This window comes from Chionomys nivalis, chromosome 13 (genome assembly GCF_950005125.1).
Source record: "Chionomys nivalis chromosome 13, mChiNiv1.1, whole genome shotgun sequence".
In the NCBI taxonomy this organism is placed as follows: domain Eukaryota; kingdom Metazoa; phylum Chordata; class Mammalia; order Rodentia; family Cricetidae; genus Chionomys; species Chionomys nivalis.
In genome coordinates this window covers 53,624,049-53,768,227 of record NC_080098.1, presented here as the reverse complement: position 1 = coordinate 53,768,227, position 144,179 = coordinate 53,624,049, and the positions used below count along the sequence as shown (strand labels likewise).

At 44.4% G+C, this 144,179-nt stretch overlaps 1 protein-coding gene across 1 annotated transcript; it reads right to left on the bottom strand.

The window, feature by feature from the left end:
- Positions 1-61,105: 61,105 nt before the first annotated feature.
- On the bottom strand, positions 61,106-121,854 carry Ly86 (lymphocyte antigen 86). Its single transcript, XM_057787981.1, has 5 exons — positions 121,664-121,854; positions 91,646-91,732; positions 90,426-90,554; positions 66,063-66,115; positions 61,106-61,500 (listed from the first exon to the last, which is right to left on the bottom strand). Exons 1-5 carry the CDS (start codon positions 121,803-121,805, stop codon positions 61,417-61,419), a joined length of 495 nt encoding a protein of 164 aa, XP_057643964.1. The 5' UTR covers positions 121,806-121,854; the 3' UTR covers positions 61,106-61,416.
- Positions 121,855-144,179: the final 22,325 nt, after the last annotated feature.

The window sequence follows — 144,179 nt, the reverse complement described above, 5'->3', positions numbered from 1 at the left end:
CGGAGCTTCATGGCGCCTGCCCTGGGGAGCAGCTGCATGGCATCTAAGCTCATTTCCTCTTCCTCCCAGCATTCTGTTCTGTTTACTCCACCCACCTATGTTCTAACCTATGAGGGCCAAACAGTTTCTTTATTATTTAACCAATGACCTTCCTCCATCATTTCCCCTTTTTCTGTTTAAACAAAGAAGGAAGGCTTTAACTTTAACATAGCAAAATTACATATAACAAAACAGTTATCAAGTAAAAATTACAATATTTACATCTATTTTATCTTTATCATAACTAAGAAAAACTATAACTAACTATTCTTCAACTCCATTAAAGACTCCAGAAAGATACAATATTACCTAAGCAAACAAGAAATAAGCAACTTCTAAAACTCTAGAAATGACAGAGACATCTCACTGCCTGGACAGTCACCCAAAGTTCTTCTGTACCGCTGGGGCATCCATCTTTGGCCTACAGGTCCATAGTATCCAGCAGACTTTTCCATGAAGCAGGAAATTTCAAAGGCAGTTCAGTCACTATCTGCTGTGTCCTGCAGAATGTCTCGTAGACTCTTTCATGAATCAGAAACCCCGAAAGATCATCTCAGCTTTAGGCAAGTTCAGCAGTCCTTTCTCTGCGGGTTCTTTGTGTCCAGTTTATGCAACAGTCCAGGTAAGAGCAGTTTCTTGCCCAAATGGCTATCAAACTCCATAAGGATCCTCTTCGATGCCCATCTTCTTCTTGAAGTAGATTGGTGCTGCCAGGAGCAGAGTGTCTCATTGTCATGAAAAGTCCTAAGTTATTAAAACATTTAAAATGCCATATTCTATAATCTTTGAAAGATATGAAGAATGCCTATCTAAAATATATCTATGTACATCTAGAAAATCTAACTAACATGACTACAAACTTTACTATTATAGATGATTATCTATTAACAACTATATACATTACATTTTTACATGACCTACACAATCACAATACCTTAATCAATATCAGAAATACATATACATATAACAAAATTGACCTTAAATTTAAATCACTAAAGCAAAATCCATATCAATGCAAATTATTCATACCTGTATCATATCCCCCTTTAAATGTAAAAGGACATTTATAAACAATATTTGGGAATATGGACATAGTTATTTCTCTCCAAACTGCTTCCTGCTGAATGGGGGCACTGTTATTCAGGTCTTTTATGGGATAACCTGTTTGCTAGTTTCATCTCAGTTGGCAGTTGAGCGAAGCAATTTTTTGAAGGTGTTCACAGCAACCCTTCAGGAGGGCGTGGTCTATCATACCATATTGGGATGGAAGCAATTAGCAGGGTGTCATCGTCTGTGAAAACAAAAGAAGAATCTCTTTTCCAAAGTATCATATCCTTAGATCCAAACTCTGAAGTCAAGGCATTTTCAAAATATCTATGTTGAATTAGTTCATCAGCATTTATAAACAAATATCTTTTAGCAGCTGTTGCTCCTTCCTCAGCATTCAAACAATTCAAACAGAGCATAATAGCATACAGTATCAAAATTCTCTGTGTATTTTCCATCTTTGTGCGCTTTATTTTAACCTCTATTTTGTTTATTTTTACTTTTATTTTTTGCTTTTTGAGACAGGTTCTCTGTATCTTTGACCTGGAATAACTCTGTAGACCAGGCTGTCCTTGACCTCTCAGAGATCCACCTGTCTCTGCCTCCCAGGCATTGGGATTAAAGGTGTATGCTACTACACCTTGAACTCACAGAGATCTGTTTGTCTCTGCCTTTTAGGCACTGGGATTAAAGGTGTGTGCTACCACACCTTGAAGTCACAGAGGTCAATCTCCCTCTGCTTCTCAAGTGTTGGGATTAAAGGTGTGTACTACCACACCTGCTTTCTTTCTTCCTTTTTTACTTTTAAGAACTTTAACATTTATCCTGCATATATTTTTAAACATACTGTAAATCATTTAAAAGTTTTCTTTGTCTTTGAATCTCTCTTTACTGTATATCTCTCTTTTTCTGACCACATGAACCTTTAATTTACCAAGCAATATCAGTAGGACGAAAGCCGTGGCTTTGATGGCTGGATCCAGCCCATTCCTTAGCTTTCCAGCCTCATGGAGGAGATACCGGCTGTAGCCATGTTTATCACCACAACTCTGTGACGTTTCAAAGGTCCTTGCCAGCAAGCAAGCTACAACACTCAAATGCTCTCTCTGTAGCTGACCTTCTGCCTCAAAGAGTCAGAGTTTGCCCTGACAGGACAGACCAGAACGCCAGCATTTTAAAACAGCACAACTTTTTTCCTGCTATGGCTGAAAACAAACAAGCATGCAGTCAGCTTTTATCAATACCATTTAAGTGTTTCGTGGCAGGACCTCTTAATGAGCTGCAGGGTTTTGCAGCTAAAGCTGAGTCAGGAAGCCTCTCTTAGATGAGAGTGCTTGCTTGCCTCTAGCAAGCAGAGCAGACCCAAGAAATTGCTGCTACCAAGAAAACATGCTTTATTCTTTCCCAAGCTTTCTCAGGCTTTCTGTAGATTCAGTGCCCCATGTCTGGGCTCCACACAACAATGACCAATGGAAATTAATGGTGCTTCAGTGTGAACATGTCTTACTTCAAGTTTCTCAGTAGCTACATTATAAGAACAAGAAAAAAAATGTAAAATGAATTATAAGTATTCTAATTTGTCTATTGAATTAAAAATCATTGCAATATAAACAACATCAAGTACAAATATGCAGAAATATATTAGTATAACTCATGATAATTTACATGGTTCGTTTTTCATTTAAATGTTTGAACTCAAGGTAAATTTATAGTGATGCTCTATCTTGATTTGAAATGGCCGTATGCAAAATGACCACATGAGGCTTCTAGCTTAGACACTGCAGGTTTACACTGAGGTTTCAACTGAGGACAATATCCCATACCATGGGACATGTGGCAAAATCTAAAGACACCTTTGTTACAACAAGAGAGGGTTCTTCTCATGGCTAGTCAGTCAGTAGAGGCCAGGAATGTCACTTAATGTCATGGGGTCCATAAGACAAAGTCTACAACACAGAATGATGTGTCCTGAGATACTGACAGCTCCCAGTTTGAAAATCACTAGTTTAGACCAAGCTCATATTTATTCTGTTCCCTGGTATTGTGATTAAGGTAAGTGTTACTGACTGATGAAAACAGATGCAGAGATCCACAATCAAGTACTGGGCAGAGCTCCAGGAGTTCAGTTGAAGAGAGGGAGGAGGGATTATATGAGTAAGGCGGTGGTGGTGGTGGTGGTTAAGATCATGACAGTGAAACCCATAGAGACAGCTGACCTGAGCTTGTGGTAGCTCATGGACTCTGGACCAATGGCTAGGGAGTTGGCATGAGACGGACTTAGGCCCTCTGCATCTGGGTGACAGTTGTGTAGCTTGGTCTTTTGTGGGGCCCCTAGCAGTAGGATAGGACCTGTCCCTGGCATATGAGCTGGTTGTTTGGAATCTATTTATGGTGGGATTCCTTGCCCAGCCTTGAAGCAACGGGGAGGAGCTTGGTTGTGCCTCAACTTGATACGCCATGCTTTGTTGACTCCCATGGGAGGCCCTACCCCTTCTGAATGAAGATGAAGGAGAAATGGATTGGGGAGGGGCATAGATGGGAGGTGGGAGCAGGAAATGGGAGGAGAAGAAGGAGGGTGAAACTGTGGTTGGTATAATAGATAGATAGATAGATAGATAGATAGATAGATAGATAGATAGATATTACCGGAATCCCTTGTGTTAAAGATGTGGCCCCTAGCATATGGCTCTATGGAGAGATGTTTGGTAGAATCCTTAAGAAATGGAACTACTAATACACTAATCCCCCAGATTGTCCTACAAAGAAGCCAGATCAACGGATGCCACAGTTCACTGAATGACAGTTAGGGTTACTGCTACAGGTGATGACTAATGAGATAGAATTGGATAAGACTCATGGTATAGAAACGTACTTGGTCCTATCTTGGCTGAAGGATAGAATGTCAAAGCTCTTGGGGTCTTGTTCTTAAATGATTTTAGGATTACCTTTTCCAAGGCAGGGGAATGCTACAGCAAAGAATGAAACCTATCCCTCAGTGGAGCCATGGTATTGGGTCTTCCCTTAAGAGTAAATCTAACTGAGCCAGTCAATTTCCAGGCCAAAGGACCACTGCTCAGGAAGGCAGGTCCATATTAAGCCACGCTAAGAAGATAGGAGGAATAGTTATGCCTTTAATTAGTTAATAATAATTAATGCCTTTAATCTCTGTCCTCTGCATAATCCCTATAGCGGGCAGAAAAACATAGCCATTCCTTCTACTTCTACTTCTTTTCTGAGCATGCTTTCTTTGACACATTTGGTGTCATTCTTTCTCTAAAGTTCCTCTCCCCATCATGTGACTGCTTGTCCACCATGTGTCTGAACTCGGTGATGTGGGATTTTCCTCTGTATGCTATGAATATGTTTTACTAACACTGGCTAATAATGAAGCTGTTTTGGCCTTTGGCAGGGCAGAATATAGCCAGGCTGGAAGATATATATGGATGCCCCAAAATTACAGAAGAACTTTGGGTGATTGTCCAGGCAGTGAGGTGTCTCTGTCAATTCTAAAACTTTGAAAGTTGCTTACAATGCACTTCCTGTTTAGTTAGGTAATATATCCTTCTGGAGTCTCTGATGGATTTGAAGACAAATAGTTATAGTTTTCCTTAGCTATGATAAAAGATAAATTATGTGAACTTCAGACTCAAGTGTAATTCTTGCTTGGTACCTGTTTTGTTATATGTAATTTTACTGTGTTATAGTTAAAAACCTTCCTTTTTATTTAGACAGAAAAGGGGAGATGATGTGAGGTATCTCCCTCTGTATGCTACAAATATGTTTTATTACCATTGGTTAATAAAGAAGCTTCTTTGGCCTATGATAAGGCAGAATACAGCCAGGCTGTAAAAGATGTATAGAGAGAGTAGGCAGAGTCAAAAAGGCACCATATAGCTGTCAAAGGAGACAGATGCCAGAACCTTACCGGTAGGCCACAACCTAGTGGTTATACACAGATTTAATAGAAATGGATTAATTTAAGATGTAAGAATTAGTTAATAAGAAGCCTGAGCTAATAGGCCAAGCAGTGTCGTAGTTAATATAATTTCTGTGTGATTATTCAGGTCAGGGCAGCTGGAAAACGAATGAGCAGTCTCTGCTTACAACTCAGTGCCAGCTTAACTCAAAGAGCATGGCTCTCTCTCTTCCTCATCTCTGTCTCCCTTCTCCAGGAAGCTGCAGAGATTTACAGCTTGTCTGCTCTGGAGTTTTTCTGTTAAACTCTAATAAAATTGTCCTTGAACTTAAGGAAAAAAAGGGGGCCTAAACACAGAGCCTTCTGCTCACACATGTCTCAAAAGAGTTTGTCAGGGGACAGTACGATGTGAGAAGCCATCGTGAAGGCCAGCATGACATGAGTGGCCATCATGGGGGTTAGTACAACATGAGCGGCCATCATGGGGGTTAGTATGACATGAGCGGCCATTATAAGGCCAGCATGATGTGAACAGCCATCAAGCTCTGCTTCAGCTATGCTGGTCTATACCCACCAGCCAATCATGGATTGAAGCCTCCGAAACTGAACCCAAATAAACCCTTTCTTTTCATAACTGGATTTTCTGAGGTGCTGTTTACTGTATTGAAAAGCTACTTAAGACACCTTCCCACAGAGATAGGAATAAGGCACCAAGAGTGGGTTGGTAGCAGGATAGATGCTGGTACCCAAGTCTCCCGAGTTGAACATGGGATGTCAGAAGGGAGTATCTTGTGATTAGAAGGAGTTTCTTACTCATTTACCAGAGGACCCACATAGTTGTCTAAATGCCCTATTTAAATATGATTCTCATCAGTCAACGGAAAGTACCTTGCAGTGAGAGGAAGCTGCATCTTAAGTTGATGAGGACCAATTGTGTTGCCTTTCTCCTCATCTCCTCAGAGGGTCTCTTTCTCCAAATCGGTATAGAATTAGAAAGTTTTGTCGAAAGTGCAGGGAGAGGAGGGATGGGCCCACTGAATGAGTGGATTTCAGAGAAAAACTTGAGGGGTGATCACATTTCTTCTTGCTTTGTGTTTAAATCACCCAGCTTTCTGCAGATTCTCTTGGACCCTTGACATTGCTGGAATCACTGTCTCCCTCCTTTCTTGTCTCTCTCCAGACCCCATTCTGCATTTTTGCATTTGTTTGTGGGTGGATTGACTCTACACTGAGAATCTCAACGCCTTCGCCCTTCTTCTAGCCATGGGTCTGGCTCAGGATCACATTATTAAAAAGATCCTTTCCTTTTGTGTTCTAGTCTCCTGAGGAAGTTCAGGACTCACTTCTTAGGTCTGTGACCTTGGGGCTTTCTTTCCTCCACAAGGAAATGGCCTTTTACATTCCTGCTTATATCTACTTCTTCAGCCTATGGTGTGTGTGTATGTGTGTGTGTGTTGCGGGGGTGTGTGTGGCATAGGCTCCACACCCATGCATGTGCTTTTTTGACCAGCAAACTATAGGCAGTCATTCAATCAGTTCACATGTTATTGAGAGACCGTGGCCTGTCTTTACACATCCTCGTGGGCTTTCCTGCTTGCTAACTCAGCCAGGGACAAGGAAACAGGCTCCATCCATCTTGTCATTAGTGTGTGGTAAGAAGACTTGGAAAGGAAGTAGAAGCTGTTGGAAAATAAGATTGGAGGAGAAGCTGGGTAGCTCTCCCATTGGCTCAGACCCCAGCCCCATCTGGGTGCTCACGGGTTAACAGTCCAAAAGCACAGGCATCTCAAGGGTGGAGAAACTGTCGGGAATCCCCAGCCCTCAGGCCCACGGTTGCAGCCTTTCTGTTTTCTTGCCACGTACCCTCATTTTCTCACACTGTCAGCATGAGACAGATTTTTCTTCCTCTACTTGATGAGCTAAGTGTCAGCTCTTTGGATTTTTGGACACAGTCTCAGCCCCTGACAGTGGAAAATATGGGGCCATAAACCAAGGACTAAAGGATTGTCTAGGATTGGAGAACCCCTGTGTATAGTTACACACAGTTGAACAGATCTCCACAATGTGTCTTCCAGCTGTGGGTGGGCACAAACCCTTGCTTCCATTGGGGGCTAGATATGAGGTCATGGCTACCACACCAGCACCCAGAACCATTGGTAGTAGCCCAGCATGTTCACAGAGGCAAGGGAAAACTCTGTCCACCACCAACTATGGATTAAGCTTTCTGTAGATACAGACAGCCCTTTTCCTCAGGGAATTAAAAGTGACTTTTAAAAAAGATTTCCTTTCTTTCTGTCCTTGTTATTTCACTCACTTTAAACAATATACTTAGTAGCGAGTTGAAGCCCGGAATCCAGGGATCTGGTTGAAGACACAACTGGCTTCTTCAGATCTCAGGACGTGGCTGCTGAATACTGTGGAATGTTTCAGTCCTCCAGATCCTCAGTAGAGAGACGTGTGTGTGTGTGTGAGTGTGAGTGTGTGTTACTCCCTTGCTCAGCATCTTTGAGGCATGGCTCTACATGAAGTGGGACCCAGATGTGAGACTGCTTACTCACCACCTTCCTATGCAGGCAGCTCCTAAAGCTGTGCTTCTCTGCGTGCTCCTATGTAGCATGGTCTTTTGCTGCAATCAGATGTCAGGACCATGCAAAGCCTGCAGTTCAAGGGTCATAACTCATTGGGGAAAGTGCTCCTCTTGGCTCTCGTACCCCGATTTTTGCAGGTGTATTTGCTAATTGAGCGTCTCCTTTAGCTGATTGTATGTGAATGAGCAAAGATGAATTCTGTAAATGCTTTTATGAAACATTCTCAGACCATGATGGCCTGGGTTTCCCACCGCTTCTGCAGCGGCTATGGAAGGGCTGTGCTGGGACTACCACAATGAGTGTGCAAGGACTGTGTTTCGACTTCCACAGCGGGTGTGCAAAGGCTGTGCTCTGGCTTCCACAGCAGGTGTGCAAGGGTTGTGCTCTGACGTCCACAGCAGAAGTGGAGCTGAGGCTGCAGACATCCCAGGATACCACACTCACGTTCCCCCTTTCCAAGTGCTGCTTCTGCTGCCTTTGTTTGTGTTTTAAAAGTCAACACCGCATTTTGGTGGAAGGTGACTAATGTTCCAGAAGAGATATCCAGCTCCACCTGTGGGAGCCCCACTCCCTTCCTGGTGCACCAAAGGTAACATGGCCCATTGGTACCACTTTTTATTTCTTGCCACCCTTCCTAGGAATGCACCGGCCATATCTATGGTGAAGCATTTGGTAATTGCTCATGCGAACCTTGTGTCTGAAACTTGTTTCTTTCTGATGATAATCCCATGCTTTGCAGCATAGCTTTCTGTTCAGTTCAACTAGTTGAACTTCAAAAAGACTCTCGGGCTGGACTGTCCATGTTCTTTGTGTCCCTAAAGGGCACACTCTTGATGTCCCTGACTTCCTACTTGCAAATGCATCCTCTTATGGTTGTCATTGCCCATCTAATTGTTTTGCTCTTCTCAAAATTTCCATTGTAGTAAGCTTTCTCATCAGACTTTCTTGTAGACTGGCAGTCCACAAGAGACTTATTATTAATTATGAAAGTTTGCCCTTAGCTTATACTTGTCCCACTAGCTTAACTTAAATTGACCTGCTTTTATTAATCTATGTTCTGCCACATGAGATTTTACCTTTCTTCCATTCTCTATGTCCGATTCCCTCCGTGTCTTGCTGGCCTAGTTTCAACTCCAATTCCTCTGTCTCTCTGGAAGTCCCACCAATTCTCTGCAGCCTCGCTATCGGCCATTCAGCTCTTTATTAAATCAATCAGAAGGTGCCGTGGCAAAGATACACCTCCACAGATTACAAAAAGATTTTCTCACAACACTCCGAAACCCCCTTTATCCTGTCAAGTACAAACTGACTTTCACCTGTCAAGCGCAATGTATGTTAGCTAAAACAACAACAACAACAAAACTGATTCCACCCTTTTTTACCTGTCTAATGGAAACCGTGTGACCTGGTTTCCACTTAGCTTCTTGCTTTATCAACAGACAAATCTGAGAGTGTGTGGACTTCTTTTTTTTTTTTTTTTTGGTTTTTTGAGACAGGGTTTCTCTGTGGCTTTGGAGCCTGTCCTGGAACTAGCTCATGTAGACCAGGCTGGTCTCAAACTCACAGAGATTCACCTGCCTCTGCCTCCCAAGTGCTGGGATTAAAGGCGTGCGCCACCAACCGCCCGGCGAGTGTGGACTTCTTTAGGTGGAGCTAGAGCCTTCCCTGCTGCTTGCTGCGTTACCAATCCTAAGCCAGACTCCTACTAAGTCTTCAACACATACTTCCAGGCTCCTTGAAAAGGACCCCTTAGACCCACGCCTAGCTCCTGTAACATTTTCACCTCTGAACAAACCAAATGAGCTACCAGATGGTCTGAAGTTTGTAAGCAGTGAGCAAACTGTTAGTCAATCTTGTGTTTCTTCCACCTTCTGAGGACCCAGCGCCATTCTGCCATCATCTTCCTGAAGCTATTCACTTCAATTTAGAGTTGTTCTTTATTTTATTTTTTTTTAAGTATCCTTTCTGTTTCTTCTCACAATACCTTTTGCCTTTGTTTGGAAAGGACAGCATATATTTGGAAAGTCCTGCTTCATGATTCTACTGAAATTTATATTTATTTCTCTGGAACCCCATGTACAGCATGACCTAGTGAGAAGAATCCTACCCAAAAAGTTCACAGTGCTGAGACTGAAAATCTCTCATTTAGGCAACAGTGCTAATTCCAGGTCATCCTCTAGTCTAGAAATGAAACAAACACGCAATTTCATTTTGTTGCCAGGGACTGGCTCTTCCGGTAGTAAGAGAGTGAATTTTATGAGATGCAATGAGGAAATGAAGACAGAATAGTTATCTGGTATGGTTTCTAACTAAGAATTGGTCTTGTTGATTGTGGAAATAAAAATTAGTTCAGTGACTATAGAAATTAGTATATATCTCAAAAAATGAAAATTAGAACTACCACTCCTAGATATAACCGAGAGGAATCTGAATCACCACATGAAGCAGACTCTTGCACACCCATAATAGCCAAATTATAGACCTAATCCAGCTCCTATTAATGGATAAAGGAAATGCAGAATATATATGTATATATACATATTTAATTTAGTAATAAAGAATGAAATTGTATCATCTGTAAGAAAACAGGTAGGCTTGAAGATCATTGTATTAAAAGAAATCCATGAGACTCAGTAGGTCAAATGCTGCTTGCTTTCTCTTGTACGAAGAACATATATATATATATATATATATATATATATATATATATATATATGAAGACAAAAAGGAAGATGATGACTGTATTAGTGACTTTTATATCATAGCTACAAATGTGGCAGAAATAACTTCAGAGGAGAAACATTTATTTAAACTTATAGATTCTTAAGCGTCACTCTGTCATAACAGGGAAGGCACAGAGCAACTCAGTCTGAGCGGTGGAAGTATTTGGCAGGGATCATTCATAGAGAGGTGAACTTGGAAGCAGAGGGGATGTAGCCGAGCCTTATAGAATCTGCGAAGGCCCACTGCTAGGGATCTACTCTGCCCTCTAGATCCCACTTCTGGGTCCCGCAGCCATAACGGACTGTTTGAATAGAGCAAGGGGGCCAACGGAGTGAAGGGCGGGAGATGAGAGAGCTTAATAGGGCTGTAAATATGATCTAAGTATACTATAAATGTACAATAATCTCATAATAAACCTATGATTTTGTACAAACAGATACATTAATTTAAACGTCTTTAAAAGATCAAGTCTTGTCACATCATGAACGGTGTCTCCGGGGAATCAGGCCGCGCCGATGGAACAAGTAAACGAACACATTGTGAGCATGGAACCCTTTGCTGGCTCAAACAGAATCGAATTCTAGAGCAGGCCCACTCGTGAAGCAGTTTGGAAAATTACAAAATTGGAAGAAATAGGAAGAAGAAGCCACTCCAGCTCTGCCCTTCCATGGCTTGCTGTGGGCGTGTCCACTTCTAGCATGCGCTGGATGGGTGACCCACTTCCTTCCCTCCGCATGGGCTGGAAAGCTTGTTGTTGGGAAAGGAGGAGGTCTGGCAGGCAGCAAGGCCAGCCAGGGGTGAGGCTCTGGGTGTGTGAGGATGGGTTGGCAAAGAAAGTTCTTGGGCATTTGTTTTCAAAATGAGGATGAGCGGTGACTCAGTCGGCACCCTGTACCCACAGGCTCCACATTTGCACACCCAACCAACTGTGGATTGAAAGCAATCAGGAAAAAAATACCTGCATACCAAACATGCAGTTTTTCTTTCGCTGTCATTCATTAAGTAATAGAGAGGTGATTTGAAGCAAATAAGAAGACATGCTAGGTCGTAGGATACAACACTACAGGTCTGCGTGCTTGTGCACCTCACTCGTGCATTGCCTGTGGGGCCAGAAGAGGGCGCTGGATTGCCTGGAACTGGAGTTATAGCCGGTTATTAGCTGCCGCGGGGGTGTGGGAAATCTAAGCAGAGTCCTCTGGAAGAGCAACCAATGTTTTTAACCGCAGAGTCATCTCTCTAACCCCCAATCACTGAAGTGCTGAGCATTTGTAGAATGCTCAGATAGGTGTGATCTCTTTCTGGGAACTTTGGTTCATAGTGTTGCTAATAGCACACTGTTTCCTCTCTTTGTCTTTATTTCTTTTATACTGTTTTATATACAGAGATAAGGTCTCTCTGTGTAGCTTAGGCTGGTTTTGAACTTGTACCCTTACTCTCAGGTGTTAGGATTATAGGTATCTATCACCATGTCCAGCTGCGCTGTGTGTTTGACAAGGATGGACAGGTGGTCCTGAGAGCCATGTAGGCAGCCTTAATAACACTTTGGAACTCAACACCAGAAGACGACGAAAGGGGCCGAGTTGGAATTAGAGTCAATGACCAGATTCCACATAGAACAGCACTCGGAACAGCCTGGCCAAGGTATTTCCCCACCTAAAGACTCTGAGTTTTCATGCGCTGGCTCTTCAGGTAATCATTTACCTTCTAAGAGCCACCTATAACATGAAAAATAAAAAGAAGGAAGGAAGGGAGACAGAGAGAGAGAAAGAGAGACAGACACACAGAGACAGAGAGAGACAGAGAGAGAGGCAACATCAATCCCCTCACACCTAGGGTAAAGTTAATCCCAGAGTCTCACTACTTCTCTGTGTTCATTCTTCATGGATTCAGCTTCAGGGTTACTTTGCTGAGGTAAACTGAAGAGAGACCTGGCAATGTGACCTCAGACGCCACTGGTTTTGCTATAGCAAGCAAATCCATGCAGACAATTCTATCAGCCTGCAAATATGCCTTTCCAAGACTTGATAAGTGCCTACCTATGCCAGAATTTGCTTTAACACAATGCATAGTAGTACAAAGGCCCATGCGAGTATCTCTCAGAAGGATCTTACAGACTCAAACCCACCCTTTCGAAGATCGTAGGAGTATCCTGGTTAGAATCCAGCACATGACCTAAGATGGTCACTAGCGTCACCGCTGAGGAATATTTATAGGTAACAAACACGTCTGGACAATGCCAACGCTCCAATTTGATAAGTGCTATCAGCATCGTTAAGCAGCTGCAATTCTCAGAATCACAGAAGTGCATGGCTGCAAGCGCCCCACGGAAGCTAACAGCCTAGCCCGTCCGTGGAGGTAGAAACAGATGTGATTTGCTCACGACTGCTGACCTGGTGTCCTGACTTCTTGCCCAGTGCCCTCTTGGCCCACCACCCCCTATTCATCCGAAATTATTGCAGGTCCTCTGGCTGCAGGCCTTTTAATCGGTTCAGACTCATAGGCCATTCTCTTGAGGATAAGATTACACTTTTATTTTCCCTCATTTATTTCCCACTCCTCCCTGACCCACAAAGCCTCAACCCCGTCAGTCCCAGCCACTGAAACTCTGGCTGAAACCAGTCGGAAAGGCTTCCTGCCAAGTGACTTTTGGCCAGGCAGTGTGATGGGCTGAGTACAAAGGCGAGCCTCCCTGGTTTGCTCGTGTATGTTCCACATCAGCCTTGAGCTAATTTGATCCAGTTCAAAAATGTGTCCCAGTTATTCTACAAATGCTTAGAAGGACCGAGCGTCAGGCAGCAGAAAGAACTCAGTCCAAAGCTCTGTGCTCCAAAGAACTCTAGCGTCCTCAGGAGGGAGTTCCCTTCCCTTCAGCTCCTCAGCCTAGGTGAACCGGGAGTCTGAGCCGATGGGGTTCTAGGCGCAGTTCCTTTCTGAGGCTCCACAGCAGAATGCTTGTGTGTGCTGAATTTGGGGAAGAGAAAATTATTGACAGCTGCAGTTGTACCCCAGAGCTTCCATTTGAAGGGTGTGGGAACAATGGTGTATTCAGGCTGAGGGGAGAGACAGTGATCACGCTGTGTGCAGGGTACACCTCACTACTGGGAGGATGGGGCTGGAAGCCAGCTGCAAACACTGCCCCCTCACTGCATTGCAGGAGTGGCCTGGTCCCCTTGAGAATCTGTATTTTGGGCTCCACAGAGACTCGGGCTTCAAAAACATCACTATACTATGGAGATTGCTTACTTGGCACAGGAAAGGGACAAAATCAACACCTACAGAGTGTCTACTGCACTGTGTCCACAGAAAATACCTGCACTCACTTGGGTCAGATTCTTCAGTTTCAGAGTTTGAGGAGTTTCAGATGCTTTTTTTTTTTTTTTGAAAGTGTCAGAAACTCTGGAGTCACAGACAGGTGTGAGCTGCTATGTGGGTGTTAGGAATTGTGCCCAGATCTTCTGGAAGCACAGCCAATACTCTTAACTTCTGAGCCATTTCTTTCAGTCTGGTTTGAGGATTTTCAAATGAAGTGGAGTTTTGTTTGTTTGTTTGTTTGTTTTTCTCTCAGGAACCCGAAGAAGTTTTACTAAGTTTCAAAGAGGAGAAGTGACTGACAGGACCTAGTAGCTCTAAGAAGCAGGGCCTCCTCCGTGCTGACACCCTTTAACCCCATCTGCTATGGAAGGCACCATTTTGCATCGTCATAGGAGTCCTGAAGGCCCAGGAAGTCAGCAGCTGCACACAAACGATGCAAGGAGTTGAGACTCAGTTCAAACAAAAACAGAACTTGAGATTTTCTGTTTGGAAAACGGCCAGGCCCCCTCTGTGCCTGTTCTCCGGGGGACATAGTCTTTGTTAAATATAGTTCCCGTCTCCTCCTTTTCAGGACGCTGTGGTTCGTGGCTTGCCATGTTAGCCCTGTCTTCTGCTTGAAGTGGAAAATGCTATTCATCCCTGTCGCTCAGCTGCTGGGTGGATCCTGGAGCAGCTGTCCCTCGGGGACATGGGTGAGGCCGAGTGCTACGCCTGTGAGTGCCAGTGATGGGGAGATAGCAAATGTGCCACAGAGAGAGAAACTGTCCCAGGCACTAGGATGCCAGCCTTCAGCTGTATGTGACATTTCCAATTGCCTTCGTCTTTTGAAGGACCCTGCATCTCTTGAGAGTCACGGCAGTTTTGAAGCAATTTTAGGTCTTTGTTTTTAATCATATGCTGGGGATTTTCATAACTGCTCAGTTTCTTCCTCCTAAAAATTCTGAGCAAACTGGACCAAGGTAGATGCTGGAAAGCATGGACCCACGAGATGAGACCCCTACATTAAACAAGGAATTAGCGTCAACTCTTGCTAAAACCCCAGACACGTCATTTAGGGTGTGTTTAACTTGCTGGATTCCATAGAAGGAAATATAGTACCTGCTGTTCTTTTGAATATTTGGGTTTCAGTCTTACAACTTGCATCTGTATCTCTTGCTCTGAGACACATCCTTAAAAGCTGGTGGTAGTGATGTTGGTTGGTGACTTTAGTTTGATTGTGGAAATTGATTATTCAAGCTTATTTTTCAAGAATTCCCAGTTTTAGAGATAACTATAGTAACCATCCTTCAGTGTCAAAACTAAACCCAAGCTCTTTTTGAAAACATTTGAATTTAAATAGTAAAGTGAAGAAATTGTTTCAACAGGCACCAAGGTTTTTTTTGGTTTTTTCTTTGGTTATTTTTAAGGCACAAAAGTGAAAAATTAAAGGCATATCATTGGCATTTTCCTCGTTGACTTTAAGTTATTACCTATGGTTATATTTATATATGTTTTAAAGGGGATAATTCTCTATTTTTGATTTTTAATTTTTATTTATTTTTAGAGAAGATCTCACTTCGTAGTACAGGTTCCCCGGGACTTGCTATGGAGGCCAGGCTGCCTTTGAACTTCGAGTGTTCTATGGCCTCTGCCTCCATGGTGCTGGGATTGTAGGTGTGCATCGCCCTGCCCAACCTCTATATTACGTTTATTTATTCATTTTTATATCACTTTTGAAGAAGAGCAAAACTCCTTCTTTTCCCAAGCATCTAAATCTAAATAGTACTTAATTTTTTTCTTTTTTAATTTTACAATACCTTAGCAAAAATGAAGCAAAGACTCTGTGGGGGAGAGATCAGGGTCTCCCATCTGAACCCTAAGGCAGGGTCCTGGGGCAGGGTCCTGAGGGTTTTTCTTACTTGGCATACACCATTAGAGGGGCAGAGGGGAAGTCGTGCTGTGCTTTGATGGGTGCTGCATCTTCCCTGCTTACCCTAACGCATCCCTATAAGTGTTCTCATAGTGGAAGATTCCAGGGAGCATCCTGGAGCAGACAGAGCAGATTGCCTACCCTGAGGGAGAGATGTTAGCTGGGAGTGTTGCTATTCATGGACCACTCCTGATATTTCCCCCTTCTCTGTAGTTGGAACAAGCTCAAGCATCGGGCCAAAACAAATGGTCCAGGGATGAACCATGCTTTCATGGTGTGTTACACACCTGGGAAGCGTTTTCTTTGTTTGTTTGAGAAGAGATTGAATCTCCATCCTCTGGTGATGTGATCTGACCTCCCTCCTCTTTGATTTCTTTTTTCTCTGGGAGAGACATTTTAGACATGATGGGGACTGTTGGAAAGAACATGCCAGAGTATTGGGGAGCAAGCCTGGAACTCCAGGGACAGTATTCTTCCTGCTCTCTTAAGAGCTTAGAGGTTTGGAACTGGTGGCAACTGGTAGTTTTCAGTGTTTGGTAAACAGCCAGGATCCGGAGCCCTGGGAACAGCCTCGCTTAGCTCTTTGTTTAAGTTTTAGGCTAGAGGCTCTGAGAACTAGGTACAGGGAGGAGAAATTAACACCACTACTCATTCATAGCTGGCCAGCCAAGTGGACAGCACTGACGGACAGTAGAGAGAGAGGCCCCTGGCCCGTCTTGGACCAACAGCTTTTCGAGGAGGGCACTCCCTCACCCCACCCCCTACTGCTCTGCATCTGCCTGGCCTCTGACCAAAGATCTGTGCACACTGCAGCGTTGGTATGCTTTGGGTGAGGCTCGTGGCCATGGCAACAGGATGGGAGAGACCCAGTTCCTGGGAGTAAGAACTGTGGCCAAGATACAGACTGGGCAGGCAAAGGGTAGGGAGGGAAGGTCGAGGTTGGCTTTGCCTGAAGAATGAAGCCGTTTATTGCTGTGGACCAAGCTACTTCAGTGAGGGGCTACTAGCGGTCCATCTCAAAGCCCTCCTTTCCCCAAGCAGCCAAGAGTTTGTTAAATCCTGGTGAATGTGATCAACCCACTGACCTGCTGATTTCAGGGAGAATTTGTCACTGCTGGTGGTTCGCAATCACATTTAAATAGCTGTGTACCTAATTCTTTATTCAAGGCATTCCTTCACTTTAGGAAAAAGGCATTCTATGCATGTGTGACCTGGGATTGAAGTCCTGGACTCACATCTGAGGAGCTGGGTTCTAATCCTAGCATTGACTCTTCCCTCTCCAGGCTGGACTTCTCTGTACCTCAGTTTCTCCATCTATGAAATGAAGGCACTCGGTGCTGATGCAAAAATAAAACAGAAGACCGACTCCAGTTCTGAGCATCTGGCCTGTAGACTATAGAGATACTTCTATTGTGGAGACTCTTTGTTTCTCACTTGCATTTCTTTGAAGCAACCAGGTACAGCTAAAGATAAGCCCATAGATTTCCCTTTCAGCTTTCTCCTTCTTTTCTTTAAATTCTTTACTTCTTTTAGAGCAGTTTTAAGTTCATACGCAATTGAAAAGGACACGCACAGAGTTTTCCTCCTAACCCTCATGCGCGCCTGTCCCCATTATTGCCTTCCTAACGGAGTGGTCATTTTGTGGCCATTGCTAAACACATTGAGTGTGATCATGCAGAGGCTATAGTTTACGGCAGGGCTCTATCCTGGTATTGTTGATTCTACAGGTCTGCAAAGAATGAATTAAGATATGTATCTATGTATCCACCAGGGCATAATGGATAAGAGTTCTTCCAACATAAGCATGAGGCTCTGAGTTCAAATCCCCAGAACCTAAATAAAAATCTGGGTGTGACAACATGCATGCCTAGAGCCTCAGTGTCATGAGGAAGGGAAGATAGGAGGATTGCTGGGGCTTGTTGCCTATCAGCCTAACTCCAGGTACAGAGAGAGGACTTGATCCAAATGAACAATGAAAGAGCTGGACATCCAACATCCTCTGGTCTCTGCAGTGAGTATAGGAGCACACAGCAAAACGTAGACACGCACATACAACAAGCATGCACATACCATAAAATATTCAAAGAAGAAAAAGACGCATCCACCACCACTAAATTTCTGTCTGTCCTTCCCTCCCTCTCCCTAAGCCTCTGGCAATCGTGGATCTTTCCTGTCTCCGAGGCTTCATCTTTCCCAGAACATCATGTGGTTGGAATCATTGTGGCCTTTGCAGATTGGCTTCAGATAGCTTTCTCTTTTGCTGTCATTGTTTGCTTGTTTTGACACGGGGTCTCACTGATCTGGACCTCACAATGGAGCCCAGGCTGCCTTTGAACTGAGCAATCCTTCTCTCTCAGCCTCCCAAGTGCTGGGATATCAACATGCCCAACATGCCCAGCTCACACAGTAACCCCCCACCCCAGCTTCTTACCCTTCCTTTATATTTCTTCTGACTTGCAAGTGTCACCTGGCATCAGGACTCTCTGATGGCCTCATTTTGGTGGCAACTGTAGCAACTTATTCTTCTCCTGTCTGTCTTCCTTGTCTGTGTATCTCCCCCACCCCCCCGCAATGTCCCTGGACTCCTTAAGGTCAATCTCTCTCTCTGACTCGATCTTCCTTTTCACAACTGGTCACTCACAGAAGTCTAAGCTGCCAGCTCATCAACCCCCTCAGTGATGATTACCAACAGCCCCAAGTAGTTAATTAACGTCTAAAATTTTCATCTCAAACCCAACTGTGCAAAAGAATCAGGCAGAAAATTTTAAAAGAAACAACAAAATCAAGAAAATTATCCACGCTTGCATATTCCTATTCAAGGGTCTTGGGGGTACCTAGACATTGGTTTTTTTTTTTTTTTTTTTTTTTTTTTTTTTTTTTTTAGTTCCCTAGATAATCTAAGTGGAGTCACTTGGGAAGACTTTTGAAGAAGAATCAGTGTCCTGTCACAGGTTATAGGATGTCCTTACCCCGTGACAGTGGAGGCTATTTTATGTTCTTGAGCGCTGATGCAGTTGCCATGCTGAGGCACGGCCCTCGCTGTGAGATCACTCCCTAAAGAAAGAAGACTTGAAGATGGCCCTGTGAGCCCTGATTCCTGGTACTGAGGATTTTGTGTACTCTCCTCCCCTTAAGCCTGGGCTTTGCCTAATGACTCACATCTAGCCAGGAGTCTATGTCGGAACTGATGGGAGGCTACTTTCAAGATTTTATGTCTTGTACCTCTTGTTTGGCTTCGGGGGGCCCCTTCCCCAGCTCTGAGGGACAAAGGCTAAGAGCTGCAAACATTCCTGTGGAGGAAAGTGAGGTAGCGACGTCCTGAAGCCTGCTGACTCCTGGGTGAGTGAGCTGGAATTCACATGAGCTGCTCTCTGGTCCAGCCCTGTCATGACTACACGCCCAGCCCATGCAGATTGCAGCTCCTGTCAGAGGTCGCCAGCTAAACCGGCCTAGACTCCCGACTCACAGAAGCCAGAAGATGATCAATGTTTTTCATTCTGAAGGACTCAATTTTGGGGGTTTGTTATGGTCTGTCTGTAGTGACCCCACAGGCTCATATGTTTGGACACTTGCTTCCCAGCTGTTTAGTGGAAGCTGCAGACCCAACTGGAGGACGGGTCAGGAGGGGCAGGCCTTGCCATCTGTAGCTCAGTCCTATCTTAGGCCTGTCCGTCTTGGTGTCCCATACAAGATGGGATGATCTGCCACCTTGACCTCCTGCTGCCATGCCTTCCTTCCTTATGGAGCCAGACTGTCCTCTGAAGTTGAACCAACATCAAACTCTCTTCCTTTAAGACGTCTCTGCCCCGTGCTTTGTTGGAGCCCCAAGAGGGGAAACTAAAGTTACAACAGAAGTAACTAACACACTCCATGAGAAAAAACTAATTCTTTAAAGGGAGGGCCTTCCTCCTGGAAGGGACAGATTGAGTTTGAGCTGTGGTAGGTCAAGGAGAGTGTTCCTGGGGGTGACTACTACAGAGGCAGTGGCCAAGAGAAGGCGACCAGTAAGCAGCATCTTGTTGCCTAGGCTATCGCTTCTGCAGTGTGGATTTGTATATAGAGGTCCCTGGGGTGGGGGTTGGGAGAGCCTTGTCAGGATGCTCATTTCAAACAGGAGCCTCTGGAAGTGGTTGGGGCAGGGGACTATTCTGCAAGCTTTGGGTTGGTTTTACCATTGCTCCTGTGGGGACCACAGGTAAGGGGCCAAGGAGTTAAGCTGTGCGTTCTTGTTTTTCCCCGTGAGTGTTCGTTCCCCTTTAAATGTTTTTTTTTCTTTTGCTAGAATAGAGAGGGTGAGGCCTCTTGGAACTATATGGGTGCCTTTGGGGAGTTTAGGAAATGGAGCAGCACCCTCTTGAGGCCACAAGGTGGAGATGCTGGGGAGGAGGCGAGTTGAATTAAGCTGCAGGCTTCTTTGGCTGGTTTTCTCAAGTCGCCTTTACCATAGAAGGACAAGAATCTTGAGAAACAGTCTCAGAAAATATTTGCCAGGTTTTTTTTTGTTTGTTTGTTTGTTTTTGGTTTTTGTCCATTTCTTGAAAATCAATAGAATGTGTATAGAATTTGTATTGCCATACAAATCTAATTTCCTCCCTAAATCTGCCCAGCTCCCAGGCAAGATGCAATTGGTCTGGACAGTGTGTTCCTGGGAACATGCCCCTCCTAGCTAGATGGGAGCCACCTGCACATTCTACTCCGCAACTCTGAGATTCACCTCCCCCTTGCGTCTTCATCTTCCCTGACTTCTTCGTCTCTACTTTCTTCATGGCCTGGCAGACCTCTCTTGCCTGCACTTTGGTCACTGCTAAGGATGGTCCAAGGTTGAGCATGTTGAATGTCACATCCCAGACCTCCGACAATACCACTCTGGAGAGACTGTCCTCTTTTGTAGACCCTATCTTCCTGGAAATAGAATTCCGACTCCACCCACCATTTTGGTTCAGTTCCATCTTCCTGGCTAGACCTCACCCCCTCACTAGAACCCCCCTCCCATCTAGGCCAATCCCTTTCTAGACCTCACCCTTCTGAAAAGGAAGTTCTCTTCCTCCTGACTCAGTTCCACCCTCCTGGCCTGGCCACACTCTGTTTACTAGGCTCTGCTGCCTTAGCTAGGCCCCTTCCTCTGGGATATACCTCACCTTCCTGGGCAGCCCTGGCTAAACTCATCCCTCCTGGATGGACACACAGACACACAGATAACCCCCACTTCTGGTTTGCTCCCCTAACAGCTTCCTGGTGACTGAGGAAAGGATTCCAAGTGATTCCCTCAGGGTCATGTTTTCCATCCGCTTATGGGTCTCCTTGAGCACAACGGTTCTCACACCCATGAGTTCTCTGAAGAGCCTGACAGCAAGTGTACTCTGACTCCATCCTGATGACATAGACTTAAGTCCACCCCAGTTCTGCAGAATGCGGTCTCCCGGGAGGAGTTTGGGAAACCGCACTGCCACACTGCTAGCCGTTCTAGTCACATCTGTGGCTGGCCCAGGACCCAGCCCAGACCCCAGTGGCCATTAGGGACTCCTTCAGCCCTGTCTCCCATCATCGCCCAGCCTAACTTTCTCGCTTAGAAGATTGAGGCCATCTGTTGTGAGCTTCCTGCATTTCCTGCCCCCACCCTTGACATTCTCCACATTTCCCAGTCTGACTCCTCTCTCTTTGAAAATAAACATCTTCCCATGACTGTATTTCTACCCTCCTTACCCATCTCCTCTGGAACAATGACCCTCTTGATCCTCCCTCTGTACATTTTCGTCTTTTTCTCACCAATGGATTCTTCCTTCTTTTTCTACTTTTTTTTTTTGATTTAAAAAAAAATCTTTGGATTGGACCTTATGTCTTTTCTTTCCTAAATCACAAATATCTCCCAGTAAGTTGTTTTCTCCCTCAAGCTGCCAGCTCTCCTCTCCTCTCACTTCTTTTTCCTGAGTGCATCTCATCTCTGTGTGGATCTCAGCCTAACACTTTTCTTTCTAATCTCACAGGCTGTCCTGTACAATGCTGTACAAAACTTCTGCAGTGAGCCTAGGACAGGGCCCTGTGGCATCAGGCTAGAGAGAGGGCTTGCTCAAGCCTGAATGCCGAAGACCGAGTTGGGGACTTGCCCTCAGACTGGTTACCACCAGGGTTTTTCTTTGGTAGACAATGCTGCTCAGATCTCAAGCTGTATCCTTAGGGCCTGCTAGCAAGCACTTGCTTGTGCCTATCCATCTGCTTTCTGGCACCATTGTGAAATAGCCAAGCCGAGGAATTTATAAGGAGCAGGTGTTTATTCTGGTTCAGGATTTCAGTTCCTGATCACCTGGTCCTGCTGTCCATGAGCAAAGAAGCACCAGGTGGCAGGGATGTGTAGGAACTAAGCTGCTCACCATCTAGTGACCAGGAAGTAAAAAAGAGGAGACAGAAAGTGGGTAAGATCCTAATGTCCCTTCAAAGACACCTTGCCCCACCAGATGACTTAACTTCCTCTCACCAGGCTCAGCCTCTTAAATGTTCCCAAGAGTCAGTTACCAAGACTTTTGGGTGACACGGATCTAAACCACAGCAATGTGAATAACTAAAGAGAGCCTAAAGAGAAAGGGAAAGAAATGACTTTCACATGGGCACAAAAGCCGCTAAGCTCTACAAGCGAGTTTGCACAAACTTTGGTGTAAGAAGGACTATCAAGAGCCATGGGACATATAGACTAAGTCCACTTCCAGACTGGGCCCAAACCTAGTGCTTCTGCCTTTATCCACCAGCCCCAGTCAGCCATTTTGTTCCCCAGAGATTGAGTCTCACTATGAATTCTTTCTTGACTGGCCTGGATCTTGTAGAGCAGGCTGGCCTTGAACTCACAAGTTCTGGGATTAAAGGTGTGTGCCGCCGTACCCATTTAAAGATCAACACTTCTTGAAGGGAAGATGGTCTCTCTGTGTCACTTCTCAGCCCTGCAGCTTAGCCTTCTCTCCCCCAATCTGTCTGACGATGAACATCTTTGAGGCTTGGACAACACAGAATGAGAAATGAACTAGGAAATCCATGTTAATGAAGACCCCTTGCTTATTCTGAACGGGATTGCAAGTAGAAGCCAGGACAACCCAGTGCCTTTTTCTTTCCCTTGACCCTTCACACTTTCTTCCAAACTACTTTCTTTTGTAGTTTTCTCACTATGATCTATAGGGTGTGGTTTGGAGAATTCTTTGATAAAGACCTTTTAACTGAAGCCAGATCCTAGAATGAGAACAAGCAGAAAGGAAGGAGGCTGTCCGGTTGCTAATTCAATTATAATGTGGTGGGTGCAGAGTGGACTGTTGGGGCAGGTGGACCCAGGAGTCACCACTAACATCACTCCACAGGCATCATGTGGAACTCCGGTTATTGAAGACCTGTTCAGAGAGAAGCTTAAGAAGAAACTTGGCTGAGAAATCTTAATAAATAAGCACCTCAGAAGAGAGATGGTTCTCCTGGTTGCCTTGACCATGACCTCACTTAAGAAACATTGAGCGTGTTCTTATCACCATCTCTTGCATCTCTAGGGGCATCTCTGTGAGCATCTCTGTGAGCATCTCTATGGGTGTCTCTGTGAGCATCTCTATGGGCATCTCTGTGAGCATCTCTGTGAGTTTAGATACCAGGCTGCACTCACTGTACTTTATGGCTTATCCTTTCTTTGTGTCTGTGGTGTCTAGCACAGTGCTTACTCATACTAAAGCATGGCAAAGATCATCGATTAATTCAGGGAAGCTAATTTTGTGGCTCTTCTGTCTAACAAGAAGGATTTTACTTTTAAAAAGGCTGGAAAAAATTCCCAGCCTGTGCGGAATGCACAGTAACTGATTGGCTTAGGGTTACGAGTGGACACATGCTGGGTTACACATTTGCTGGGGAGATTCAAGCAAAGGTCTATTTACCCTGGGACAGAACCAATAACAGACCAAAGTGACAATTACGCCAAAGCTCAGCTTGGAGAATCAGCTAATTTATTAGGGTTACTTAGAGTAGCACAGGTGAGGTGACTCATAGGAGTAGGGGCAGCTCAAAAGAAGCTGTGTCATCAAAAAGCCGTCTCCAGCCTAGGTGCAGACTCATAAAAGTTACATCCCTACGGCTATTTCTATGCTGTGCAGGAAGACTGACAGGCCAGAACAGCTTCTCCAGGTAATTTTCCTGATTGAAGAGACTCCTACCCTAGCAGTCATTTATTGCTTCCATAGTGTTGGAAAGGGTCTTGTGTGTCTTACTTTCAGGAACTTCTCAAAACTCGTGAGTTGATTTATGACATCCTTACCCCCACCTCCCTTCGTCCTCTGCAAGGGTTTTCCCTCCAGGATGGTATCCTTCAGTTTAGAGAAAATTGCTATACAACAAGATGTTCAAATCTAATGGTTTAGAGTTCTGGGTAGACAAGATGTACTTACATATGTGTGCAACGTGCTTTTGAAGGGAGGATTCTTTTCCTCATGACCAAGCACCATCTCTTTCTGCCCTGGTCCAGGAAGCATCAATTTGATGGTTGAATTGACAGTTAAGGTCAATGGTCCTTAATGTAGTTCTTTCATGGGAACCTTCATGTTGATGACTGGGAAATCCAGAATGAATTACCCAGCCTTACTCCTAGGTCTTACACCACCTGCCTGCCTTCCACATCCTGTCCTCAAAGAGGCCCTGGGAGGAGCAATCAAGGAGATTTCCCTCAGCAAGAAATGCCATGCCTTCTCTTGCGCCACAGTAAACTTTGGGAGAGCATGAAGTCACCTCATCTGTTGTAATTCAGAGCATATCTGGGCATGGGGGCTCATGCTTTTCAGTATTGTGGAGACAGAGGCAGGTGAATCTCTGTGAGTTTGAGGCCAAGAGTTCCAAGACAGCCAGAGCTACATTAAAAACAAAGCAAAACAAAAAAACTGTCTTAAACAAACAAACAAAAAAAAAGCAAAGAAGATCTGAATTGGCAGGCCCCTTGGCACCTCAGAGTGAGAGCTCTTTGGGGAATCCCTGATTCATGGCACAAAGTATGCAGAGGACATGATGATTGTACCCCTTTTTGACTGAAGCTGGTCCAGGGAGGAACCCAGAAGGGGGCCACCAATCCTACTTAAATGTCTAATGCGAGTCACCCAAAGATAGCATGTGAGCACTCCAATGTGACCACAGAAACAGTCTTGGGGAGGAATCCTAGTACAGTAAATGGGAAGATGGTGATAGAACAGACTGGGCTACTGGTTTATGTAGCTAGGTGGTGCCTTCATATGTGCTACTAGCTCATGACGCTACTTAGATATGCTCTAGTCTTCTGCTTTGGATGAGAAAAATTGAGGGATAGCACTAGGGATCAAACCTAGGACTTTCCATGTGTTAGGAACTGCTCTACCATTGTGCTTCCTACACAGCCCTTTCAAATTTGACTTTGACCCTGTGTCACTAAGCTGTGCAGGCTTGCCTCAAGCTCTGTAGCCTCCTGCTAGGATTCTAGGCCTGTGTAGCCATGACTAGCATGGCTTAGATCTCGAAAGCTAATTCCCATCCTAGAATTGGCTTGATCCCGCTACTGATACCTCCAGGGACAAGGAGTCCACCAAGTCACGTGACTTCAGTGGCAGATGTGTTTGTCTTCGGTTTGAATTTTAAGGCTCCACTTTAAGTTAACACCGTTTAGTGTCACCTAGTGCCTAAAAAGTGTGGGATATGCTGCCAGCAGGAACAAGTAAGGTACATCAGGCACTAGACTCACTAACTCATGGTAGGGAATGTGGAGTCTTTCATGGTCAAACAAATATCCTCCAGCTTTCCCAGAATGTACTATGTTGTGGAATAATAACATAAAATTGTTAAACTCCTTTATGCTGTGGAATATTTGTTTAATTGTTGGGGGAGGCTGATTGTTCATTTCCCAGCCACCCAGACTCCCAAAATAATCACACAGAAATCTGTATTAATTGGAATACTGTTTGGCCAATAGCATAAGCATATTTCTAACTAAATCCTGTATCTTAAATTAATCCATTTCTATTAATCTGTGTATCACCATGTGGCTGTGGCTTACTGACAAGGTTCTGGTGGGCTCTGGTGGAGGCATCTGTCTCCTGCAGATATTACATGGCTTCTCTTTGACTCTGTCTTCTTTCTCCCAGCATTCAGTTTTGTTTTCCTCATCTAGTTCTAGTCTGTCCTGCATAGGCCTAAAGCAGCTTCTTTATTAACCAATAAAATCAACACATATACAGAAGGGCTTCCCACACCATTTAATAATGCAAAGATGTGTTGCATTTGTTTAACTCTGTGAAGCTGTGTTGTTTTGCTTGTCTAAAACATCTGATTGGTCTAATAAAGAGCTGAATGGCCAATAGCTAGGCAGGAGAGAGCAGATAGGCAGGGCTGGAACACAGAGAAAATAAATAGAAGGGGAAGGAAAGAAGGAGAGGAGGATTCCAGAGACCAGATACCCAGCTACACAGCAAGCCATGAAGTAAGAAATAAGAAAGGGATATAGAAAGGTAAAAGCTCAGAGGCAAAAGGTAGCTGGGGTAATTAGTTAAGAAAAACTGGCCAGAAACAAGCCAAGTTAAGGCCAGACATTCATAAGTAAGAATAAGTCTCTGTGCGTGTATTTATCTGGTAGCTGAGAGGCAGGCCAGGTGCCAATCTGTTGTAAGGAGGCTGCTTGTTTGTTCCTGGCTGCCCAGAACTGAAATAACCACACAGAAACTGTATTAATTACAACACTGCTTGGCCTATTAGCTTATGTATATTTTTAGCTTACTCTTATCTCTTAAATTAACCCATTTTTATTATTTTATATTTTACCACAAGGCTCGTGGTTTACTGGCAAGGTTCCAGTATGTCTGTCTCCAGCCATGGATGGATACATGGCTTCTCCTGACTCAGCCTGGATCGAATAAAATCATATGAGCAGAACATTAGCCATGATCCTATCTAGTTCCTGGATCTGGGCATTTACTCTAATGTGGGGGGAAGGGGCCTTAATGACACTTAAGGTCCTCGCATGTCAATGTTAATTAAGACTGACCAGTTTGGGGACTGACTGAGTCTTTCCCTTTCCAGGTGACCTGAGCAAGTGTCCAATGCTTACCTTTTGTATGAGGACTAATGCAGGTTGACCTATGTTTTCCAGAAGATGATCCACTGAAGACCCAGTCCCCAGGACCTGTGAATGGGACTTTACTTGACAACAGTCTTTACAGTTAGAGCTAAGTGAAGATGAGGACATCAGGGTGGATCCCGTTTCAATTTGACTTGTGTCCTTGCAAAATGGTGAAATATGGGCCTGTTAGCACAGAGGAAACCATGTGGGCTGCACAAGGCAAGTCCTGAGTGTGCATTTTACTAAGAATGGAAACCCAGGGCACTTTTCTTTCTGGGCCCAAAGCTCAAAAGCACCATGACCCTCCCTATCCCCAGGCTTTAGGACCTTGAAACATTCTTAGCCTAGTACAGAGCTGGTGGTTTCCAAATGAAACCGTCTTCTTAAGCAGAAGTTAGGTCTCCGGCCAGGTCCTGTCTCAAAAGGAAAAAAAAAAGAAAAAACAAAACCAACCACCCCCCCCCCCACACACACAAACCTTTCTTTGTTGGGAATCCTAATGTATTTCCAGGGCTTAATTACCAGTTATGTTTAATGAATATAGTCCATGACTTCCGAGTATTTTGTTAGGATTTATTATCCAAATAATATGTCGCAAAACTTGGGCCCATTGGGAAGACATTCATTTCCTTGGGTTCTTTGCCAGTTTTTGATTTAGGAAAACAAAGGGTGGAGGCTTTGGTAACCATGGTGAAGAAAACAGGAAGTTGGAAGTGCATGTGTAGACACAGAGTGGATGGGGAGGTGGTTAGGCATGAAGGATGATCTATGGGACAAGGGAAAGGGTGTGTGCCCTCTCAGGGTCCCAGTCCCATGGGGTCATGAATCTGGCCGAGGAGGCGAAGGCCATAATGTCGTGCCATGGCATTTAACTCCTCCAGTTCTAGAAGTGAAAGGAAGATGAAAGGATGACGGGAATATTTTTTTCTGCCCCTTCCCCCAATTAATTAGAATTGTATAGGGCATCTCTGAGCTGAGTAGAAATAAATCTATTCTTTTCAAAGCAGCCTGGAGTCTTCTAAGAAACATTTACACTCACACCAACACACATGAAGATATGTGTGCACACAATCAGTGTTTGCAGTATTCATACAAGCAGGGTTGTGAAGATAGAAATTTCTAGAATCCATAAAAGTTCCCGGTTATTCCATGAAATAAAGCCCTTGTGCTGATAACAAGAGCTGATAAAGACTCTATCTCAATGTCATATTTAAGCTTTTCCTTCCTTCTTTCCTCCTTCTCTCTTTACCCTCCCTCCCTCCCTCCTTTCCTCCCTCCGTCTTTCCCTCCTGTTCCTCCTCCCTCTTCCTCTTCTGTTCCTTCTTCATTTTGAAGACAGCCTCATTGGCATGACCCTCTAGGTCTTGTTCTGCTTTAGCTGTGCAAGTGCTGTGGGTGCAGGGACCTAGCAAAGACACCACTAACAGTGACGTCACTAACAGTAATGATTGTTGGAATCTGAAGATAATCTTGATGGCTCATTTATATTTTTCATGATCAGGATGGCCCATTCCTGAGAAATGTGCTCACGTGAAGGAGGAAAAAGATATAGAAAAGGTACAGAGTGCCTAGCACTCACAGCAAGGAGAATCTCAGAGGTTCAGATGTTATACAGTGATGGAAAGGCAGTGGCTGTCACAAAAGGGAATCTGCTTCTCAAATGGTCCCATGACCAGCACAGCACTGTCTTCTCAAGTGGTTCCCATGACCAGCACAAATGTGCCCAATGCCTCACACTGTCCTTGTCACTGTCTTGGGGCCTGTAAGTGTGAAAGAAAAGATGCTTTCTTCTCTATCAGAGAGCCTGTCTGGACACAGCAGGGGTCCCTCAAAGGGAACCATGCTTCCAGAAGCAGTTTCTCAGCGGCTCAAACAACCCGCGACAGTTCAATAACATAATGTGTCTTCCACTGTGGAATTTGGATCCCTTACGTCACTCTGCCATGCGTATGTCAAATGAAGACAAACGGGAGAGTAGAGATCTACATCACAGTGTCCCAACAGTCCTCGAGCTTCACAGTCGCCTACTAGTGTAGACAGAGTCGCACAAGTTGAAATCGTGCAAAGCGACCCCATGAAAACAAATAAAGGTGACACAGTTCAAAGTTTCTGTTAAAACAATAAAAGCCTCTTGCTGGTGCTTGTAAATATATGTGGAAATAAAAGTAGGTGAATTAATCTTTAATAGCAGTAGAGCAGTGGCTTTCAACCTGTGGGTCCTGACCCCTTTGGGGTTGAATGACCCTTTCCAGGGTCACTCAAGAGCATCAGAAAATGCAGATGTTTACATGATGATTCATAACAGTAATAAAATTACAGCTATGAAGTAGCAGTGAAAATAGGGGGTCACTGCAACACGAGAAACTGCGTTAAGTGGTTACAGCATTTAATTGTGAACCATCCATTAGAGACACTGAAAAATAGTGACCCCTGCCCCAGAATCACTTTAGGTTTCATAACAACACGCTATTTAACAGAACTTAGCTTCATGGCATAATCAGGACCTGATCAAATGTTTAGAAAAGGAGCAGAGAAATACCCAAACTGCTGACTCACTCAAGTCTACTCATTGGGAAAAAGAGCACTTGGACTTATGGCCTAGCGAGAGGAATGTGAACAGAGAATCAAGAATGTGTTGTCTGTTCCTTTCTTTCCCTCTTTCCCTTCCCTTCAATAGTATCTCACCATGTAGCCCAGGTTGGCCCCAGACTCACAGTCCTTCTGCCTCAGGTCACAAACTGGGATTATAGGAGTGAAGCCTCAGGGCCAGGGAAGAATTTGTGTTCATCACCAGAGTCGAAAACGCATGGGTATGTTATATCTAGAATGCATAAGCCACACTAGATTCTAGATTATGTCCCAGGTATTTAGAATCTGGAATGTGCACCTGGAATCTATCTGGTCCTATAGCCTCCAAGTGGAGCAAGTTCTGGCAACGAATCCCTTTTTTGAGCTAGCAGGCACAATAGAAGAAGAGATTAACAGATACGTCTATACACTGATTTTTCTTCATTCTGAGTTTGCCCGATAAGTGAGTTAGTCATCATTAATCTATATTGATAATAATTTAGGATTCTAATTGCAGACTGTTATGCAATTCTTGCTAACATGTGTTTATTGCACGTGTCAGCGGGTGACATTTTATCACTTGACACAATGCTGATCAGAAGATCAGGGTCACTCCCTCCCTGTTTGTGTTTGGACCCTCTGAGCATCGAGGGGGCCAGAAACTCCTGGAATCCCACTTACGTTTCATTTCCAGTATGATTACTTTTCTCTTTGGCCACAACTCCTTCTTTAGATTGCCCACTTAAAAACAAAACAACAACAAAACAAAAATAAGTCTCATAAATACAGTCACATTCTGAGGTTCTGGGAGAAGAAATCTTAGGGTTTCTACTGCTGTGAAGAGACACCATGAGCATGGCAACTCTTATAAAGAAAACATTTAATCAGGGTGGCTCGCTTACAGTTTCAGAGGTTCAGTCCATTACCATCATGACATGGAGCATGGTGACGTGCAGGTGTTGGAGCAATATCTGAAAGTCCTACATCTGGTGGGTAACAGGAAGCCAACCAAGACACTGGGTAGTATCCTGAGCATAGGAAACCTCAAAGCCCACCCACACAGTGACACATTTCCTCTTATAAGGCCATACTGTTCCAACAAAGCCAGACCTCCTAATAGTGCCTAAGAGATTATGGAGGATAATTAAGTTCAAACTACCACAGAATCTATATAGTTTTAAGAGTGGCACAGGTGGGGCTGGAGAGATGGCTCAGTGGTTAAGAGCATTGCCTGCTCTTCCAAAGGTCCTGAGTTCAATTCCCGGCAACCACATGGTGGCTCACAACCATCTGTAATGATGTCTGGTGCCCTCTTCTGGCCTGCAGATATACACACAGACAGAATATTGTATACATAATAAATAAATAAATAATAAATAAAAAAAAAGAGTGGCACAGGTCAGGTCATAACTCTTGGTAAAGACACATGGCACACACATTTCAAGATGAATTGTGATTTTAGACAGGTAGAAGAAGGGGAAAGGTGGGCAGGAGAACCCACAAGGCAGAGACCTGAAAGATTAGTTACTTGACCCTGGTACTTTTCATCCATTACCTCAGGCCTATAGTACCAACACTTGGGAGACTGGTGCAGGGGACTGACATAAACTCAAGGCCAGCCTGGTTTACTTTGTGGGTTCTAGGCCACCCAGGGCTATCTAATGAGATTCAGTCTCCTTCCCGCCCAAATGGTTATGTCTGTGACCGTACTTCATGTGAAGCATTGAAGTGGCTGGTAAATACGGAGTAAGAAATAGAGCCGCCATTTTTGTAAAGTGAAGATAAATATAGGTAGTGAAATAAGGTTTTGTTTGGGGTTTCTAAACATGTGTACTGGGGCCCAACCATAACAGCCAGAAGTTGAAACTCTTGGTTTCTTTGGAAAGACAAGTTTAAAAAGGGCTCTTTAATTGCTGCTTGCATAATAGCGTTCCCGGTAGGGAACTGGGCTTCCTTTAACGCTGCTCTAACGGACCCTGTGGGCTGTTTGGGAGCAGTGTCCACAGGCCACTGCCAGGATTCTCCTGGGTTACACAGAAGACAAGGACTGACTGGGAATAGTATGGGAGCAAAAGGAACCCCAGAAAGATGACCCAGGGATTGTGTCCAAGACAGAGGTTTGATGACTTCATAAACAGCTTTTCTCTTTGTTTGCTCTGTCAGTACTAAGGGTTGAATTCTGGGCTTTATGAACCATGCCATGAACCATATCCTTAGCTTTTTTCTTTTAATTTTGGGGAAAAAGTCTCATTCAGTTGTCCAAGATGGCCTTGAACTTACTTTGTAGCCTAGCAGGCCTTGAAATTTGGATCTTTCCTCCTCAGGCGTCCCAAACAGCTGGGTTCGCAGGCCTGAAAAGTCTGCCTTGGCCGAGATAAGAACCTTGGAGGGGACGGTTTGTTTTGGCTCCGAGGTCGCAGTCTGTGGTCCCCGGCTTCATTGTTTTTAAGCCTGTGGAAGGTCATGATAAGGAGGCCATTCAACTCCTGACAGCAAAGTAGGGAAAGAGGGAGGGGAGGCAAGGAAGAGAAAAGAGAATGGAGGAGGGAGAGGAAGAGGGAGGTGTCATTCAGTGGTCCCAGTAGGCAGACAAGGGGACATCCCCAAACCCAACTTCTACTCTGCCTATCTTTCAACTCCCCCCACCACCCACCCAAGACAGGGTTTCTCTGTAACTTTGGAGTCTGTCCTGGAACTAGTTCTTGTATCTGCCTGCCTCTGCCTCCCAAGGGCTAGGATTAAAGGTGTGTGCGACCCCGCCCCCCCCGCCCCCCCCCCCCCCCCCCGCCCCCGGCTGCAAAAGTTTCTACAATCTTGCAAAAAGGACTCGGGTTGCGAACGAAACCTTTAACAGACGGGACTCCAGGAGACATTAAGGTTCAGACTCTAGTGTCTCTTGCACTGTCTCAGGTTTGCATCTTACCTCAGTCACAGGTTCAGCCGAGAGCGCCTCACTGAGACACATTTAACAACCCGCAGCTGCCCTTCTTACCCCACAGGGAAAGCTAAGAGCCTCCAGCTGACATACGCTCATCCTGGGATAGGAGCCAAAAGGGCCCCAGGACAGCAGCTGAGGGCCACCCCCTCCCTCACCCCTCAGGCTGGGGATGCTAAGGTGTCCCCCCCATGCTTTCCTCAGTGGCCAGTGTGACAAGGCACCTATGCCCCTGCCTCTTTCACTCTTGCTCACTGTCCTGATGCCTTTCCTAAGTTGAGAATCTGCATGCTCTATCTCAGGCAGGCCAAGCAGGCTGGTATCCTGGGTCTTCGGGCCCCCTAAATAGGAGAAAGATGTAATGGGATATCATGGGGTCACTGAAAAAGATGCAGATGCTCAAAGGGAAAGGATGCGGCTGCCACAGCGGAGACATAAATCAACTTGGACTAAAAATAGCATGGGGAAAGGGAGGGGGAGAGAATGGCCCACTACATTTAAAACAGCCGAGAGCAATGGTGGAAACCAGTCTCCCAGGAATATGGTTTGCTCAAGGGTGGGGCTGGGAGCTCACCCACAACTATGCCTTAGTGGTACTTACTACACCCTCTGCATTCCAGCCATCCGCGCATGCAAAACAGCCACCCTCCCCACATCCTTCGTTCTACAACAGCCTGTAAAGGAGGTAAACCTGCAGCTTCCACTAAAGAGAAGGGAAACCGAGACGAAATGACAGGTTGATCTGCCAAAGCCATAAGAGAAAATCTTGCTGAATTTGGGCTTCCCACCCTCTGTGGCTGAGGCTGGGACTGTGTCAGAAGCGGAGGCTGTGGCCTGACCCCACCTTTTACTGGATCTGACTCCAGGCCAGATGGTTTGCTAGGTTCCTGGAAGGCAGAGGGTTTGAATGTGGACGCCTTACAGTGGCCCGGGACATTTCACAAGACAGGAGGAGAAAGCTGTAGTTGGTATGTCTGAGAAAGGGAGGGGAGGGGAGCTATGAGAGCAAGCTGCACTGGGGTGTGGTGGGTCGAGTGCCTGCCTTCTCTCTCCCATGACTGGGCTTGCCTCTGCCACAGAAGCTCCCGCGACTCCATCATCAACAGCGCAGGGCAGGGCTCAGTCTTGTTCAAATACTGTTCTTTAAAACACCAGTTTGCAGTCAAATGCAAAAGACAGAGAGAATAACAATACCAAAATTGCCCCCAATGTTAAGCTGCTGTCTTCTGTACGCATCGGGAAAAAGAGAATACAGCTAGCGAGACGAAGTGTGCCCTCCCACCTGTGAAGCCCGGGGAGCTAAACACAGGCAAGCTTCAGCTGGGGCCTCTGCTCCCCCTTAGGTTTTGTTTTTCTTTCAGTGCTCAGGGTGATGCCTGGCCCTGCATTTCGAGCGTGGGAAAAGTGGGGGGACCACAGTGTTCTTGGCATGTTCTAATGGCGTTCACATGTATTACTAACCCCTTCTGACAGTCAGTCTTGTGAGACACACACTGGAGTCATCCATCCTGAGCAAGCCAGAGACTTTAGCAAGGGGAGGTGAGCTGAGTGTCACCGGGCAGCCCCACCCTAGCCTGTGCTATTTCCACCCCCGCGGAGGAGCCTCCCTGGCTTCTTACAGCCAGTTAGCTTCCTGCACAGCTGACTCGCTCTGCCTGTGAGCCAGAGATATCCTAGAGAGTCCCAGGCACGATACTCTGAAATCATGGGTTTATCTCTGATTCTTCCCACCTTTGATTATGGATGGCAGGTTTTTCTCCCTCCCTAGAGTTTATCAGTGTACCTGGTTGGAGGGAAGCAGGGAGCTAGAGGTAGAAGACGAGAGAGATTGTCGAACACAAGTGTTCTGTCTACTCACAGTAGGAGGAATGCTTCCACGGTCTGAAGAATCTATTCTTCTTTCTACCTGACAGTCTATGTGATGTAGCTGGAGCTGCTACTGGCCCTCTGGGGACACTAAAAGCCCTGAGCACTGGTGCCACAGGTTTGGAAGGAAATCCCTAAGAGCATTCTGTTGCTCTCCGTCTTTGAATTTGCCATCTTGTCTGTGGCTCTAAAGACTGGGATTACTGTGGATCATTTTAACGAAGACACACAGCCTTCTTAAAAGTCTCCAGGAGGCTCTTGATGGCTCCTAGACAGCACAATAGTGTCTGGGAAGACATGAATAAAAATGGCCTCGAAGTGACTCAACAGCGATTGAATGTAAGGGGCTTAGGTACATCATGCCCTCTTTGTTTACCAATTTCCCCCCTTTGAATATGCAGAGAGTGGTACATAATTAAAATTTTTTTACAATCAAGGTCCAACATGGTTATTTATTTTGTGTATGTGCAGAGGTCAGAGGGCAACTTGCAGGAATTGCTCCTCTTCTTCCATCACGAGGCTGGGAATCAAACCTCATCACTAAGCTCAAGGGCAAGCAACTTTATCTGCCGATAAAGTTTCATTTAGCAACGGTCTCCAATACATTGAAAAGAAGAATTCTGAGCACCAAGGAAGCTGTGTGGCACACCTGGCTTTCTATCAGCATCTCCCCTTCCTTGCACCTTCAGGCAAGAGCAGCATCTTCTCCAGATGGAGTTTTAGAGTCCATGGGATGTGGTAGGATTGATGCCTTATGTTTCAATAGTTATCAATCTGTTTCTAATGTATTCATGGAAAATATGGGAGCCATCTTGCCATTAAGCTATTTTTGAAATCTCGTGGAAAACTGCCAAAGCTTTTGCAGGCAGGTGAGAGGGAGGTATCAGGTGGGTCTCTGTGTGTCTCTTTGGTAAAGCCTTTGTTAAACTACCATTCTTCTAGAGTCAAAACAAGTACACAAACAAGTCAATAAATAGGGAGACGATAAGAAAAACTAAAATGTCCCTATTGCAAAATGTGGAATATCAGGGATGTCATTGAAGTAGCATTTTCTGCAAGTCAGGCTGGGTCTAGAACTCAGCACATGATCCTCCTGCATCAGCCTCCTGAGTGCTGGGATGAGGGGCTTACACCACCCTGCACGGCTTGGTATAAGTTTTGTAAGAACACTTTTGTCCCTGAGCCTGGCCCATTCGCTTGCATGTTGAGTGACCTGTGGTCGGGAATCCACGTTCCTTTAGCTCTCAATTTGTCCCATGAGTGTCTTTACACAAGGTGTCCACTTTAGCGTTGGTGTCAGGTGCATGTATGTGTACCACATTTGCCTTTAGGAAAACAAATTAGATCGTAATAGCATTTCCATCTGGACATTCTTCCCACAAACCTCAGTTCCCATGCAGCTTAAGTCTGAGCCTAAAGAAGTGTCAGGACCTGCTGGCCTTATGATGAGCTTTGGTTATTGCCACATTCCTGAAAGTAACAATGTTCTCCACAAAAGGACCCAATTGTTTGATTTGCACCTTTATTTTGAATATGGCCATCGCCTGGCCTCTATTGTCTCTGGCTAGTGGCATTGTCTGGGCTTTGAGGAAACCCACGTTGAAGAAAGGAGGCTGCAGAGACCCTCTAGTTTCTGGGTGACGGCATTAGAGCAGAGCCTAAAGCACCTCCCTACAAGGTGCTTTCAGACCTGGGATTTGGCGCCTGTGGGCTTCTTAGTCAAGCAACCTCTCTCCTGTTCCCTGTGAAGTTCTGGTTCTCATTGCTGAAGTCATGAGCTTCAGGGTCACCCCTCCACACTCCTGGAACCTCATGCCCTTCCTCCCATCAATTCTTTCTGTTTTCCCCAAACCTCGATAATTTAAGGTCTACCACACTATGAAACATTATTCAGTCATAAGGAAGAATAAAACCACATTATTTTCAAGAAAATGGATGTAAGTAGAGATCAAAAAGTGGTACAAGCTAAATTATGCTCAGAAAGTCAAATATACAGGGTTTCTCTTTTGTGGAGCCCAGATTTTACACCAATATACACAATCAAGAGTCACATACTACAGGAAATAGACACAAAACTGCCTAGAGCCAGGAAGGGGACCAGTAGGGGGGAAGGGAGGATGAGGAAGATGAAGTGGTCCATAGGGAGCACGGCCAAAGCACAGTGCATCCTGTTATGGCGATGTCCCCGTGAAAGCCAGCCCTATGTACCATGAACACACACTAGAACCCTCACACAGCACTGTGTACCACGAACACACACTAGAACCCTCACACAGCACTGAGTACCACGAACACACACTAGAACCCTCACACAGCACTGTGTACCACGAACACACACTAGAACCCTCACACAGCACTGTGTACCACGCACACACACTAGAACCCTCACACAGCACTGTGTACCATGAACACACACTAGAACCCTCACACAGCACTGTGTACCACGAACACACACTAGAACCCTCACACAGCACTGTGTACCATGAACACACACTTAGAAACCTTACACAGCACTGTGTAACCATGAACGCACACTTAGAATCCTTACACAGCACTGTGTAATAACCACGAACACACACTAGAACCCTCACACAGCACTGTGTACCACGAACACACACTAGAACCCTTACACAGCGTCGTTATCCTCAGCGTTAGATTGGGCTTCTTTGCGCCTTCCATCTCTTCCCCATCGGTTATCTAGGCACTCTGCAAGTGACTCAGTTTCCCCAAATGCACAGGGCTTTCCCGCGACCACAGAGACTCTTTCCCCTGGCTTTTGAGGAGCTCCTGGGAACCCCCTCCCCAGGCTCATTCTTCAAAGGGCACACCTTCCACACCTACTTTCGAGTGCAAGCTGCAGACGGCCAGACCTGCACATGTGGAATGAAAGGAACTGGGTTTGCACCTGGACAACTGGGCCTTTTAGAACTTGGGACGTTTTGGAGGTTCTGCACAGGTGGCACAGCTGGTCCGTTCCTGCTTCACCGAGCCTGTAAAGGCGCTGGGAACAGGCCTGGGTGGAGGCAGACACACTCTGTCTTGGCTTTCAAAAACAGTACAAGCTCCCGTGAGACTTCAGGGTAAGAGCCAGGCCACTCCATTGCAAGGCTTCCTAAATTCACCTAGTTCACTGGCAAATGCCACCCAGGACTGGTTCAAGATCATTCCCCCGTAACAGGTGTGAAATTGGAGTCTAGCCCGAGTGACTTTTTGTCCTGTGGGCTTCCGTGAGTTCTCACCTTCCTCCTGACCTGGGCAGGACCCCCTTCCTGCCTGCCAGTTGAAATACTGTTTCATCCTTCCCTTAAATCTGAGGCTCCTGGGGCCCTGGAAGCAAACACTCCTTAGTGATGCTTATCCGTGTCAGCAGGTGACTTCTCTTGGATCACAACAAAAGGAGAGGCTTGCTCAGGGGGAGCCTGGAATTGGTCACCCCCAGGAGCTGAATTTGAGAAGCTGCACTCCAGGGGGCTCTAACACATTTTCATGCTGAGAGAAAGGGGTCTCAGAAATTCTTGGCTGAAGCAAAGATGTGTTAGCAAGACTTGACAACTCTTAGTTAGCGAAGGTGTGTGGGATGGGGGACTGGTTCTGGAATGGGAGGGCAGCTGATTCTTGACTATGGGAGAGAGGTTGTATCTTTGTATGTGTCATGTGCAGTGTATGCATGTATGTGTGTGTGCCTGTGTGTGTACATGTGTGTGAGTGTGTGCGTGGGCATGTATGTGTGTGTGCCTGTTTGTGTGAGTGTGTGTGCCTGGGCATGTGAGTGTGTGCCTGTGTGCCTGTGTGTATACGTGTGTGTGTATGTGGTGTGTGCCTGGACATGTATGTGAGTGTGTGTACGTGTGCCTCTGTGTGTGTGTGAGTGTGCACGTGTGTGTATGTGGTGTGTGCCTGGGCATGTATGTGAGTGTGTGTACATGTGCCTGTGTGTGTGTGTAGGTGCTAGTATCAGTGGCGATGGAATAGACTTGGGGCTTAAATGAGTGCCCAGTGAGTTTTCAAACCACCACTATAATTTGGATAATCTCTCAATTTCCTCCAAGACCTATTAAGACATGAAATAAAACATTTTGTAAAATAATAAAAGCACCAAATGGAAGTGAGAGTTAGAGACTCTGGGAGGCCCAGTATCCTCCACCTATTTTATAAAGAAATCGTAAAGTTGGGGGATGTAGCTTGCTGATAGCCCATTTGCGTAGCCTATGCAAAGCCTGGGCCCAATTCCTAGTCTCTCTCTCTCTCTCTCTCTCTCTCTCTCTCTCTCTCTCTCTCTCACACACACACACACACACACACACACCTTCTGAAAACTGCCTCACAGAATCAATAGAATGTATTTTTTAAGTACACATCTCTATGGCATTTTTTTTTTGAAAAAGCCATTTGGTAGCTACCATGGTAGTAACTATTTTAGGTGGAGATTATAAATGTGGGCATAAATCAGAGGGCGCAGGTATGGTGAGGATCGAGACGCTTATACAGTGTGTAACATTATGGCTGAGGATCTAACCAAGTGACCACAACGATCACTAGTCATGCATAAGCCAACAGCAAGAGCCTTAGGATGTGATATGCTGGAACCTCAGTCCTGTCAGACTCCAGGCAAAGTCTCCTGACTTGAATTTGATCAGATATGCCCGAACTAAGACACAGCTTACAAAAAGACTGGTGGCAGTCTTAAGAAGTGTCAGGATCATGAGCAAAAAGGGCCCAGCATTGTTCAGTTCAAGAGGATTTGAGAGATCAGAAAATAGTCATTGTTTCACCCTGAGCTAGAAAAGAACACTTTGTAAAATGTAAATGAGGTCTGAAGGTTAGGAAACAGTCCCAAATTGATGCTATTTTCTAATTTTGATCATTGCGTCACACTTCTGTTGTAACTTCATGTTTGGAGAACCCGTAAAACGTATATAGAGGGTCTTTGTATCATTACTGACAATTTTATTTTCAAAGTCTAATTTTCAAAATTACAAGCACAAGGATCTATCTTCTAACCGTCTGGCTCGAACATCATTTGGTGGCCAGTTTGCTCTGACAGTTTGCCAGTCAGGACTGCCACCTCTAATTAATATGCAAAAGGAAATGAGGAAATGGACTTTTCAGAGCTTTCACTAACTTTCCAAATCCCCAAGCCGAGGTCCTCTGGGCTCCCGCTGGTCCTTCTTGCACTAGAGAGACTGAGACTTTCCTCGGCGTTTTTCATGACACACTATCAGAGGCTCCATAGGAACACCCAAATGCTGAGACTCAAGGATAAAACATATTTGTCTTTTCATGGTCATTTCTTAAGTTAATTTGATCATGTGACCCCCTCCCCCACCTCTGCAAATGCTTAACCTCGAATAAGGTCTGAACACTTCACGGTGGTTTCTCTAAACCTTCCCTGTCTGAGTTGCCCTGCAGCTGCTCTTCAGTTTGTGAGAGCCATTTAAACTCCATCTCTCAGCAAGGATGTGATGCTATGAAACCTGTGTTTGCGTGCGCAGGAGAGCAGAATACTGCTTCTGGCCAAGTATTTGGGTTGAACAGGTCTTAGGAAAGTCGCTCTCATAGAATTGGTTATTCACCGCAGCATCCTTCCCGCCCGCTCTGCTTCCCGGAGCTGAGATCTGTGTAGTGGCTGGATGGGTGCTGCCCCTAGACACACCTTCCCACCAGCCCAGAGGAAGCCCAGAGTCTTTTCTCACTTTGCTTCCTGGAACGGACATGTAGCTGCTGGGAAAATACTTTACAATCAAGCCATAGCTGGGAGGGTTCGACAACTGGAAAGGCACAAACATCCTTGATCCGCAGGGTGAGGTTAGTTTCTGTTTGGGCTTGTGCTTTTGAAAGGAGGAAATAGTTTTCATAAGCATCAGATTAGATGCAGGAAATGTCCACAGGACAATGAGAAGCTGACGAGGCCGAGCAACCGAATTTTGTCGTTGGTTACTACCGCCATCTCCTGGCAGAGTTTGAGAACTACAGGGCATTGCGGGTAAACCAAGAAAGTTTGTTTCTCCCAGCTTTCCACAAGTTCTTAAGGGCACGAAAGGAAATGATGAGAATTGCTTTTCAGATACAATATTTATTGGCATCTTTCACTAATCCTTGAGTAATAAACATAGGAATGAAGACTGAAATTACAGCAGGCTAGCCTGAAGCAAGGTGGTCATAACAACGTTGTCATAACAATGTGGTCATAACAACCTTTTGAAACAGGCATGGTTGTCATTTCATGGGATAGGCAGTACCAAACTCTTTGTAGCTAAGATTGCAAGTGGGGCAATATCCCAGTCTTTGAGAAACAGATTTAAGCATAAACAGGAATGATTTTCAAGTTCAAGATGGAGGCAGCCTGGTTTATCAGGACCTGCCCCCTTTATCATTTGGTATTAATTTTATACACTGGGCCATATTTACCCTCTAGAAAGGTAAATTCTGTTAGGTAAATGTTTAGTACAGCAACCATCTCATGCACACCCACTGGCAGACATGAAACGGCCTTTCCAGGTATTTAGGTCCCATTTTGGGGGAAAAATGTGTTTTCTATTTAATGATGGAAGAGTTGCAGTGCAGGAACAAATTTTTGAACCGTGTTAGGGACGTAGACACAGCTCCTTGCTCAGCCTTGTGCTCATCCCCAACAAACCTCAAGTTCCTCTCATGGGGCCCTACTATGGACTGACTTCCTAAGTTAGATCTAAAGTTTTTATTGCAATAGCAGCTCTCCCAAATGGGGGGAAATATCAAGGCTTCATTCAGAGAGACTGAGGGTAAATCCCATCAGATGAGAAGCTGAGGGCCAGTGATGGGGCTTTACTGGTGGAGCAGCTTTTTAGCCTGGCCTAGCACTGAAAGAGATAAGAAAAGACATATGAAAGAGAAAGGAGAGTTCAAGTGCCCAGAACAGCCACTGGGAGACGGTGTTTGCTATGCCTGTGCTACTTGGAAGGAGCTAGTCCACTCCCTCCTCTTGCTGAAGGACACCTCCCAGCCAGACTTCAGAGGAGGCCTAGGAGAAAATAGCCCCTTACCCCAGTCAGGCTGAGAACATTGGCCCTGCAGGTTTGAGAGAGAGGGATGAAGAGGAGAGGCAAAGAAGAATGATGTTAGCTGTCCCTCAAGACTGGAGAAAACCAACTTTCCCTAAACTAATCCTTCGTGAAGCTCTCAGAGCTTGGTGCAGCTTGTCAGTAACCCAGGCCGGTGCTGTTTTCTTGGCCTGTGGTCCAAGGCGGGGGATTTCCTGAAAGGATACGCTTCTCCTGTGTGATGATTTCAAAACACGAGTTTACCCATCAAAGCGCTTGGCTTGAGCTGGGGGCACAAGTCAGGGGCAGAGTGCTTGCCCGGAATTCACCAAAGCCCTGGAAAAGCAAAATGAAATCAAGATGAAGCCCCATTTGATTATGTTGTTCATGAAATGTTCAGCCAATGTATGTGTGTTTAGTGCGTCTACCTGGAGTTGTCAAGCTCTTGAAGTCTGCTAATTGGTTAACCGCGCTGAGAAGTGAGAAACAACGTGAGCCAGTGGTCTGGATCTAGTCTTGTCTCTGTTGGTTGTTTTTTTCCTTCCTTCCTTCCTTCCTTCCTTCCTTCCTTCCTTCCTTCCTTCCTTCCTTCCATTCTTTCTTTTTTTTGTGTCACCTTTGGTGAGTTGTTAGTTCTGTGAGATTGTTTCCGCATCTAGAATATGGATTTTAGAACAGCCCCAGGTTGGGCGATCACTATGAAGATTAAATCTGAGGAGCACTCAAAGCCTTGAGCGGTCAGAAGAGTAGGAGGCAGGCTCTAAGTACGTAGCAGCACTGTAAGTATGTAGTAATCATGAGCTGTGACTGGTGTTATTTATAGGGATGCTCAACCTCTAGCCATGGGCTATCCAAAGTGCTGTCAACTACTAGCTTCCTGTAGCCACTGAGGTTGAAATGAGGTTAGACCCAACTGCCACGTACTATAAATCTAAAACACTGGATAGGTGGTCCGTGCCTGAGTTCTCGGCCTTTAGGAAGTGGGACCAGGAGGGTCAGGAGTTCAAGGCCATCTTTGCCTACAAACTGAGTTGGAGGTCAGCCTGAACTACATGAGACCCTTCCACAAAACACAACAAAAGTGTGAAAAAAAATCTAAAATATAAGCTGGCCATGGAGATGTGAGTCTTTAATCCAAGCATTTGTGAGGCAAAAGCAGGCCAAGTTCTATGTTGGAAGCCAGCATGGTCTACAGAGCAAGTTCCAGGTTGACCAGAGTTACCCAGAGAGACCTGGGATTCTGTTTTTTAAACTTTTATAAAAATATTTATTTATTGTTATTTTGTGTGCATGATTGTTTGCCTGCTTGTATATGTGTGCACTGTGTGTGTGTGTTGCCAGCAGAGGCCAGAAGAGACCATCAAATTCCCTAGAAGTGAAGTCACAGACAGCTTTAGGCTGCCATGTGGGTACTGTGACCTGAACCTGGATCCTCTGTGAGCAGCCAGTGCTCTTAAAGTGCCGAGACATCTCAGACTGTAGCTTGATGTCTTAGCACAGAAAGAAAAATGTGAAATAGCTTGCCAGTGCTTTACAAAAGTATTGATTGCATACTGAAATGACTGTGCGCTGAGGAACTGGGTTAAATAAAATGTACTGGACGTTTGGCATGTATTTGACATTTTTGATTGACATACTAATTGTTCATGTTCATGGAGCTTGTCAATCCATGTGCTCAGAGTCTGATGCCATGCCCATCACCTCAGATAGTTACTATTTCTTTGGATGGAGACTATTGAGAATATTCCAAATCCTCCTGACTACCTCCTTTGGAATATCCATTGTCTTCTCATCCATATCTAACCTACTATGCTACTCCTAATATTTATTAGTAACATTGATTCTACCCACTTTTACTTTTAAAAGTAGCTACCAGAAAATTATGGCTTCCGAGACTTGTGTTACCGAATTGTTGCTGGGAAAGCACTGGCCCAGGTTGATGGGTTAGAGGTAAGGGGACGCATGGGAAGAGGGATTAGGTGAGCCAGGACAACACAGTCCACTTTACCAGTATCTTGTGGTTACCATGGAATCAGACAAAGGAGGCAGCAGTTGCTTCTGGAAAGGGTGTCGTAGGCACTGATAGAATGCAACCCCATTGCCTCAGGTCACAGTATGTTCACTTTAGGGAGTGTGGCTTAATCCCAGGAGTTTAAAGACAGACTTAAGATGTTGTAGTATGAGCGGCGGGGCTGCGTCCCCGGCACCCGGCCACCAGCATGGCTAGCTTATGCCCCGAAATAATTACACAGAAACTGTATTCTTTTGAACACTGCCTAGCCCATTAGTTCCAGCCTCTTATTGACTAGCTCTTACATATTGATCTAACCCATTTTTAATATTTTGTGTAGCACAACGAGTTGGCTTACCAGGGAAGATCTTAACCTGCGTCTGTCTGGAATGGGAGAATCATGGCGACTCCTTACTCGGCTTCTTTTTCCCAGCATTCTCTTCTGTTTACTCCACCCACCTAAGGGCTGGCCTATAAATGGGCCAAGGCAGTTTCTTTATTAAATGAAAGTAACTCCTCCATCATTTCCCCTTTTTTTGTTTAAACAAAAAAGAAAGGCTTTAACTTTAATGTGGTAAAATTACATATAACAAAATGGTTATCAAGCAAGAATTATAGTTATAATATTTATATCTATTTTATCTCTTATCATAACTAAGGAAAACTATAACTATCTATCCATTTTTTAACTTTATCAAAGACTCCAGAAGGATATAATATTACCTAAGTAGAAATGACAGAGACATCTCACTGCCTGGACAGTCACCCAAAGTTCTTTTGTACCGTTGGGGCATCCATCTTTAGCCTTCAGGCCCATAGTATCTAGCAGACATTTTTATCAAGTAGGAAATTCCAAAGACAGTTTAGTCACTTTTTGTTGTGTCCTGTAGAATGTCTCGCAGACTCTTTTATGAATCAGGAACCCCGAAAGATCATCTCACCTTTACGCAAGTTTAGCAGTCCTCTCTCTGTGGGTTCTCTGTGTCCAGTTTATGCAACAGTCCAGGCATGAGCAGTTTTATGCCCAAATGGCTATTAAACTCCATAAGGAGCCTCTTTAATGTCCATCTTTCTCTTGAAGTAGATTGGTGCTGTCAGGAGCAGACGTGTCTCATTGTCATGAAAAACCCTAAATCATTAAAATATTTTAAAATGTCATATTTTGTAGCCTTTGAAAGATATGAAGAATGCCTATTTAACTGAAATATATCTATATATATCTAGAAAATCTAACTAACATGACTACAAGCTTGACTATTATAGATGATTATCCATTAACAACCTATATACATTACATTTTTAAATGAACTACACAATCACAATACCTTAATTAATATCAGAAATATATATACATATAACAAAATTGACCTTAAAATCCATACCAATGCAAATTATTTATATCTATATCATATCCCCCTTTAAATGTAGAAAAGAACATTTATAAACAATATATGGGAAATCTCAGGGTCGTGGGTTCGAGCCCCACGTTGGGCGCCAAAATGTGGCGGCGTGAATGAATGTAGACAGATTATATAGATATATACAGCTTTAATAAGGAAATAGACTTACAGGACCACAGGTTCCCATGGCGGAGCAAAAGAAAAAGGGGCTGCTGGGATCACGCCCCGCAGATTTATCTGTAAACATTAGCCCGAGGCGAACACGCCCCCAATGGGTGGGGCTATATCCCTACACTTAAGAGTTGATGGTTCAGACAGAGGTGCAGGATCCAAGATGGAGGTCTTATTGTTATCGTCTTATTGTAGTGGGCATATCGCTAACCGAGAGACATGGCAGTCTGTTATCTAAGGAGGCTGTGTTTAGGGACAGGGCATTTGCTTCCCCTAGGCCCTGCTGGTACTCAGACTCACTTCTGTAGGAATCAATTGCCCACCTAGCATGTGCTACTAGATGCTGGAGAAAATATAGTGTCTGCTTTCATGGGGCTCACTGGCTAGTGCCAAAGGCAGGGGACTAAATAATTAGTTGCACACAGTGACCACAGGCTAGAATAGAATATGGCAGGAGCCCTTGGCAGGGAAAAGAAATCCATTGAGGGGGGTGAAGAACAGTTTCCTAGAGAAGGCTTGTCTCTCCTGAGACTTCTGGGACAGTAGCCAGGGACAGAAGGGAAAAGCACATCCTTGGCAAGGAAGCCACTGGCGCTGCCGTTCCCCAAAGTGTAGTGTTCTGGGAGGGGCTCATGGCTCAGCGATACTGCTGGGGACAAGAGTAGTGGCCGGAAGCTCTAAAGGAAAGGAGATATGCCAAACATGGGGGTTTAGGGCCATGAGGGAGGGGATCAGGGGTGTGACGTGACCACGTTTATGGTTTAGAAAGACCTCCTTAGATGTGACTGTAGTGTCCTGGTGAGCTCAGTCCTGCGTCTGCTCCCGAAACGGTTAGAAAATCTGTGCAGAACTGATGTCAGTCAGCCACGTGAAGAGCCTGGAAAGTATAGTGCAGCAGATGGACTGGGAAGAGAGGATTTGAAATATTGGGGAGCCACCAGTGTGTCTCCATTTTTTCTCCTTGAGGACGTTTTCTGGGTTTAATTAGAGCCTCAACCTGGGAGGAGCATCTGGGCAGAGGCCGATCCAGAAGTATGATGAGTGGGAAAAGTATTTCTGATATTAAAAAAGGATTGCAGTCTCATCTGAAGAGTGTTGGGGGGGAAGTAGGAACAGTGTTGACAACTCTGGCTTAGAGAAGCCCAAAGTCCTGAAAAACTTATTCTGGGGGAGGAAGAGCTGTGGTCCCCAGCGCAGGGGAGGAACCCTCATTGCTTTAAACAATTCTGACATTATTTGGCTTCAGGTATGGGCTTGCAGGCAGCAAACATGTGCTGAAATTGAGGTAATCATGGTCCGGCATTTCCATCTGGAGACTGGAAACCCCAGGGGGCCCCCACTGTGGCTGGGAAAGGGGGGTGGCTCTGGGAAGCAGACTCATAAGGGTGGGTAGCAACTCTTCGGTTCCTCATGCCTGGAGTTGGTTCTACTCAGACTGCTGTAGACTCTGAGAAGCAAACTGTGATGTCGATCATAGTCTGATATCCACAGTTGTTGACTGAGATTTCTGTCCTGTCTGGTCCTGTAGTCATTCAGTCCCAAAGAATCACACAGGGGTCTACATCAGTTATAAACTGATTGGCCCAGTATCTCAGGGTCTTCTTATTAATTAATTCTTATAACTTATATTAGCCCATGATTCTTGTCTGTGTTGGCCATGTGGCTTGGTACTTTTTTTGACGAGGCAGTCACATCTTGCTTCCTTTGCATGTAGGTCACAACTGGAGACTGAGCTTCCCTCTTCCCAGAATTCTTTTGTTCTCATTGCCCTGCCTCTACTTCCTGCCTGGTGGCCCTGCCTATACTTCCTGCCTAGCTACTGGCCATCAGCATTTTATTAAAAATAATAAAAGTGACAGGACCAATGACCATTATTCCACCCACAGCACACACTCACGGCTGGGTGCCTGGGATATGTGCAAACACCTTGGCCATTGAAATGGCTTGTAAATGGTATTGACACTGAGATCATGTGTCTGTGGAAGGCTAGCCAGAACTTGCTGCCAAGATCCAACATGGTCAGCTGAACAAAACCATTTGCTTGCCGTGGGGATTTGAAAGAAAATGTTTCCCATAGGGAGTGGCACGGTTGGTAGGTGTGGCCTTATGGGAGGAAGTGTGTCACTGTGGAGGTGGGCTTTGAGGTCTCATTTATGCTCAAGCCACGCCCAGTGTTTTCACACCACTTCCTGCTGCCTGCAAGATGTGGGACTCTCAGTTGCTTCTCCAGCACCATGTCTGCATGTCCTGCCATGATGATAATGGACTGAACCTCTGAAACTGTAAGCGAGCCACCCCAATGAAATACTTTCCTTTGTAAGAGTTGCTGTGGTCATGGTGTCTCTTCACAGTAGTAGAAACCCTAACTAAGACACCTGTCTAAGTGAAAGAATCAGTATGGTCCAAAGGGTTTAAATAGTATCTAGAGTCCTGTGGCAGAGAACCCAAAATGGTGACCATGTAACATTTGTTAATGGACAACTTCCCTGGGGGATGGGGGGACCTGCAAGAAATGCTAAAGCAGGCATGGCACAGAGTTGGAACCATCTGACAAAGATTTTAGAGTTGACTAGGAAAAGATTCTCAGTAGTAAGGGCAAACTTTCCTGAAATGAATGGAAAGACAGTCTCAGTAAACAAACGAGATTCTAAGGGGGAAAAAAAAGAGACACTGGGCTATTTTAGGAGTGAATGAAACGCTAAATGGATTCTGTAGAATCAGAAGAAAGACCTGACTCAAAAGAACACGCAAACACACACACACACCCCAAAAGAAAAATTCCAATCCAGTCACCCAACTCTGCAGAGTGCATATCTTCCAATCTATACCCTAATGCAAAGAAGATGTTCTTCTAGGCCGTGTAATTTGCTGTTCTGGGTGGGAGAGGGGAAATGCAGCCATTTACACTGGGAGACCAGGGACAATTCATTGGGAAGTAGGAGGCCGGACATCTTGTTGGGAGGAAGGAGGTTGCAGTTTTCCATCTCCGCTTCAGAGGTGCAGAGTGGTATAGAGAGGAGGGTCACCACTGGCTTCCATCAGTTCCTGGCATCTGAGTGTTGAAACTTCGGAAACTTGGTGAGCTGATCATTAAAATGTTGTTCTGGACTGAGCACTGTGGAATCTCCTGAGAGGCTATTCTTAGATTACCAACACACCAATGGAGTCCGCTAAGGAGAAAACAAGACCATGTAGGGCATCAACTAAGCTGCCTGTGTTTACTGCTCATAACACTGGACATGGCGGTGTGCAAGGACTTATGCTGGCGTGGGGTGAACCAACATGGGGGCATGCCATGTGCATAGAGAATGAGCCTTCATTTTTATAAAGTGCAATATTCATTGTGTGTGTTGTGTGTGTGTGCATGCGTGTGTGTGTGTGTGTGTGTAGCTGCCACAGTGGGTGTGTGAAGGTCAGAGGATAACTTGTATAACTTGTAGGAGTCGTTTGTCTCCTTCAACAATGTGGGTGCCAGGAGTTGAACTCAGGATGCCAGGCTTGGAAACAAGTTTCTTAACCTTCTGAGCCATCTTGGCAGCCCTGAGAGTGAGTCTTTTTCTTTAATTTTAAAATGTGACTTATTTTTAGTGTGTGAGAGTCTTCTTGACACTTCCAAGCTGCTCTTGTTTCTCGTGTGGCATAAATGTTGACTGGAAAAACAGAGGCTCTACCACGACACTCAAACTCTACAGACCAGCAAGAACTAAGAGAGCCTGTGGAAGCTTGTGTTTCTAAAAATGTATAACTCATGACCCCTCCATCCGGCCCCCAACTCAACAGGAGAACACACTGTGAAGAACGGTCACAGGTTTCTGAGCCTCAGACTTCATCCCTCAACTGACAGAACCAATAGGCAATGCCAAGTCAATTCTGCCTTAGTGCCAGCTAGACCAAGCCAAGCTAGACATGCCTCATTTTATACTAGGAAGCCACCGAGGTGTGTACTAGATACCATCTTGTTGGGGAGGCTCTGCACCAATGGAAAATGAGACAGACCGTCCCTCTAAATGAACCCCAGAGGGGCTGCTGCGGTTACTGTATCTACTGAGGTAGAAAAGTAGGCTGAACCGGGAACCACATGGAGGGATCTCAGAGGGAAATTCAGACCATACAGACTCAATCAGACTGAGTATAAATTTGCAGCCTGGAGACACATATCATAAATGAGCAGTGTAACTTTGGTTTATAAAAGTGTGTAACTCACCAGACCCCTGCCCCAACACTCAAGCAGTCTTTGCACATTGGAGTTTGACTTGAGTTTTATCCAGCAGATAAGGTGAGGAGCTCATGCATTTGAGAACTCAGAGACCGAAGGTCTGAGCCTCCAGCTCCTTTCTGAGAGGTGACACTCTGCTTTTGGGATGGTGCATCTAGAAATTAAAATTTCATATTTTCTATGGAATAGCTAGTGCTCTAGGAAGTGCTCCCTGAACTCTGGAAAGGACTACTCATAAAATTAGAATGTTGGGTTCATTTACTTGCTTGAAAAGTGTTGCTCGTGGCTGAAACGCTTGAAGAGACAATTGGTGTGATTAATTAGTTTGTTTTTTTTTGGTTTTTCGAGATGGTTTCTCTGTGTAGCCCTGGCTGTCCTGGAACTCACTCTGCAGATGAGGCTGATTTTGAACTCAGAGAGATCTGCCTGCCTCTGCCTCCCGAGTGCTGGGATTAAAGGTGTGCACCACCACTGTCCTGGTGTAATTTAGTCCCAGAATCTGAGACCTCATCAGTTTAACATACCAACTAAGTTATCATGTCCACGACAAGGTTGGGACTTAAATTTTTACTTTCTCTCAATTCCCATTTTACACAAAGACCCAGAGTTCCAGCCCCTACCCTCGTTTGTAGGACTCTGTGTGAGAAGCCAGCGCACTGCTGGAAGGCTGATAAATGACCGTGGACTTTCGTTCTCTTGCAGGGTAAACAGGACTTTTTATTTTCGTTGGTCCAGTTTTCAGAGACACAAACTTTGATTCCTCTTTTTTATTAAGCTCCGCTGGGGGAAATTTCTGCTGCATCTGTGCTTGGGTTAAATAAATGCTGACTTGGGGCTGGAGAGATGGCTCAGGGGTTCAAAGCACTTGTTGCTCTTCCAGAGGACCCAGGTTCAGTTCCCAGTACCCATGTGGCTGTTTCCAACCTTGGGTAGTTCCCTTCTAGGGAATCTGATGCCCTCTTTTGGTCTCTGTAGGCAGTGTGTGTGTGTGTGTGTAGACAAATGTTCATACATATAAAATAAATCTTAAGATTTTTTTTAAAAAATGCTGACTTCAGGAGCATTGTTTTTGAGTTAAATGCTAGCCCTCACTGCTGTACTCTGGATACCACAGAGAAGAGGGAGCAAGCAGATGTGTCCTTTTTTGTCTAACTTATTTCTCTGGACACATTGTCTTTAAGATTCACATACTGAGAATATACCAAGATTTCCTTCCTTTTTAAGGCAGAATATCTGTCCATTGAATGCAGATAGCATGCTAGTTTCATCATTGGTGACTGCCTCTACCTTTGGTTATAATGCTGCCATGAACAGGAGGGGACAAATGACTGTCCATGTCCCCAATTTCATTTTAATGAAGGGGTGGGTAAATTCCCAGGAATGGAACTGAAGAAAGATTTTTATGCTTCCTCTACCTCTTCAGACAAACCCATTACTTCTCTGTCCTGGACTAGACATAGTCAAGCTTATCTGGATGGCTCTTACTTAACAGCAACAATATTAAATATTTTATAATTGAACTGTGAAAAGAATTTCCTTTTAGAACATCCAGGCAGAGTCTTCCAAGAGCTCAGCCCTTCCTCTGGCCCGAGTCTGCCAGTATGGATTGGTGACAAAACAGAATGGCTTCCCAAATGGTCACACCCTCTTCCTGGTGCCTGCTACTTATATAGCAAAGAGACTTTGGATGTTCAGGGGATCCTGGGTTACCCAGATGGGACAGCCATCATCACGAGGGTCCCTAGGGGTGAATGTGGAGATAGGAACCATACAAGGGAGTGGACTGTGCCAAGAAGGCACAGAGAGATGCACATTATGAAGGTAGAGGAAGGGGTCATGATCCAGAAACGTATGGGTGGCCTTGAAGCAGCTGGCAAGGGGCAGTGTTTCCAGAGGGAAGGCAGTCCTACGTGAGACTCGATTTTCATCCTCTGAAACCTATCTTGACCTTGTGATCTCTGGAACAAAAAGATGTTAAATTTGTTTCTAGCAAATCATTGTTTGTGGTACATTCTTAACAGCACTGGCAGATAACTAACAAATAACAGGTGCTGGGGTTAAGAGAAGATTTTAGGCTGGTGAGATGGCTCAGCAGATAACGGTACCTACTGCCGAGGCTGTGACCTGAGTCTGGTCTCCAGGACCATCATGGTGAGAGTAGAGAACTGACTGCCATGAATTGTTCCTTGATTTTCACCTGTGGGCCACTGCACACTCACCCGCTGCTCCAACATACATAATTCATTAATTCACCTACTACTACTATTCTTAATATTACTGGTTTTTTGCTTTTTTTTTTTTTTTAAACAGGGTTTCTCTGTGTAACAACTCTGGCTGTCCTGGACCTCATTCTGTAGACCAGACTGGCCTCGAGCTCACAGAAATCAGCCTGCCACTGCCTCCTGAGTGCCAGAATTAAAGGTGTGCACCACTACTGCCTGGCATACAAGCATTTTTCCTTTTGTTTATTTTTTTTTATTGAGCTACACATTTTTATTTTTTTTCCCACTTCATGTACTTTTAAAAGGTATTATTTGTTCCTGTCAAAGCTTACATTGCAGCTTAGTTCCAGATGTCACCATGTGGAGAAGTGGTGGGGTCTTCAGGAGAGATTTGGAGTCAAGAGCATGCTACCTTCATGGGTGCCAGCAGTGTTAGCAATTGTAAAAGTCTGGTCCCTTCTTGCTGTCTTCTGAATGCACTACCTTTCACATGAGGTCTTCACCAAAAGCCAAGCAGAGGCTAGCCCCATGTTCTTGAACTTTCGACAGTGTCAGCCAAGTAAACGTGTTTTCTTTTTAATTTCTTTTTACGATCCTGGCCTCAGGTATTCCGTTAAAGCAACAGAAAAGAGACAGAGACAGGCAATGTCCTGTGTTCAGTTTGTAGTTTGCCTATGTTCTGATGTCAAACTGGACAGATCGTTGCAGGCACTGTACACAGTGTCCCTGGCCTCTTCTCATTGTGTCCCTGGCTCATGACTCACAGAAAGGAGCTTAATGAAGCAGTGCTGAGGAGATGGGAGTGCTTGGTTATACCGTGTGTCAGCAGAGGGGCTGATGGGTAAACCAGCCTGGCCGTTCAGAACACATTGCCTCCCAACACACACAGAGGAAGTGAGTTAGGGGTCTGCTTTCAGGGCTAGGATAGCCGCTGCAGAGTGCAGACACCTCTCTCAACACAGGCACACCTGGTCTCGGTGCTTCATCAAAAACGTGCTTTCTGTGAGGAGCATGCCTTCTGCAGCCATCAGATTCTAGCTTCAGTCCCAGTTCATAGGTAATTTACTTAACCACTCTCAACCTCAACTCTATAGGCTTTCAGATGCGGATGATAGCAGTTTTTCACAGGGTATTTGGAACTTTTAAGCTGTAACTTAAGAGAAAGTATCTAGCCTCGGCCCTTAAAGCATGCCAGCGATTAAGTATTTCAGGATGGAATAAGAGAAATAAAGTGGTTCTGGTGAACTCGGGGCAGAGGTGCTGGAAGGTGTCCTGAGGTATTTTATTGGAACCTATTCATTTGTTTACATTGTATTAGAGACCCAAAGGGGGTGGGGGTGGGGGTGGTCCGGGCTCTCTCACTATTTCAAAGTCCAGCTTTTCTAGTAAAGGATCCCCACCTCCCTGTCTGTTCCATTTGAGAAGCTTGAGTCTATGCTGGGCCTCAGTTAAAGGGTCTGTTACTCTCAAAAAGAGTAAATCATTTTGAGAAAAAAAAATGAGAGAATGCATTTGAACAAATTCATTGAACAATGCATTTGAAACGTTAGAGTGTAAACATCTGGCATCCTTTCAGGATCAAAGAAATCTGAGACTCGTACAGCAGCAGACAGATGACTTACGAGGGAAAACAGGCAAGGACTGGGAGAGTCACACCAGGTGAACTAGCCAGGGACCCGTTTCCTTTGCTTGCCCTCCAAGGAAAATGAATGCAGACCGAACTTGCTTTTACTTAAAGAAATCAATGTAAACACTTCAGCCATAATAGTCTACATTAAGATACAATGTGTAGGACATAAAGCTTTTCCTTTGAACTGTCTTTAAGCATTCTTTGGTGGTGTGGGAGGTCCTTCTGTCTATGTGTTGCTTTATTGATTAATGAATAAAGGAACTGCTTTGGGCCTATAGCAGAGCTATAGGGGATCAGAGCTAGGTTGGGAAAACTAAACAGAATGCTGAGAGGAAGAAGGCAGAGTCAGAGAGACGCCATGGAGCCGCTGCCAGAGATAGATGTGCTGAAACTTTGCTGGTAGGTCATGACCTCATGGTGATGCACAGATTAATGGAGATGGGTTAAATTAATATGTAAGAGTTAGCCAATAAGAAACTAGAGCTAATGGGCCAAGCAGTGTGTTAATTACTATAGTATCTGTGTGGTTATTTTGGTTCTGGGTGGCTGGGAAGAACAAGCGGCTCTTCTTCTCCAACACTTTGGTATTAACACATTCACAGTGTTGTGTGACCATGACCGCTGTTCATCCCCAGAACTCTTTTGTCTTTGCACGTTTGCCTTTCCAGGCTTGTAGGGATGAGGTACTGTGTGTTACAGACGAGCGCTCTCTCACTGAGCTAAATCCCCAGCATCCACATGGCAATTCACAACTGTGTGTAGCTCCAGTTCCAGGGGATCCAACACCCTCACCCCAATCAATGCATATAAAATAAAATAAACAAATAAACTGCCAAATTCCATTCTTGTCATATCCTTAAAATCCAAATACTTGGTAATTTTTTCCAAATTTGAAATTTCTTCTTCCACCTCACAGATTGGATTTGGAGTGAGGTAAGGGGACAGACTATAGGACCTGGGGTGCGCTTCGACTCAAAGCAGCACAAATCGTCAGGTCTGAGGCTTAATGTCAGCTAAGGGAGGAAGGGGCTCTGACAGAAGTTTGTGTGCCTCAGAGCAGAGGGAAGCACAGCAGTGTGGGCGTTTTAAGTGGACTTCCAGATGGCAGTAGGGGCGAGTAGGAGGAGCTGGTGGGGGCAAGTGGAGCACATGGGGAGGAAATGGGATCCTCATTCTGTTGCAGATCCGAGTGGGGTGGGTGGGAATCCCACTCATCAGGGATGCTGGGATTTCAGATGTGCTTGTAGTCTGTGGTCGCTGTCAAGATTCTTGAACAAGGGTGACCATTGGGCTGTCGCTCACGCACTTGGGTGTCATGGGACATCTTTAGGGGCTCTTCACTTTCTACCTGTGCTGTCCCTAGGAGCCTTATGTCATCATAATAGTACTCTTCTTATTCTGTCCTTTAACATCCTCTTCCCTAGGCTGTTGTTCAAGGTCTTGAAGCTCCCTGAAGGTCAGGTCTCATTGCTGGTGTCTTTATTGGAAGCAGCATGGCACCCTTGCTCAGGCCTGGCTTATCCCTTTACTTCTTTGGTGGCCCTCACCCCCAGATTCATGTAACATGCATTACTCACCTATCAGTGGGTGCCCCACAGAATGCTGTGTTAGCCCTTCTCCAAGTCAACTGGGAAGACCCCAGGTTTAATGTTCAGTCTCTTACAGTAGGGAAGATAAAATAGCTGGGAGTGGCTCTGATGGCTGTTTGCCCACATCTGGGTAGATCAGGAATCAAAAATAAGACAAAAAATAGGGGCAGGCTATAACTTCAGGGCCCACCCACCAGTGACCTAATTCCCTCGGGTCTGCCCCACTTCTTAAAAACGTCACAGACCTCCCAAAACAGCCTTATTAGCCAAAGACCACATGTCCAAGCTCACAAGGCTGGGTTGATATAGAAATCTTTTTCCTCAGGATCAAAAAGACCAAGATATTGAAATAAAGAGCTTGCTCACTTGTCACATAAACCATCCGATTATAAAGAGAAAAAGGTTATTTTGGGCTCTGTTTTGGAGGTCTAGACCATGATGGATGGATTGAATGACTTTGGGTCTTTCATGATTGGCACATAATGGTGGGGGTATGTGAAGCAAAAGGGAGGAAGAGAGTTAGAGCCCACAGTCCCCTAAGACATGCTCCAGATGACCTAAAGGCCCCTTAAAGTCACCAGCATACCTATCAAAAGCATAAAAAGACCTAGGGTCCAGGCCTTTAACTCATGGACTTTTGGGGGACATGCATGTACCAAACCAAAGCACATATTGAGAGACAGCTACATTGGTGGGGAGGGAAAAAAATCACATAGATACATTTGAAGGTGGTGGGAAACTTCTTTCAGTTCCAAGCTGAATAACTGCAGCTACGTGCAGACTAGAGGGGAAAATAACTCCTTTCAGCTCCCACAAGGCCCTGCCTGATGCAGTGATGGAGGGGGTAGACAGAGGCACTGGCCTTGCTGATGGGAAACATCCAGTTAGTTTACATCTGAGCCACAGCTGCCCAGATGACAGGCAGTTGGTGTCATAATGAGGCTAAGAACCTTTCCCACCTCTCAGCAGCTATTTCTGGCTGTTAAGTAATTGTTAAACTGGCAGTTGCTACATTTGGTTCTTCACGTCTTCAAGGTGCATCTTTATTCACAGGGAACGAGTTGAATTAAAATATATACACACCCTTTCTTCCAAAGATCCTTTTGGCCTGGTTATGGTATTTCCATTTTAAGGGAAACTTCAATTTATCATTGGGGTAAAAGCATTTTCCTTAAATATTTTGGAGAGCTCATTGACCTAGCCTGTAACTCATGAAACATGCCACCACCCTTGGTCTAAGAAAGCTATCCATAAATAAAATAGTGACCCAGCTGTGTGTCAAGCTGACAAGGGGTCAGCTGTGCTGGTCAGTTGTTTTTTGTCAGTTTGACATGAGCTAGAATCATCTGGAAAGAGGGAACCTTCATTGAGAAAATGCTTCTTCCATAAAGGATAGGTCTGTAAGCAAGTCTATGGGGTCATTCTCTTGATTATTGATTGAAGAAGGAGGGCCCAGCATGCTGTGGGCAGTGCCAGCCCTAGGAAGGTGGTCTGGATTGGATGAAAAAGCAATTGAATAAGCAGTGCTCCTCTGTGGTCTCTGCTGACTTCCCTCGAAGATGGACTGTGATCTGGAAGTGTAAACCAATGAATTCTTTCTTTCCTAAGTTACTTTGGGTCAGCATCTAGGACAGGCACATTTCCTGAAATATGGTTTGCACGATACAAGAAGGACCGCCTTTTACTGTTGTGGGATATTTGATCACACTGTGTGAAGATGTCTCTTTCCTCCCTTGTCTGCCTAAGACACCTTATATATTTTTATATAAATATGTTTATATATTATATATAATAATATATTATTATTATTAATTTCTTTACATTCCAGTCACAGTTCTCCCCCCCTCCAGCCCACTCCCCATATACTCCTCCTAATAGGTAAGGGCTTCCATAAGGAGTCAACAAAGTCTGGGGCACATTAGGGTGGGGCAGGACCAAGCCCCTCTCCCCTGCATTAGGGCTGAGTACGGCATCCCCCCATAGGGAATGGGCTCCAATAAGCTAGCTCACGCACCAGGGATAGATCCTGGTCCTACTGCCAGGGGCCCCTCAGATAGACCAAGCTTCACCACACTCTTCCACATATGGAGGGCCTCGTTCGGTCCCATGGAGGCTCCACAGCTGTCAGTCTAGAGTTCTGAGTTTCCATGAGCTTGGTTCAGCTGTCTCTGTAGATTTCTCCATCATGATCTTGAGCCCCCTTGCTCAGACATTCCCTCCTCCCTCTCTTAGACTGGATTCCTGGTGCTTAGTTGTGAATCTCTGCATCTAGTTCCACAGTGGCTCCTTCTATCAAGATCTCTTCCATTGCTCTCCCACTCCATCCCTTCCGCCCACACCATCCTGTTCTCTCATGTTCTCACCTCCATCCTCTCCCCTTTGCTGCCCCCCCCACTTTACCCAGCAGATCTCATCTTCCCACGGCTATCCATGTTTCCCTCTTAGGGTCTTCCTTATTACCTAGCTTCTCTGGAACTGTGGATTATAGTCTGCTTATCCTTTGCTTTACATCTAATAGCCACTTATGAGTGAGTACATACACGTTTGTCTTTCTGAATCTGGGTTACCTCACTCAGGATGGGTTTTTTGTTCCATACATTTGCCTGCATATTTTATGATGTCATTGTTTTTTACAGCTGAGTATTACTCCATTGTTTAAATGAGTCACATTTTCTTTATCCATTCTTTGGCTGAGGGGCATCTAGGTTGTTTCCAAGCTCTGACTATTACAAATAGCTGCTATGAACATTGTTGAGCAAGTGTCCTTGTGGAATGATTGAGCATCCTTTGGGTATATGCCCAAGAGTAGTATTGCTGGGTCTTGAGGTAGATTGATTCTCAATTTTCTGAGAAACCGCCATACTGTTTTCCAAAGTGGCTGTCCAAGTCTTCACTCGCACCAGCAATGGAGGAGTGTTCCCCTGATTCCACATCTTCTCCAAGTTGTCCTCAGTATATTTTGATCTTAGCCATTCTGACAGGTGTAAGATGTTATCTCAGAGTCATTTTGATTTGTATTTATTTCCCTGATAGCTAAGGATGTTGAACAGTTCCTTAAATGTCTTTTGGCCATTTGAGATTCTTCTGCTGAGAATTCTCTGTTTAGCTCTGTACCACATTTTTAATTGGATTATTTTGTTTTTTGATGTCTAGTTTCTTGAGTTCTTTATATATCTTATAGATCAGCCCTCTGTCAGATGTGGGGTTGGTGAAGATCTTCTCTTATTTTGTAGGCTGTTGTTTTGTCTTATTTACCATATCCTTTGCCTTACAGAAGCTTTTCAGTTTCAGGAGGTCCCATTTAGTGATTGTCGCTCTCAGTGTCCGTGCTACTGGTGTTATATTTAGTAAGTGGTTTCATACGCCAGTCTGTTCAAGGCTGCTTCCCACTTTCATGTCTGTCAGGTTCTGATGGAGAAAGGTCATTGGTTAAATAATAAAGAAACTGCCTAGGCCCATTTGATAGGCAACCCTTAGGTGGGTGGAGTAAACAGAAGAGAATGCTGGGAGAAAGAAACCGAGTCAGGAGTCGCCATGATTCTCCCACTCCAGACAGACACAGGTTAAGATCTTTTCTGGTAAGCCAGCTCGTGGTACTACACAGAATATTAAAAATGGGTTAGATCAGTATGTAAGAGCTAGCCAATAAGAGGCTGAAACTAATGGGCCAGGCAGTGATTAAAAGAATACAGTTTCCTTGTAATTATTTCGGGGCATAAGCTAGCCATGTGGGCGGCTGGGTGCCGGGGACGCAGCCCTGCCGCTCCTATTACAACAGAGTGGCACCCAACATGCTAATGAACTCCATGTAAAACCTGAGAGGGCTTAAAAACAAGGTTCAGTGTAACTGGATTTATGTTGAGGTCCTTGATCCACTTGGACCGAGCTTTGTGCATAGTGATGGATACGGATCTATTTGCAATCTTCTACAAGTCAACATCCAGTTATGCTAAGGCACCTTCTGATTGGTTTAATAAAGATCTGAATGGCCAGTAGCTAGGCAGGATTTCCGGGGAGAGAGGAACTGAGGAAAGGGGAAGAATCTGATAGGTGGGGGATTCGTCAGCGAGTCGTGCAGGAAGTTGGATATACAGTACTGAGGAGAGATTAGGAGCCATGTGGCAGAACACAGATTGATATAAACAGGTTAACTTAAGTTTTAAGAGCTAGCTGGGAATAAGCCTAAGCCAAGGCCAAGCTTTCATACTTACTAAGAAGTCTCCATGTCAGTTGGGATGGGGCACTGCCATCAGTCCTGTGGGGGTGGGGCACTGCTGTCAGTCCTGAGGAGGCGGGGCACTGCAGTCAGTCCTGTGGGGGCAGGGCACTGCAGTCAGTCCTGTGGGGGCGGGGCACTGCAGTCAGTCCTGTGGGGGCGGGGCACTGCAGTCAGTCCTGTGGGGGCGGGGCACTGCAGTCAGTCCTGTGGGGGCGGGGCACTGCAGTCAGTCCTGTGGGGGCGGGGCACTGCAGTCAGTCCTGCAGGGTGGGGCACTGCAGTCAGTCCTGAGGAGGCGGGGCACTGCAGTCAGTCCTGTGGGGACGGGGCACTGCAGCAGCTGTAGCTTTCTGTCAATCTCTGTGTACTCCAGAAAGATGCCTTTTTGACAAGGGCTGAGAGCTACATTTAACTGGGAACTGCTTCTTAATGTCCCCTGTCTTCTGCCACACCACACACGCTACTGTTTCCCACCAGAGTGAGTCTGGCCATTTCTCCTACCAGGTCTAACTGCAGTTTGTAAGAGACTCCTAAATTTTTCTCAAAGTGAAAAAATTGGAACTGATGGTGAAAGCCAAGGTTTAGCAGAAGACATTAGAAAAACATGTGTGAGGACAGAGGGACATTTTCTCGCAAATCACGTTCTTAGTGAAACTGTGAGCATGAATGTATTCTCACAGCCATGACAGGGGTCAGTTCTGTAAATGACAGTCCTGATTTAACTCAAACATATAGAATCTGGATAAATGCCTGTCTCTGGTACACACACACACACACACACACACACACACACACACACACACACACTAAGGCTGTCAAGTTCAAGAAGGACAAAGGGAAAGGAATGGCTGGGTTCCCCTCATGCCTTTGGAAGGCTGTGACAGCTGGCTGAGCTGGTGGGGACGTGTGAGTGACTACACAGAGTCTGCTGAGGTTTTTTTTTTTTTTTTTTTTTTTTTTTTTTTTTTTTTTTTTTTTTATCAGTCTCAGGAATGCACTGAGAAAAGAATGGGGCACATGCACGGAGTGAGGGAATGGAACGGTCAGAATGGTTGTGTAGTTGGAGGCCTGTTCCTAGGCCTGGCATGGCCATGTTTCTCTTGGGAACCTTATGGGCCCACACAGGGACACTGCTATCATTTTTGTCTATTTTCAACTCGGGAAATTTCCATACTACTTCTAACGCTCTGCCTTACTATGCATGTACGGCTGGCCATTGTAGTCAGTGTAGTGTTGACTCACTGCTTATGTCTGGCTGGCCGTTCTCAGAGATTTAATTATGTACCTACAGGAATTCAAAGCAATCAACACGCTTTTGGCTGAGAAACCTTTTCCTTTTCTAATCTGATACAAAGATATTTTTATAGACGTTAAGAATGGGTAGATGATAGTCCACTTACCTTTAACCATGTAGCAGGAGGCTCAGGAATACTGCTGGGAGAGGCTGGGAGGAGGAGATAGGGCTAAAGCAGCTGCAGAGCCCAAGAGCCATCTGTACATGCAAGAAACGGATCAGTGTGGCTTCCGGGAAGCCAGAAGCAGGGTGGCAACTGGCTCTCTTACTGAGGTACTGAAGGAGTGACGTGTGAGTGGTGTGAGTGAATGTGCCCACAACTGGACATGACTTCTAAGTAGTTTAGGGGGCTAAAAATTCTGAAGTGGTAGGGGTAGTGTCTTTTTTCTTTTCTTTTTTTAAAAAAAATTTTTAAAATTTCTCTCTGTAATAGCTCTGGTTACCTGGGAACTCACTTTGTAGACCAGGTTGGCCAAGAATTCACAGAGATCCTCCTGCTTCTGCCTTCCAAATACTGGGATTAAAGGCATGCGCCACCATGCTCAGCGTCTTTTTATTTTTAAGTGTATCCTAAGACCATAGTACCTCATAGGTAAAGTGTTCAGCCTTACATAACTGCCTGAATGAATGAATGAATTCAAGAATAAGTACCAAGTGCTCTGAGGACAGGCACAGTCAGGCTTTGGGGATGCTAAGTTTGAGTCTTGACTATCTCAGAAAGCTGATGAGTTAACAGCTTGGCTCCTAGGGAGGTGTTATTTACAATTGATGTAACTTGAAGAAAAGGGGCTTATTAGAAGGTTTTAGGTAATTGGAATTATTATCTTGAAAGGGATTGTGGGATCCTGTCTCCCTTTACTCTGTCCCATGCTCTTGCTGTAAGGTGACACTCCATCACAGGTTAAAGCATAAGGACCACAGCCACCAGCAGAAACTTCCGAAACTGAGCCAAGCATCCATTTTCCCTTTGTTGTTAAGTTGGTTATTTCAGGGCTTTGTTACAGAGGTGGAGGGCTGACAGGCACCGAAGATGAAAGGAAAGGGTATGTGGACAACTGGGGGGAGGGGGGTGATGTTGCTCTTGGAGGGGTTCCACCAGCATCTCCCCATCATGGTCTTGGGGCCCAGGAGCAGCAATGACACATTGTCTTAGAACCCTGGTTTTAAGCGTCATCCTCTTGGCTTTCTGAGGGCCACTTGTGTCACACCAGCGGCCAACACTTTTATCTGAAGAAAATAACTTACTAACCACAGACTGTACTAACAGTCATTGAGCAAGCCACAATGAACAGATGCAGGTCAGTTTTTTTTCTTTTTCTTTCTTTCTTCTTTTTTTTTAATCCCAGGCAACTGTGAGAAAATCTTTCTAAGGAACAGACAAGGAGGTAAGTTTGATGAGCTGTAATTACATAAGGAGAACCATTACAGCTGGGGCCCCGAGTCTACTTAGGGCCCTCGGATCAAAACCAGATCATTCTGAAGGCTTTATTTCATCTGTGGGGTCTGGCAGCATCTGGGTCTAGGTTAGAGAGACCCCTGCAGAATTTCTTTGCGGAGCCTCTCTTGGTCATCAGTGTCCCTTATTACAGACCACCGAGTCTGGGGACCTCGGGGTTCCCCAAGGCTGAGCTTGCTGTGTATTTTCTGGCAGGTCGTGGTCAGGAGCAGATGACGGTAGCATTGGCACAAGCCACCACAGCATGGTTTTCATTATACAGCTTCAGCAAAGCCCTGTATTCTCCCTGCAAGGGACACAGGTAAAGCATTAGACACAGGATCCACAGTATAATCAACCTCTTAATAAATGCAGCCAGTTACTTCTCTATCCAAGGGCTGTGCCCCTCTGTACTCTACTGACCACAGAATGAAAATACGCATAAAAAGTTGTTTCTGTGCCTGACATGTTTAGACTTCTTTGTCTTTTTAAGATCCTCTGGGCCGTCCGGTATAATGATCAACACAGAGCTTACATGGCATCAAGTCTTATACGTCATCTAGAAATGATTAACGTGAACTCAAGGATGAGTATAGCTTGTATTGAAAAGACTTTACTATTTTAAATAAGGATTTGAGCATCTTGTAGTAAATGTTTTTCAATTACATTTATCTGTCTGTCTATCTATCTTAGTGTGTACGTGTGTATGGGTATTGGCGTATAAATGCCACAACGTATGGTTGTTTATTTGGGGGGATGTCAAAAAACAACTTGGGGTTATTGGATCTTTCCTTTCACCATGCAGAACTGAGCCCAGGACAGAACTCAGACCAGCAAGCTCTTTCACTTGCTAAGCCATCTTTCTGTCAATATCTGTGGATTTTGGTGTTTGAGGGGTCTGGAACCCATCCCCCATGACTGTTGAAGAACAGTTGTATTTATTGAGCGGCTTATATGTGTTGGGCATGGTTCCAGAATGCAAATAGATTAGACAACACAAGCCAACCCCTGCCCTGCATAGCTTGTACTTCACTGGGAGAGAGGGAAAGCTCCCAGGACTGCTGCAGCTGCAGCTGTTATGGAGAAATTCATGCAGGAAGAGGGTAGAAAAGACAGCTGGGTTTGGTGGGATTGATGTTAGCTTGCAACTCTAAGTAGGATGATCAAAGGGAGGCCTGGGAGAGAGAATGCCCTTTAGGCAAATACCTGAAAGAGATGGAGAGTGCCAGGCTACTGTGGGGCTGATGTCACCGTATTTGAAAAACAGACAAGAGCCAATGGGACTTCAGAGGGAGGGAAAGAAAGGAAGATTGGAAGCCCATAGAAGGCCAGAGTCTCAGAGCTGGGCAGACATGATGGGGTTGTTTGATTCCAGTCTGAAAAAGACTCAGGTGTGACAGTTTTCTTGGGTATGTTAGGAAGATCTCTCTGGATGTTGTGTTTAAAAGAGACTGTGTCATTAGCTTAAAGGAAGCTACAGCAATTGAATGAACGGGCTCTAGCTTATGAATGACAAGATACACATGCTTTAAATAAAGGGTGAACTTTTTGAGGGAAGCCAGGCTTTCTGGGGACAGATGAAGGCATGGACTACAAGACAGGAGGCCAGGGTAGGGGCAATGGACGGGGGGCAGTCTGTTTCTGCGGCCCAGGAGGACATGAAAGTGAGGGCTAGATGTATCTATGTCCGTGGCAATTTATGATTCAGGTTGTACCAAGAAGGTGTCCTCATGTTTTGGAAAACTGAAGGATCTCCCACTTTTAATTCAGAAGAGAGCAGACACAGAGAAGTACAGGATTATATGCAGGACTTTAATTTGGGTCAAGAGGTTGTTGGGTTAAAAGGAAAATAAGCTGGTGGAGACAGACTTTATATAAATAAGCTAGTGCTATCCTTTTTCGGGACAAGGAAATGATAGCAATGGCTGTGTCCATTGCCCTGATCTGGTCAATATATATCTGCATGTGTCCTGAGATGTCACACTGAACTCTATGAACATACCACATACACAAAGAAGCAAATAAATAAACACATTTTCAAAAAGAGGAAAAATAACTAAGGTACTGAAAAGTAAACACTGAGTGAAAAGAATCTTGGCTAAAGAGGACTCCCCATTAGTCCAGAGCGATCTAGGTGAAGCAGGGGGTGTGAATAGGCCCCTCATTAAAATGTTCTCAGCTGACTGCTTGTAGGGAAGCAGAGGCTCTCCGTGTGGCTATGGGCTGGAGGCCCTGGGCACACTGTGGCTGTTTGTGACCAGTGTGGCCAGCCCTCCTTGGGATCAAGGTCCCCAGCTGTTGTGCTGAATAGGCCTCTGTAGAATGTGTTTCAGGAGGCTATGTCCTCTGTTGGGTCTGCAGGCTGGATGTGGGTAAGGAGTCTGCCAGGTATCTGCTTCCTGGGTACAGGTCCCGGAAGAGGAGGAGGCCCAGGCCCAGAACACTTGGCCAGGAGTCTGGCTTACACCAGATTCTATCTCTTGGAGAACTGTTTATTGGCTGAAGAAGGCAGGGAAGGAGTATCCTGCAGGCACTGTAGATGAGGGCAACATGGTGCCCGCTGTCAATGGCTCTGCTTCCAATGGTGGGAGATAAAAATGGACTCAGTAGGATCTATACTTTGCAGCTTGAATTTTCATTTTCATCCAGGCCTGCGTCACGCAGTTCAAACCTCCTTCCGTGCTGAGCAGCGTCAGTGAGTCACAGCACCCAGGCGTGAGAATACATGATCAAATGGCCAGCACTCTTCTGAGAACCATGCGTGAAGCCATGGAGCTCTTTCTGTAGGCTGGGTAGAGTCGACACATTTTCAACTTATGTTATTTAAACTCATGGGGAGTTTATTGGTGGTAACTCTGAGTTAAGACGAGGAGCATCTATAAATCCCTTTATGTCTGGGAGGGTAAATTTCCTGCCCAAGAGCATCTATGACTTCAAGACCCCACCCCCTTTGTTTCATCGTAATTGCTAAGGGTAACTGATTTTTAAAACACCAGCCATGCAAAATGAAATCCAATTGTTAGCAATTATTACATCAGTCTCTAGCGGGGTATTAGAAGAAAAATGAGCTAAGGAAAAGCTTTCAAGTAACAACAATCTGAAGAAAAGCTCCCTGGGAGAGTTTAGGCTGTGCATGCTAGGAGTGAGGAGAGATTGAGTTTTCCTTCTTGGCAGAAGTTGTGCATTTCACAGAAAGGCCCGAGAAGATCACTGGAGAATTCCCAAGAGTGAGGGCTAGAGAATCCAGCTGCGAGAAGGATTCCTACGGAAACCCAAGAGGGCCTGTTCAAGACTGTGTGCGACAGGAGGGAAACCAACTCCAAGCTGAAACAAAGCTGAAGGGATTTCTTACAGAAGAGAAGCTGTGATTTCAGATGACAGAAAAGAAGCTGAAAGCAAGGTGTTTGACTGGTTCCATTTTCAGGGTGTTCCATACCATTTCTTTTTCAGTAGCAGGAGGGAAATGCATGGCGACGTCAGAATGGCTTAAATTCACATGTTCCTGAGATAACGTTATTTTGAATAAAAAGGACTTCATGGGAAATGCTAGTCTTAGCTTTGAGTCTTGTTGCTGAATGCTCGGGACAGGCCACTTTATTTACTTGGTGACACCTTGGTGTAGCTTGACTGTCCTTACTGTAAGTCTATTGAAACTTAATCCTCAGCGTGAAGACAGAAGGATGTGGGACCCAGTGGAACCTTCAAGAGGGATCTGCTCTTGAATAGATTCATTCATTCACAAACTAATAGGGTAAAGAGTCAATGGGTTTTCTAGGGAGTGGGTATATTATAAAAATCACTTTGATTCCTTTTGTCCTCTCAAGTCCTGTACTGACTTAGAATGCTGCAAAGTCCTCAAGAGCAAGGAGATCCTCACCAGATGTTCCCCCTTTACCCCAGATGTTCCATACTCTGGAGTGGTGGGCTAGGTGCACCTTTATTCTTCTGTGTATGTATGTGGTCATGTTTGTGTATGCAGACAATTATATATATATATATATCATTTTATTATATATAAATTATATATGTGTAATTATGTATATGTATGGATATAAACCACACACACATATGATTTTGTGTGCACATGCATGTGGAGGCCAAGGACAATCTTGGGTGTCACTCCTCATGTGTCATCCATCTTTTTCCTTTTTTTTTTGAGTGAAGCTCTCTCGCTGACCTGAAACTTGCTAGGTTGGCTGACCAGCAAGTCCCAGGGGTCTGCCTGTTTCCACTTTTCCAGCCTTCAGATTATAAGCCTGTGCCACCTCGCCTGGTGTTTTTTAATGTGGGCTCTGGAGAGCAAATGCAAGTCCTTAAATTTGCAAGGTGAGCACGTTCCCAGCTGAGTGATCTCCCTATCCCTGTTGTTTATACATTACACGGTAAATAGAAGCAGACTAAAATCCCAGAAGACACAGCAAGACATTGAAGCCATTGTGGGATTGGAAACTGTTCTTTCTGCCAGAAGCTAGTTGCCTCCTACACACCCTAAGCAACTCTGGCCATACGGGGTCCCCGCAGACACACCCCAACTCTGGCCATACAGGGTTCCCATGGACACATCCCCAGTCCTGTGGACAAGATGCCAGCATTTCAACTCTCAGCTGGGTCTGTTCTGGTTCAACCCAAAGCCTTCAACAGAACAGCAATATGAAGCATCAAAAGGCCAGCATGCTAAGCATGTCTCCTAATTATGGCACGTGCTAACACTTTCAATTATTTAAGTAAATTTCTCCTCGCCTTCTTTTCCTCCTCCTCTTCCTCATCTTCATCTTCTTCCTTTTCCTCTTTTTTCTCTTCCAAGAGTTAAAGATTCACCTATTGACAAATTATTACATAACAACACAAAACAGAAAACTCAAACCTTACCTGTGGAACATCGAATCCAAGATTATTGACAGGGCCAGCATAGTATATCTGTTCTGAAAATACATAAAGCATAGATATAATATCATTCATTCATTTAAATCAAACCCCCAAACAATGTGTTCACATTATTTGTGGCCATAGGGATATAGATCAAGTCTGAGTAATAAAACAAGAGTAGCCACTGATATAAAAGATTTAATTTCCTGGCTCCGAATGGATCTTCACTTACTTATGAACAACAGTCTCTGTCTGTATGTTGCTAGTTTTCCAATGCCAAGGCTGACAGCACAGAAAGATGTGAGCAGAACGCTGCCCAGAGAGTGAAAAGAGCTGAAAGGAAGTGTGGAGGTCACAGAAAGACAGACTGACAGAGTGGTCAAGAGTCCACACTGGGGCTGGATGCAGGAGAAATGCAGGGTGGAACTCTGAAGCCACCTGTTCTAATGATCTGGCCAATCATTTGCTCTTTACACTCAGTTAGCTTGTTCCTAAGATGGTTCTGTAATTTAAGAACTGTGTCTGGGGGGCTGGAGAGATGGCTCAGCAGTTAAGAGCATTGCCTGCTCTTCCAAAGGTCTTGAGTTCAATTCCCAGCAACCACATGGTGGCTCACAACCATCTGGAATGAGGTCTGGTGCCCTCTTCTGGCCTGCAGACATATACACATACAGAATATTGTATACATAATAAATAATAATAATAAAAAAAAACTGTGTCTGCTTTCTAGGCCTGGAGGGATGCAGGGTTAAAGAACGTAAAGCCTGAAGAGCAGCCTGTGCTAAACTTTTGCTCCATCCTGGAAGAGGGGAATGCTGGGTTTTACAGGATGGTTGACCAGAGGGAGGTATCACCATGGTGGTGTCAACTGACTAGTTGAACAAGTAAGAGAAATTTAAAGCTACAGCGTAAAGACCAAGCACTAATGTGGAATAGCACCCGAGAATGCAAAAGGACAGAGGTAGTTGAGCGTCTGGGAGTCCTAGTCATTAAGATAGGAAGGCGGGAAGGAAATAGGGAGTTGGGGAGGAAAATGTGTGTTGGGGATGAAAGGGCTTGATTTCTAAAGTGACCAATGAAGGGTCTTTGAAAGCAGTTGGATATACAGATCTGGAATTTGGGGGAAGAACTAGAGGTGCAGCTATAAATATTTGAGTCATTATCATGTAGCTACCTATAAAGGCACGAGACAGGATGAAGCCCTCAAGGAAGACAGAATTAAACAGAGGAGGGAAGGCCCAGAAGCACCCGGGAAACCCTCTGGCATCCAGAAGCCGGGGGTAGCAAAGCTAGTCAAGAGAATGACTGAATCATGGCAGAGGAGAAGGAATAATAGACGTGGAGATGGGAGGGAAGGGCTTTGTCCTGGATAGAAGCACAAACACAACCCAGAGAAGTTCAGTGTAGGCTGATTTGTAAATTGGCCAGAGAATCAAGGCAGGGAGCCTGACTGGTTTGGTTTTCTCATTGAAGGTCACAGGCAGAACGTGGAGGCAGAAGGCCTTGGGTGGTGAGAGGCACAGGAAGTTATTACAGTGTTCCAAGGAAATTCCTTGAAAGGCAGCAGAATTCCTACGATGTGCTGAAGGCTTTGTTGTGAGGTTTGTGGCCAGAAACTCAAAGACCCAGTCCCAGGGGGAACATCCACTAGCTTGCTGGAGGCAAGTGTTGGGTTGTAGACACTTTTGTTACTTTCTCTTCTCTAAGCACCACTGTGTTTGCTGCTGCTGGCTGCTGGAGGATTCACATGGTGTCATTTCCACTATGTCTATTAGAAATAAGTCTAGCTGTGTTCAGGAGAGGTGAATTACTGGCTGCCTTTTGAAGACAAGAACAGCAAAGAATTCTGGCCCCTCACATAGGGGTGCTTATCTTACTGGTCATCACCCTGAATTAAGAACACCGAGTATTTTTCCTGTGCTGAAAGACCCATCTTTCTTCTGACCCACTTCAGAGGCTTCCTGTCTCAGTCCCATGAAGACCTCCAATATTAAAAAGAAACCATTTTAAATCAGGCCAGCTGTTTGTTTTTAGTCACTATACAAAACAATGGGTTCCACGGTGGCATTTTTTTCCTATTTTGAGACAAGGCTGGCTTTGGGTTTACTAAGAGGCTGAGGATGATCTTGAATTTCTGGTCCCTCTGCCTCAGCCCTCCAAGTACTATGACAGCAGGTGCACCATCCCCAGAAGACACGTCTGGTTTCATGCACGTTGTGGTAGGAGTTAGGTGAAGAGGGGGTTCTATAGACATCAAGATTAGCATGGGAAACAACAACAACCAAGTCTTTAGCAGAAAGACTGGAGACCTTTCCTCACCAGGGCTACATGGAAGGGACAGAGCATGTGTGAGAACACACTTCCAAAAGCCGGGAAAGGTAGATGTTATGTGAATGACTGTAAAGTCAAAATCCAGGGGTCTTGGGCTAAGTCCAGGGTGTCTGTCTTTGTCTCTCTCCTTCTCTTTCTCATATTAAAACCTAATTTAAGAGTGTCTTTCTGTATACGCATACGTGTGTGTGTGTGTGTGTGCACTCTAGGGTGACCTCTGAGTCTGGAGTCAGTATCAGATCCTTAGAGCTGGAGTTATAGGCATTTGTAAGCTGCTCTGTGTATTGGAAACCACATTCTGTTCCTGTGATAGAAGTGCCCTTAACCACTGGGCCATCTCTCCAGCCCCAACTAACTTTCCATCCTGATCAGTTGTCTCCATTCCTAAAGCTATCAGTGTCCCTGGTCCAGTTCTTTGAGCTTTAATACACGAATCTTGAAACCTCAGCAGATGCCCTCTGGAATTGGGCACATAGCTACAACATGCATTATGATACTTACTAATATTTACCCCCAAATTCCCTCCCTTCTCACCTGCCCTCCTGCTGGTCCCCTTCCACCCTCAAACAATCTGCCCTATGTTTTCTCTCTGTGTGGTTGGATTCCTGTGGCATACATACTTCATGCCCACTTTAATGCTCTTGGGTGGCCCAGGGCAAATGACTCGAGCCAGGAAGCAGAGATTGGTGGAAGGCCCAGCTCTCTTGGTCACTAGCAAAGTGACAGAGGGCAATCTTGTCCAACTTAGGTTCCTAGACTCACAAAACAGAAGTAGAAAAATGTCCTGCAGGGTTCAAGGAGGACTAGAGTCCTTGTCTGTGGCGGAGTGTGGTCTCCAGGAAGGGTAGTGACAGTTGCCATTAGGTGATTATCAGTCACCTCAGAGAAGTGTCATCTGATGCATTCTGACAGCTACCATGGTCCTCAGGTTTGGAAAGCCTTGTGCGGAAGCATCTGTTTTCCCTTCGCGCATTTTCAAAGATGGACACGTGCAGCTGTGTGAAGAATGCCGTGTCGACGATACCTGCTCTTCTCCGATGCTCACTTAGTGCCCCAGGGTTTGCTAATTTGTGCTCTTCGCTCTTCATGGGTCCTTCTCTGTGAGAAGTTTTCATTAAATTGGTTTTCTATGCTTCACACTTTCAACTGGAGCTTTTTTGGAGCCCATGAAGTTCCTGAGAATAGCTACGAGGAACTCAGGGAAGTGACTTTTTGTTGTTAACCCGACAAAACAACACCTAAAATTAAACTCTCGTTCCTTCCCTTCTCAGGACCTCTTCGTTTCCGAGATTCCTTTAATTAACATTCTCACACTTTATACTATAAAAAGATCCCCAGGATTCTTGCACCCATTTCTTCCTTTCTCTCATTGAAATACTTATTTGTTTTTAATGTGCAGAAGATTGAAAAAATTCGCTTCCTTGATTCTGAAAATGTTTCTTAAAAATTGCCTTTCCCCCCCTTATTTAAATGAGTAAATTGACTTCAGTTCAAATGCACTTAATTTGATTGTCTTTTTGTTGGGCCAAAGATTGAAACTATGTAAGCGCTGGACCACTGAGCCCCATTCCTACCCTGAAATTGACTTCTACAGCATGGACTTGAAGGCCCCACAGGGTCTAGAAGTAACAGGCTTGGGGTAAAGGCTGTTTTTTCCTTTCATCATCCCGAGGAACCATAACAAGCCCTTGTCCCAGCCTCTCAACACATGATATGTCCAGCCCTGGTCCTGCCTCTGCAATTCTCTTCCCAGTAATGCCAGCATGGGTGGGCGGAAGCCCTTGTTGGATGAGTCCCATTGACCTCAGGGAGAACCTGGGCACTGGGCCTAGCGCTCTCTTTCAAGCTCTTTAGTTCTAGCCTGGTTCAGTCCTTGCTAGGTTCAGTTAATTGCTCTGTTCTGCTGGTGTGTGGGAAGGCCACTTCTTCAGCAGATCCCACTGAGCTTGGCCAATTGTTCTGCTGCTTTGTTCTAGGAAACCAGGCAGAGGCTAGAGTGGAGGTACTCCCAGAGTGGAGATGCTCTCAGAGTCGGGAGCTCCACAAGAAGCATTTACATCCTTCCTTAGGCCTTGCCGGAACCTCATTGGAATCTCTTTCACTTTCCCAACATTTAAGCATCGTTATAGTGTTTTAACAACATGAAAATACATAGACTAACGATTATGGTGCCAAGTCTATTAGTTTACATAGAATGAGGGCTTTATCTTAAGGATTATTATTTTTATAAGCTATGTTGGGGACTGAACCTAGAGCTTTGCCCATGTTAAGCAAGTTCTTGATCACTGAGCTACACTCTCAGGCCTCATTTGTTTGTTTCCTCAGTCTTTCTCTCAGGCTCTGAGACAGGAGCATTTACTTTTTGGCTGACCATCCGTCGAAATCCTCTAGAGGAATTAGATGTTCAATAGCTTCCCTCTAGGGTGCAGCTGTTGTTCCTGTATGGAATCCGTGTCTGGATTTATAACAGGTAGTTCAACCAGTCCTAGTACTTCCTTTCTGCCTTGGCTCTTTACACTTTCTCTTGCTTTGGCAGGGCAGCTGTTTGCCACACACAGGTGGGCTTCTGAACTTGCAACGGTGAGTTTTAAAAGCTTTCTATGGATAGCTATGTGAATACATCCATTGGGAAGATAGCTGTACCAGGTAGTGTTTTGTCAACTCTATATACAAGCTAGAGTCCTATTGGAAGAAGAAACCACATTTGAGACAACGCCTTCATCAGATTAGCCTATAGGAAAGTCTGTGGGGTCATTTTCTTGAGTAGTGATTGATGTGGGAGGCCTAGTCCACTGTTGGCAGTTCCACCACTGGATAGACGGTCCCAGGGCATATAATAAAGACAGGTGAACATGGGCCTGGAGAACAAGCCCGTAAATAGTGTTCCTCCATGGCCTTTGCTTCAGTTCCTGCCTCCGCATTCCTGCCCTGACATCTCTCCACGATGGACTGTAAGCTGTAAGATGAAATAAACCCTTCCCCCACAGTTGCTTTTGGTGCTTATGACCGGAGAGCAAAGCAGGATAACGTGTAAACGCTCCTTTCTTTTCTTTTGAGAATCCAACATTCGTGTGAGCTTTGTCCTTCCTGGTACCTCTTTTTTAAATCTACAGTGTGCAGTACCTCTGCTTAATACTTACTTTTATGTGCTCTGACCTTTTCTGAAATTCTTTCTTGTGGTACAGTCAAGGACCTAGCTTTCCTTGAGTAGAGGTCCTTAAGGATGCGGGTTTGCATGTCGGGATTATGTGAGTCAGGCTGCGGGTATCAGAGCTGACCTGTTGCCCTTCAGCTGCTGGTATTTTTTTTTAAAATTAATTAATTAATTTATTTACTAAAGATTTCTGCCTCCTCCCTGCCACCGCCTCCCATTTCCCTCCCCCTCCCCCAATCAAGTCCCCATCCCTCGTCAGCCCTAAGAGCAATCAGGGTTCCCTGCCCTGTGGGAAGTCCAAGGACCACCCACCTCCATCCAGGTCTAGTAAGGTGAGCATCCAAACTGCCTAGGCTCCCACAAAGCCAGTACGTGCAGTAGGATCAACAGCTGCTGGTATTTTAAAGCAGTCTCCATCCTGCTGGGCCAGTAGGGGGAGCTGGTTCTCCCAAGCTGTAGGAAATTATTGGCAAAGTGTCTATCAAAGACATTTCAGGCTAACCAATGGAATCAAACACTCCCAGTGTCAGCCCATCAATAAGAACACCTAAGAGCTATCCTGACAGCAAGTTTCCGGCTAATAGCACAAGACTACGAAGTCCAGTTTCCTCCCTGGGCATCAGATCTCAAGAACTGGTTGCTCTTACAGCTGGAATTCTGTGCCTGTGATGGCTAATGCTGTCATCTAGACAGGGTCTGGAATTGGCTGGGAGAGTGGCCACTGGGCAGGTCTGTGAGGGAGTTTCTAGGCTGAGTTAACGGATGTGGCCACTCTAAATGTGAGTGGCATGATTCTGTGGTCCCGAATCTCTGGCCGAAGAAGAAGGAAGAAGCTGGCAGAGCATCAGCATGGCCTTGGTCTGCTTCTTGGCTGTGAATGTAACGTGGCCAGATACCTCTCCTTTCCTGCCATGATAAACTGTATCTCCTAAAGGGTGAACCAAAAGAAATTCCCCTTTAAGGTTTTCTTGTGTGACTTTTGACCACAACAGTGAGGAAATTCACTTTTGCCCTGGGACCAATGCCATTCCTTTGTTTCTTAGTTCCTAGCTAGTAACTATTCTCTCCATTGTTAGTTGATGAATTTAATTTTTTTTTTAACTTTTAGCATCCATATCTAAAGGGACCCATGCCATACCTGTCCTTTCTCTGGCTTATTTCACTTGGCACATTGTCCCATTGTCCTCTAGTTTTAGCCATGGTCTTAAGAAATGATGGGATTTCCTTCTTCAGGATAGGAAACACTCTACTGTGTAGAAATGTTCACCCGCTGATGTTTCTACTTCTTGTCTACTTGATGTTGTTTTCAAGAAAGGGAACTCCTGCACTCTTTTGGTGGGATTACAGTACAACTATAGAGAGAAAAATGGAGACGCTTTCAGAACCATGACCCAACAGAGCTCTTTGCATGCAGGGGAGGCCTGTGGATCTGGGGGACACAGCCTTTGCTCTCCAAGGGCACAGTGGGATGGAGCCCAACAAAATTTAAGGGAAGAAAACCACGAGAGAGGTGAAGGTCAGTGCAGCATACTGCCTGTCTCTGGAGGGGGAGGCAGGGAGTGTGTTACTGCACTCCAGTGAGCTGTGAATAAAACCCTTCCCCTCTCCCTACTTCTGGGTATTTACTGAGCCAAATCTAGACAAAGGTTGAGCATGGCTCCTCCAACACAGCTCTCCATGCCAGTACTCCAGGTCCTCTCCTCCCCTTCCCTCTCTCCCCCTCCCCTCCTCTATCCTCTTCTCTCCTCTCCTCATGTCTCCTCTCCTCTCCTCTTCTCTCTTCTACTCTCCTCTCTTCTTCTCTTCTTCTCCTCCTCTGCCCTGCTCTGCCATCTTTTCCCATCTGTTACCATTCCCTTCTTTCTTGTTCCCCTCTCCCCTCCATTCCCTTCCCTTCTCTCTCTGTTTCTGTTTCTCTCTGTGTGTCTCTCTAGCTGTTTCTTTGTCTTTGTTTCTCTGTCTCTCTGTTTCTCTATCTCTCTGTTTCTGTTTCTCTGTCTGTCTCTCTAACTGTTTCTCAATCTCTCTGTGTATGTACTTGTGTGTTCACACATATGTGCATACTGGGAATTAGACCAGGGCCTTGCATGTTTCTGGGTGATTTTACCATTGTCTTATAGAGCTCCTGAGTTGTTTCTGTTCACTTTGAGAATTTTTATTTTTCATATATGGGTATTTTACCTGGTTTGTGTACCACTTGTGCCTAGTGTGTTGAGGCCAGACTGCGTGTGTGTGTGGGGTGGTGGTGGGTGGGTTTAGATTCCCTGTAACTGGAATTACAGATGGTTGTGAGACACCATATGGATGCTGGGAATTGAATGCAGGCTCTCTGGAAGAGCAGCTTCATTCCTGAGCCATCACTCTATCCCACTTTCATTTTCTTTTGAAGGACACCCTGGGAGTTTCCACCGCACACCTGCTTCAAGTCTCAGATGGGCCTGCAGGGGCCTGACCATACGCTTGCAGAGTATGTGGGCGGGGGGGGAGGGAGAAGCAGAAATCCGGAGGTGGCCGTGGCCCTCTGGTGCCATGTCAGATCAAGGGATGGCCACCTGGGCATAGGATTCTGTGTCAGAGATGACATGGAGAGAAACTAGGAAATCGGTGATGCTAAACCCCAGAGGATGCCCTTGACCTAGGAGCCTCCTGACCTTGAGAAGGACAATCCTGAAAAATAGGCTGCAATTCCTCCAAACTGATGATCAGAGCCATGATACAGTGAGGGCAAGCTTTTCCTCTTCCTTGAGTTCTCCCTCCCCCCAACCAACTCTCCCTCACTCATGCTTAGCCTTAGGTTTCTGAATCTGAGTCCCTCATTTCTGTATTTCCACAGGGAGGATCTCCAATACAGAATACGCTCTGGTAGAAGGTACCTGCTATGCTTTGCATACAGTTTCTTTCTCTTCAAACCCATGTGATATCGTGGTATCAAGAGGGAGTGGGATCTTTGAGATGCATTTGGTCCTCAGGGTTATATAACATCCTCCTAAGAGACCGGTGCGCTGGCTCTGTAGGAGCTGTGCTGTTATAAGAACAGGTCTGCAGTACAGCAGAGTGGTTCCTCTCATTACCTCTTCTTGCTCCTAAGTCATATTATGAAGCAACATGAGGCCCTCAGCGAATGTGGGCATCCTTACTTGGACTGCAGAACTATCGATCTAAACAAACTAATTCCTTCAGGAAGTACCCAGGCTCAAGGACTCTGCTATAGAACTAGAAAATAGGCCACGTCACTGCTCTATTTTCCTTGTGTACGCCGTCTTAGGGTTTCACTTGCTATGATGGAGCTGAAAGCGACCTGGGGAGGGATGGGTTTATTTCGTCTTGTACTTCTAGTTAATGGTCCTTCAGTGAGAGAGTCAGGACAAGAACTCAGGCAGGCCAGGGACCTGGAAGCAGGAATGAATGAGAGGACATGGAATAGTGAGTGCTGCTTACTGGGTTGCTCCCCATAGATGTCTTAACCTGTTTTTTGCCTTCTCAAGACTACTTGCCCATGGGTGGAGCAGCCCACAGCGCACTGGGCCTGGCCACAACCATCATTAGTCAAGCAGAGATCCCACAGGCTTGCCTATAGGCAGATCGTAGGGAGGCATTTTCTCAATTGAGGTTCCTTTCTCCCAGATGACTCCAGCTTATGGAAAGTAATAAAAAAAACCCAAAAAAACCTACCCCCCCAAACCCCCCAAAACAAAACAAAACAAAACAAACAAACAAACTAGCCAGCCCACACACCAAGGCTACATTTGAACTAGCGCTGGCCCAAGAAATTCAGCTGTTGATTCATTTGGAACTGGTGCTGCTGAGAGGCCACCCAGTCTACAGATTATGTTGGAAATGACCTGGAGTTGGTTCACTGGCTTTTAGGCCAAACACCAGGAAGGAGAATTTCCAGCTCCTGAACTGTGTCTATGAAGTCTCTGAGCCTCAGACTTTTGGAGGAGTGGTGGCTGAGAGAGGTGGATACAGAGGTGAAGATGACATCTGAGCACAGGAGGCAATGAGTTGGGTGGTATGGAAGCAGAAACTTAAGAAACATAATGGGGGTACCGCCAGCTTCTCTGGGTTCTCTATTCTTTTTGAGTTTTCAGCACTGAGCAGCACAGCACAATATCCAACAAGTAAGGAAATAATGATCCGGAACAAGTTGGATTTGAAACCCATGGACAATATTTGAAACTTTTCCTGAGAGGATTATTTTCCTTAATAATAACATAAACGATTGGTCAATAATGAGAACATATTGCCTTTAGCTTCTAAAGTCTTTTTGGTGACACTCAGATTTTAAAATTTTATTTTCTTTTTGAGACAGTGTGGTGGTTTGAAAGAAAATGGCCCCCCAAAGGGAGTGGCATTCCTAGGAGGTATGTGACAGTCAGTTGACTTCCTGCTGCCTCTGAGTCAGGATGCAGGACTCTGGGCTACTCCTCCAACACCACATCTGCGTGCATGCTGCCATGCTTCCCCCTCCTGACGATAATGGACTGAACCTCTGAAACTGTGAGCGAGCCACCTCAATTACATGTTTTTATTTATATGAGTTGCCATGGTCATGGTGTCTCTTCAGAGCAGTAAAAAAAACCCTAACTTAGACAGAGTCTTACATATCCCAGGATGTTCTTGAACTCACTTTGTGATGGCCTCGGACTCCTGATCCTCTTATGTCCACCTCCCATGTGCTGGGGTTTTGGGTTTGTGCCCCCACACTTGACTTATGTCATTCAAAGATCTATCCTAGGGTCTCATATATGCTAGGTGTGCATATTATCAGCTGAGTTAAACCCCCAGCTAATACCCAGTATTTTGTCTTATCCCGCTGGCTGTGTGTAGTCAGGTGTCCTGGGAATACTTATTGGCTTCCTTTGTGAAACCACAGTTCTGCTTTAGAGCCCACAGCTATACAGAAACCATGGTTACTTTTCTCCTATATGAATTATTTTAATTTTGGCTTAGTAAGTTCTACTTTGATATCTTCCCCTACACATGCAGCCAAACTTCTAACCGCCTTAAGGAATTGTACTATCTAGAGAAATCAAATGTTATTGGCAACTCCAAAACATTCACTGTGAACTTGCAAGGGATCATTACAAAATTGTTAAATTGTTATTCTCCAGGGTTGAATCAATCATGGCCTCCTATTTACACCTCTCAAGTGATTCAGAGACAAGCTTATCATCAGTCTTTTTAGATAGCAAGCTGGTTTTGAACTAGGAATGGTTTCAACACACAAATTACGTCATTGACTTGAGGCCAAATTGTTTCTCTTCTGGGTAAGGAATACTGCAAGCAGAGGTGGTTATTAAGTTGAAAAAGGGTGACAGTAATGCTCCCATGAAGTAAGCTTTTTGCTATGAAGCAATGATCTGGCTTCCAAACAGAAAAACTCATATCTTGCACTGGGCATATGGGCAAGTGTGTGGTCTGGGGAGTTCTCAGTTGTTTGGCATTTACAAGTCATTTTAATCAAAAACACATGGAACTCAAGGTTCCTTGGATTATGCGTAACTACTTGAGCTCTTGACATTGCAAGCAGAAGTCAGAAAAAGTGCTGTTTTTTCTTGGTAAGGGTTGCCTGGACAGCAGAGGTCCCTTACAGATGTCCACATCTTGGTCCCCAGAGACTGTGACTATTGCCATTTCACATGGACAAAGGGACTTTGCAGATGTAATCCAATGAGACCTTTGAGGTGGAGAGATGAGCCTAGGTTACCTGGATAGACTCAGCGCAACTAGAAGATGAGAGGGGGAAGGATGGGAGGAGAGGCCGAGTGGAGGAAGCAGAGTGAGTGGAAGAGGCTTGTGAGTCAAGGAATGTAACAGTCCCAGAGACTGAAAAGGGCAAGAGAGATGCTTCCATAAGCTTCCAAGGGCATACAGCTAGCTCTACCAATACTTTGGGTTTAGATTTGTGGCATCCAGGTGCCAAGAGAACAAATCAGTACTATGACTTTGTGTCTTCTGTGACAACTTGCTACAGCGACAGTAGGAAGCCAATACAGTGATGTTGGATTAAGAGTAGAGGACCCAGGTGGCCAGCCTAAGACAGGGCCACAAGTGGGGGCTTCTTTGCATTTGTGCTCCCCCCAAAGGGCACTTTAGAGCCATGACAGAAACATATTCTAGGCTTTGAGTACAAGAGAAAATATTAGGGTTTTAACTGGGCCGAGGAGTAAGATTTCTAATGCAAAGTACACCAATGAATTCAGGACAGACAATTACAGGCAATGCAGAGTTAAATGAAGCAGTAGGTCAGATGGGCCCAGTAGAACATTCTGCAAAGATCCCATCAAACTTGGCTGCCATCAGCCTCCTATGGCCATAAGAGCTTGCACTGTGGCCAGTCCAACAGATGAGCTGACTTTTTAATTTACTTAAACAGAATTTAATTTACTTAAATAGAACCACTTTTGAACTGCCACATATGATTTGTGGTCATTTTGCTGGACAATAACAGAAATTCAATGTGAACCCTATGGACCATTTAAGCTTTTCTAGTGGCCGTATTCAAAAAAGGAAAGGAAAACAAGTAAGGTGAATAAGATCTGTTGTTTAACCACGTTGCTTAAAATACTACCATTTTTAGCATGTAACCAATATAAAAATGAGGTAGTTACATTAATAATTCTTTTTTATTTTTTGCACAAAGTTTTTAAATCTACTATGTGTGCTACACTTACAATGCGTCTCACTTTGGTCTGGCCACAGTTCAAGGACTTCACAGACCCAGTGGCTGATAGCTTATGCAGTGGACAGTCATGAAGGAGAGATGGAGAAGGGGATCCTGTGAGCAGTGAGACTCATTGGCAGCTTCCTCCCCCAACTCTGTTTGCTTTAGCTGTTCAAGTTCCACGTGAGAAACACCCAACTCCTGGGAAGCACAACGAAGAGAACTCGGCTGGCTCCTTATTCTCTCTCCTCTTACTGTCCTATTCCTGGATTTCTGTAGATACTAAGCACCAAACTCAAATAAACCTTGTCAGTTGGTGGAGCACCTGGATACCCAAGTAAAGAGATCTACAGAAACCTGGGCAGGGCTGGCAAGAACATTGTCCATTGTCGTCGTGACAGAGAATGTAGCATAAGCAATGAAGAGGGCTGTGTGTCTCTGGCCTGGGGGACTCTGGGGCCCCGCACAGCAGTGTCCAGGGAATGTTTACTTAGTTAAAATGCAAATACCAGCATCCTTAGGGTCAGCCTGGGGTAGATGGAGGAAGGGAGAGTTGTCCTTTTAAATTAGCTTCTTAAAGGATTATTGCGTGAAAGTGTGTGAGTCACTGAATTAGATTTATGGAATCTCATAACCAGCTAAGGACTTGGAAAGAAGCTAAGTGTTGTTTTAGAAAATTAAAATTGCTTCTGGTCCTAGGCCATCGCTAGCCTTACTATATTGGGCTCAAACTAAACAAACAGGCTGATGTTGAAGGACAGTTTTAACCCACAATTGGATCACATACAGTGGTACTTGAGTTTGAGGATGGAGACACAACACCAGAACCGCACCATTCCTTAACAACTGGGAGCTCTCCTTTCATTTTGTTTAACACAGAGGAGTCTCCTTTTGCTTGGCCATTGCTCATATCCACTCTTTTGTGGCCATTATTCCTAGGTCTGTGCTCTGCAGTTCAAGAGTAAAGTCGTTCTACTCATTCAATAAAAAAAACTATTGCTTCTGTTGATTCTCCATGAATTTGCAGCAGTAGTGGCTGCCCAGGAAACCCGGAGCTACTTGAAGTCTACAGACAAGGAATAAAACATGAAGATAAGAAAGGGTTCAAAGCAAGGCGACAGAAATGCAAATGGAGTTCTCCCCAGGGATGCAGGAAGCTGGGAGACTTGGCTTAACTGACCTCTGGGGGAGTACTCGTTTGGACCAAAGGCATTTTCCCTGCTCCCTGTGAGGAAAAAGAACTTCAGCTTCTAAGCCTCAAGGCCTCCAATGCCTCTTCAGGTGCCTCGTTAAGATGCAGACTTCACTCCCAGACTGATGATACCCTGGGGATTTCTAGCCCAGGTTTGGGAATCTGTCATTAGCTGCTTCAAGTACCTGCGGTGGATGCTATTTTGAATGCCTACGGTAGAAGCAAGGTTTCATACACATTAGCCCACATTTTCCTTTGATCATCCAATGGGTTCAGTCTCATTTTCTTTGTTGTACAAATGAGGAAACTGAGGCTCAGAAAGTGGCTTGCTCAAGCTTACATAATTGGTAAGTAGTTAACGCTGAAGTTCTGGCTCCAGAACCCACGAGTGTCCACCAGGATAGTGGGTCTCAGGGTGTGGTCCCTAGGCCAGCACCATCAGTTTCTCAAGAGAGGTCCACAAAGGCATTGCTGAGTCATTCTTTGTCCTGAGATTAGCTAGTCACCCATAGTTCCCCCCAAAACATATTGGTTCATTAAGTTGGACTTTGGGGATATCCTCTCCTTGGTCTGTTAGGGGTTCCCTACCTGGGATGAGTACCCTCTCTCTAGGCACAGTGGTACCCAAGGTTTGCACATTCTCGGAATTCTTTTCATGAGCTTGAATCTTGAGGATGGTCCATCCATCTACAGTTACATGCAGCCTTCAAGCAAATCTATGCGTGTGCAGTAATGAGAGCTGTTGGACTGAGTCTGGCCCCATTCTCTTCTGCAGAAGCCAGACAGGGTGATGAGGCAGAGAGCAGGACTTTGTCCCAGAACAATAGCGCTTTTGGTGACATGCTGTCCGCAGTTACAAAATGACAGCAGGGCTGAGGATGGCAGGAGAGAGCAGACAATTTTCTAGGTTCATCCATGGGAAGAGGAATGGAGACATCTTGTAACTTAGGCTATTGAGAGGTTTGATGAGGGTCAGGACTCGAAACTGGGATAAGGAGAGGTTGAGAATAAAGTGTGGGGACCATCGGAGTATGAAGCCTGCAGCAAGAGAGTTTGCCAAAGCAGGTAGTCTCAAGTGGCCCCAGAAGCCAGATCAGTGAACGTGTAAAACAGGGGTGACATATGTCATAATTGAGGCTTCAAATGGAGCTGCTTAATCTCCTTCTGTTATGGCAGAACTCAGTGACCAGATTCTCCGGGCTTGCATTTGTTAAACAAGTGAATAATGAGGCCTGTGGATGTGCTGTGTCTCCAGCAAGCTTCATGGAGGTTGTCAGGTTGTCAGCATAGATTAATACTCTTCAATGTACTGCCTGGAAGGTGGTTTTTGGCCTTGTCATCTCCTATAGCAGCGCAGGTAGGAAGTATTTTACAGAGAGTGCTTAATGGGAGTTTTTCCAAATGTAGGCAATGAAGAGGTTGCATTCGCATTGCTCGGCCCCTCTTTCACAGACCCAGAAAAGCAGCACACTGAAACTGAAGTAATGAAGGCACGAGAGAAGCAAATGGATTCTGACCTGTGACTTTAGGTAGAAGCGTTCAGATGAATTTTGGATAGGCATAGACAGTGAGGCTGCGGTATCTATCTCAGAGGTTAATGGGATCCTCATGATAATCAGGTGTAGATGCTTCGTGAGAACCAGGACAGCAGAAAACACTCCCCCCCCCCCCCTCGCAACACCATGGGACCCAAAGGAAAGAAAGACCAGGAGTCAGAAGGGAGCACCTAGTGCACGTCTACTTTGAACTTATTTGCATATGTAAAATCAGTAAGCAGTACAGTCCAAACCCTTAGCTGCTGTCAGGGCTAATATCCGCCCCAAGGGCAATATCATCCTTATGCATGGCTCTCAGTGGACCTCCTGGATATTGAAATTCTTATAATTATGATGTATTTACCATATTGGACAAACAATTAAAATAGGAAAGTTGATTTATGCAGAAGATAAGCCAGAGAGCAATTATTTTCTAGACTCAAGAACTACTCAGGGACTTGGGATTTGGCTCTGTTGGTAGAGTGCTTGTGGGGCACCCACGAGGCCCTGGGCTTGATCCCCAGCCCTCCATAAGATGGGCATGGTGGCGCATGCCTGCAATCCCAGCACTCAGGGGAGAGAAGCAGGAGAATAGGAAGTTCAGAGTCATCCTCAGCTACGTCTTAAGAATACTTGAGAACTCACCTCAAATACAAACAAGTAACAACCAGTTAAACAAACACCCTACAAAAAAACCAAACACCTAAAAATTCTTCACTTTGCATGAAATGTCCCTGTGGTATTTCTTTCAACACTAAGAGTTTAAAGTTAATGAGTTTAATATCCAAACTCATTTTGTCCTGTAGCGTTCATAGAGCACAAAGTGACATATATTCATATCTGTTGTATTTTGGAATAGCTTCCAGTTCTATATTTTTGATGAAATGTGTCTTGGACAGGGACAAGGCCCACATATCAGCAGTTCTTGTGGGTGATCACTGTCTCCAGCACTTCTCTAGGTTCCTAACTTGAGAGTGACATTATTAAGTCCTTTCGGTGTCCATCATGTTGTGCCCTGCGTCTGTTAGAGATGTCCCAAAGGACTTGTGTCTATGTGTACAGATGTACCCAGTGCCTTTACATATGACTCGCACCCTTGTCTCTCCTAGCTTTTAAATTTTGATTTCGTTGGTTTGGGGAATAGGTTGCTGCTTTAGCATTTAGCATTTCATTCATTGTAACAAATATTTAGTTAATCCTAAGAAAGAGGAAATATTTATTGTGGGTCAGGGTTTTAGAGGCTCAAGTCCATGATCAGATGGTGCTATTACTTTGGCCCTGTAAAAACACAACAGGGGCATGCTCAGAGCAAATCCATTTCACTCATAGCGAGGAAACCAGAGAAAGAAGAGAAATGGGGTTCCACACCTCCAGTGACCTAAGGTCTACCCGTTAGATTCCCACAACCTAATGGTTCTATCATGTACCAACAACACCACCCAAAGTACAGATCCTTTAAAGTAGGAGCCCTTCGGGGACATTTAAAGCAAACTGTTATGGCTGGATACAACAGACACCCACAAATCAATTCATTAAACACTGAGTTATTTCTAAAGTCAATTATGAACTTGGTGCTGTGAGATCAATGCCAATTTTGGCTACTCTGGCTAGACTTCACAGAGGTTTAGCCAGAACCAAGTCAGCGATGTGCAGGTTATCAGGAGCAGGGGGAATCACACACTCATTGTTTACTTCATGACCTAGGCCTAAGCCTTTGCTCAAAATCCCGTGTTCATTTCCAGCAGAGACACTTGCTGATATGTGGTCCTACATAAAGAACATGCATTGCCATACCCCTTTGAGAAATTTCTCCCAGGTTTTTTTTTTTTTTTTTTTTTTTACAGTGTGATGTGGAGAAGGCTTCTTCATATTCCAAGTTAGTTTATTTTCATGGTCATTAAGGCCCATGATTATTTTTTGACTCTATTTAACATTCCACTCTCACCATCCTGAGATAGGATAGTCTATGAAACTCATTGAATAACACTAACCCTACTGAGAAGAGACATGGAGAAGCACACACACACATGCACGCACACACACACACACACACACACACACACACACACAGAGAGAGAGAGAGAGAGAGAGAGAGAGAGAGAGAGGAACCAACAAGCCAGACCTCAGGGAGATTTTCTATAAAGATGACTATGGGGTTATCTTGTTGGTGCTTTCTGAAACCCTACCTCATCTGTTCAAATAAAGCTAGGAACAACAACAACAATGTGAAGCATTTTCTCTTCTTATATCTTCAAAATATTCTACTTCCGGCTGCTAAATGTGTGAGCTTTCCTCCCGCTTCTTCAATATCAGCTGGCATCCTACATTTCAGTTCCTTTCTGGCACTGATCAGTTAGCGCTGACCCCACAGGTGAAGGGCTCAATCCCACAAGACTTTCCCCTCCCTTCAGATGCCAACCATAAGCAGCAGGCTCTCAGAATATTCACACTTTCCTTTTGAAATTGTGACTGCAGCCAGGGCATTCATCTGAGTTCCTCCCCCCTGTTTTTGTTTGATAATTTGCTAAAACAGCTTGCAGAACCCAGGAAAATACTTGCTGACATTTCTCAGTTCGCTCTGAAAGGTATCACAGAGGATATAAGTGAATACACAAAGCAGGCTATGTGGAGAGCTGGGCAGAGTTTCCATGTCTACTCTTGGCACAGTGCCCTCCAGGGACCTGCACCCATACTTTAGGGCTCTTTCTGGCATTGCCCCCCAACATAGACATGATTTGGTATTAACTGAGTCCCCTATGCCTTATCAGAAGATAGAAATGGGCAGGATGGGAGGTTCCTGGCTTGTGATGTGACTCTGCCTTTCTGATGACCAGCCGCAGAGCCAACCAAGATGGACTTCAGTAGAGCAAAGACACTCGTCACCCAAGAGAGTTCAAGGGACATAGTAGCTCTGTCCATGACAAACATGGAACAAAACGAGGTTTTCCTAGTCCCTCTATGGCTCAGGAAGTTACAAAGGTTTTAGAAGCTGCTGGAAACCAAGGACAGAGAATATATGTTGTAGGACACAGTACCATAGAAACAATAACAAGCCTTCTACACTTTGTGAGGTTGACAGAAGTAGTACATTGGTTAATACACATGACATTCTGGCGCAGTGCCTATTGCAGTCAAGCGCTATGATGCTGCTGACTGCTACCTGTGACGATTTCCTGAAGGGAACAAAGTACTTTTCAGCTATGGCGGGGATTGGGTTAACCTGGCTTGGTTCTGACTCCAGGGAATTGTATAAATAGATATAAACATAAATATTGTAACTGTAATTCTTGCTTGATAATTGTTTTATCTGTAATTTTACTATGTTAAAGTTAAAGCCTTCCTTTCCTTTTTAAACAGAAAAAGGGAAATGATGTAGGAGGTCCTTCTGTATTTGTGTTGCTTTCATTGTTTAAATAAAGAAACTACCTTGGCCTTTTTGATAGGGCAGAACTTAGATAGCAGGGAAAGCAGAGTTGACGCTGGGAAGAAGGGCAGTGTGGCAAACACCATGGTTCTCCTGCCCGAGACGGATGCTGGTTAGAATATTTCCTGGTAAGCCACAATCTCATGGTGTTACACAGATTGGTAGAAATGGGTTAGATCAGGATGTGAGAGTTGGTCAATAAGAGGCTAGAATTAATGGGCCAGGCAGTGATTTAATTAATACAATTTTCTGTGTGGTTATTTCAGGGGTTAAGCTAGCTGTGCGGTGGGAAGCGGCCTGCTCCCTCCTCCTACACAACAATGGTGATATAATATGCTTTTCTGTCATATTATCTTTAAAAAAATGGGCCTGTACTTTAGACTTATGACATACTGAAGCTCAGACTAGCATAATAATTCATAATAACTACATGCGGCTTGTGATCCCTGCACAGGGCAGCCGGGGTCTAACTAAAACATAGCCCAAATTAATATCTGCTAAGGTAACCATGATAAGTAACTGCAGATAAGAGCAAAGCTAAACTACCAATGGCAGGACATTGTACCTGTGTGACAGTTCCTGAGTGTGGTGGGGACTTCTCCAGCTTATCACCTTAAGGTCAGAAATTAGGTGTGGTCTTTAGGAGCTTCCTTCCAAACACACTTTAGTCTTAAATATTGATATTGAGCATTTGCAGCTTGTCTAAAAGCACTGAATGCAAATGAATCTATGTTACCCAAGCTAGAGAGTATGTGGTACAGAAGATGCTTCATGCCTTGTTTCTGTCTCCCTAAGCTCAGAGCCTGGATGAAGGGGCTCAGGGATTTTAGAGGAAGAGGGAGGAGCTGGCTTTGGATGATCCCCCTGATGGTCTATTTGACTCTGATTCAGAACTTTCTACAGATGTTCCTGGAAACAGCTGGTTTGACTGTAGACCACGGCATCTGGATGCACATAAATGTTACATTTATACTGCATTGTGATTTGTTCAATGTGCAACAGCCTGTGTCTACAAAAAAGATGAAGGTACTTTAGTTTAGAAATCCCTATTGCCAAAAAAGTGTGAACATACAAAGTGAGCACACGCTGTTGGAGAAATGGTGCCAAGAGACTTGACGGTCAAGGGCTGTCAAGTCTTCAATTTGTTCAACACACTTCCTGCCAAGTGCCATGAAATGAGGATAGGATAAAATGAGGTGTGTCTGTGTTCAGTTCCACACCCCTCTGAATCTGAACTATGCCATGTTTCTCTTTGGATTCTCTTAGATTTCTGTGGGGGAGGAGAACTTGTGTAAGTACCACACAGCCCCTGGCCTGCAGATGGCAGCAGACTGTGTCACCCACAGTGGATGGCATCTTTTCCTCCCTCTCTGCTAAGAACTGCAAGGCCCCAGGGACTCAGTCTCATGCCTGCCATGCAAACAGCAGCTTCTGCTTGGGTTTGATGACTCTGGTTCTCCCTGGTGTCATTCGCTGCTTCGGAGCACAGTGTTAATCACTGCCACTGCCCTTTCTGCAGTAGGTTAAAAAACACAATGACCCAAGAGACCTCTGAATTTTAAGATTCCACTTTTCTGGCTTATTTAATTTACATAATAATTCATGCAGTGCTTGCGTATCCCCTTATTTGGTTGTTTAATACTAAATAAAATTTCCGGGCAATTCCCCAAATGCGAGCCCCTCTGCCTGCCTCTGCAGTCATTGTCCCCATAGCAATAAGGAAAGTAAATGACTGTGGGCTGCCTGCCCAGCATTCAGATAGGTATAAGGCAAGCTTTCTGAGCTGCTAAGCAGATTTAGACTCCTTAAACTGTTTGAGGGAACAATATTTCTCCTGTTTTATTAATTACATTAAAACCATGCACAGGATAAATAGTAAGGTTTTCTTAATCGTGGAGGACCAAGACAATTTCCTCCATGGGAGGATTTGATGAACTTCCCGTGTCTAGTCATGCAGAACCACCCTTACACACTCTCATCTATGTGCACAGGTGTCCTATCCAGCCTATCCTCTGCCCACACCAAATTCAGCCAAAACACACATTTGCTATCTCTTTATGATATAGCTCTCTCTGCTATGTCCACAGAGACAGGAAGCAGAAATAATCATGTCTTCAAGGAGTGCAGACACATACACACACACACACACACACACACACACACACACACACACACACCAGAAGCTGAGATGGAGCAATAACAGAAGTAGGAACCATAATTCGTTGCCAATCACAAAACACTCAGTAATTTTTTCCTATCGAGTTGCACCCCCGTAATAGTCAATCAGCCTCTCTGCCATCTGCTCCCCCACATAATTCCCTGGCTTCGGCAATGATGGAAGCAGTTAATCTGATTGGGTTTGGAGGAAGGATTCTTGGGTTAAGTTGGCATGGAAGACAAATGGGAGCAGATGTTACAGGCCAAAGGGACCCCCAAACATAGCACCTGCTAACACACAGGCTGTGGTCAGAAAGGGGTAACCTTTGGCTGAGATGCTGAAGGTGCACATGGGGGATAGGACAGGAAGCAACGAGAGATGCAGGGCAGTGAAGGTTATGATGCACGTTGCTCATTGTAGAGTATTGACTTTGTAATCAACCTATGTTTCCAGCAGCAGATGAATGGATAAAGAAAATATGACCCATACACAAAGGAGCATTATTCAAACATGAATATGTATAGCTGAACACCTTGTTACAGGATTCAGATAACTTTAAAGGCATCAGGCAAGCAATTCTTTATTCGGTTCCCTAGTTTGTTCGTGTTCTCAGAGGTGGAACATCTCGGGGATGAGCTACCTCATAGGCTGACCTGGCATTTTGTTTATTTCTGCTCAGTGTAAACACCACCTGTGGTAACTTTGAACCAGTTTTATAAATCTCTTTCCTCAAGCCAATAATGTCCTGGAAGTCAGAAAACATCCTTTGTTCATCTTAGGTTTCCTAGAGCACTTGGCACCAAGTAAGGGACTTAGTCATTGTGGAAGGGGGAAGGGAGGCAGGGAGGAATGGAGCCAGAAGAAGACAGAGTGGACCACAAAAGAGAGGAAGATAAGGGAAGGGGAAGAGAAGGGATTGAAGAAATAGAGGGGAGGAGTTGGCTAAGTGTGGCCAGGAGGGTCGGGGGCTAGCCAAGACAAAGGCAGGTAGAAAGGATTGGATGAAAAAATTTTCAATAAAATACTTGCAAATGAAATTTAAGAAAAAATAAGAAAGTTCATTTATCACAATCAAGCCAGCCTTACTTCAAGCATGCAAGGATGGTTCAACACGTGTATATCAATATAGCTAAACATTTTGTAAGAGGATTTGAATAACTATAAGTCAGTTAAGATAACTAAAGTGCAACACATCATATAGTGGACTCAAAGAATTCAAGGACAGAAATCACATGGGTATTTTAACAGATGCAGAAAAAGCTTTAGGCAAAATCCAGCATCCTTTCATGATAGAAGTCCTGTAGAAACTTAGAACAGAAGGAACATATTTCTACATGATAAAACCTATATATGACAAACCTACAGCCAGCATTATATTAAATGGGAGAAACTCAAGCATTTCTATTAAAATCAGGAACAAGATGCAGGTGTCTATTTCCCCACTTTTTAAATAGAGTGTGGGGAGTCTTGGCTAGAGCAGCAGCACAAAAGGCACCAATAGAAGATACGCAACTAAGAAAGGACAGAAGTCGAGCTATCTCTATTTGCAGATGATATGATTCTATACATGAGATCTCAAGACTCTACCAGAAAACTCTTATAGCTGATTAGTATTGTAAAGTGGCAAGATATAAAATTTTCATAGAAAAGTCTGCTGTCCTCCTATCTACCAATGGCAAACATGCTGAAGAAGAAATGATTGAAACCGTCCCATTTACAACAGCCATCATAAATGTGAGCTATCTGGGAATAAACCCAAGGAAGGAAGAGATGACCTCTATAATGAAGACTTCAAAACACCCAAAAGTGGCCCATTTCTCAAAGAGGAAATTGAAGAAGACACTGAAAGATGGAAAAACCTCTCATGCTCGGGGGTTGGGAGAATCAATATTGTGAAAATGCCAGCTTACCAGAGGCAGTCTAAAGACTCAATTAAGCCCCCTTCAAAATGTCAACATCATTTTTCCCAGACACTGAAAAAATTTTTAAAGATTCATTTAGAAGTAAAATTCTTAGATAGCCAAGGCAATCCTGAACAGAGAGCAATGCTGGAAATAACCCAATTAAAAATTGGGGCACAGAACTGAACTGAGAATTTCCAAAAGATGAAGCACAAAAGGCTGAGAAACACTTAAAGAAGTGTTCAATATCCTTAGTCACTGGGGAAATGCAAATCAAAACTACTTTGAGATTTCATCTTACATCAGTCAGAATGGTCAAGGTCAATAAAATAAATGACAGCTCATGCTGGTGAGGATGTGGGAAAGGAAAAACTTGGCCACTGAACAGATGCTATGGAAATCAGCATGACAGTTTCTTGGGAAGCTGGGAATATATCTACCTCAAGATCCAGCTATACCACTCTTAGGCATGTACCCAAAGACTCTGTCCTACTCCAGAGACACTTGCTCCTTCATGTTCGCTGCTGCTCTATTTGGATTAGTCAGAAATTGGAAAGAGCCTAGATGTCCATCAACAGATTCATGGATAATGGAAATGTGGTACATTTACAAAATGAAATATTATTTAGCTGTTAAAAATGAAACCACGACATCTTGAAATTTGCATTCAAAAAGATGGATCTAGGAAAAAAACATATTAAGTGACATAACCCAAACCCAGAAAGACAAATATAATATGTACTCACTCATAAGTGGCTTCTAGACATAAAGCAAAGAAATAAAAAACAACCTACAGTTCACAACTCCAGACAACCTAGATAGCGAAAAGGACTCTAAGAGAGACGTACATAGATCTACAGAGGAAGGAGAAAAAGACAAGATCGCTTGAGTAAATTGGGGGTGTGGGGGTCATGAGAGAGGGCAGAAGGGGAGGAGAAAGGTACGGGAGTAGAGAAAAATGTATAGCTCAATAAAAACAATTAAAAATGAGGCAAGAAAATGAAGCCATGAAATTCATAGATAAATGATGAAGCTAGAAAAAAAAATCATCCTGAGTGAGATAACCCAGACCTCAAAAGATAAATACTGTGTGTCTTCTCTTATATATGGATATAAGTTATTAAATCTTTGATAAGCAGACTACAGCTTATCTAAACACAGATAAGTGTAGGTACTACCCCTCATCAGAGAAACTTGTCTTTACAGCAAACAATCACAGAAAACCACAGCTGGACATAATTCCGTGATCAACAAACCAATAGGAACCCAGCCTCTGCTGTTTTATATACATCACTGGTCCTGCATCTATGGCGCAGGGAACATCAAGGAAGAGGGGCAGAGAGACTGTGAGAGTCACAAGGTCAGGAAGTCTGCTAGGAAAGAGCCTGTCGGGGAAACAGCTATGCAAACAAGCCTGGAATGATGGCAGTATCATTAAACATGCTAACATAGAAGGGGGAAAATTTCATGGGGTCCCACGCCAAGATAAAGAATTATAGGCAACTAATGACTGCTGGGAGAAGGAGAATTAGCCTTTCGCAGGGATGAGCCTCTTTACTGAAGAGTAATCAACCTTAAGAAACCATATACACACCACAATCTAATGGACTTTGCAGGTCATATTTATATTTATTCAAGCATAGACATGTGCACATACAAACACAGATGTAACAGTGATAGTCAAAGAAGAAGAGGAAACATGGAAATACGCTGATTCCTTGTGGTGTTTGAAAAGTATTGGCCCTTTCTGCTGCCAACCATTTAAGTAAGATGCTGTTATATATGCGGGAAAAGCCTCCATTGGAGCCATCTCCTATGCACCTTTTCTATCAATGCTCACATCTGGATAAGGGAGGTCCTCTGCACACAATTACCTGGTATTTGTATGCAATGGGTGCTGATGGGTGGGGAGTGGGTTGCACAAAGGTGAGCAGGGAGAGCCAGGGCTCTGTCCACCCAAACCCTGGTATCAGGAACAAGTAGTCAGCAAAGCAGGTGGCTTACCTCCTTTTCTTCTTCCGCAGAAAGAGAACTTGGGCAGATCCTCCTCACAGATGGGATAGGAGAAGTTCAGAAAAGAGGAGCCTCCTGAGACAAGAGCTATGTCCAGAAACAGCTTGCTGATGTCCTCTCCTATAGACAAGCACAACTTCAGCGCTGTTTGTCTGCCCTGCAAAGTCGCTCAAGGCTCAACAGCACTGTCTAAATGAGCCTGATGCAAGCGAGGGATGTGGGCCGTGTCTCTTCTTGACAGAGCAGCATTTATACCTTAAGCTTTACCTATTTCTAGTAAGGTGGCTCACTGGCTACACTCCCTGATGCTCAGTGCTCTGCCCATCAATGGAATGTCTACAAGTCTGGCTTTTAGAGTTCCTTAGTTCCATAGTGTTATTACCTTCCATGGTAGCAGGGCATGGTTGGGTCTGCATGTTCCCACTACTGTTGCCTGGTAGATATTGCTCATGGCTTCCTAGAGAATTTCAGGGAGCTCCATTGGCAGCTTTCATTTCTTTCTGGTCCTTTTTCCTACTCGTTTCTTTTGTCTTTTACCCATTTTTCCCCTCTTGGCTTCCCTGCCCATAGCATTTCTTCAGATGCTGTGAGACCACATATTGTATAGAGTTCTAGAAAGATTCAGTCACATGAGAGTTCTTGGTCTTTGAGAATAATCCTAGATTCTTGGTTACTGAATGCTTCTGCTCTGTTTTGTGAAAACTGGTCTTATAAAAGTGGGGGATACTTTAGGAACTGGCAAACATACTGGCTTATTCTAATGGCATGGCCAACCAAGAAAGGACCAGGAAGTGTGTGGTCTCACAGTCTAGGGTAGGAAGAAAGATCCCCCTTTTAATTTTTTTGCCAAATTGTAAGAACTTCCATTATTGTTTGGGAAGCAAAATAATGCGAATCACAAATCATGCTGCTATGGAGTGGAGCAGGTCTGTTTGTGGCAGAAGTAATATACGAACCTTTTGTCTGTGGACAAGACAATTGCTTCTTTGCTGTTTACGGTGACTAGGGACTGACAATGTTGAAATGAGCACCCAGAGTCTCTTTAATACCACAGCACAGCATTCCACGACCCTGAGTATTAACTAGAGAGGGGATGTGAGAGATGAAGGTGGGACTATGGTGCAGTCTGCCGTGCTATCAACGTCAGTCATTGTGTGTTCAGGGGAGGAGGCTCTGTTATGCTTCATGTTGAGGTAATCACGTCTACTTACTCAGAATGATGCCAAATCTAATGTTGAGGAATGGTTGGATGTGCCTGGCACACTGGTCAATGGAAAGGCCAAAATCCTGTAAGGGATCTGCCAAAGAGGACACCAAGAGATTAGTCATGAGCTCACTGCAAACACATCAGCCAATCTGTGCTAATGATTTTTATAGGACTCACTGAAGTGCCTTGCACTTAAAAACACCTGTAACATTTCAGCAGCTCCTCCCAGCCTATCCACAGTCACTGTCACGTTCACTCTGATGACATGCATCAGTCTACGAATAACAAGCTGATTACTTACAGTTTTCATCATTGCTTAAGTTCTTTCAGTCCCTGACCATAATCTTGCTGACAGAAGGAGATGTATGTAGGTACTCAGTTAAGATGTACCTTTACAATTCTACTTAACTTAGGCTATCTCATCCCATCCAATGGAACCCCTTCCCTCAATGTTCTACTCTATGCAAGGCATTATGCTAAACAGTCAGGAGCTAAAGATAATGTATTTTACATATAACTTTTGCTTATTTAAACAGCTCTTTATGAACCAGAATAAGAAGCAAAAAGAGCCTCCTGCTCCTCAACCCAAGCTGTACTTTACATCCATTTTTTGTGGACTTGAGGCCAGGTGGCAACACACACACACACACACACACACACACACACACACACACACACATATATAGCACAAATTTCCAGCCCTCTGATTTGCTTGTATACTTCTGCTCATTTCAAAAGCGTCTTGCTAATTCTCACCTTTTGTGAAGGCTTCCTCATTGTCTTGAAAATTGTCTTTTGCTTCTCTGAATTCATAAACCCTGTTGTGTCTGACAAACTCTTTAAACTGTGTAAATATGTCTAGTCATCCTTCAATATCTATTCCAGGACTGCCCCTCCCCCCGGAGTCTATGGATACCAAAATCGATAGGCACTAAAGTTCTTGATGCAAGATATCATATTTTCATGGAACCCATGGAACCCTCCTGTGTATATATTCATTGTTTTTAAAAGTGTGTGTGAGTGCCTACATGTATATATGTGTACCACATAGGTACCCATGGAGGATAGAAAAAGGAGTTGGATCCTCTGGAACTGGAGTTTTGAGGCAGTTGTGAGCTGCCATGTGGGTACTGGAAATCAAATGCAGGTTCTGTGCAAACCTCTTTAACTGATGAGTCGTGTCTTCCGCGTCCCCCAGATATTTTAAATCATTCCTAGGGGACTTGCAGTAGTCGTAAGTGTGATGCAATCGTGTGGCACAAGGCAAAGGCGGTGTGAGTCATTGCTCTCCTGCTCGGCTCGAGAAGCACAGGAAGTACTCTGTACACGCTCAGTGTGCTCATATTTAAAGGCATTAGATCTGGTTTTGGCTGAACGTGAGGCTATGGCGGCTGTACAGTAGGAACCCAACTGCATCACTTGGTGGTTTGCTCTGTGCCTCGACCCTACAGCCCCTAATGTCAACTTCGACCCCTGTAAGGCAGGAACTATTTTTCACTTCCTTTCCCATTCTGCTTCTCGCTGGTCCTAAGGGAGGAAAGTCACCTTGAGCTGAGAACTTTTTAGGAATTTTCAGTCTATGTTTTCAGCCTCTCCATGACTCCACTCATCCGGTAGATAGGTACCCCACCGATGCACATAGTGCAAAGGAGTATGGGTAGTCTCTTAGGTTATCCACACCCCAGCTCCAGATCCAGCCTTTGTACTTTGCCTTGTGAGGCTACCCCTCTGCCATCACCCCTCTGTTTGTTGTGTGCTGTCAGGGTACTAGAGTGGAATGGAGGCTGCAGTCAGGGGCTGGCCTTGCTTTTCATCAGGTTTCAGTGGTACTTGGTTCCAACATATGCTTCTCTGGTACCTTCCTAAGCCAGCCAGGCTCAGCCCCGTGTGTTCCCAGACCCCTGGGAAATAGTGTCCCAGAAGTGGTTACCCTTTCCCCCACCTCAGACCACAAGGTCTGAGTGCCCAAGTTTTCATCCCTCTAGCTTTTGCCCTTTGCTCTTCTGGTCTTCAAGGAGGCAACTCCTCTTCACCCTCATTTTGTTGTTTTGGTCTGTCTAATTTTTCAATTCAATTAGTGAATTCTCTATATTAAATTATTTATATTACATTTAATTGATTGGTTATTACTTCCTCTATAGGATCCAGACTGGCAGAATAAGGAACAATCTGGGAAGTAGGCATGGCTTCCCTCCTTTCACAGATTGCAGCATATAGACTGAGAAATGTTTTATCCACTTAACTAGATCCCGACATAGAAAGCGCTTGAGTCAAGATGTAAACTCAATGTTAATAGAAGTACAAACACACCCACATTGCTGCTCAGTTAGTGTTGTGCATTGTACTCAATAAGGCATTCTGAGGAAATGTATGTTAATTTCATTCTTAGGGTTGCCTGGGATATTTTCTATGCAGGTACATGGCGTTGGGTAATCCAACCCTCATACCTGCTTCCACTGTGAGTTTCTGGGTGATGATGCAGACAGTGCTGTTACCATCCACACACTGATCTGAGAAATGCATGGTTGTCCGTGATGCTTGTGATGGAATTGGCCCCTACACGGTTCCAGCCTGGCAGAGCTAATGCAGGCATCTTTTTGGTTTGCTCTCTAAGTCTCTGAGGGGAAAATGCCCCTCTTTTCTCATGCTCACATGACTTCTTCCTCAACATTTTCGTGCTGTCTCAAGACCTATTTTCAGATTGGAAAACGGTGGGGAGGGAAGAACCAATTGCTCCGGCTACACACTTCACACTCAGTATGGGAGACAACAGAGGCCGCCTAAACAACAGACGTTTAGGAAAGCGTACCCTGAAATTGTGCGTTAATTTAAATTGCCATCCAAGGCAAAATGAAAAAAAAGGTAAATGTATTGCTCAGTTCTCAGTTACAGAATTCTAGGGAGACCTTATCAATATTTTAAAGATATGCATAGGATAACTGAAAGGAGGAGAAAGAAATAAAGCCTTTTCCTAGTATTAGAAAAATAATTTTAATAAGACACAAAGTCACAAAGGGATCAGCAGGTTGCTTGTCTCCTCTCTCTACGGAAATGTATAGGGAAACAAAGATTATTTTAAAAGTACTTAGGGATTTTCTGAGCTTCCCTGGCAATTATCTCAAGTTTATATGCAAGAGTGGTGTCTTTGGATATAAGTATGAAGTCTCCAGACCTCTAGGAAAAGGTGACGTCACTTCCTTCAGTCCCACCCTGTGTTAATACCCTGTACATTCTTATGGAAATATTTGGTCATGGAGTATGCTCTGTGTTGCGTATATTGCATACCCTGCCATTCCTCTACCAGACATGGGTTCCCAGAACTGGGGGTGCCATGTCATGTGATACTAGCACCTATTGGAAGAAGGGATATTGAAGGTTATTTGGAATAATGCCATTAACAACCTTAAAGCAAAATAGCTTAGCCTTATGATTATTGACATTTAGTCTTACATAATCCTTTGTGAACCACAGGATGGCAGTCGGCATCTCCAGTTGCTCTCCGTGTGATGAAGCATCCCTGTGACAATTCATAATGTGACAGAAACTGCTGAAACCCGTCCCCCACCCCACCCATAGTGAAGTAGCACTGACTAAAAGAATTACTTTCTTCTGGAAAGGGACCTTTGCAGGGCAAGTTAAGGGAGTGGGAATAGGTGATTCTAGATGAAGCGGAGGGCGTGAGATGGAGTCCTAGGGGCAGGAAGACATAAGCAGGTAGCATGGGGGAAACCAGGGTGAAAGGGAGGGGTGTGAAAAGCCATGTTGAAGCCTACTGCCTCACAACCCAACTTAAAAAGATTAAGTGGACGGAGAGTGGAACACATATGCAAAGAAAGAAGAGAGGAAATGCTGAGGGTTAAGGCATTATACAGGGATGGAGGAGGTGGTGAGAAAGAGGAGGGAGAATAGGTGGGTTAACCAAAACAAAGCAAAAAACAAGACAAAACAACAGCAACAACAACCCCTCCAAAACAAAGCTAAGGATGTGTGAAGAAGCCCCATAGAAACCACTAGTTAGGAAGATAATTTCCAAGTACAACTTAACACTGCAAGTTCAAGCAGAACTACCCTGCCCTGGTGGACAATGCTCGTCCAGAGAAGTGTAGATTTCAGTGCAAGGTATGGAAAAACCTCCTTAGAAATGGTTGATTAGGGAAACCGCAGAGACCTCCCAGACAGCACAGACCATTGCCCTTTGGTTATCCATCTTATCCACCTGGTAGGACCCCGACTGCTACTGATATCATACACTTGTTGCAAGTCATAGAGAAATCAGCCCCAAACTGACCAGGAAACACCCTTCCTGGTGTTTAGCTAGCTTTCGTAGTCCTGGAAAGGAGTACCAGAGTGGCCGATGGAGAGAAAAGACATTGGTATCTTGGAGAGAAAAGACATTGGTATCTTATCTAGTGCTGGAATCTACACTGCAATACTGACCTGCCCGGTAAGATGCGCTTACTGGGATAATAGCAACATGACTGTAATGGGGGAACTAACCACTTTCTGATTGGATTTGAAGGCTGGTCCACTAGGAAGAATTTCAGGCTTGGTCCTGTATTCCTTGTTAAAAGTCTGTGGCTGAGGAGATCATAGACCTTGGTGCAGATCCAGTTCTTAGTATTTTCCACCCAAAACCCTAGGCTGCTCTCAACCAGGAGAGCTTCGTTCTGCAGTGAGACTGCGTTGGTAGGTTTCTCATGCTCCAGTGGATGGCCCTCACAGCATCTTTCTGACTCATGAAGGCCAATGATATCATACTCTTCATTCTATGAATGAACTATGTATGACTATGATATCTTGTCTTCATTCTGGCATGTTTGTGGAACAGAGTTTCAGAAAACAGTGGGGCTTAGAGAGAACAAGGTCTCAATGAGCTTTTCTCATTCCGTATACTCTCTTAGTTACCCAGAATCTCCTGAGCTGAATTGACTAGGTGGTGGCCCAGAAGCCAGCATTCTTGCCTTGGTACTTTCTGAGGTGGTGGCCCAGAAGCCAACATTCTTGCCTTGGTACTTCTTGAGGTGGTGACCCAGAAGCCAATATCCTTGCCTTGGTACTTTCTGAGGTGGTGACCCAGAAGCCAACATCCTTGCCTTGGTACTTTCTGAGGTGGTGACCCAGAAGCCAACATCCTTGCCTTGGTACTTTCTGGGGTCGTGGCCCAGAAGCTGACATCCTTGGTACTTCCTGGCTAGTGTGTGTTTGGGAGAGATGGTGTTTTCAACTGGAATTGGTGGGAAGAAGTAAGAATGCCTCTGGAGATGCAATTCTTAGCTGAGGATGGTGGTAGGGAGGCATCCCTTTGGGCTTCTGGTTGGCTCTGTCTCAGGAAGTCGCTATTATCCCAGTGGATGTGTGTCATCAGGTCCTGGATTCCGTGACATTCCTGAAGCCTCTGTGTTTCCTGCTGGGTAGCTCAAGTCTCCAGAACTCACTCAGATGTCTCCAGTGTGCTAGTTTCATCCTGACGCTGTGGTAAAGACTCTGACTGAAAGCAATGCAGGAGAGAAAAGGGGTTCATTTGGCTTTTGGTTTCAGATTCCAGTTCATTACTGAGGGGAAGTCAAGGCAGAGACTCAGCAGCTTTTCACTGCTCGTCTACAGCCAAGAGCAGAAAGAACAAAGTGGATCCTCACTTGCTAACTTCCTGGAAAACTGGCTTTCTTAACTCTGATATAATTCAGGGTTTGGCTCACGAAACTGTGCCATCCAGAGTGGGATGAGTCAATTGACAACTGTCTCAGTTAGGGCTACTACGGCTGTGACAAAACACCACGACCAGAGCAACTCGGGGAGGAAAGTTTATTCTGCGGACACCTCCGTATCACTGTTAATCTTCAAAGGAAGTCAGAACTGGGACTCAAACAGAGCAAGAACCTGGAGGCAGGCGCTGATGCAGAGGCCATGGAGGGGTGCTGCCTACTGACTTGCTCCCCATGGCGCTTACTCATCCTGCTTTCTTATGGAACCTAGGACCCCCTGCCCAGGGATGGCCTCACTCGCAATGGGCTGGGCCCTCTCCCATCAATCACTAATTTAAAAAAATGCTCTGTGCTTGCCTATAGACTGATCGTATTGGCATGTTTTCTCCCAAGTTAGAGTCATCTCCAGTGACTCTAACTTGTGTTAAACTGACATAAATTTAGTCAACACAGAAACTAAGGCAATCTCTCACAGACATGGCCACAGGCTAGCCTAATCTAGATTATCCCTGAATAGAGACTTTCCCCCTAGGTGATTCCCTAGGTTTTGTGTGTGTGTGTGTGTGTGTTTGTGTGTGTGTGTGTGTTGGTGTGACTGACCCTTACCTCTAGTTCTATTGCTTGGATTTTAAACCCTGTTGGAAAGTGGCCAATTTTCCTTCACTGGGAAGGAATTCTTATTAAAAAGTCACAAAGAAACTATGTCTTGGGAAAAAAAAAACTCATCATGAGAAGGGTAGCACCCTTCTACCTCGCCTCCATCACCTTTCCTCATGCTGTGTCTACAGCCAGCTTCAATTCTGTATTACCTGCCCTCAGAAGGCAATTGCTCACTCCCTTCCTCCTCTTCTCCCTTCCTTTCTTTTTCCTACTTTGCTCCCTGCCCCCTTCGATCTTCCCTTCTTTGCCTCTTTTTCCTTTTTCCCAACATGCCCTCTCCAAGGCTTCTATTTGACGGCACTCTGAGGCCTGAAACACCAACTTTCCCCCTAATGGACTGAATCTTCTGCTCGTGCTCACCTTACCTTAAGATCTGGTTTTGCTTCCTGCCTGCACCGTTAGCAGAAAACAGGCTGACCCAGGAGAATGCTAATGTGAAGGCCAAGGATGCTAATATGCTTGGCTACTTTCCAATAAATAAACTTGTGAAAGGTTTATAACCTACATAGGAAAACTTCAATTATCTCTCCTGTGGTCTACGTCTTTATACCTGGCTCAGCCACACCTCTCCAGGATGCCGTCAGGATCCCTACTTTGTCCTTCTTCTGACTTCCCACAGCCTGCTGTATGTGTCTTCCTCAGACCTTTATCATCCGTAATCACTATAGAAGTTAAGGCTCTATTGGTTTTCCTCTTGACCCAGGATAGAAAGCTATAGAAGTGGCTCAGTAAATACTCATACACTTATTTAAGCATTATGGGAGTTTTTGGTGATTTTTTTTTTTTTTTTTGTAACTCAACTGCACCATTCTCAAACCTAAATTTTGTTGTGATGTCCAAAGGTTCGACACACCTGCTTCCAGGGTATTAGCTGTGATAGGTTAGGAACTGTATTTTATTTATGTGTATCCAAAGAGCCATTGTCTATGTTGGTGGGCATGATCAACAATATCAGTTGGTTAAATATGTAAATGGAAAAACAAGAAAGCCAACCAATTTGACGAGAGCAGAAAGTGTTAGACAATGGAGTTCTATTCCCAGCCTTGACTTCAATAGATGCTAGCGATTACAAGAGAGGCCTGGTTGTGAGGCCCCTGATCACTATCTCTATTGCCAGTTTGTCCATCCAGGAAGGTTTGAGTGAATTAACTTTTCTTGAGAAAAATGGGAATATTGGCTTTGGTGCTTGAGATGGAGTTTCTGGGTGCGTTTGAACAGCCAGTAGTCCAAGACCAGATGTAGCAAACTTGCCTCTGCATCTTTGAGCTTTCTTTCCCCAGATAATAAAAGACCTTGTTTAGATATACTTTGTCCTCCAGGCTGGCTGGTTACCAATTCTGCAAGCTTGTGTTTCTGTTTATGATTAGAATCTAGTGTGTGTTGAAAGTTTCCTTTCTTGTGTGGTGGTTTTGATCCTGGGGTTAATCCTCTTGTATCCTTTCACAAGATATCATTTGAGGGTCACTGTAGGTCCATCAGTGGCGATGATGCCTCCAAAGCAACTCAAAGTCAACTTTCATCTTTTCTGTTTGTAAAGTTACTGTCTTGTCTGCACCCCCCTTTTTCTCCCCTCTTCAGTTCACTATAGTATAAAAAGTAAGTATAGTGTGGGTGGACGCATTCTAGCTGTATTTTCCTGATCTCTTCCTTTTCCCCCTTGTCCAATTTCATTATTAGAGATCGGCACAGCAGGGCCCCAGTGGCTCACTTTCAAATAATAGTTCTATTCCCATTCAAGTCTCTTCTCCCAGTGTCTCATAGGGAATTTACTCATTCAAAGTTGTACATTCAGTGCAGTCGCTTGTGTTTTCAACTGAGATCTGGAGATACTTAGATAAGAGTCTTGGCATCAAATGTAATAAAAACAGCATTAGCATCATCAGAGTGTGCTGTAAGCGAATCGAGGGCTTAAGGACTCCAATGCTGTCCAGGCTGTTTGGTAATGCTGGTCAGTGTGCTTTTGAGTGTCAAGGTGTGTTTGGGTTAATAGAAAATTAGTAGAAAATTCTGGAAACTTTGCTAGTGTCCTTTCAATTGTAAAATGAAATGAAATTCATTAGTAATAGCCTTTTAATGACAGAAAAGGGGAGGAATACATACCGCTCTTTTGGCCTTAGAACCTACTTCCTCAAAGTAACTGAAGTTGGACTTCTTCCAGCAGGAGAGGGAATGGTTATAATATAGTGGTCTCTCCTTTCCTGTAGTGTTGATTTCAGTGGTTGTCATTACTTATGATTAATTACTATTCAAAATTATTGAATGAAAAATGTCCAAAGTTAACAAAAGGTAATTTTCAAATTGGTGCCATCATCAGTTCTGCGGTGGAATCTCAAAGCATTCCTTTCGGGAGGTGAATTGGCTCTTTGGTGTATCCATGCTGAATACACAACTCACCACTTAGCAGCTCTCTTAGTTCTAAAAATCACTGTCTCAGGACTGTAGTCTGTTCAAGTAACCATTATTTGACTTAATAATGACCTCAAAGCACAAGAGCAAAAGTGCTAAAAGTTCAGACATGCCACAGAGAAGCTGTAGGGTAGTTCCTGTGAAAGATCTTCATACAGGAAAGAAATCACACACTGAGGTGATTAGGATTCATGTAGGAATGAGACATGTGTACAGAGGATCAGCATTCTCCATTGCTTCACACCCACTGGAGGATTCTAGAACACACTCCCTAATGAGACGAAATGAAAGAGGACTGCATTGGGCATGATTTTGACTCAGAATGCTCTCTCCCACCAATGGTGCCTACCAAGTGAGCATCACTGTTAAGTATGCCGATGTCTGAGTCCTGTTCAGTCAGTCTGAGTCACCGTGTCTGGGTGCTGCCTCAGCCCTGAGATTTTTAGCAGTCCCCAGGTGATTCAGCTACCTATTTCATTGGCAAGCCACTGTTTTAAGTCACATGGGGCTTTTGCTAATTTCCTTGGTGTACAATCGTGCATGCAAGTCTTAAGATAGAACATGGTTCACTGCAGGTTCAGAATTTAACCTTGGAGTAGATTCTAATGTGTCTCTTTGCAAACCATATGCTATGATTTGTAGAATTTATGAAGATTTAAGGAGTTTCATATGGTCCCACCCAGACCCAGCTCCCTTTCTCCCTCTCTGTTTATTTCACTGATTTTCATCTCTAGAGAAACAATATTTCCTCTAGTCTCAGTGTCTGGGAGCTCAAGCTAAACACAAGCCACTAGGTTCCCAGCAATTACCCAGACGGCCTCTCCAGAATTCTTCGAAGAAAGGCGCAGCTCTGCCTAAGTGAAATTCTTGTAAAAATTCTCTTTCTACTTCCTGAGCATCCGCTCTCTAGCAGTGTCTTACCAGCCATGGAAAGGCCCAGCGTGCCGCTCTAGGAAGGGAGAAGACAGAATTAGAGAAATAATGAGACTCGAGGGAGGGTGGTGGGTAACGCAGCAGGGGATGCATCTGTAAGAACTTCCCGGTGCAGAGAAGACGGAGCAGCCGTGGGGTTTCAGGCAAATGGCAATGTGAGACTTGGAGGCTGGCAGAACCAAACTGGAGAGGCCTAGGTCATCCTCAAGTGTCCTTGGTTACTTTCCCAGCTCGTCAGGGCCTCTGAGTCCAGAGCAGCAACTTGTAGGTAGTGTCTGCTTGGACACTGTATCAGTCAGGGTTTGCAGGAGTAACAGAAGGTATAGAATGCACCTCTTTCTCTCTCTCTCTCTGTATATAAACGGGATTTATTGGAATGATTTACAGGCTGCAGTCCAGCAAATCCAGCATTGGCTGGCTGTGAACGGAAAGTTCAAGAATCCAGCTAGATGTCTCAGCTGGTTTTCAGTATGTGTTGGAATCCCAAAGAAGTGGGTTCCAAAGCCAGAGAGAATGGATGTGTTAGCAAGGCGAGGGCAAGCAGGACAAGAGAAAAAGTTTCCTTTTCCTATATCCTTCTAGCAGAAGGTATGGTCCAGATTAAAGGTGTGTCTTCCTGTCTCAAGAGCCAGATCAAAGGTGTGCACTAGAAGTAGATTCTTCCACTTCAAATCAAGCATAAAAACCCCAATTCCCCCAAAAAGCTTCTCACAGGTGTCCCCTCCATTTCCAAATTGCAGTTCATTCCAGATGCAGTCAAGTTGACAGTCGATAACCGCCACCACAAACACTCACTGTCGTGTGAACTTAGGCAAGGTAGGGCCCCGATGACACATCACCAGAATGATTTCACCCCAGCTCCGCTTGATGAACTAATTAGTTTATTGAGCTTACATACAGAGCATACAACCCTTATTTACAGGGTTCCTTATAGGAGCCTAGGTGACCCCCAAAGCAACCACATCACTGAAAAGTCTCACTCCAGCACAGATGATGACGTTTTCATAGCAGCGTGAATGGACCCCATCTTCAGTTAGCCTTCCACGCTGTGTCCTCTGTCACCTCCCAAGACAATGAAATCACACATAGGGCAGGCAGAGTTATGGACCACTACGAGGGAAGTGTAGGAGAGGGATGGCTTGAAGCTCAGGTGAGGCTCTACCTCCTTAACCTCTCTTACTACGAAAGAAGGTCGATAAGATCGGACTTCAGGATTTCTTGCAGCTGATTGCAGTTGCTCTGATGAAGAAGGCTAGGGCTGTTATGTGCAGAGGACAGTGATCTACATTGCACAGGGTCCATAAAGTTCCCAGAAGAGTTCTGGAGGCCAAGGCATTTGGCCACTTGTCTATTACCGATAAGTCTACCATCCACTCACATACTGGTTTTTATATTGTGGTTTTCATTTCTCTGGAATAAATGCCCAAGAGTGGGATTTCTGAGTCATCAGGCAAGTATGTGTTCAATCGCCTTAGAAACAGCCTAGCTACTTTCCACAGTGGCAGTGCATCTGAAAGCCCCCTTCCAGCAGGCTCCCACAGGCAGGGTCCACTTAAAAGAAACCCTTGCTAGAGAAGTGGGCTCCCAAGGGAGTCTTGTTGTCCAGGGTAGGCTTGGAAGCTTCCATGCCCATTCAGCTCTTGAAGAACCAACCACAACGCTTCCTCTAAAACGCCACTGGTGCCACAGGAGGATGGCTGTTAACACTGCAGGGCACAGAAGAAGCGTGACCATGGTAGCAGGCAGCCATATTCCCGTGGCTCTATTCAGGGCTCTGACACACTTTTGGCCTCACTCTGAGGAGGTCTAAAGCCTGAGTGTTAATTGTTGTGTTTCCAAAATGCTTCCGATCATGGGTCAAGCTTGATGTGTTTTCTGTTCTTTCTGTATGTCCGGCAATGAATTGTCCACTGCCGTCCCCAATCCCCCTGCTGACCCATAGGAAGAAAAAGATCAATTTACACCTTTTCCTGTTGATGGGGATGACTCATAGTGAGAGGCTCCTTTTCTGGGCTAGTGTGTCTCAGAGGCCCAGTGAGGACGCTGCTTGTGAACATGGCTGCCTCTGATTTAAGAAACCCTGGATTCAAGGAAAACCATAGCAGCAGACATAGCCGATAAAAGCCCAGGATCTCCCAGGTGTAGACTCTCAGGCTTCCTACAGCTACGGTGCAACTTTCCAGAGGACTTAAAGATGTCTGCTGGGAACTCCTCTCAGGATACCATGAACTGAAATCAGGGGAAATGAATTCTTCCTGCATCTCTTACCTCAATAAAAACAAGGCAGACTGAATCCACCAGATGCGTGGTTCAGTCAGAGAGCTGTCTTCCTTCCAGCGAGGAAAGATGCTTCCCTGGGAAACTAGCCTTGCTGATTGCATCTTACCATTGGGGTAGCAAAGTGCATGGAGAACAAGGTCCCAGGGGCAGGACTTATACAGGATTACAAGCTCCTGCAAGTCCGTGCTGGAGGAGGAATAGAACAGTTGCTGGAGGCTGTGCTTCTCTGCCAGCAAAACAAAATTCTTACCAAGTAGAAGACTCATTTCTCTGTCTCTCCAACCAACAAGCCCTATCATTATTCGTTCTATTCCTCTTTACAGGTTAAAAGAATGGTTCTGCTAAAAATATAGGTGCAGAATTACATGGAAAGATAGAAAGCTTCCACAGAAAAGAAACTGGGAAACCAAGTCTCAGATAAACCAAGGAGAACTCTGCCCCACTGAATGACAGCAGACTCCAGCCCTACCTTTTTGGACACCCTACCCAGTTAATCACACGATAGGAGCTGGAGATGGATTTGTTTTAACAGTTAAGTTGCAAGAAGCCAGACAACTTCTGCTGTTTCCTTAACATCATTTCTGTGACCGTTTGGTTACTGTTCAGCCTTCCTTTGCCATCTGTTCATATGTTCTCAGGGCATAACGTAGAAGCTGTTAGGATGTGTAGAACATCAGCAGACAAGTCATGTCATCATCCTAGCTAAGCACCTTTGTCCCATCTTCTGCCTCCAAGAAACAGAGAGAGCAAATCCCTGGGTCAGGGAGTATTTTCTGATATAACAGACATAAATAGCATGTTCACACCAAGCATGGGCTACAGAGACAGGGCAAAGGACCATAAGTTTGAAGAAAGCCCGGGCTACATGGAAAGTTCCAGCCAGATCTGGACCATACAAGACCCTGCCTTAACTAAAACAACAATTAAAAAAAAAAAAGAAAAAGAAACAAGGCAGGGCGGTGGTGGCGCACGCCTTTAATCCCAGCACTCGGGAGGCAGAGGCAGGCGGATCTCTGTGAGTTCGAGGCCAGCTTGGTCTACAAGAGCTAGTTCCAGGACAGGAACCAAAAGCTATGGAGAAACCCTGTCTCGAAAAATCCAAAAAAAAAAAAAAAAAAAAAAAAAAAAGGAAAATATTGATGTTCACAGCAGTTTATATGGACGACAGCTGGGGCAATCTAAATGTAGAATCAAGAGGAGAAGGATCAGCTGTAGCCTGTAGAAGTAACAACATATTCTACAGCTGAGAAAAAATTACCTTGGGGCACATGCTCGGTGCCCCCAGGAGAGCGTAATACGTCAGTCTCCAGAGCGACCACCAGTTCAGCTCCCATTCACTGCAGTGATTTGTGAGCTAGATTTTTCCATGTGGACAGTCATATTGGAGGCACATTATAAATTTTTTATATGCTCTGTTTGCCTCTCAAATCCATAAACATATTTCATCTGACTGTTTTGGTAGGGGCCTTCAGTGGGATGTTGGATAGAAGCGATGGTGGACATTTTGCCTTGTTTTTTCTTATCTTAAAGAAGTTTTTTGTGTTCTGCCAAACATAATGCCCACTGCAGAATGGTAGCTTAGATAGATTTCTTTAGGATACAAATAGATAACTTTAACAAGGCAATGTAGTATTCTTGGGTATTTTTTTCAAAAATTGGATTAATTTGGTCAAGTCTTATTTATCACGATGCATCTCTCCCTCAGAACTGACTTCTAGGGTCACTGCTGGGGATGCACTCTGGATTATGTTTGTCCAAAAGATCTTTAATTCTCTCATTGAACTATGTATACAATTCTAGGCTGGAGGTTCTTTTCCTTCTTCTCCTGGATGCTGCTAATACTATTTATAAGTCTGATCTCAGCCTAATGGTAATTTATGGTCAGGTAACTTGTTTCCCTTCAGCAGGTTGTGGCGGTCCTCTTGTGAATCTGTGTGGGAATTGCTGTGTGTGCAGAACTGGAAAATGCATACCTTTCAGTATTCTAGAAAAGAAACCAAGTTTCTGCCCAGCAGTTGCCTTTTCCTTAGTTCCTTTCGTAGCAGCTCATATTCTCCATCTCTCTGTTCCACCATGATGTATGTCCAGTAACACACTTCTGCACACCTCCCATTTAGTAAGGTAACATCTATCCAGCTGTTTTTAAAGCTCCATTTTAGCTTAGCTATTATTCTTTTCTCCAGCAATTAAATATCCCGTGCTAAAGGGCTTAATTTTGTCAAATCTCCCTGACATTTATTGATATTGCACTTTTAGTCTCTCGTATTCTGAAATTCCTACTTATAATTCTTTAAACATTTATACTATTATTTATATTACATGTCTGTATTTCCAAATTCTAATACCTCTCAGGATAGGTTTCTTGCATTTGAGTTTTCTGCCAACCGTAATTTGTTTCCTTCTGTTTTTAGATTTAAAACTCTGAGCTCATGGAATCTTTCGCATACCAGTGAAACATAAACTGAGGGTGTTTGTTTCCCTGCCAATACACTCCAGATGTTCCCAATCAAGAGCCACTTTAACTTCTGGGCCTGGGATTTCCCAAACCAGAAAGATAGTACATACACGTTTGGGCCCAAGCCCGTGTGGAATAATATCTGAAACTGCTCACCCTCTCAGACACACATTTCCCGATTGGACCCAGAAGAATAAGATGTATTTTCTTGTCTAGTAGTACTTTGCTTTTACTCATTTTTAAAACCAAGCTTTTGGCTACTGCACTTAGAAGGTTGCATGTTCACGAAGGGTCAGCTTTCTGTCTTACGCGCTGCAGGGTTGCTGTTGGAAACTACTGCAATCATTCACCTCGGCTCTAGTCCATGGGAGGCGCCCAATTCTCGGAGGGGACTCAGAGCGCCACTATCCTCTCTTAGCTCTGCTTTTTAATTTTTTTTATTGTTTTGCATTTTGTTTTGACTTTGTATAAATCGTTGCTGCTGGAGAAGCCCTCTCTTCCTCCTTTCAATACAAACTCAGCTCTGCATTGAAAATGATTTGTTCTCCATGACATCCCTTGTATTCAGGTATTATCCAGCAAGACAGACTTCTATGCTAACTTTCAGAAACTGCCCATTCCACACAGTTTCCCTGTGGGCAGATCATCTTTTTGGTGAATAATGTAATCTCTCTTTCACCAGTATCCTGTTCATCAACATATATATTCATGTGTATTCAGTAGTTCAGTGTGCAATTCAGATATTCAAGGGCATTGTTGCAGAGCGCTGTAGTCTAAATGCTAACCTTCAAGGCAGTGGTACTGGAAGTTGAGGGCGCTAGGGGGTTGTTAGTCCTCCTATGAGTGGGATTGGTTAGCATTTTATGAAAGACGCTCCAAGAAACTTGTATGCCCCTTTCACCTTCCACAGTGAGGCCAATATCAGAAGGGAGCATCCATCCATGAAGCTGAGCCCATGTGCTCATCAGATGTTAAGCTTACTTTTACCTTGGATTCTTAGCCATCATATCTATCTAACCAATGTAATTCAATACAATAAACACACGCCTGTTGGTACAATAGTAGGGTAACTGTGATGGGGGTAACCAGTTGATTTCTGATCAGATTTGCTGCCCATTCCATAGAAAGGAGTCCATGCCCAACTGAATAAGCTATAACCAAACATTAAAATCCTATTGCCCATAAATTACCCAATCTAAGGTATTTTGTTTTAGTAGCTTGAGTGACCTAAAGCACATAGCATTTAATGCCACCAATGGTTTCTTCAGCAAACTCTTGGGACTTTCTGTTTCATATAGGAGTAAGCATGTCTTATTAAATTAGTTAATCTGGCAGGGCAGAGAGCAAAGGCTTCTGGGACTAGCTCTTCAGAGCTGACAGATCAATACCCCCGCTCTTCCAGTTTGGATGTGACATTTTGAGGTGTCATCTACAGGGTCTTCCTGAGGTCCTCAGTAGGACTGCGGTTTGTTTACCACAGTGGTCACATGGATTGCCCCCGTTTTCTCGCATACCTCACTTCTTCATTCTCATCCTGGAGTTTCCTAGGGACCATTTTTCAAACCAGTCTGTACTCAGCGCCTTCTTTTAGCAGTCATGACCAGAGAAACCTTTAACACCAACGATATTCAAGTCAATCCTTCTGGTTTATATTGAGTACAGGCTGTGCATTTTGTTCTAAAATAAGTCAGATGTGGTTCATCTCTAGAATAATTTATGGTGCTTTCTTATTTTTATTCTTTTAAAGATACACACACACACACACTCACACACACTTTCTAGGCAAGATATGCCCATTGGTGCAATAGCGGCATGATTATGGAGTAAATCAATTGATTTCTGATTTCAGAGGTCCCCATTACAGGAAAGAATTCCTGCCTGGTACTGGAGACCTCTATTCAAAGACCTATGGCTGGGGAGGTCATGGTACTAGGGGTAAACATACTACTTTTGTTTTGCTAAATGGAAATGCTGTCCTATGAGAATGTCAAGATTCTGACCATTTATGAACTCCAAACTGGAGTTGCCTATGCCAGGTCTGCACAATACTGAGCCTTCAAACATTCAGCTATAGTTGGTAGGTGGACTCAGGGGACAGAGCCCCACACAGGGGAGCAATTAGCAGTTACAGACTACTGGAAAAGGAAGTCATTGTCTTTAGTAATTGTAGCTACTGGCGGATTATTTCTGCTATAGTGGTTAGCTTCACAGCTGTGCCTACGAGAGTGTCTGTGGTTAAACCTGGTGAGTTATGAAGTAAAACAAAAAGCTGTGAAAATGGCATATGGGGACTTAGTGGCAGGAGGGAGAGTTAGTGTGTTTTGGCAGGGGAAAGAGGAGGTGGCTGAGTGTGACCAGAGTGCATTATATACATGCATGAAATTGCCAAAGAATAAATTAATTTTAAAAAGAAAAGGAAAGAAAAATATTTAATGACATTTGTAAACATCAAGAAGCTTTCTAATAGATTTGGGCTAAAATTAGTACTAAATTTAACTAGTAATTCCAGGTATCCTGGTGGGACAGAACTAGACAGACTTGAACACTGGGCTGTTAGGCTGGTGAGACTCTTGCTAACTGGACAAGGGATACATAACTATTTTATGTTTAGACCCCTTGAAGATTTATGTGGAGGCCTGCTTGATATGAAGGATGGAGTGATGGTCAAGGGGCTCTTGGAGATGTTGAACAGACCTCAGAGATGGGCAAGTTGCAGGGCGGGCGTGGTGCAGAAGGGCATGTCTCCGCTGAACCCTTCCCTCTCTACTAGAGTCTGCAAATGGTGGCACCTAATGTTGTTTGTGAGTGGCTTATGGATGCGTTTTGTTGCTTCTCATTATGCTCAAAACCAGAATGATTTCCATTTATGTAACTTAGGGTATTGTATCTGTGGGTTGGGTCTTGGTTTCTTTTGAAAAAATTAGGAAATAGGGCATCACGAACCTCATGGCTACACATAGCTCTTATCCGGATCCTCACATCAGAGTCCCACTAGGGATGAGGTGAGTGCCTGAGATTTCACATTGGAAATCACAATTAGCCTTCCCCATTAGTTGCAGGTAAACCCCCTTTTATAATAGGGCCACAGCCTTACAAACTCATCAGAAGTTGAAAATGCATGGAATACCCCCAGCCTATCAGTACCCTGGCTTAGCAACAGAGTGTACTGTAGAAACATTCTCCATGTACCTGTGGTTTGACTGGCAATTCACTGCCACCTCTTTTCATCTGGGAAAGGATAGCACGTCACATTATCTCTAGATCAGGAAAAGAGAGAATTCATGGTTTAATTCATAACTTTGTCAAGCTGATGACACTTATGTTTCAAACCTTTAGCTCCACCTCTTTTGACAGAGGTGAAGTGTAGATGACCTATGGCTTAGCAGGAGAGCAGCCTTGGCTGCCTAGCTCTCCCTTGTGCTCTGGCCATCCTCCATGGCTTACTGCCCTAAGAAGGAAGTCCCCTGAAAGCTTGCCATATGGAGAGAAGAACAGAAAATGCAGGCTCCGGTGTCACACTTTCAGGCCCCAGGGGGTCCATGCCACTATAATAACTTTCACAGATCTCCTCTGATACAGTGTGTGTTTATTTTAAGTTGTTAAGTCCACAAGGAGGTTTCTGTCACAGAAGGGGTAGCCCTGACTCTAAACAAGCGTTTTCCCTCCTGACGCTCTATGAAAAATACAGTAACTCTTCGCCATCTGTAGCTTTCTGTTTCACAATTTGTCACCGTCATGAACCAATAATATTAAAATGGAAAATTCCAGAAATGAACCATTTCTGAACTGTTAAATTGTCATTATTCTGAGCAGCACAATGAACTCTCGTGCTACCCGGCTTGGTCCCACCTGAGTTCACCCTATATATGGGACTCACACATCAGCCACTTGGTAGTTATCCAGCTTTCTGTCTGGTTGTCATGGAGTCAGAGTGTTTTGTGTTCAAATGACTGCCATCCTACTTTGTAATGGCCCTAAAGTGCAAGCGTAGAACTGCTGGCAATTTTATTAGAGTTATTAAAATTATATTATTAGTAGTTGCCTATTGTCACTTTTACCAGGACTATTTATAAATTAAAGTTTGTCATGGATACCCATGTGTAGAAAAAGTCAAGTATACATAAAGGTCACAATTCTATGACTTCAACCACCTACTTGGGGGGTCTGAGAATGTGTCCTTCACAGATAAAGGGGGAAACAACACATTCCATTCCATGTAAAGTTCACGGTTATAGTGCTCTCAACTACAGCCGAGTCCATGGATCATTTGCAATTATAAAACTTCATGTTTTCTAGGATCTTATGCAGGAAGGGACCTGGATAAGTTGTTTTTCAAGATGAGCTGCCTGGAAAGAGGACATTTTGCTCTTTAGAGACTTTGCTCTGGTCTTGGTTTGTGTGGTATCTCTGATCTGAACCTGGGCAAGCTCTCTTGGTGGTTTTCTGTTTGAAGAGGAAGCTGAGCTTGCTCAGGAGGCTCCTGTTGGGTTCTTCCATTGATTGGCTTGGTGAGCACAGTTCAAACAAGCTGCCTTCTGGCTGAGGGGTTCCTCTTTCCAATGAGAACAAGTTTAGATTGAATCCCCAAGGCTCTACAGGGCCCGGCCTTATTCTAGTGCCTAAGAGACTGCTTGGTTTGACTACCAGAGAGCCTGGCAGAAGACTAACCCTCCCTAAAGAATGCCAGACTTTGGGGGAAACTAGTCATCAAGTGATGACTTTCCCACACTTCAGTGTTTCTCCAGCGCCACAGACAGACTGCCAAAACCAACAGCTTTGCCTCTGGAGACACTGAGTTGACCCCCCAAAGCTGCTCAGGCCCCTCATCCCATGTGGGGGCATGTTTCCCTCTCTTCCTCCCCACAGCCACGACGATGGAATGGACTAGTATCCTGTATATCTGCATTTCAGGTGGTCTAGCATGGCCTGCGACGCCTGTCAGAAACAAAGAATGCCTGTCAGAAACAGAGAACGCCAGTCAGGAAAAAGTGTTCAGGGTTTTCTCTTCTGTTGATCCTGGCTAGAGGCGTTAAGGAGATAAGAAGTTGCTGGTGCTCAATGAAATACGACACTGCTGTTCTGATGTCTCTGAGATCTTGCCTCTCATGGTTTTGTCTCTAGGAATTGCTTAGCAAACATGTTTGAGTGACGACAAAGACGGGAAGGAAACTGGGTCACATCCGAAGTGCTTCATGTGCCTTGAAGCCCTGTTCTCAGTTATTTGGAATTCAGAATATCTTTTACCCATATGGGCAGACCAGAGAGAACTACGAAGTTTTCTCTATCTTTGTACATGAGTAGGAGTGAGGACAAAGAGCTGTGAATGAGCCAGACAGCCTTGGAAAAAAATAGAAGGCTGGATCGGCGCAAGTGGTCCCATCTAAACATCCAGAAGATGAGCTGAGGGTAAAGTGCTTGCCTGGTACACACAAGGCTCTGGGTTCTTTCCCCAGTGCACACTTCCCCAAAGTCAACAGAAAGCTGGACTGTCACCAGCAGTCACAGAATATACAAGTAGAAAGACAGCTTAATGCTAATCACAAGTTAGCTCTGTTTTATAAAGATGAGGCTTAATCATGCAGAGAAACTCCGTTCTCTCCTCTAAATGACCTCCTGTCTTTTATTTTTTATTTATTTATTTTGTTGTTGTTGAGATGTCCACAGTAGGCAAAAGCTTCTGGGCATACGATAATGGCAGGGTACGGCATCACAAAACAATGACCCAGCAAACTTCAGCGTGCTTTTTCAAGAGAAAGTGGTCAAGTGGAAGGAGCTTTGTGGGAAGGGTCTTCAGGTAGTGGCAGGAAGCACTAAAGAGAACTCAACCTGATGACTGGCCATCAAGCCCGGAATCAACCGGTTGGTAAGTCAAAAGCATGTATTCTGTGAGCCGGAACATGCTAGATACACATATGTTCAAGCACATACCTCTATGACTGCAGGAAAGTATAAGCCTTATAGATAAGAGTAATCATGTTGATGCTGTAGTCTATATCCACAATACCAGTCACCCAGGAAGCTGAGGCAGGAGGATCAAGAGATCATGGGTACCCCCGGGCAGCATTAGTGAGCCTTCATATCAAATTTTAAAAAGAAAAGAAAGAGAAGAAAATGAATAGTTGTGAATACAAAGATGGGAAAAAAAACTAGGGTCATAGAACCCATGCTTTGAAACAAGCTTCAGAAGCTAGGACTGAAATTATTTTGTGAAAGTGCTACATGCTTCTTCTGCTGTTCAACATCCTAAAGCAATCAGGAAAAATAGGTTGTATCCTGCCAAACACTTGAGGAAATTCTATTGATAAATTTGTGGATAATGTGCACATCTGTAAAGACTCATTAAGCGAGCAAAATGTTAGCATAGCAGTTGTGCAAGTAAAGCTCACATGTTTAATGGGATATTTTTCAAACACAGTGAAAGGACTAAATTGTCACTAGCATGCAGAGAAGCCTTTTGGATAAGAAAGGCCTCAGCTATTGGGAGAGGAGACAATACTCTTGGCCATCATTCAAAGGTATCTCTGGGCGCTTTATCCTCATGGTTAAGAGGCCAAGGGACTCGTTCAACCTGGTAATTTGCACGTTGTTCTCTATGCGTTGCTCACTCATCAGCCTCATGCAAATGTGCAGACACTTGCTTCCTGGTCGGCTACAGCACACTTCCGGTACCTGCTTGGTATTTTCGTCCCCTAGCACCAAGCTACCTGGTGTAGATCCAGAATTTGACCTTAGGAGGAGTCTACGGAAGGCAGAGTACCAACCCAGAGTGCATGAAATCACAGAGCAGCCCATTTTTCTCTTCCCAAACAGAGCCCCGCCTTGTTGCTTGGTTTTTAAGGGGGCACCCGTTGCTCAATCTCCCAGACGCTGCTGACAGTTGCGTGTTCCTTCATCACCTGCACAGATGGAGCTCACAAAGGGGTTTTCATTGAGGGCTGTTTTCTCAGACCCTGGTGTCCCCTGCCCTGCACACCTGCCCCAGGCCTGAACGGAAACCATGCCCAGGCCCTTGTGCTGCCTGTGGTGCTGAGGGATGGAACTGCTGACTGTGAACACCACAGCCTTTCCCATCTCAGCCTCTCCCAAGAGTTTCCTTCCCAAACACGAACAGAGCCAGGCGTCTCTGGGTACTTCATACGGCTGGAAAGGGCAGTGGCTAGCCTTTAGAACACTCATTTCCTGCCCGCTGAAGAGGCCTCTTTAGAACCGCAGACTTGGCTTTCTTCCCCTCTGTTCACTGAGTGACTTAGTATCTCCTTTTTAATGTGCTCAGGAGAATTTGCACCGCCCTGCAGGCTTGGCTTCTAAGTGGTTTCCATGAAATGAAACCACTCCACTCCAGGGTCCCAGTGGTGAGCTCCCAGGAACTATCTATAGGGATTGCTTCCCTTCTAGCATCTGTTCTGACTAGCGGAAAAAAAAAAAAAAAAAAAAAAGCAGCTGCATCTCATCTCATTACCAAACCTCTTGTATTTTCTAAGTCAACTTCCTGCTTTAAACTTTGATAGAAAAGTCAGCGCCCTGTTCTGGGTAGTGTGCTGTTCAGTCTGCATCCTACATGCCCAAACTTATCACCAGGGATTCATATTCTCTCTCTCTCTCTCTCTCCCTTTCTCTTTCTCTCCATCTCTCAATATTGTCCTTAATTGCACACAGCATAAGCTAAGAGATGACTTTCTGTGCAGGGTTTGAAAGTATTGCTAAATGATTACATGGCCTGTGATTCTTTCGGGTGTTTGATATTCTCATTGTTTCTTTGGTATTGGTTTTGTTACTCCTTCCTTCAGAATTATCAGGTTCTAGGGAAAGCAGCCCCCTTTCCCTTATTCTCTGCCTCCCAGGGCACCTTAAAACTTTCTGATGAACATTTTATCCCTATGCCTTGTTCATTGAATTCTGGGGTAGGTCATTCATAGTTTGCACTCTGTCAGTGGGGGATTTTGCCAGCGTTGTTCTGCATTCTTAAAGCCTGATTAATCGTCCTGTTTGACTACCTTGATGGATTATGCAGGTGCATGCGCGTGATTGGATTTAGATTTTCATAATTAAGGGACATTTTGGAGGTCAGGTAAATTGCCACCCCAAAGCAAACTTCAACAACTTATAAATGCTATGTAGACAGATGTGAATGAGGCTGGTTGTCTCCGAGCGGTGGTTCTCACCCTGTGGGCTGTGACCCCCTTACACAGGGGTCACATATCAGAGATCCTGCATATCAGATATTTCCATTATGGTTCTTAATGGTAGCAAAATTACTGTTATGAAGTAGCAACAGAATAATTTCCTGGTTGGGGTCACTACAACATGAGGAATCGTATTAATGGGTTGCAGCGTTAGGAGTGTTGAGAAGCACTGCCCTTGAGGACAGGAGGGCAGATGTTGACTGAGAATCTGAAGCTTGAGAGCCAGATGCAGCACTAACCGGAGACCCTGGAAACTCTCAGGAGATGGCTGGGTCCCATGGGATCATCCACGACATACTGCCCATGATAGAGCATCCTCCCTTCTTCACTGACTACTCCACAGGGGAATCTTGGTTGTGTGGGGGGAAACAGGCTTCTTTATGATGTAACCATGCCAACTGCACAGGAGGGCCCTGACTGGCAAATACACCATTCATACTGGCAGAAAGAATTCCCAGAGGGTAGGATAGGGGTCAGGGAGAGAGGGAAAACTGTTTCTAGTCAGAAGATATTTCCCTCCTCTTCTTCTTCCTCCTAGCTGTTTGGCTATTAGAATGCCAGGAGAGGGCGAGTTGGAACTCTTAGGTTTGTGTTAAGCTCAGTCATATTATCTTGTTTACTCACTATATATGTGGCCCAGAGCTGCATCCAACTTCCCTCTAGGATTTTCATATGAGGGTTAAGTATGTTTTAAAATAACATACTTAACGCAGCTACATCACCAAAAGCCCACACCAACATGGGTTAGACTCACAAAAGCTGGAACTTAAGAGGGAGATTATTATAACATCGATGATTACCTGAGAGGAAGCCTAGTGATTTCTTACTAACACGGTAGTTTTAAGGTTCCTTTGTTTATACAGCCATTCTACACCTAGAATTCCAGAACTTAATGATCTGATCTAGTGGCAATCTTGAGAGATTCTTTCCCACCTTTGGTCAACCATGTCTATAAAGATGGTTAGTATCTAAGGCTGTGTGCTGCACATGGTAAAAGTCACACAAGTCAACCCTGCTGTTATGGCATACAAATAACCATCAATAATACATATAAGGATGAAGCTGCGTGCCAGCAAAACTTTACTTATGGGCATACATTTAATTTTCATGCAGTCTTCATGTACCACAGTCCTTTAGTTTGGATCTTAAATGTCTCCTGATTTAACAGGAACAGTGAACAATGGTTTGTTCACTAATGTGGGGTTAGTGGTAGGTGGTAGAACATTTAAGAGGTGGGGCAATTTAAGAGGTACAGCAATTTCTTATAATTGGCTCAATTGTGGAAGAAAGCTCATCCAGACTTAGAAAGATCTAAAGGGAAGCTCCTTAAGACTCAGGGAGAAACAACTCAAAAAATCTCAGAAAGTTTCCGAAATTTCCCAGATGTACAAAGATACCCCCACTCCCCAAGGTCATGTAAGCAGTAAGGATCCCTGAGGAGATGAGCCTCTGACCTACCAGATTGCCTCCAAGTGGTGCAGGCAGATCCAAGGTACCAGCTTTTGTGAGTCTCACTTGTGATGGTATGGGCTTTTGGTGAAAACTACCTTTAAGTGATCCTGGCTTCCATAAGTCACTCCTCACCCACATGCCTATGAGTAATCCCAACACACTCATTGAGTCTCTACACTGGACTTTGGTGGCATGGTTACTCTAGTCTGTCATTAGTTCCCTTTCTGTGGTATTTGTTCGTCTCCCCAGGAAGACTGTCAGTAGAAGGCCATGGGTGGCCATGGGCGGCCCTCAGAGGGAACTGAGAAATCTGGTCTGTTCTTTCACCTTTTCACTTCCCGCATGTGCCGTGGTCTGTTTTCTTCAGTCCTGATATGAAGAACATCTCACCAAAGGCCCAAAGCAACAGGCACAACCATTCACAGACCGAAACCTCAACCCGAGGAGCCAAGATAAACTTTCCTTTATAAGGCTGATCATGCCAAGTATTTTTCATGGTACCAGAAGTATTATCCTTATTTTGAATTTTTTAATCATTTAAAAACTAGGAAGTAACTTCTAGCTCACAGGCCAAGTGTGAGATTTGGCCTGCAGGCCTCAGCTGGCAGTCTCCTGATGTAGACTATTTCCAAGAACACTTTCCATGGCCAAGTTGTCTGCAGGTATTAGACAGAACGAAAGGGAGCATGGAGCTATTCAGGCCCGGCACACAGAGCCTCTCATCGCCTCTGCCTCCTTGTTGAAAAAGTCCTTGAATAGCATGTGAAGCAGCAAGGTTGGAGTCTATTCTCAAGCTTCTCCAGGTAGCATCACCTAGACCCCTGCAATCTGACCCCTATGAAAAACTTTCTAGCAAACTCCACAGCAGACACATCAACAATAGTTACGGAGGATTTCCTGGGGTGTGAATGGCTCATTTATTTCTATGACAACTGAACTTTTGAAATGAGTTGGCCCCTCTGAATGCTGCATCCAGGGAAGAAGGTTCTACAATGGCTCTTGGTGGTGTGTCCTGATTCTAGCCCTTCATCTACACCAAGGGACAGTGGCATTGCTTAGACATGCCATCCAGAAAGCTAGCTATCTGGGGGAAAGTTTCTCTAGTGGTTTATATCCCAGAATCTGGCAAAGTTGTTAAACTTGTTGAAAACTGGTTAATTTCTGAAATGTCACTTCCTAGTTTCATTTGCCTTTAATTAAGCCTATAGTCAGAGATGTTTCTGTTGCAGTGATTCTCAACCTGTGGGTAGCAACTCCTCTCAGGGTCATATATCAGATATGTACATTATGATTCATAACAGTAGCAAAATAATAGTTGTGAAGTAGCAACAAAATAATTTTATTGTTGGGGTCACCACAATATGAGGAACTGTATTAAAGGGTCACTGCATTAGGAAGGCTGAGAGCCACTGTTCTGTTGGTTGTATCATACTATTTAAAGTTACAAACAACAAAGATTTATTAAACATGTAATATATGCAGTGAACTAACTTTTCCTGTAGTCCTTCTCACTGAATCCATCCAAGGCTCTGTGAGGTAAAATATTATGTCTCTCGAAGTAGGCTGAAAATGGTCACTGAAAACATTCATGTCCTCATCTTTGGAACCTGTGAATGCCACTACGGTATATGGTCAGAGACGTAGCCATTGCAGTTAGGAATCTCGTGTTTGGGAGGTCATCCTTATACAAACATCTCATAAGAAGGAGGTGGAGAGCTTTGCCACGGCTTTGGAAGGCAAGGCGATGACTGAAACGGGAGGCTACAGGGCAGCCTCTGAAGACGGGGGAGAGCCTTGAACTGAGAAACAGGTTGTGCACTGGAAAACGTGGTTATTTTCTCCCTTAGCCTTTCCAAGGAAGTGAGGCCTGGGCAGCACCGTGACCCAGAGAAACTTACTTTACATTTCTGTTCCTCAGAATTCTGAAGTGATCAATGTGAGCTTTAAAAACACACATATGTTCATGTGTATGTATATAATTTTTTCCTTATCTGTGTTTGTGTGTATGTGTGTTGTGTGTTTGTGTTCATGTGTGTGCATATATGTAGAGTTCAGAGGTCAACCTCAGGTGTTGCTCTTCAGGTGTTGGCCACCTTAATTTCTGAGACAGAGTCTTTCCTCTGGTCTGACTCACGACTGAGCTAGGCTGGCTTGCCAGTGAGCTCCGGGGAGACCTCACCTCTTCCACCCCAGGGCTGGGATTCTGAGCACACACTACCACACCTGGCATGTTTACATGAGATCTGGGTTACTGCGACAAGTTACTTAGGCAGAGTGACTTGAATAACCAACTTGTCTTCTCAGATTTCTCAAGTTTTAACAAGTTTGAGATCAGGGTGGCCAGCAGGTTCTTGGTATGGGCCTCTGACTCTAGGGGGTCTCTTTTGTAAAAGAAAAATTCCATTTCTGTGGGTGCTGCTTTCATGATCTAATGCCTTCTGGAAGTCCTACCTCCTAATACCATCGTCTTAGAAGGAGGATACAACATACACATTAAAATTACCATTGTGTGAGTGTGTGTGTGACTGATTGATATGTGGACATGAGCGTGGGCACACCCCTGATAGTGTGTGAGGTCAGAGGACAGGGGTGTGGCATCAGCTTCCTTCTATCTCAAGACTGCGGCAGGAACCAGCTCAGGTGACCAAGCTTGCAGACGTCTCATTGGCTCTTAGTGCATGGATTGTTTCGGTGGAGGCACAAATAGTCCGTCCGTCCTTCCGTCCGTCCGTCCGTCCGTCCATAACACTGGCTCCTGCTCTTCTGCTCACCCTATTTCGCCCACTGCTATTGATCTCTCTCCTCACATGACAATAAATATTTTTGTAATTTATATTGTTTGTGTTAATGAAGGCTGCATATGAGTAAACACACTAGTAGGCATTGGTACCACATAACTAGGCTTTTTAAAATATTATTTTATGAATTAATGTAGGAGGATTCCCGCATAGTCTTGCATTTAGATTTAACAACATTGGCTTCTTCTTCCTTTTTCTTTTTTTGCACTTCTCTTACTTGAACAAGTTAGGACTTCTGCTTTTCAGAAAAATGTGCTCGCTTCCTGTTTAGATATTTTTATTTTTAATTACTTATTATTGTTGTATTGTATTATTACGTATAGCCATACTGACCTCAAAGTCACTACGAAGTCAAGGATGACCTTGAACTTCCACATCCTCTAGCCTCCACCATTCGAGGCACGAACCACCACATCTAGCTTCTTAGTTTGTACCTAACATTCAAAAACCGCTTCTGATGGTCCCCCTTTCTCTTGAAGGATTTTGTTTTTAATGATTCAGAAAACAATTTCTATCTTAAGTTCTCTCCTCTTGGAACTAAAATTACAACTGCAACAAAAAGAGACAAAAGAAGCACGACCCTAGAATATCACAGCAACTATGTTTTCAGCCTCACAGTTGGAACCCAGAGGCCACTGAGGTGCTAACACGGCCCCAAAACCTTGCTGGCCAGAGTAATTCCAGGAAGCCTTTGAGTGAGGCTGCCTGCTGCCCTACAAACCCAGGAGCGGAGTGGGAGACTCTCTGCATCTGGGAGTGTACAGATGACCAACCCCCAAAAGCTCGTGTCCTTTCAGAAGACACAGTCAGGGCCACCCCTGCAGGAGCTCCTAGGGTTCAACTTGCCTTTCTGCGGAGCACAGAGTGCACCCATGATCCCCTCAGTCTAAAGCCCGTTGAGTGGTTTTCACATGGCCATGGTTTTCTTCCCGAACTGTCATGACTTCCAGCTACAAACCCTATTTTCAGCCACAAACAGGCTCCATGGCAATACCCACATCCCTCGTAACTACTTAAGGCAAGGGATCTTTCCAAAGTAGATGCTCCTCAAAGCCAAAGACAGGCAACTCCCCTTGTCTGGAGCTCATCATTTTCTCAGCTCCCTGAACTCTGCCTGGTCATGCCATGGCTTCTTTTGCCTTTATACATGCAGTTCTCTCTGTGAACTCTCCTCCACGCTCCTCTATGCGATTCTACACAGCAACAAAATTCTGCACACCAGGGTTAATTAAGAGCATGGCTTTTGGATTTAGAGAGGCCAGTGATTGATGTGCTTTAATTCCACAAATATTTCCTCAATGTTTTGTCTTCTCTGTCACCCAGGAGCATACTTTGTACAGTATTAGCTGGAGAGCCTTTGCAAAGTTACCTAGCATCTCTAGCCCCATGTTTATACTTATAAAGCAAAGATCATGCAAATGAAGCACTAGGCATCATCCTTGACACACACAGGCAGACCCTTCAAAGGTTTTGTCCAGCTACCTTTATCATTCTTCAAGTTTAAATTTATGTTAGGTGATCCAAAACTTACTCTCTTCCAATCACATGTCCCCTGGAACCTGACCCGTGCCTCTGAGACATCCTGTCCGAAAAACATTTATCCTTTGGTTTCTATTGGCTGATGCACCCACTATTCCTGGATTAAAACTCCACATGTTTCCTTTCCTTTGTTCCAAGTGCCCAGGGTTTATCCTGAGATTTAATTACTCTGCCGAGAAGGTCCACCTCCAGATAGATGCTCCATCTCAGACAGTGTGGTAGCCCTCATATCTTTGTTTTCCCCCAGCAGTCCCAATGTTTCTGCCTCTTCTCCAATGAGTGAAAGGACACAGGAGGCTTGGCTGCAGTCTGAGGGGCGTCTGGACACAGACTGGCTAATTACATGAGACTGAATGACCTGGAGAATCAAATCCCAACTAGTCCATGTGTCTCAGATCTTGGCGTCAATCCACACCTTAAATGAACTTGTCACCGGCAGTCTAGGCTCCCATTTATCCCGAAGACAGCAAGTATAACAAGGTAAACTCTCTCCCCATCCAACCAGTCATTCTCCTTTTCTTAGTTTCAGTTTTTAGAATGTACTTCAGTGTTCCTGTTTAAAGGAACAAACGAGTCCATCAGACTACCCCAGAAACCAGATTGGCCCTCTGTGTCTCCCAGACCAGATCCTTGGGTGGCAGAGGTCAGGGTCAGCTATTTGCCCGAGACTTGCTTTCATTACTCCCAGCTTACGGTGGGATCAACACTGGGGCTCAGTGTCTCCTCCCAACACTCTTCAGCTCAGGCCACATTTCCCCCGTTTTCCCATAGGTTTCCTAAAGCCCACCTTTCTACAAACCAGCTCTTCTACTCACCATTGAAAATGGATCCTAAGGCCCATTTCTCCCCACTGTGTCATGATATCACAAAAGGAAAAAGGCGAGAGTAGGCAACCATAGACTTCATAACTAACCCGCTCCTGACTCCTGGCTCGTGGTGCCAACAGCAAGGGCCCTCTCAGCAGAATCCTTCTCACTGTGTGCCACCTCTCTAAACAGTGGCACTGAGGACTAAGTTTCTAATACATGCTTCAGGACACAGTCAAACCACAGCACCCCTCCCCCACTTTGCTGTCTTGATTCCCAGGGAAACTCCTGATACTGGATGCTACTTCCAAAGTGCTTGCCGCTTTCATGAGTGGTACAGCACACATCACAAATGCTCCAGAGGTGGCAGCTGAGGAACAGAGATCTTTTGAAAAAAATGACTTGACGCTTACTCAGCTTGTGTCCCTGGACGCCATGGGTACCCTGGAAAGTCAGCCCAGGTGCAGGATTTGGGGGAAGGGGGAAGGAAAAAAAGCTTGTTGGAAGATTGCTGATCATTTGTTCTTGTCGGGGCTGAGCGCTTAGCCAAGACTCCACATCTAGACTGTTAATCTCTCTCTCTGTGTGTCTTAGTTATTTTCAGCAGGCTGTCCTGCTCTTCCTCTTCCTTCCCTTCTCACAGCTCCCGAGAGCTGCCCATGGCCCTTAAAGACTCACTGCACCTGGACAGAGCTCTGGGCTGCTGAGCACCTCATCCCTTACCCATACCTACTTCGTACTCCTGTTGTCCATACCACAAGGCCTTAATTTCCCCATAAACCCAAACAAACATTTCACAAGGCCTTACCGCAACTCTGGTAGAATACTTCCAAGCCCCCACTGCTGCAGGCTCGGTGTGTGGGCCAAGCATCCCCTCTGCCATGGCCGCTGCTGCTGCTGCTGGGAGAAGTCAGAGTCCACACAAGGAGAGCAGCTGCCACACTGTTCATGGTTAAGGGTTGTGTGTGACCAATGCTAAATAAGCCCAATGAAAAGGCCTCCAAGGTTCTTCCTCCCCCCTTGTGAAAAGGGTGGTATGTTCAGTTTCACTTCTCAAATACTAGGCTCTGGGGAATCGAAGGTGAGAGGCCAAAGGCAGAGAGCAAAGAGGGGCATTTGAATACTGTTCCAGAGGGTCTTTTCTCATTTGAAATAGTAGGTGTGTGTGTGTTAGGTTGAAAGCTGACTTCCTGCTTTAGCAGGAAGAGGTGTACCATGACTCCTCAGAAGAGCCGTCCTTAGGGTCCCAGTTCCCCAGTAGAGCCGTAAACTTAGGCCACCATGTGTTTTCCATCAGCGTGCACATTCTTGAAGGCTCCTGATGGGGGACAGAGCTGGATGAAGCCAGCAGGCACATTTGGCCTTTGGAGGGTTGTATATAGCATTGGGGATCTGGAATGAGGCTTTTGCCCCCCTGTACTCCCCTCTGGCTTTGGCTCTGGTGATGGGGTTAGGAGTCAGCAGTACATTGTCCAGCAGGAGAACAGGACCTTGCCCTTGGAGCCTTGCAGAATGTCTCTGAGCATATTGGCTCTCTGTGTGCCTGCACGTGGAGGTCAGCAGACAACTTCTGGGACTCAATTCTTTCTTTTCACTGTAGCTTCTGGGGATGGAACCCAGGTCACCAGGCTGATGAGGTAAGTGCTTTTACCCACTGAGTCATCTCATTGGCCCGCGGCCTCCATTAATGATAGTTCTACTCTTGGTCTCTGGTGGGATCATTGATGTCACTTCTCAAAGCCAAGAAGGTTCTTTTTTTCTGTGGACTCCTGTTGTTCTACTTCAGAACAGCGAGTTTTGTTAATCTCAGCCCCACCCCCACTCTGCATAGTCCAGATTCATAGCCAAGGCCAGCAGTGCTCCAGAGCAATAGGGAACACTGTTTCTCACGGCAGGAGGAGATGAATTGAATTCCATTGAGAATGTACAAAATATTTTTAGAAGATTTCTCAAAAAATTATATCTTCTTGCATGACAGATGGCATTTTTTTTCCTTATAGGAAAAAGGAGAGAGCCTTTAAGGAGCTATACGTCCTTGTTTTGAGCACTGAGAAGCAGGACTTGACCCTGACTGCTGGTGGTGATCCATCTGTTTCAGAAAGCAATCCTTAATGACGTAATCTTGAGTTATGTTATGGTTTGAATATTAACTGTCTCGTGGAGTCCCACATGCTAAGTGCTTGGTCTCCAGCCTGTGGAACTGCTGATAGGTAGTGGAACTTTTAAATTAGGTAGGTCATCAAGGATTGGCCCTCAGAGTGGATATTGGGACTCCAACCCTTCTTCTTCCTCTCTCTGTTTTGTTTCCAAGTTGCCATTAGACGATCAGGTTTCTTCCACCTGCATCCAAAACCTAACATGCTCCACTGCAACCCGCACAACAATCGAGTCAAAGGCCCTTGCCCTGAAACCTCTGAAGCCATGAAGCAAAATGCACTTGTCCTCCTTTCGTTTGTCTTAGGCACTCTGTCATAGTGATGGAAAGCTAACTAACACAGGCGCAGTGATTTGAAGAAGAATGGCCCCAATAGGCTCATGTATTTCAATGCTTAGTCACCAGGGAATGGAGCTGTTTGAAAAGATTAGAAGGGTTAGGAGATGTGGCCTTATTGGAGGAAGTGTGTCACTGGGGGTGGGCTTTGAGGTTTCAAAAGCCCATGCCAGGCATAGTGTTTCTCTCTCTGCCTACAAATCAGGATGTTGCTCTCAGCTGCTTCTCCAGTGCCATACCTGCTTGCCATGATGATAATGGACTAAACCTCTGAAACTATAAGCAAGCCCCGCAATTGAATGTTTTTATTTATGAGTTACCTTGGTCATGGTGTCTCTTCACAGCAATAGAACAGTGACTAAGACAAGTTTTTAACTAGAAACTTTATAAAGACAACAAAAATTCTTTTGAGAATGTCCTGTTCCTTACTATAGAATGAGATTCGAATCATCTTATGATAGCTATTTAAAATATGGTTATGTATATGTAAATGGTAACCGAACAGGCTGCCAGGCTCTGGTATCATCTTCCCCTTTAGCAAGTGGTGGCTAAAAAGGCTGTGTCTCTGCTCTTGTCTGCATTCCTCCTCTGCTTTTTGACAGCCCTCTTCCTCTGTCTCCCACTATGCTCCGTTCATAGTGGTCATATTGGGAGGGATGCCCTCCTTTTCCTGCTGGGTGCAAAGAAAGAGTGTCTAAAGATGGAGAGGGAAGCAGCAACGCGTGGAAGAAGAAAGGGAGGCAAGGTGAGCTGGGAAAGGGAGGCTGCTGAGTGGGCTGAAGCATCCTGTCTATGGGCGGGATGAGCCAAAGATATCTAAGAACAGAGTCTCCACCCATAAGAGCCTGATGCGGGAGCATTATGACTTTGAGGCCAGCTTGAGCTACATGAGATCCTTTCTTGAAACAATAACTGACCTCCTAACCAAACAATAACAAAATATCCTCTATTTTTTTTTTTTTTTTGCTGTGCAGTGTGAGAGGCTCCTTTAGATCATCTTCCATATCCCCCCTCTCTGTATGTGTGTTTAAGGGAAGAGGTTCACCTTTGCATCAATTTCCTGTGAAGTTAGAGGCTAATGCCATGGGAACCCAGCCCCCTGAGAAAGTGACTCAGTTTCAGTGTGGATATTGTACTTTTTTTTAGGACAAGGAAGGTGGTTTGGATCAGTTTTATCTCCCTCTTATGTGAACACTAAGACTAATTTCACCATCAGCAGCCCTTTCATTCTTCTTTCTAGTCAATGGTGCCTGTCCACCTCTCACTGGCCTAGGATACTTACTGCAGTTCATAACTGCATGACCACGTATGGGTTGACAACTGACCAGACTTACAAAGGTGGCCAGCAGTATATCTTGTGTTTATCACACCGCTGGCTTGCATCGTTTTTTTTTTCTGTGCTAATTTAATCTTAAGTTGCCTTGCTCACTGTGACCCTGACAGAATCCGCTGCTAATGTTGCCAGGAAGAGATCCCATGAAGCAACTGACCTAGAAAGCAAAGTCAAAGTGGTTAAGGGCATCAGAGGTAGAAACTCAGTGGTCATTGCCTGTTTCTTGGTCAGGTGCCATTGCACCATTGGTGTGAGCTTGAAGAATAAAATCAAAGGAGGCCATTGAAAGACCTGCTTTACTAAAGCAATGAGAGTCACAGAAATTTAAAGAGGGTCTACATTAGATATGGAGAAACATCCAGAGATTGGGATGGAAGACCAGACGTGTATTTATCCTACCACTATGACAGTCATGGTCAAAACCAGAAGTTTGTTTTCAGTGTTACAGGAAAAGCCTGGACTCAAATTCCTTGAATTTACTATTGTTTCTGAGTGGCTTAAAAAGATTAGAAGACCTTTGCCCGTTGAGCAGAGTCTGGAGGGCCAATGTCAAGGCATTTTGGAAGGAGTTTTGGAAATGGCCAATCATTTACTTGGTGAAGCCAATCCTCAGTGCCATCCAGATCTGTGCCACGTTCTCTGTGATGGTCACACGATGGCCCAATGTTCCCTGTGTCATGTTTCTCAGAGCAGGTCCCATTGTTAAGTGTCCATGACTGCCTATCAAGTGGAATGTCTATCTTTCTCTGAGCCTGGCACCTTTTCCCTGTGTCCTGTCTTTTGGTTTCTGTTACACTATGGTGGGAGGAGGCGGGTTTTTCAGACTTCTAGATTGAATGAAAATTGTAAACTGCTCTCAAGTCCTGGGACTACAGGCATGAGTTGCCATTCTTGGCTGAGAAAGAGATTTGAAGACTGAAAAGTAGGATTCTCTGATAGAACTTCTGAAATACCTTATGTATCTCTGCTGCTGCATATATATAATAAACTATAACATTTCCCAAGCCTAGTAGCTCATTAAGTTTTTCCCATTAACCATTTTCTCTAATGGATTAACCATAGCAAGCTTCTATGAAATGCCAGTATCTCCTCATTTTGTTATTGTTGCCACATTTGTTATCATTATTAATGTCTAATTACTCCTGGAACATAGTATGTAAAGCATTTTGTTTCTAAATGAATCTATAAATTCTATAGCAAACTCTAAGCAGAAATGAATTTTGTTTGAGGAATACATTTGCTATTCAAGGGAAGAAGTAAGCACTATACAACAGCTAGATCAATTTCCCAATGATTTAAAGGTCAACACATTGCAGCATCTGATTAAAACAGAAGAAATTACTCAGATGTGCAGGGCATGGAGGTCTCATTTGAAAAGACTGATAATTATTGTACTCTATAGCATGGGATAAATTAGCAATTTACAGCCAAAACTCGGCCCCACAAATTGAGAATGCTTTCAAGGTTTCAACCTGATGAGACTGAAGGAATTTCAGTAAGTTCAAGGAGAGACCCTGTGGGAAACTAAAAACATCATAAAGAATGGGGAGATGGCTGATAACGGCAGGTAGTGGGGAGATGGTTCTTACATGGCAGGTATTGCAGCTAGAACCTGGGGCTTTGGCTTCTATGTATGCCTCCAACTCTGGCTGGCTTCAGAACTTCTAGATATCACTATAAGATAGGTGTTTGGCACATGTAAGTCAACTCTCTGCACTGCCTATGATGCTGGACTGGAAGATGGTAGCGGAGATAAAATAACTTCCTACCCCAACATCAGGCATGGAATCCCTCTTTCTAGTTTGTCAGAGTTGTCCAAGGGTCTTCCCAAACATTATAAGCTATTGTTACTGCCCTTGGCTGCCCCACAAAAGTAAGTCTCTATTGCCGAAAACATCACTTAAGACACAGGGTCCAGGACTCCCGAGCTTGAACTAACCTGAAAGTCTCCTCAAGGACTATTTTTCATGGTACCAGACGTTTCTATGAAAGCATCTAAAGGAGAGAAGCAACAATGAACCACAACAATGGACAGCATGGTACTATAAATCTAAGCTATAGTAGTGGCACAAATACCTTGACAGTAGCCAACACCTCTCTACTTGAACTTAAGACCTGATGGACAAGAGGGAAGTCTATCACTGAGAAGTCAGGGCAGGAACCCAAGGCAGGAACTGAAGCAGAGGCCATGGAGGAATGCTGCTTACTGGTTTGTTCTCTAGGCTCACATTCAGCTACCTTTCTTATCTCCCATGGCCACCTGTCTAGACATAACACTGCTCACAGTGGACTGGGCTTTCCCACTCTATTAATCAGTAGATGCCTCCAGGTTTGCCTAGAGGCCAATGTGAGGAAGACATTTTCTCAACTGAGGTTCCTAGTTCATGTCAAGTCGATAAAAACCAAAAAAAAAAAACCCCAAAAACAACTAACCAGCACAGAATCTTTACTCGTTCATACTTTCTGCTATTTTCTGTTTCTCCTTCTCATTATTGTGTGCTCACCACCTACCATTCAATAAGTATTCAATAATACGTTTTAGATTGAATGGATGAGATTCCAAGGAAGTGTGGCCCAACAAGCTTGTCTTTTGGCCGAGGCTGTGGACTTCCAGACTCTATTGGCAATTACAAAAAAGGCAAGACAAGTGACTTCTCCTCTTCAAAGAGTCTGTAACACCCCAAGAAATTAGCAAAGTGTAGCGTCATCTTTTTCTAAAAGTAGGCCAGTTTCCTTTTTCTCTTTTTGTTTCTCATGCATTTTAACTGAAGAACTTCTCAGGCAGGGAGGCTAAAGGAAAGGGGAAAGGAAACACTGAAAACATCAACATCCCACAATCTCCATTGTTGAGATGTGGAGAAATTAATTTGAATATGCGTGCACACACATAATTGTCCTACAGCGCTTACATCAGCGATCTGCCTCCTTCCATCAGAGAATCTCAGTGACTGTGTGCTCTGCTGCTGTGGAGCTGTATCTGTTTGTACTTTGGACGCTCAGCTAGCTGTCAATAGCAAAAATAACAGAAGCTAATGCTGAGGGGGATGTCTTTGTTATGTTTGAATTTCGTTGTGATTATTTCTTCAGAGTAAATTACTCAAAGTGAAATTCTTGGTGAAAAGAATTAGCAGATATCTTAAGGCTTTTGACACATACGATCATATTTTCACCCACGAACCCTGTGCAATTTAACAGTCCCCTCAGCAGTTGTGCATTATTGTTGATTTCTTTTGGCCATTTTAGTAGACAAACATTAGCGTCTCCTTCCGTCTATTTACATTTCCTTCAGCAATAATACAAGCGAACATCTTTTCACTGTGTCATGCTGGTCATTGATTTGTACTTCTGCCTTTGTAAATTCTTATACATTGCCATTGATTCCTTTTTCCTCTTATAGTAAGTTCAAATGAAAAAAATAAAAACGAGGAATTAATGAGAATCCCATTAATAAGCATTATCACCCCTCCATCCTGCACAGTGCTCCTCATTCCTTGATAAACTGCTATGGTCTGGTGCGAGCACAGAAAATCTGAGGTTTCCTTAAGACTCAAGTTTACTGTTAACAAAACACACAATGCTTATCACGTATTTATGTATTATATATAATATGTAATATATGTCTATAATATATGTATATATGTTATATATCATGTAATATATACATGTGTGTGTATATATAGCTGTGTATCTATATAGATATCTCTATATATGAAATGAAGAATTCTGGAAGTAAGATGCTGTGGTTTGGTTTGGTGTTTTTTGTTTTTTGTTTTTTGTTTTTTTTTTTTTTTTTTCGAGACAGGGTTTCTCCGTAGCTTTTGGTTCCTGTCCTGGAACTAGCTCTTGTAGACCAGGCTGGCCTCGAACTCACAGAGATCCACCTTCCTCTGCTGGGATTAAAGGCGTGCGCCACCATCGCCCGGCAAGATGCTGTGTTTTCTTGAATCACCCTCTCTATTTGAACATGATTAACTGAGAAGCTGTATAAGAAGAGTTGACTTCTTCAGAGACATTGCTCCAGCTGCTACTCTCGTCAGTGAGCACAATTTTGATGACTAGAAAACACTTACTTAGCAGCTTGCAGTGCCTGGTCTCTCCCTAACCTCTGGACGATTGTTAAGAGCCGTATGAGGCACGTGACCAACTTGGTTACTCTTGAACAAATACTAAAACTGTTGCTCAACGGTTGCTCTTCTCCCCACACAAAAAAGCCTCAAGAAGAAGGATGCTTCTAAGGAAGAGGTTGCAAAGGTGGTGGACTGAGACCTCTGTGGCTTTGGGTCCCACGGCTGTACTGTGAAGTTTCATGTTGCAGACAAGAGTCAGCTTCACGGTTCAGCTTTCAGGTTTGAGCCAAGTGTGTACGGAGAGTATTTGTTGGCAATTTGGCACTAAAACCCTGAAAAAGGGTCTTTCTCTGTAGCACAGGCTGAATTGGAACTCACCACAAAGCCCAGACTGGCTTAAAATTTGCGTCAGTCCATCTACTCAGCCTCCCAAGCGCTGGGCTTGTAGGTTCCAAGGTGTGCCCTTCACTACAGAGCTCTCTTTTCCCAGGTGAATGGATAAACAAGTAGATGAGCTCCGTGGAAAGGAGTAAATGCAGGGACAAATATTAGATTCAGTTTCTTTCCCACAGAACTGGCTACTCCAGCCTTCATACCGAGTTTTTACCTACTCCTATTTCAGCTAGAGATGATGAAAGATCAGTGACCCACACCCATGCATCTATTTCTCCTATCTAGTCTCTGCTTGTTTTTCTTTCCTGCCAGCTCTATTTACATTTTATTTCTGAAATATTTCATTTTCATCCCTGTCCTAGTTTCTTTTCTTCTTGCTGTGATAAAAAAAAAATATTCTGGTAAAAGCAACCCGAGAGGAAAGGGATCCATTTCAGCTCCCAGTTCAGGACGATTATCCGTATGTTGGCCGGGAAATCAGGGCAGCAGGGGCTAGGAACAGCTGGTCATAGTGCACCTGCGATTAGGAACGGAGAGTAGTGAATGAATGCAGGCCGGTGCTCAGTTCCCTTTCTCCGTTTGGAAAGTCTAGAGTCCTAGCCAGGGCCACTCAATGAACATAACCAGGATAATCTCCAAAGGCAAACGCTGAGGCCGATCTCCCAGGTGATTCCAGATGTTGCAAAGTTGGCAATTAGCACTCCATTGTTGTCTTATCCTCTTAAATATACCCCCTGACTGCCATTTTCCACTGCTGTTATGCTTACCAATGGGATAGCCATAATTACATTAGAAACTGAAAAGTCACCAAAAGGAACTGAGATGGGGTGACCGAAGGCTTAACCACACCACAACTTCTAGAGAATTCATCTAAAAAGAATACAAAACATTTCACTACTGATTTTTTTCTTCCATTTGGATTATATGTTGAAATGACAATATCTTGGGCACACTGGGCTAAGTAAAATAGTATGCTATAATTATTTTCTTTTATGCTTTCAAAATGACTGCCAGAAAATATGAAGTTCTAAATAACTTGTATTCATGGTTGACTTTGCATTTTTGTTGGGTCCTGTTTCCTTAGGGATGATAGTATGCATTCACAAGACATTTGAAATAATGCATTTCCACTTATGCTTTGGTTCTTTATTCAACTGTGCATATCATAGTTCCCAGGACCACCAGCCCAGTGGTGGTCCTGCCCATAGTGAGCTGGGTCCTCCCACATGAGTCATCAATCAAGAAAAGTCACTATAAGCCAATCTGGTAGAGGCCAATCTGGTGGGGGCCAGTCTGGTGGAAGCATTTTATCTCCTGAGGTTCCCTCTTCCAATATGACTCCAGCTTTGTCAAGATGACAGAATACTAGCCAGTATAAGTACCTAGAATAGAAGAATGAGGACAGAAATTAAAACCATGGCTACTAAAGGTTTAAAGAGGAGGAATGGAGAATTGTTTAATGGTCACATTAACATTAACCTTCTATTTAGGGTAAGAAAAAAATTCTGGAAAGGTCTTAGTCATTATTACTAAATTGTACACCTAAAATTGTTGAAAATAAAGAGACTAAATTTGGTTTTCAAAAAATGACATTGTAAAGGAAAGCCCAAACTACTATGACTAACTGTTTTTGTTTTTTGAGACAGGGTTCCTCCGTGTAGCCATAACCGTCCTGAAACTCGGTGTGGACCAGGTTCTGACTCTGGAGTGAGTGTTGGGATTAAAGGCTTTTGCTATCACTACTTGGCTGTCACTGTACTTGTGATGACAGAAAAGAGAGTTAAAAATCTCAAAGAAAATCAGGCGGTGGTGGTGCACGCCTTTAATCCCAGCACTCGGGAGGCAGAGGCAGAGGCAGAGGTAGGAGATCTCTGTGAGTTTGAGGCCAGCCTGGTCTACAAGAGCTAGTTCCAGGACACTCACTAAAGCTACAGAGAAAGCCTGTCTCGAAACATAACAAAGTAAAATAATCTCAAGGGAAGAATGGTGTTTTCTCAGTATACTCGACATAACTGGCAAACTCACCCTGGCATCTAGGTTGTTATTTTTCTTCCCTGCTCAGGCCTGACAATTGTGCTTCCTGCACCTCTTTATGTCTATAGGCAGAATTTTCAGACCCACTGCTAATCATCTCAAAAAGGTATTGACTGGAGTGATGGCACCAGGGCCAGTTCATGGGAGCACAGAGATAAAAGTGACACCAGGCAGTATGGTTGATTTTTTTTTGTATTATCCATGGACTATGTGCATAATTCATATATTTTATGCTGAACCCTATTTGCCATCTATCTATCAGTATATCTATCCTCTCTCTCTCTCTCTCTCTCTCTCTCTCTCTCTCTCTCCCTACCTACCTACTACCAACTACCTACTTACCTATATGTCATCGGTCTATGTTCTTTACAATCTGATACTCTGTGACATGCAGTGAAAGGAACACATGTGTTAGTTCCTTTTTTCTTTGCTGTGACCAATCCCTGACAAAGCAGTTTAAGGACAGAAAGGTTTATTTTTGCTTCCCAGTTTGAAGAGATCCAATGCATCCTGGTGGGAAAGAGTTAACAGCAGGGGCCTGAGGTGGATGGTTATGTTGAGTCTTCAATCAGGAAGTAGAGAGAGAAGAACACTAGTGCTCAGCTCACTTTTTTCTTTTTGTTTAGCCTAGGATACCAGCCTAGGATACCAGTGCTGTCCATGCCGATGAGGGGTCTTCCCTCCTCGGATAAGCATTTCTAGAAATACCCTGCCTGACACGCCCTGGGGTACATCTCCCTGATGATCCCATATTCAGTCCAGCCCACAGCACAGAGTAACCACCACAGGGCACTCAGCATCTGCATCTTTCACAGTTATCCAGTTAGCAATTGTGCAATTGGAAAAGAAAATCCCAAAATAGAACTCAACTTGGCACCAAGTAGAGATTGCCACTTTCATTTTAAATGCTACTTCCTCAAACCTTAAATAACATTCCCAGGAGCTTCAAAAGTCAGCTTCCTGTTTCAATATCATCCTTTCTGATTTGTCTTTAACACTTCCCTTGGAGAGAGGAAAACACAGTGGCCAGTTTTCTTTGACTTTGTAGAAAGATGCTGTTGCTTCCCAGCTGTGACTAGTTGTCTTTAACAGATGGAAGATGCTAAAACCACCACATCAGAAAACACTGAAATAAACTCACATGGAAGCTACAATGCCAGATGTGGGAGCTAAAGCATATTTTCTCCTTAGAATAGAAGGGCCTCTGTCCTGTGCATATCCAGGGTTTAAACCTTCTGCGAAGATGGCGGTCCAGGCTCTTGGAGGAAGTGGACGACACATCCAGGAGAAACTACTTGTACATTAACAGTTTAACACTAGGCATGTCCATGACAGTCATTTGGAGAGAAAGGCAGAAGCCAATTCTTTGTGGGAGTTCAGACACGAGCCCGTCACCTTTTAACAGCTGGGCATTATATCTCATGGATGTGCCCTCCCCAGAGGCAGCGGAAGCCTGTCTCTATTGGGTATTTTTGCCTAGAAAATCAGTTGCAATAAGGAATGAAAAGCTGAGATAAACAGTTTCCCATAACTTTTACGGAATAGCCTTCACATCTAAGAACTAAAGACATCACTTTGTCCAAACTGGAAACAGATTTCAAAATGTCACAGGCAGCTGGGGAGTGATTCCTTCAAAACCCCAGGCCTCAAATTGTTTGTCAGCCCAGGGAGAACAAGGAGAAAGAACCGGGACTCCAGCTCTTGAAGGAGAAATGTTGCCTCCAAAAGATTCCCTTAAAAGGGGTCATTCCTCTTTCTGCCTAGGATGTTGTAAAATAGATAGCTGGTCCCTGTCCCTGTTTCTTTATATACAGCTTCTAAAATCCTAGGAACCTTAAGGGCAGTGGATTTGTTTTCTATGAAAGTGGATAACTGAAGACTGGACACCTCTGGTTATTTTCAGGATGGATGATGAATGGTTAACTTATTTTACCAGTAAGACCAACACAGGAATAAGATGGGTACTTTTAGTTCCAACTTTTCACTCCGGAGAAAGAAAAAAAAAAGCTAAAGGAAGCTGGATCACCAATGGCCAAGGCCATATTTGAAGGTGGTATCCTCTGGACAGCTGATCTTGTGAAAGTTTCTGGAGGGTGGCACACAAAAGGAACAGGCTAGGAGACCCTGTGCTCCTGATGTCTACATTGCCTATGCATCTCTTGTATCTGATTGCTCATCTGTAGACTTTCCAATATCATCCAGAACAACTAGGTAAATATGTCTCCCTGAGTTCCTTGAGCTGCACAGTAACAGAGCTCAAGGAGGGGATTGTGGGCTCTCTGATTCAGAGCCAGTGGGTCAGAAGGACAGTACTCAACGAGGGCTTTGTGGGGGACACTGGGAGGCAGAGGAAACGGTCTTTGAGGCTAAGGCCTCATCCTGGGGACTGTCTCCAGCTGAGACAGTCTGCTGTTCACTGGGCACTTGCTTGGTTGATGCATGGAGGAAACCCCACCCATCCGCCGTGAGAAGTGCTGGGTTGAGTGAGTGTTGGAAGACAGCAATAGGAGCAGAGCAGTTTGGTTTTGAATTCTTCCACTGTAGCTCTGGAGGGCCTCTCTCTGTTGTTTCCTTAACTCTGATCATGTAGTCAGTGTGCTGTGTGGAAAGGGAAGGGGCCTGGGAAGATAGGCTTGTGGAGAATCCCCGGAGGAAGCCTAATATCCAGAGGTGGACATCTTTGCTCCTCACAGGCTAGTGTCTAAGTGTGTGACGAAGATGAGCACCTTCGTTTTCCAGTGTTGTCTGAAAGTGACCCGAAGTAGTCCTTGAGAAACTCTGTACTTTCAGACTCAGAATGTTAGAACACACACACACACACACACGCACACACACACACCACCACCACCACTGCTGCCACCGCCACTGCCCCGCCGCTGCCACTGCCACCACCACCCTGATCTTCTGGCTCCGTCCGTTTTGTGTTCTACATGCCTTCTTTTCAGTCCTGGGCTGTGTGACTTTGCATCTGAGCTAGCAAATTCGCTTCCAGTGTGGTCTCTCTGCCTAGCTCAGTGGTTCTCAATTTTCTTAATGCTGTGACCCTTTAATACAGTTCCTCACATTGTGGTGACCCCCAACCATAAAATTATTTTCACTGTTACTTCATAGCTGCAATTTTGCTACTGTTACAAATTGTAATGTAAGCATCTGTGTTTTCTGACAGTCTTAGGCAACTCCCGTGGAAGGGCCATTCCACCCCAAATGGATCGCAACCCACGGACTGAGAACAACTAACTGGTCTAGCGTCTCTCTTTCAAAGTCGTCTTCTGATCCAAAAGGACAAGGTGCTCTGCACCCCACTACATATTGTCTCTGAGCTTCGCTTTCTCCCCATTCCCTCTGAATGTTTTCCTTTACTCAGGGGGCTGCTGTACTTCTTGTTCTGGCCCTCACAGCTTAGAGTTGCTGGCTCCAAAGCAGTGGCACATCGGCACATCCGGGTCACCCTGTTCTTGGAATGTGGTTTGCATTCACTTCCCCTTTCACAGCAGGGCATGTGAGCAGCTACCCCGCATCCTGGCTCTTCTTCTTCCTCTTTTTCTCTTCTTAGCTGCAGTTTCTGTGAACCCTTCCTGTATGTAGCACCTGCACTACAGGACGGTATGTGAGCCTAGAACTAAGCAGGAGATTTAAAAAGACACGCACACACAGAGACACGGGGACATGGGTCATCCTTGATACAAGAGTGCCAAGTTTATTGCGCTCCAGGGAAGCTTATATAGGAGTCCTTAACTGATAGCCACGACCCAGCTCTCGGGATCTTTCAGCTGCAGGCCTCATCAGAACCCACTCCCTTTGCCATCAATGTCTCGTGCTCAGAGCAGCTTCAGGCACAGGTGTTTACTCCGTTCACTCCAGCAGGCAAAGGGTCTGAGGCAGGCAAAGAAAGTCAAGGGGCCAGGAGTCTGCAGCTCCCAACAGCTCCCTATTTTCTATATAATTAGATCAGGCCTGTCTTGGGTTGCAGAAGCTCATATTCACATCTTACCCATCATAAAGAACACTTGCCTCAGCATGCGAGGCCTCTGTCTTAGGTTGACTGTGACAGGCTCCTGTCTTACCTGTCTCTGGCTCACTGGTCTTTCCATAGCTTGCTAACCCATACTGCTCTCAGAGGAAGCCCACTTTCTTGGGAAAATAACGATTTTACATCTCTGTTGCTGCTGTTGACAGCTGTTGTGGAGGCAGAGAAACCCTCCAGCTACAGGAGTTCCTAAGGCCAGCTGTTTAGCAAGCCTAGGCCCTATGGGAGTGGCTGGACTGGCATGGGCGTGGCACAAATATAATGAAAGAAAGGGGAACAGTCATCCATATACTCCAACTGCTCTTATAAAGGAGGTCTATAAGTCAAACCGAAAAAGGCCCCAGTGAAAATTATGTAGGGAATTCTGGATCTCTAAGGCAGTAGCAACCTGTCTGGCTAGGGGATCAACAGTGCCAGACACAGCAGTCGTCTGATTGGTGACAATTTTGGTTGTCTTGGAGGCTGCAGTGGTGACAATAACAGCCATCTGCAATGATCCTGAAGTCTTGGCCCGGACGGTTCAGCACCAGTTGACTTGCTGGAACAGGAACCAAGCCCGGAACCTGGCCTAAAGAGACAGTCATCTCGTTAGTCAAACATGAGAACAGTTAAAGGCAGCATCATTCAAGGTATCATTAGGCACGGACAGCCGCATGGAAGTCCTATTTTGGCTCTGGTTTTCCATCTCGCTGTGCTATTAAACAAGGTAGAATCCTGCACAGCCAAGGGTCCAACATTTAAACAGGCATGAAGTCCCCAGAGATACCATCCTGTGAAGATAGATACTACACCTCACTGGGCTGGATTCTGGGAACAAAACTCCTGAGAATCCTTGCTAACATTCTTGTAAAGTGATCACAGTCTCTATCACCATAATGAATAATGTGTTCTGGCTATAAAACCATAGTACCAGGCCAACATTTAGCACAAGGAGAAGGGAAATTCAGCAAAAAATAAAACACAAATTGCCAGATAGTTTCCACATACCAATAACATTGTTATGTCTCCAATCCACGGAAATGGCTGGCTGTTCTGTAGCCCAATCAATGGAAAGGAAGCACAGCCACACGGGATTAGCCAGGCCCACCAGCATCAGCACTGGCAGATTCCTGACCAGGACCCATGTACCTGTTGACTGTAGTTGATGGTCAGGAGAACCATCCATAGGACGTACACCATTCAGGAATCCAAATGGGGCTTTCAATATCCTGCAGAAACAAACACACCCTTCCATGTTCCCAAATGAGGACTTGATCAGGCCCCTTCCATGTTCCAGTCAACACATCCTTCCACTATACCATCGGATGAGTAGAGCCACTCAGTGCCTCTGAGCAGCCGATGTTTGAGTATGTGATTCAATCATTAGAAAATCTAATATATAGAGACCATTAGAAAGGATATCCCAGGGAGTACTATACCTTCCCAAGAGGCACCATGCATGGTGCTCCCTCTCCTCTGTGGTGCCAGCCTCATGGCTCAGTGCCTAATAAAAATTGAGTTCTGTGTCATGAGCGTTCTTCCCCATCTCTGGGTTAGAACTCATTGAAAGACTGTCCCTTTTGGCTCGAGACTGCAGCATCATTAGAGTGCTCCCAGGATCAACACATTTGGGTTAATTAGGAGAGATAAAATGGGGTGTGGGAGGAAAGTGCTCTCCCAGATTCCCCCCCCCCCAACTCTCCCCTGATGCTTGTAGCTCAGCTTGGATAATTGCTTGATACTATTTGAATATGGGATTTGCTGGCCATTTATTCTGTAATGAGTTTTTATTGAACCCATATGTGTGTTGGGCACTGAGGCGCCGCAGTGAATAAAGAATCTCTTAAGTTCATTTTGTTTGTAGAAGCTTTATTTCAATTTGCTGCACAATCACTTGAGGATGGGCAAGGCAAGCCCATGCTCAGTAGAGCCTAGAATGTTACAACTTCTGAGCTTTCTTGGGTAAAATAAAGTACAAATACAATAAATATTTAAACTGATAGGAATACATCATTAACCTTAAAATAATTATACTCAAAACACCAACAAGTCTTAGTAATATTGTAAAATACATAACAATCATATTTGCTTTTGTCTCACCTGGGTCCCTTTTTTGGCTTCCTAGTCTTCAGCTATCAGTCTTGTAGCATATGCCCAGGTAAGGATTAGGAAGACAATTCAGTTTCTAATAGTGTTATTGATCTAGTTGAGTTGTTATTATTGATGGCTTACCAAAAGGATATTTTAGTTTTTCAATTAGTTATTAAGTTTTTGGATTCTGGTGAAACTCAAGCCTATATCTGTTGAGTTTGTTTTCTCGTAAGGTCAGTAGGGTTTGCAAAATTTCTTATATGACTGTTAACTGGTAACACTGAGCTCAGTTCCATCATCAAGACTCTCATTAAGTGGCTTCTGGGGCATTACCTAGGTTATCACCACTGCTGTCACTGCTTGGTGCCAGGTCCTCAACCATCATTCTTTCTCCCATTTGTTTGTGGGATGCAGCCTTCATTAACTGAAGTAGCGTGCGACACCCCCCGTCCCCAAAGACTGATATTTACTTCCCTTCAAATGTCTTATTTTGCTTAGCTACTTACCACTTTTGGTTAATTTTTTTTAAATTTGTTTTTCTTTTTGCTATAATTTGCTTTTCAATACCTAAATGTTTTCTATTGATCGAATGTCTCACTTATGGCTTCTGACTAACCATATTCAGTTAATTTTAAGCTCCATTTTTCCCTTAGCTTTTCTAAAAAAGTAAATTTAATAGTGACTGCAATAGATACTTTGTACTCAAATTGAGATTTGGTAATTTTTCATTTGTTTTATTAAGTCCAAATTTTTAAGTTGCAGTTAAAGTGGCATTTTCATTATATATATTTCATTATGTATATATATACATATTTTATATATGCATATATATATTCTTTATACAAAAGGAACAAGAAGAGGATTTCCTTGCAGTTGTGTTTCTTGAATCATCAGGTATATTTCAGATAGCCTTCCAGTTGCCTAGGTGCCTGTAAGAATTATCCCCCACTTACAATGATAATTGCCTGCTCTCTGAAATACTCCCCACAGCTCCCGTTCAAACTTTACTTACCCTGTGTGTGCATGCTGCTGAAGTCTAGTGAGGTGGAGATCTGTGCAACAATCCTAGCTCTAAACTTTCTAGTCAGTTTCAAAAGGTTAACAGTGGGTGGGTGGAAGCATCCTTGGAACCAGGACCGATTCCTGTATCAGAACTATAGACAGAGTGACTCTATAGACCAAAGTGTATCCCACTTACACAAGAGAATTAACTCTCAGTTCAACTTCCCAAAGTTTCCTTGGCTTTGTCACATCCCACACAGGTCTTAGCGGGGGCTTTGGCTTGGGGATCTGAAGGGACAGCAATGGAAGTCTATCTATGGCAAAAGGCACCTGTCAGCCCCACGCTGACCAATGGCACTATTTCTCTAAGTGAGATTTGTGGAGCAGTACCATCAGCATCACCTGGAGCTTACCAGGATGCCAAATCTGGGGCTTTGTCCTCCACCTACGAATCAGAACCGAGGAGGTCTTTAGAACTGTGTAGCCCAAAGCAGAGTAGTACAGCCACTAAAGCAAATGAAGAGGAAATGCTACGAGCAGTGTCCAGTCCTTTATGACCACGTGGCCTTCAAGCGTAGTACAAGTCTTACTATTTCCATTCCTGGAGAATGATCCTTGAGAACCCGTGTCTCCCCGGTGGACCCCCATTTGCAACTCTTTCATCTAGCACCCAGTTGTTCATCTCCACCAGAGCTTCTTGTGCTGTGTCAACATTGTATGTTTATGTGTGTATCTCTCCATCCATGAACTGTGTGAATTTTGGACTCCTTTATTATTTGTACTTGTAACCACAGAACCAAATGTGAGTACACAGCATGTCAGTTGTCAGGTAAACAAGAATACAACAATAACACAAGTGGAATTCACAAAGACAAGACCCTCCTATTGTCTGTTGTTGTTTTAAACATAGGATCTCATGTAGCCCAGGCTGCCCTTGAACTTTCTATGTAGCTGAAGTTGACCTTGAACTCCTGATCCTCCAATCTCTACCTCCCACGTGCTCAGATTACATGCATGAATCACCATATCCAGGTTAAGATAAACTATTCTTACCAAGGGATATAGAAATCTATATGCTGTTTCTTTTGAAATTCTAATTTGCATGTTCATCCTATTTCATGTAAAAATACTGTAAATGTACAGTGAATCTCTGATTGGGGGCAGTAAATCTATTTTCATTTGTTGTGGGTCTGTGGCCTTTTCTGAAGGGTAAATGTGAGACCTTCTGTTTACTGAAATAACTGTTTCGTGGAAACATATTTACTGAAATTATCTTTGTCTCTTTGTCCTGGTGTCTTTCTGTGCACAAACACCACAGTGTGCTTGAAAAAAGCATGACAGGCAGCGAAAAACACCCATGATAATGCTACTCACCCAATAACACCAAGATAAGAGCCAAATTATTCCACCTACTTAAGTCATTTTTATCCAGCTCATGGAAGGAGGATAATTTAATTTCAGGAGATTGGAAGCATTGATTGAGCTGTGAGTCCCTAAGGCATTTATTAGACAAATGAGACCAATGAAAAAGAAATATATTTTTTCATCTTTAATTTCCATAAAAGATTTATAGCCAAGCTTGGAAGAACTGAGTTTTAAAATGCCACATTTCTTCCAAAAGTTGACACCCACAGAACATTTCAGGCAAAGACACAAGAGAGGAACTGACCGGAGGTGGCCTTGGGTTTGAGCTGTGTAGTTGCTCCTCGGACCTGCATTTTTTTTATTGAGAAGCTGAGACTGCAGAGATGGGGCAGCCGAGCCGCACTGCACCTACCCTGCGCAGAGACTGCAGAGATGGGGCAGCCGAGCCGCACTGCATCCAACCCGCTTGGAGACTGCAGAGATGTGGGCAGCCGAGCCGCACTGCATCCATCCTCCTCGGAGTTTTCAATGTTAGTTAGGGCCGTCAGTATAGGGTGCACCAGCAGTATGTGATTTTTTTCCCATCAAGATGAAATCTTAAAGAAAATTTAAATTCAGTTTTAATAACTGTCTCAATTTGGGCTTAGTGGAGATGAGAATTGGAGAGAATTTGTCTCCATGTGTCAAGCTTTTCCTAGTGTCTAACAGCAAGGAACACACTTAGCCTTCCCCTCAGTCTTCCTCAGGCCCCACTTCATTGACTTCTGAGACTGTCAAACCATGCAATATTCCCCCAAACCCAAGCTCACTCAATTCCTCTGCTTACACCAAAGGTAGGGCCACCTTTCTGAGAGTGGGAAGAGGAGTTCATGATGCTGGTGCAAGTCTAGAAGTGTGGGTGCTTTACACAGACAGGGAGAAGACAGCGCATGCCCTCAGTGCCCCCATCCAGAACAGGAAAGGGCTGTCTTCCACTCTGATTCTAGGTCATCCTCTTCAGTGCTTCCCAAAGTCGATCAAGGGAGAAGATCCTGAAAGTGAGATCCCAGGTCATCTTACCCATGCCCTCAGTAAGTGTGCCCACCTCTAGTGGATCTCAAAGACAGTATGGGTCTGTTCACAAGAGCTGAGGAGATGCCAATGAAGAAGAGTAGGCATCAAAGCCAAGCTCTGCACCTTGTCTCAGTGGCCTCCCTTTCCTTGTTTGTTTGGAGATGGCAAATGGTACAGATAGAGCTGTTAAAGTTCATAATTCTATAAACATGGCATTTTCCCTGTCCTATTCTGCTAAAATTCATTCACTCTTTTTTTCTAGATCTATTATTGTAACTCATCAATCAATGGCTTTTTGGCCACTAGATCACTTTTAATTGTTTTCTCTGTCTGACCGTCTTTGATTCAAGTATGGGAACAACTGCTCATACCACAAATATGTAACTCTTCAGACCCACAGGTCTGAGGGGAGAGTGTGTCAGATGGGACCTAGAGGCATCTCTTTCATGATTCTGAAGATTTGTGTGCTTCTAGAGAACATGGATGATATTTTATCCAGATGAGATGATGTAGAACCATTTTATTTTCCTTCTTCATCTCTGAAACAGAGGCACAGACTCTGGAAATAACACAAGGGTACAATGGAAGAGGGATTTAGAGGTACGGGGTGGGGCAACATAGGCAAAGGAATTTCAGGTTGCCTCCAAACTGATATCCTGACATTTCCCAAACCCCAACCCAGCAAGAGGAGGTAGCCAAAGAAGGCTCATTGCTCCCTGAAGTTGGACCAGAGAGATGCTCTGACTTTGTATCACAAAGGTGAGCAAGGAGGAAAGGAGTCCTAACAACAATAGGCCACCAGGGGGAGTGCTTCGTCAACAAGGGATAGACAGAGTTACCATGTGGCCAGGATATTAGGAACCACCCAGTACAGATCACAGGGAGAAGACAAGAACAGAGTCAAGAGTGAGTATGTGTGAGTGGATAGGTGGGGGATCTGTAGAACAAGAAGAAAAGAATAACAGTTACATCACTAAATACAAGAAGAGAAATAGCGTGGTCAAAAAGAGGATTTGAAGAAATAATGATTGAAAAACTCCCTAAATATACTAAGTCATAGATCCAAGATAAGGAGAAAACCTCAAACAATAAGAGAAATATATGCTACACTGTTTGGAATTTTAATATTTATTATCACATCTTTATAGCATACTAAAATGGGTTTCATTATGACACTTCCATACATGTACATAATGTATTTTGATTACTATACTCCTTCTATGACCCTCTCTTAAAACGTTGAAAACTAAAGACAGAGAGTAAAAACTCTCAAAAGTTTTTAAAAAGTATTAAAAATGTTAAACTTCTGTCAAAAGTTTTCTGTAATTATTGGAGTCTAGGGGTAGACCGGACATGCTCATCCTTCCCAATGGGGCCTACAGTTTTAATGGTATCTTGGTCAAAATCAGCGAGGCAATGTTTTAATATAAATAGATTATTATAAAATTTAAATAGAGAGAGCAGTCCCTAAGATAGGTGAAACAACCTTGACAAATGAGAATAAAGGGGGTCTCTTGTCTGGTGGCCAATATTACCACGTAACAGGTAATCAAACCCAGGGTGATATTGGTGAACTACAGATCAATGGAACTGAGGGGAGACCCTGCAGACAGGGTCACACAAACCTGTCTGAGAGTCTCTCAACAATGGTGTTGGGTAAGCTGGACATCAATCAACAAAATAGTGAAATTTAACGTAAAATTATTAAAAATGTTAAAAGTTTTATGTAATTGTTGGAGTCTAGGGGTAGACAAGCAACTGTTAGTTTTGCTATCCAAAGCACAACTCTTCAAAGAAAAATTGGCACACTGCCCATCATCAAAACAAAGACTTAACTTGTGAATGTCTGGGTGGTGAAGATAAGAATATCAGCTAAACGCCCAGGAAAGCACTTGTGAGCCACATATCTAAAGATGAGTTAGTATCCAAACGCTGTAAAGAATTCTCAAAACCCAATATTCAAAAACTATTAGAAACTGGGTAGAGGCCCTGAAGAACAAGCCTTCCATGTGGAACCCAGAGCTAACAAGGCAGCATAGGCAGAATGTCCTCAGCCACTGACTCTAAAAGTATGAGCCACTCAGATGCTCATGGCAAGTTAATAGTCCTTCAATCATCCTCGATGTACTTCAGTGGGTGGATAGTTAAACATTCTGAGGTGGTAAACAGAAACTGAAATACCAGTGGAAACCCCAAAGCATGCACTACTGATGCTTGCAGAACCTTGTAGGAAGCTGTACATAATAATGTAAATAAATATTCTTGATGCCTGCAACAACAGCAGAGCCAGTCATGGATGGATGTAACAGAACATTTATATGATGTTTATATAACATTTGTAGAACATTGCACATTTATTTATGTAGTGTGGCAAAATTTCAGGAGTGGAGCAGGGTGGCTGCTACTCTTGTCTTGGGTTGGAGAGGGGATGAGAAGAGGAGGGTAAATCAAGGGGAACAGGAGGGAGCATATAGTGTTGGGGAGATGTTCAGTATTTTAACTGTTAAGGTGGAGACAGGGATATATGGGTTGATAAAATATATGGAAACGCCACCCCCCTACATATTATACTCACACCCAGAGAACAGTAAGTAAAGCTGAAGAAATCTAAATAAGATAAAAAAGCTGTATACTGGCTATCACATTGTACTCTAGTTTTGAAAAATGTAACCTTGGAGGAATTAGATAAAATATTATTAAAATTAAAATTTAATTATTCTTACTTTTATTCTATATCTTATATATAAGTATATGATAAAATATATAAGATAAATATTTAATAAGAATAAATATATAATAAGTATGTACAAAGATATAAAAATTATATATTTCTTATATAATTATTCTTAAAAATTCTTGGTTAGAAATTAATTATTGATAAAATAGTTACTGGTTAGTAACACTAATCTCTATATTGATCATTGCTTATCTGTGCATCTGAATCTGCAATTATCTCAGCAGCATTTTCAAACAAAGCGTCTACCCCCATGAAATGCTTTATTTGGGGGATTCGACAAGACTCCTGTTTTGCAAGGGTAGAATGCCCTGCCTCTTCTGTTTATCACTTCTAAGAGTCATTCTAGAAGCTTTCTTGGGATGACTTTCCCAGGAAGGCTTAAAGATTGCCAGGCTGTATACTCCTGTGGCCAATATTAACTTCTGTTTTTTCCAAAAGTAATGGAAAGAAAATTTCTTCCTCACTGGCTACACTATCATTTAATCTCTACATTTCCCTGACAGGACAAAACAGGTACTTTAGTAAACTGTGGAATATACCAGAAAACATCAGGGATGGAAGCCCCTCTGCAGTGTCAGTAGGGAGCCTCCTAGTGACAATTGGGCTGTTCTATAGAGTCCCACAAGGGAAGTCAGTATTCTTTAGGGGTACAAGTATGTCAACCATGCTCCAGTGGGAGGCCACTGACCCTAAAGTATATGGGCAGCACAAATTGTATTAATAGTGTTTTTTTTTTTAAAAGAATGAAAAGC

Coding starts and splice junctions, on each gene's coding strand:
- Ly86 (XM_057787981.1), bottom strand. CDS start 121,805: ATGAACAGTGTGGCAGCTGCTCTCCTTGTGTGGACTCTGACTTCTCCC. Junction 91,733..121,663: donor AGTATTCTACCAGAGTTGCG/GTAAGGCCTTGT, acceptor CCTCTTTGGCAG/ATCCCTTACAGGATTTTGGC. Junction 90,555..91,645: donor TAGATTTGGCATCATTCTGA/GTAAGTAGACGT, acceptor GCTTGTCTATAG/GAGAGGACATCAGCAAGCTG.